This window comes from Lepidochelys kempii, chromosome 3, assembly GCF_965140265.1.
Source record: "Lepidochelys kempii isolate rLepKem1 chromosome 3, rLepKem1.hap2, whole genome shotgun sequence".
NCBI classification, from domain to species: domain Eukaryota; kingdom Metazoa; phylum Chordata; order Testudines; family Cheloniidae; genus Lepidochelys; species Lepidochelys kempii.
In genome coordinates this window covers 100,429,642-100,573,820 of record NC_133258.1, presented here as the reverse complement: position 1 = coordinate 100,573,820, position 144,179 = coordinate 100,429,642, and the positions used below count along the sequence as shown (strand labels likewise).

General features: G+C 42.1%; 2 protein-coding genes and 1 long non-coding RNA gene across 7 annotated transcripts; 2 read left to right on the top strand and 1 right to left on the bottom strand.

Annotated features, from left to right (window-relative positions):
* Positions 1–44,471: 44,471 nt before the first annotated feature.
* Positions 44,472–47,873, top strand: CCN2 (cellular communication network factor 2). Its single transcript, XM_073337341.1, has 5 exons — positions 44,472–44,742; positions 44,867–45,089; positions 45,478–45,729; positions 45,971–46,185; positions 46,548–47,873. The coding sequence occupies exons 1-5, from the start codon at positions 44,692–44,694 to the stop codon at positions 46,842–46,844; spliced, it is 1,038 nt and encodes a 345-aa protein (XP_073193442.1). The 5' UTR covers positions 44,472–44,691; the 3' UTR covers positions 46,845–47,873.
* Positions 47,874–66,467: 18,594 nt separating this feature from the next.
* Positions 66,468–137,722, bottom strand: ENPP1 (ectonucleotide pyrophosphatase/phosphodiesterase 1). 5 transcript variants are annotated; one of them, XM_073337335.1, is made up of 25 exons: positions 137,235–137,719; positions 110,282–110,354; positions 108,934–109,050; positions 107,999–108,124; positions 107,517–107,577; positions 104,897–104,994; positions 100,038–100,117; positions 98,214–98,333; positions 96,310–96,437; positions 93,390–93,455; positions 91,970–92,042; positions 89,800–89,908; positions 87,908–88,039; positions 86,974–87,005; positions 84,543–84,670; positions 82,644–82,713; positions 79,929–80,016; positions 77,888–78,060; positions 77,300–77,351; positions 74,363–74,517; positions 72,522–72,657; positions 70,927–71,004; positions 69,950–70,082; positions 68,960–69,116; positions 66,468–67,989 (listed from the first exon to the last, which is right to left on the bottom strand). In XM_073337335.1, the coding sequence occupies exons 1-25, from the start codon at positions 137,406–137,408 to the stop codon at positions 67,822–67,824; spliced, it is 2,727 nt and encodes a 908-aa protein (XP_073193436.1). In that variant the 5' UTR covers positions 137,409–137,719; the 3' UTR covers positions 66,468–67,821. The 5 variants fall into 5 exon arrangements, with proteins under 5 accessions (XP_073193436.1, XP_073193437.1, XP_073193438.1 ...); XM_073337336.1 differs by having other exon boundaries at positions 96,328–96,437; positions 137,235–137,718; XM_073337337.1 differs by lacking the exon at positions 98,214–98,333.
* Positions 109,634–120,664, top strand: LOC140909019 (uncharacterized). The gene is made up of 2 exons (XR_012158050.1): positions 109,634–110,166; positions 120,530–120,664. It is a non-coding gene; the product is annotated as an uncharacterized lncRNA (long non-coding RNA).
* Positions 137,723–144,179: the final 6,457 nt, after the last annotated feature.

Genomic DNA, 144,179 nt, shown 5'->3' with positions numbered 1-144,179 from the left:
CACAACGTTGTGGACTCATGAAAGAACTAGGCAGAAACATGGCCCCCTTACTAATTATTATATAATATTATTTTACATGGGGCACCTTTTTTACCCCAACCTATTCACACATTGTGCCAGTAAAATGCAGCCCCCTCTGGTGTGGAGTGTGGCAACCAACCAGAGCACGGCACTCTGCACAGTAGTAGAGGGAAGGGAAGTTTTGGCTATGGCCCCTATTCTTACAAAAACAGGGTTAAATGTTTAATGTCCATATAGAGACAGGACTTAGGTTTTTAATGAATCACCTGAGAGAGCCTGACACATAAAATTGCCTGGAACTCCACATAGTAACCTCAGAGGGATGAAGAGCTGAATCCACCTGACTAAACATTAAATTTGGGATTCAGAGGAGTCTAGCTATTTAAACCCTGCACATTAGATTATGTAGTAGGTATAAAATATGTATTAAATTACTCACAAGAGCTAGATTAATTGCTCATCTCTAACAGTTTGATAGGCAACTCTCTGCTCCATTGTGAATGGGGCCCAGAATCTCAGGTGGTGTAAATGGGCACAACTCCAGTGAAGTTGGAGCTATAGCAGTTTACATGTGATCTGAGGATCTGGCCCAGAGTTTTGTTTCCCAAACTAGTTCTTTTGTCCAGTCCTGAAGAATGAGCCATCTGATTACAATCCATGCGGTTGTGGTCTGTGTAGAGCAAGGTGAATGGTGGGAGAGGGGGGCAAGGGAAATTTGTGAGGTGGCAAAGCAAGTAGCTTTTTTAATGTAAAATGAGTCTTTCATTGCCAGGGTGGTGAGCTTCTAGCTGGACTGATAAATGCCAAAGGAGGGAAAGAAAAGTAGTAACATGATAAAACTCTGAAGGATCCTTTCATTACCAAACATAGGGTGCTTTCACTTCTGCTGCTTTTTATTTAGTGCTTTTGAAGGGCCACTTTCACTCTTCCTTCTTGCACCTCATTCTATTGAAAAAGAGAGCACTTAAATTAAAGGGCTAGATCTCGCCCTATTATGGAAAAAATCCACAGGAGTGGGCCAGGTGAGAAAAGTAAATGCCACAAGATTTCCATCATGGAGTTGGGAAGTACCCTCCTTCCCAAGCCAAGTACTTCCTGTAAGAACATTAGTTACTCTGCTGTCCGTCCTCTCATGACCAGCTACCATTGGCTGGATCCCTGTACAACAGTAGTGGGCAGCCTGCAGCCCACAGGCCACATGTGGCCCATCAGGGTAATCCACTGGTGGACTGCCAGACAGTTTGTTTAAATTTCCACGGCCGCCCACAGCTTCCAGTGACCGTAGTTCGCCATTCCTGGCCAAGGGGAGCTGTGGGAAGCGGTGCAGGCTGCAGGGATGTGCTGGCCGCTGCTTCCCGCAGCTCCCATTGGCTGGGAACAGCGAATCGTGGCCACTGGAAGCTGCGTCGGACGTAAAAATGTAAACAAACTGTCTGGTGGCCTGCCAGCGGATTACCCTGATGGGCCACAGGTTGCCCACCACTGTACTAGAGACAGACAACATTTTAAAAAAAATCCACCAAAAAATGGCCTTTTATTTAAAAATAATCACAAAAAAACTTGTGGGTTTTTTTTAAAAATATTCACATTATTAACATTTTGTACCAGAATGATTGGAAACATTATTGAAACCATGGTTTTGATAACATTATAGACTAAAATGTCAATTAAAAACACATTAAAGAAAGTGAGGCCATTTCTAACATTATACAATGGAAAGAATTTTGAAATCATTTGCAACTTTTTTTCCAACCAGCCCTAGATATTCGCTGTTCATAGTCCTCATTATGAGGATTATATTTATCAAGTATATTTATTCAAAATGGCCTCAGTAATTAAGGCTTTTTCCCTCAGTGGTCAGCCCCTTTAAATTTAACCATTTGTAGAAGTATTTTTAAAGCCTTCTTATGACTTGCCCAACTGAAGAATGCCGTGGAGCTGTGCCAGGCATGGTTCTGATGCTGAGCCCAAGAGACTGAGTAAAGGAGTATTTTTAATTACAGAACTACCCCATCCACTTGTGACTATTAAAGTGCAGTTGACCCCACCAGCTGCCTAATCCTTCCTTTTAATTTCTCCATGGTCTGTTAAACATCCCCACTTCCAAGTCTCTCTGCTAGAGAAAGGTTCTTGCATTGTCTATCTTTCTAGCTGCCTGAAAAACCCTTTTGCTGGCAATAAGATTGTACAGAAATCCTTTCATATATTACAGTATGTAGGCTTACTCATGACCTTGCAACAGTATGCTCCTACACTGGGTCAATTTCACTGACAAAGTTTAAACTGCTACCTATGGTGTCCCGTGGCTGGATTTTCCGGCAGCCTTGTAGCTTCAAACAGAAGCTGGTATAAGTATTTGGTGTTCTGTAGCACTGTTCTTATGCAAGGACTCTCTTTTTCACAGACTCTGGACCATGGCAAGGAAAACATCTGCTTTTTATTTGAGCTGCTGTGAGAGTACTGTGTGCAGAGAAAACAGTGAGGCCCAAATGAGCTGAAAACCACTGCAATTCAAGCATGCTGTCTTCTGATCTGGTTACTATGACACAACAGGTCCCTCATTGATAGCCTCTGGATATAAAGGGGGTTTTGAAGCTATTTCCCTTTCTGCTGGATTAATTTGTACTAACACCTTAAAACTCACCCCAAATAACAATAGGGAAATTACAGTCTTTATGAACAACCTAGTACAACATGCAGTATATGTCCTCTGCATGGGAAGATAGCCCTATCTTGAATGGCGTAAAACTTATTTCTTTCTACACATCTGTGACTTAAAAAAAACCCCAACAGATAGTTATATTTATAGATTCCTTGGCCAATTCAATATGCCAGGGTTGAATTCCTTTGTGAAGTTCTTTGTCTGTGGCTCTTTCCTCTGCCAGTCATCTCATTCTGTTTCCAAAGCTTGGTCTGTCTGGTTAGTCTAGTCTGTTCTTACTAAGAACTCAACCATATCACAACCAGAGACTCACACAGTAGGCCACACAAAGAGACAGACACAAAGAGACTCCATCCCCCCTTGGTTCTTTCAAGCTTCTTTTGCTACACCCCTCCTGCCTTCAAGACCACTCTAACTGCTCCAGTGCTACAGAACCTTTCTTGTTTCTAGGCTGGGACCTTTAGAAGGCAACTTCTTCTTCTATAGTCCTCTCTTTCTGTCTTAGCCAAGCCCCATTCCTCTTTCAGGCTCCTTTCTTGCTACCTGACAATGAGCTTGTCACATAAAAGTTCCCAGTGTAATTTCTGTTCAGCTTTGCTTCTTCCCCTCCTCCTTTTCCACACACAACTGCTCGGACTGATTGGTTGGCAGAGGAAGGAAACCATCACATAAATTCTCTTCCCTCAGATAGGTTTAAAGGGATAGTCCTTAAACATAATGTGAACAGGAAAATAAGCAGTTCTGTCAGAAATGTTGAACCCACAATGTCCAAATTCTCAAAATGAACTCCTAGGCACTAAAGCAATGCTCTGTGAAGTTTGAAAGCTTGTCTCCTTGGTACTTAGCAAATGGTTTTTATGTGTGCATTCTGCTTTTTTTTCTGTCCAGGTTTTCATCTTGGAATTTAGATTAAATAAATTAGATTAATTCAATTACAGGTATTAGTTTAGTACTGTGTTGCTCATTCTATCATTCTCCAAACAAAAATGGTCATCGTATTTTCTGTAGATGTAAGCAAATAATCTGCAAAGACTAATTAAATAATATAGTCATGAAGAAGAATGAACTCTCAAGACTATTACCTCTTATTCTGTACCATGTTTTGGAAGTTATACTATTTGTGCAAAACATTTTCTGAATACAGAACAAAAGGGATGTCATTTAATAGGTAGCGGATGCAGGCTATTGTGGATGTAGTGGATGCATAACTGATCAGACTTGAGGACATGGCTATTCTGAGACATGGTAATGAAGATGAGAATCTAGATATGATGGAAATTGTCTCTATATATTATAAATATTTCTAAGGTACTAATCACTGTCGTACCTAAGCACCAAGGGTATCCACAAGGGGCAGAATTTTGGGCTCAAAGATTGTGCTTACACTAGCAGTTTTTGAGAAACATCTCATTGTTGCACTAGTACCAGTAAGTGTAACACAGTATTGTATAGATTGACTTTGAGCAGACTTAGACAACATGGCGGCAAAAGTACCAGGGGCTGGTTTACACTCGTGCTCCCATCATGGCTAGAACAGGTGGAGCTATGCTAATGCAATTGTGGGACAATTCCCCAAAGTTGACCATGGAGAGGAGACTAGCCCCACTGACTTCACTGGGCTACACTGAGTAACTGAGAGGAAAATCTGGTCCTAGATGAGTTAATCTGATACATCCGCAGAAGTGATCTGGAACTCCAACAACCTGACCTTTGAGAAGGAAGGAAAAAGCAAGAGAATTAAGGGCCATGTTTCTACTTATAAATGGTCAATAAAGGATTAATAGAGGCAATAAGTATGTTACAGACATGAGTAATATGTGCTATAGATGCTTATGAGCACATCAGTACCAGTGGTTATATATGGATATAAGCCATTGTTATAAGCAACCTGTTGATCTACTGGACTCTATAACAACCCATAATAATCAAGGCCTTACTTGAATGGCAGGATGATTCTAAAACAAATTGCAGCTGAGTTGTGTACAATCCATGGAAAATTGTGGAAAAGTAATAATGGACCTTATTATGTGCGGTAATAAAGTCCATTACTTTTCAGCAATTTTCCACTGTCGTCCACCCAGGGCGGAGAGTGGGGGAAGCCTGGATCAGACCATGGGCCTGGGGCTGATAGTGGGGGCTCCCTCTGTCAGCTGCCTGGAGCTGAAAGCAGCTCAGGACTGACAGTAGGCACTTCTGCTCTTAGCCCTGGGGCAGCCGCAGTTCCCACTTTCAGCCCCACGCACAGCGGGCTCCTTCTGTCAAAATTGCGGTGGAAGCCTAATATTGCAGAATCTTCAATTTCCACAATAACACAAGTTAAGCAGAGCCTCAATAATAACTGATTAGCTCTTTATTAAAAACATCTAGTGAGAATATGAACCTTTATAAAAAGGACCTTAATATAAGGATGAACTAATTCAATTTAAGACCAGACACCACTGACCTTTCCATCTCTAGTTTATGAGACTCCACAAAGTCCTACTGCTCAGTGGTGGCACTCAGCAAGAGGGTCCCTGGTATCACTTTTGTTAATACTATACACATCTGTACATGTAATTCCCTTTCAGAACAAATTGGGACTGGATCTTACGTACATATGTGATGGGGAAAGTGGGGACGGGCAAAAGGAGCATGTATCCTAAAGGTGACACACTGTGTCTAAGTGGGCTGTTTAAGGAGGGATTTCACCTCTCAGATCTCCTCTTCAGGTAGAGTTCAGGGTTGTATGTATAGCAAATAATCTGGCCCTTAATGATTGGATAAAATCATTAAAGACATTACCAGCCTTTAGTATCTAAATTCAGAAGAGTAAATTACAACGTTTAGCCCGTCTTCAACTCTAATAGGTTGCATGCTGTGGTCGAACCCTCCAACATCTGGGTTGTGAATATGATACTGCCAAAGTTTTAGTCTGTGGTTGCCAAATTGCTGAGTCCATGTGTGGCTCCACAGTTTGATCTCCACGGATCTCGACAGTCATTCCAGTTCAGAGAAATCACCAGACATATTTCAGCAGCATGAATCAGCAATTTGGAAGGGATCCTTTATATAAAACAATGAAACCTGACCATATATGGAATACAATCTTTAATGAAGTCAGTGAACTCCACTGAACATGACATTATTCTGGTGGTTACTACACAATATAGCTAACTGGCAACATTTCTACTCTCAGTGACAACAGTGTAAATCCAAACTAAGTCCATTTTCTTCAATGAGCACAGAATTTGTTCCACTGTGACTTTAATGTACATATATATACCAGCTTTTCTGCCTGTTTTTTCTGGAATCATAAAGTGCTCCTTATGGTAGACTTTGGAATTCTCCATACAGCCAGGGAGAACACGTCATAATAAAAGAAAGACTTCACTGGGATTGCAGGAATGTAGCAGAATTTAGTCCCTTATGTTTGAAAAACAAAAATATGTAATTTGACAATGAATTTCTAGATCTCAATAGTAAAAAACCAAAATATTGTATTTTTACATATACCCACACACTGTGTAGTTAACGCCGTAATGGACTTTCCCACTCCCCTAAAAATTTATTCAGCAATGTAACCCTTTTTTCTATTTGTGGCTATTCAGTTACCATATCATGATTCCCTTCAATTTATTAATTGTTAAAATTTATTAGATTCTTTTCTCTATCACGCTGTGACACTCTTTACCCTAAAGCAACACCCCCATATTTACCATGATGATATAATTATGATATGTTTTGTACAAAGTATGCCTTGAAAGGTATCATTCTAAAAGTCTTGATCTATTGAACATTAATATCCTCTTGGATGATATGTGCTGTCATTGTATCTGAAGTTCTGAATATTGACTATGTACCAGTATTTCAAATGTGTCTGCTCCTGGGGTGACACCCAGAAGGCAGTTTACATCCAATCTACCTAGCACATTGTGAATGAACCATTCAAGGTGATGGCCAATTAAGAAACACTATAGGCCATAGAAGAAGCTTATACACACCTGATGGGTTTTCCTATGGACATTATTTCATGAATAATAACTGCTATGGCTCATCAAAGCATGCAAGGGCATGTGACTAGATCATGTGATACTGGACTCCATCTTGTGCCAGTACTTTTCCACAAACTGGGCTAGGGACTTTGTTTTGAACAAAAACGTTTCCTTGACATAAAAGAAGCTATAAAAGGGGGAAGTGACATCATCACTTGGCCTCACTTCCCTCACAGCTCAACACCTGGAAACACCTTAGGTACAAAGTCTGAACTGGGGAGGTGATCCCAGGTAGGAAAGGAGGAATCCCAGCTTGTGTATGGAACTGTGAACTGTTTGTGCCATCAGGGTGAGACACTGCTTGATTCAAATCCTGTCTAGTTTATAGAACTTAGATTGCAATTTTGTTTTATTTCTTAGGTAATCTACTTTGATTTATACACTTATTACTTATCATCATTTAAAATCTATCTTTCTGTAGTTAATAAATCTGGTTTCTATTTTTTTACCTCAAATGGTGTGTTGGTTGAAGTGCAAAGGGAAATCTGCTCAGGAACAAGGGCTGGTGCATTGTCCTCTTCACACTGAGGGAGGGGCAGACTGGGTAATAAACTTACACTGGTCAGGCTTCTGACCAAGGCAAGATGGTACAGCTCTGGGGTCCTAGGCTGGGGAGCTGTGGGGAATGGTTTGAACCCCTCTATTTTTGGTTCATGAATGGCTGGCGAAAGCATTCATTTAACTCAGCTGGGTGTGTCCCTGTCTGTAAATGGCTGTGTAAGCGCAGAACCTGGAGGGGTCTGCAGCTTGTCACAGCATCACAATATGAGAGGGAGCCAAGGCTGGTAAGACAGAGGGTTCAGCGGTACCCCAGTTCCAGGTTGCACCCTGGGGAAGTACATAACACACACTCTATAGAGTAAAACATTGGAACATTGGAACTTCCAGCTGTGTTTCTTAGTTCTGATTGGTGAGATAGAAACAACATCATCTGATCTATTCCCTGGTTGGCTGAGCAGAGGGTAGGAGTACCAGAGAAGATATAATATTCTGCTTACAGGAAGGATGAGTCTGATACAGATCGATGGATGATAAAGAACAAACCAAGGCAGAATAATTGCTGTTGCAGTTCAAGTTGAGCAGTTCACACAGCACCACAACATAATGTTTTAGGAAAAGCTTCCTTTTTAATATAGGATGAGAGATAAACAGTCCTGTTCCCCATTCCCTCCTCCACACTGGTGATTGAATGAAGTGGAGATAGTGAGCTAAAAATCAAGCACATCTAGGTCAATTAGCATGGAAAGTCAATTCACTGAAGCCTGATGGATGTCTCTGGGAATCACACACTTCACAGCAAGCATCTGGCTGCAGTGCCACACTCTCAGCAACTCAAAGCAATTAAGCCATTATGTGGATCTTTAAGCTAATGATCATGGGGATTTGGTTAATTGTCTGCTTGTCATGGGTCCTCCTTAGGGAGCATGTCAACTTTTTTATTTCTCCTATGGATTTTCTGTGCACTTAAGAACAATCCATTTTAGCTGTCATATTCAAAGCCTGAGAGTCTCATGGGAAAATTAATTTTCCTCTTTAAATATTTTAATATTAAATATTCTGCAGAAAAACTAAAATCTCCAGTGAGAAGAGTTAATTATGTTTATGCGGACCTAATTTTCAAAATCAAACTGAACCAATGTTCCCCCCAGACCAAAGCAGTTTAATATAATTAAGACTTAAATGTAGTTTCCATTTCAACATCCTACTATCTCCACCTTTTTCAAATAAATTCCTTTTGGTTGTGATGTGGTTTCAGTGCTATCTATAGCTATAGCTAGCTAGCTCCGTGACATATGCTGATTAATCGAACAGGCCATCAAATCACACACTTGGGCCCTGATCTTGCACTGTACGGGGTTTGGGGATGGACCGCTATACCTGCATGCTGCCCGGCAGAGTGAGCACCATTCAGTGGGACTCCGTGCATGTGCAGAAGTTTGCTTTGCACTTCTAGGGCCTCATTTTCCAAAGTGTTGAACACCCAGTGGCTCTCACTGACCTCATTAGGAGCTAGCAGTTGAGGGTTCGGTGCTTTGGAAAAGTCAGGCCACCTATTTAGGTGACTACATGTGGATTTAGGAGCCTCACTTCAGAATTCTATTTTTAAAACCATGCCCCTGTACCATAATTCATCTGTGAGGAAGGTGAATATTTTACAGCTAGCCAGACAAAAGCCTCATTGACACTTGCAGTGGCATTTAGGATACATGTAGCTACACACCGCAGTGAAAGGCAGGCTGCGACCACACTTGTCACTGTGGTGTGTAGCTACATGTGGCTTTGGAAGGAGGAGGCAGCAGGGAAAGGCTCCGGCAGCATGACACTACACTGCTAAAAGCAGCAATGCCAACATGAGGGGCACTCCTTGGGTGTGTAAAGAGCCGTGTAGGCCACATATTCTAGGGGTTCAGGTGTGCAGGGCACTCTACACTCCTAAGCCATGCCTCACCATCTACACTGCTATTTATGCCTGTGCTAGCTGGGCTGAGGGAGTCAGGTGTGTTAAAGAACATGCTGAATTGCTGTTTGAAGTCAGTAAGGGAGCTACCATTAAGGGCAGGCACCTTCACCTGCCCACCTGGGTACAGCCACAGCAAAAGAGCTCATAGAAAGAGGGTAGGGGGCAGAGCCGAGGAAGAATTTTTAAGAAGGAAACTAAGATCAGGGAGCAGCGGTAACATTTTCTAAAGCACCTAAGTGTTTAAGGAGCCGAAGTCCCAGTAGGCCCCTAAGTCACTTTTGAAAATGGGACTTTGGCACCTTTGGGTGCATGGGCATAACATCATTGATTTCCACTGTCACACAGTTTATACTAGCTGAAGGATCTGACCCCAGAAGTTAAATTGTTTTGCAATCTGAATTAGTAACTTTAAAAGTGTGGTTTGCTTAAAAGAAAAACACTTACCTGATGAATGTCTCATGACCCTGGCAATCCCAGAGTACAGGCAGCAGCTTCCAGATAACAAGATTTCAGAGACATGATCCCAAGCATCTTTCCCACTGTAGTGAAATGGCCTGAAATTATTATTTTATACCTCAGCTAAGGAAGAGGTTACAAAGGCACAGTGCAACATGCTGGTTAGGAGGACGGAGAAAGAAAGGAACTATTTTATTAACTTTCCTCCAGTGACCAGTGCAGGGGGAGGAGAGAGAGTGTTGTGTTATTGTTAGGATTCTAGTTTCACCACGTCTATGTGCATGTGGTGATAGGGGCTCAGGGCCAAATTGTTAAAGGCATTTAAGTGCCTAAAGATGCCGAGAGGTGCTTACGGTGATTTTGAAAATCCTGCTAGAATTAAGGCTAGAGGAGAAGCATCGATCCACCAGAACTTCCGTGTTCCTCCAAATACCTTCCTCCTTCCCCCCAGCTTTTCCTCCCAGCTCCTCATATTCTTTGCCTCAGAGTGGCAGGGAGAAGAATAGAATGATACTCTCCCTTAGCCCAAGGCCTGAGGTGGGCTTTCTTAACCCCAGCACAACCCCTTTCTGGAAGTGTGTGGGGAGGGCCCGGCAACTTATTCTCCCCTGCTTGTGCGCTATAGCACCTTCCTGCAATTTTACATGGGAAGGAGGAGCCAAAGCAGCTCATAATTCCACCAGGTCTATGTGTTGATCTCAGTAATTAGTGCCAGCTCCTTCCACCAGCTTTCATGCAGAGAGTGTTATATACTGGCGAATTCACTCAGGCCACATCTATACTATAAACTTTCATTAACACAAGTTATGCCATCATACAGATACTAAAGTGTGTACATCGTTTGTACACATGAATACTTGGCTGCTTGTATCTGCGCTGCCTGTACCCACCAGGAGTGCTCGTGTCAATGCAAAGTGTGGTGCACCACGGGTATGTATCCCCATGTGCCACATGCCACCATTTGCTGCAATGCCTTTTGGTAAAGTTTCACTATGTGCTGGTGGGGGTAGAACTGAGTTACACAGGGATCTCTGTGAGCTAGGGTGTCAAGTCCCCAACATGCAATTGTCTCCATCCCATAATGCCATCCATAGCCCATAATTTTCACACTTATGCTTTTAAATACCACAACCGACATGGCACTTTTCGGTGTGTGCCATCTCTGACAGAAGCATGGAGCCTGTAGAGTTCTGCACTATTCTCATGGACTTTACAAATAAAGGATGCAAAATATTTCTGTACTTGCAGGCCCACAGGAGGAACCGCAACAATGATGGAACTTGACAATTTCTTTGATGACAGATTGCTGAAGGATATAGCAAAAAACAATTCAAGGTTTAGGTGGTGGCATTCATGGAGCAGTTGCAGACTGGATGCAAAAGGCCACACTCATGGATCTGTGTGCCCAGCTCAGCCCAGCCCTCCTGCGTAGGGGCACCAGAATGAAAGCTTCACTGACAGTGGAGAAGTGTCTGTTGATTGCCCTCCAGAAGATTATAGAATCATAGAATCATAGAATATCAGGGTTGAAAGGGACCCAAGGAGGTCATCTAGTTCAACCCCCTGCTCAAAGCAGGACCAATCCCCAATTAAATCATCCCAGCCAGGGCTTTGTCAAGCCTGACCTTAAAAACTTCTAAGGAAGGAGATTCCAACACCAGATGGCTACCGGTCACTGGGAAATCACTTTGGAGCTGGACAAGTCACAGTGGGGGGCATTGTCACACAAATATGTAGGGCCATTAAGCATCTCCTGCTATGCAGGCCTGTGACTTTTGGTAATGCAAGACATAGTGGATAGATTTGCAACAACGGAGTTCCTGAACTGCAGTGGAGTGATAGATTGCGCACACATTCCTATTTGGGCACCAGCCCACCTTGCCATTGGTACATCAACAGAAAGCGTACTTTTCTATGGTTATGCAAGCATTGGTTGGTCACCAGGGATGCTTCATTGACATGAGCGTAGGCTGGTGAGGGAAGGTGCATGACACTAACCTCTCTAAGAACACAGGACTATTCAGAAAGCTGCAAGCAGGGACATTTGTTCCTGATGGGCAGATTACCATTGGTGCTATTGAAATGCCAGGAGTGATTCTGGACCCAGCCTATCCCTTGCTTCTCTGCCAGTCATACACTGTCCTCTTGACAGCACCAAGGAAAGATTCAACTACCGACTCAGCAGGTGTGGAATGACAGTTAAATGTGCTTTTGGTAGAATGAAGGGGCACTGGTATTTAGTCACTACACTAGATCTCAGTGAGAAAACGGTCCCAGTGGTTATCGCTGCCTGCTGGGTCTTGACTTCTGCATCACGTCTGTGAGGCAGAGTGGGAAAAGTTGCCACCAGAGTGGAGGTGGAGTGGCTGTTTGCTGAGTTTGAACAGCCAGACACAAGGGCCATTACAAGAGCCCAGTGTCGAGCTATGTGGTTGAGGGAGGCTTGGGAAGAGCACTTTAACAGGCCATCACTGTAGTGTTCTTGGCCTGGAGCTTTGGGTGTTGGTGGGAATTGTGTAGTGCTTGCTCTACATGTATAACTGGGACCGTGTATTTTACTGAAGCTAGGAATCATGCAGTGTTTACTATACATTCATAAATATGACCAGGTGTTTTCTTGAACCTATGAGTTCTGTGATGCTCTACACTGGATGCTGAGGACCATTAGGCATTCTGCAATATGTGTTGTGAATTAATAAAGGTGATTTTATTTTCAAAAAATAGAAATGTATTGAGTGACAAAAACAGTGCAAAAAAACAACAGACAACGCGACGCAATCTATAAAGGTAAATTAACATGATGGAACTTTAAAACTGGAGAGGCAGCAAACATTTCTATCCATTTCAGTGCACAAAGAGTCTGTGGTGGTTGCACATACACCAATTGTGATTCTCACAGGTCTGTGTGTGTGAAGCTGTGGTTTTCCTGGCTGTCCCTGGGCATGGAGTGGTGAGGGTATGGATGTGGCCTGTGAAGCCACATGGAATGTTGAGGGGTGTAGGGAGCTGCTGGTATGGAATTCTCCAAGGACTGCAAAGGATGGGGATGCTAAGATTTTTGGACCTGTAGGTCAAGCAGCATTTTTTGCAGCATTGGTATTTGCTGCCTGAAAAGGCCCACTATGTCCTGGTGCATCTCCCTCTCCTGGAGATGGGAGGGGGGAGGGATAGCTCAGTGGTTTGAGCATTGGCCTGCTAAACCCAGGGTTGTGAGTTCAATCCTTGAGGGGGCCATTTAGGGATCTGGAACAAAAATGGGAGATTGGTCCTGCTTTGAGCAGGGGGGTTGGACTAGATGACCTTCTGAGGTCCCTTCCAAGCCTGATATTCTATGATTCTTTTTCCCTCTCTGTTCTCTCCTTCTCCATGCTGTCTGCGATGTTGGCCCTCCAGGCCCTTTGTTTGCAATCCAACACATCATTGGCTTGCAGGATTTTGCTGAACACGTTCTCCCTCATCCTCTTCTTTCTCCTCATCAGGGTCAGGCATTCTGTTGGTGTGGAGGGGTTACCTCTCAAGTCTACAATGGCAGATAAAACAGACAGATGTATCATTGGGTTTACAATCACAACAGAAAGGGAAAGATAAATTTCAAAACTCCCTTCTCTTATTGCCATAACTTTCAGTAAGACATGTTTATTGAGACTCCAGCTTTAAAGCACTTCTTCACAGCCCAACTCTCCAGCCCCAAGCATGATGAGTATGGCCCAGCAGGAATGTTAGATGGGGAGGAATGCTGGTTGCACAAGACAATAATATTTGGGTCCTTATTCCACGGATACAGCTTTAGGGCAATGGAACTGAATGTAGGCAGTATTTTCCACATGTGGTGGTGATTTTAGCCGATATCTCACTCCTGAGGGTTAACAAAGACACAGAAATCCCAGAGGCTACTGGCATCCTGAAACTGCTCAGGCCCTTATGCCACTAGCCTGTGTACTGCAATGGTGCCTGTGAGTTTGTTGTGGAGTAGCATGGGAAAGTGTCCTTCTGTGGAGGAAGAAATAAGGCAGCCATCCCTAGAAACCTTCAGGAATGGATTGGAGAATATCTCAATGAAAGTTTCATCGAGATCTCAGGAGGATACAAGGGATAGCCCTCGTACAGAAACAGCCTAACCCTAGAGGGGAATGAAAAGCAGATAACCCTACCTCTGTTTGTTGTATTGCTACCTCTTCTTGTACAAGTAAAACAATGAAATGTCAATACCTGTGTCCTGATACCTTGGGGATGGGCCAGGCACCTTCTTTAAATTTAAACATTGCAAGACAAAATACCTGCACACCATTACCTGAGATCCCTTCCCTTTCATTGGGCTTGCCCATGCTCAACTGCTGAGACTGGCTAGAGTGTGGTGGTGTCTTGAACAGGTCCTGGCTTGTGGCATGGCTGGACCCTGTCAGCCGCATCTCCCCCCTCCTCTTCCTCCTCCTCCTCTCTGTCCACAGCAGGGGTCCTCTGTCTCAGGCTCCTCCAAGGAATCCAGAGTGGTCTGCAGGATGCTGCAGGATTTCTGCCAGCTATGGCATGCAGCTCATTCTAAGAGTAGTCTGCAGCTCAGCACCAGATCAATTGTTGGCCTCCCTGATCCTGTGGTATGTCTGCCACAGTTCCTTCTCTTTCCCATGGCACTGCTGCTGATCCCTATAGTGCCCTTTGCCCGCAATCTTTTTGTAAATGTCCACATTTCTACAGCTGGTCTGTAGCTCTGCCTGCACACCCTTTTCTCCCCACAGGCTCAGGAGATCCAATACCTCCTGTTTATCAAGGCAGGAGTGTGTCTAGTGCGTGGAGCCAGCATGGCTGGTTGGGCAGTTGCACATAACAAGAGAATGCTGCTAGGTGTGTTTGTCAAGGTGGGCAATCAGGAAAAGGCATTGCAAAAATATGTGAGAGGTTGTAAGGGGGTAGGGAGATGCTTCCAGTCTCTGTGGTGTATGGGCAGTGAAGTTCACAACTGTGACCAGAGCAGTCACTGTCACAGGGAATGGGGCATTGTGGGACAGCTGCTAGAGCACTGTTAGGGTTAATACATGTGCAGTTATCGACATGTGGACTGTGTCGACTTCAGTAGGTCGACCATGATTCCACAGCTTTTTGGGAGATGGTTTTACAGCGTCACCATAACAGGGCACTTATGTCAGCAGAAGACAAATTTGAGTGTAGACACAGGCACAAATAGGTCGACACTAGGCAATGTATTTTGACCTAACATCATAGCGTAGATCAGGCTCAATGATGAAGGAAACAGACATATAGGAGAGAGTCACAGTTGAGCCCTGCTTCTTTTTGCCATTCTGCTGGTATAAAGGGGCCTTAAAGGGAATGCACTGGCTTGCACAGAGCTGTCAAAGTAGTTTTTTGCTCCTCCCAGTCCCCAGTGTAGCAGGTATGAGACGGTGGGCTGGGAGAGGAAATGTGCATAGCCAAAACTCAGTGCTCCAGCTCTTCTCTGCTTCCCATGTCCCAGGAGGCCTGGAAGCCCCCAGATGAGTCCAAAATATAGTGAGCACAAAGGTGACTTAAATGATAGATTTCATGATTGTAAGAAAAGGAAGGAATAAGAGTAGCAGAGTAAGAACAATGATTTTCAAAAAAGCAGATTTTAACAAACTCAGAGAACAGGTAAGTAAGGTCCCGTGGAAAAAAAACATCCTAAGGAGTTCAGGAAAGCTGGCAGTTTCTCAATGAGACAATATTAAAGGCACAACTACAAACTATCCCAATGCAAAAGAGAGATAGGAAGAATAGTAGGAAGCCAATATGCTCCTTCAGGAGTTCTTTAATGATCTCAAAAGTCAGAAAGGAACCCTACAAAAAGTGGAAACATGAACACATTGCTAAAGAAGAGTACAAAAGAATAGCACAAGCATGTAGGAACAAAATCAGAAAGGCTAAAGTACAAAATGAGTTACACCTAACAAGGGCAATAAAAGGCAATAAGAAGCAAGAGATAGATGAAAGAAAGTGCAGATCCTCTATTTAGGGGGAAGGAGAGCTAATAACTGATGACATAAGAAGACTGAGGTGTTTAATGCCTATTTTGCTTCACTCTTCACTAAAAAGATTAATGGTGACCAGATACTCAACACATTTAATATTAACAACAAGGGGGAAGGAACGGAAGCCAAAATAGGGAAAGAACAGGTTAAAGAATATTGAGATATGTTAGATATATTCAAGTTGGCAGGGCTTTATGAAATTCATCCTAGAGTACTTGAGGAACTAGCTGAAAGCAATCTCAGAACCATTAGCAATTATCTTCAAGGTGTCATGGAAGAAAGGTAAGGTCCCAGAGTACTGGAGAAGGGCAAACATAGTACCTGTCTTTAAAGGGAAGCACAAATAGGACCCAGAGAATTATAGACCCGTCAGCCTAACTTTGATATCTGGAAAGATACTAGAACAAATTGTTAAATGATCAAATTTTTAAGCACCTAGAGCAGTGGTCTCCAAACTTTTTGGCTCACGCACCCTGAGGGTGACCTGCCGCAGGCGCACCACCGACAGAAGAAGACTAGAAGACCTGCTGCAGGCGCGCCGCCGAAGGGGAAGACCAGCCATGGACGTGCAGAGCTGCCGCCGAAGAAAAAAAATGGTGGAGTGCTGTCCAGTGGCGCTACTGTGGCCGCGGACCCCCTGGGATCATCTCGGTGTGCGCACCCCAGTTTGTAGACCACTGACCTAGAGGATAATAGGGGTTATAAGAAATAGCCAGCACAGATTTGTCGAAAACAAATAATGCCTGACCAACCTCATTTCCTTCTGTTACAGTTTTACTGGCCTAGTGAATGAGGGGAAAGAAGTTGATGTGACATATCTTGATTTTAGTAAGGCTTTTGACCCAGTCTGACCTGACAGTCTTGTAGACAAACTAGGGAAATGTGGTCTAGATGAAATTACTATAAGTTGGGTGCACAACTGGTTGAAAGACGGTACTCAGAGAGGGGTTATCAATGGTTTGCTGTTAAAATGGAGGGAGTAGTTAGTGGGGTCCCACAGGAGTCAGTCCTGGGTTCAGTACTATTCAATATTTTCATTAATTACCTGGATAACAGAGAGTATGCTTATAAAATTAGAGGATGACACCCCGCAGGGAGGGGTTGCTACCACTTTGGTGTGTATTAGCATGAGTGTTGTACACAAGGAACGGGCGGTAATTGTCCTGCTCTATTCGGCACTGGTGAGGCCTCAGCTGAAGTATGGTGTCCAATACTGGGTGCCACACTTTAGGAAAGATGTGAACAAATTGGAGAGAGAGAGATTCCAGAAGTGAGCAACAAAAATGATAAATGGTTTAGAAAAGCTGACCTGGGAGGATGTTTAAAAAATATCAGGAATATTTAGTCTTGAGAAAAGAGGACTGAGAAGGCACCTGGTAACAGTCTTCAAATATGTTAAGGGCTGTTCTAAAGAGGATGGTGATCAATTGTTCTCCATGTCAGTTGAAGGTAGGGCAGGAAATAATGGGCTGAATCTGCAGCAAGGTTAGATGTTAGGAAAATCTTTCTAACTACAAGGGAATAGGTTTCCATAGGAGGCCATGGAATCCCCATTATTGGAAGTTTTTAAGAACAGATTAGAAAAACACCTGTCAGGAATGGTGTAGGTCTACCTGGTCCTGCCTCAGCATAGGGGGCTGGATTTGATAATTTCTCAAGGCCCTACATTTCTATGATACTATAATTCTCTCCTAATCCTCTTATCCTTATGCTGAGGAGGGGAAGAGTGTAACAAAGAATCAAGGCCATGGTGTGAGCAGCTGCTTCTACACTGCTGGTGGCAATTCCTTGGACCTCAATGGTCCCAAATATGACGTCTACCTTTATACTCAGAGCCCAGAGCCCCATGCTAAAAAGGAGTTTACCTTAATCTGCCACTGGTGGCCAGAGTAGAACTAGGTCTGTTCTCTCTGGAGATTGTGGTGATCTTTATTTACATGCATTTGGACCAACCATCAACCTGCTTGAGAGACTCAGGTATTTCCATCCTCTGTTTAAAAGAGCTAGCACTGTACAATTTATAAGTCATAGGATAGGTCTCCTTCAGCTCTTTCATTGCTTGGGAAATGGCAGGATGGCATCAAATTAACAATGGCCAATAAAAGAGAGACAGGGGCTGGGTCAGGAGTGATGGGGAACTGGGTGACAGAACTCATTGGAATAGGGAGCCTTTCATAAGACTTTCTAAGATTATGTCTACACTGCAATTGGACACCCGTGGCTGGCCCATGCCAGCTGACTCAGGCTCATGAGCCTGAGGCTAAGGGGCTACTTAATTGTGGTGCAAACATTCAGGCTCAGGCTGGAGCCATGGCTCTAGGACTCTGCAAGGCGGAAGGGTCCTAGAGTCTGGGCTCCAGCCTGAACCTGAATGCCTACACTGCAATTAAACAGCCCTTTAGCCTGAGCCCTGCGAGCCAAGTCAGCTGGCAGAGGCCAGCCACAGGTGTCTAACTGCAGTGTAGACATACCCTAAGTTTACTGCTTCAAATTCATCCCCAGTCAGTAGTGACTAAAGCTTTTCTATTTGATCACTCTTTTGGTGACCTTGGCATGGTAGCTTCAGTCCAGCTCCTAATCAAGAAGCGTCCACATCCCTGAACCATCACCACTGGGGTCTGTAACCTGGTTTGCAGGACTGGCAGAAACCAGTGATGGAAAGGGTCTGGAAACTGGATCACTGTCTAACTCCTAGAGGTGGCCTGTAAAGTCAAGAATATGATAGATTGCAGGGAGGGTTGATGGGGTAGGGCAGCCTGCACTGTACCTGTTCTGGGCCTAATTTGCCATTGCTCTGCATCTTATGGAATCACTTACTCTAATTCAAACAGTGAGTGTAAAAATGTTGCTACCGAGTTAGAAAGGTAATATTTTACACTCATTTTGCACTGGTGTGAGTGACTTGGCACGGTGCGGGAAACCATGAATAAAGAGAGGCCTTCAACCAGAGCTGTCAATCCAGCACCTTTCACAGGCTGTAAATTCACTTACAAGGTTTTTTTAGTTCCTTTTTTTTTTTTATTACCCCAGAAACAGCTCTAGTCGCCTCAGACTGAGTAGCAAACAAAACACTCTGTTTGTCTTGGCAGCAAACACACACATATAAAACCTCCTCCCCACACACAAAACAAGGAATTTGTCTGTCTCTTTTCAAGTGTATACCAGCAGGAATGTACATTGTAAAAAATGGAACAAGACAACATTAACAGTAACATTTTCCATACATTTGGTTTTATTCTGCTCACAACAATTCCTTCTACTGTTAGCAGGGATAAAAAAATTACAGTTGCAGGCAACACTGGAGTTAGCTGTGCAATCGCCAGTCGAGGCACCATGCAAATGAGACCACACCTTCCAAACATCCTCCTAACAGTAAGGAAAGAACTAGCTGTAAATAAAAATACCACCCCTTCCTTGAACCAGCCTCCTCTCATCGTGTAAAACAGGAGTTTCCATGTAAATAAGGCCGCTCCTTCTGAGGGCCTGCCTGCTCTCATTTGTGAAGACAGGCTCTTAAGTACATTGGTCTGTCCTTTTTCCAAACTATCAAGCAGAACTAAGAGGGGTGTAAATAGCATTTACATTCTTTTTACTCAGGGAAAATCTAGTTCCTTCTTTTGGAAAACTAAGTCCTTAGGTTCCATCTGTGTATTAGATTCCATGAGTCAATCCAAGTCTTTCCTCAGTGTTCCTCTAAGGGAGATTGCTTTATGCACAAATTACTTTCCAATAGAATATGGAAATATGTTTTAATATGGAAAAGTTACCTTACACAGTCAAGCCTTCTCAGGCTTTTACAATGATATTATATTGGTCCCTTAGCTCCAACTTATGTTTTATGGACTCTGCTAACAATAGAAACAATGATGTTTTAAATACATCCTCATTTTCCACACACACATATTCCAAATAAAGTGCAAAGTTTATTTGGGGTATTCCCACCTCCGTACAAATTCAGGATGCATTTCTAATAGGTAAAGAACTAAACTGCAGCCAGTAGTCAACATAAGCTTTTCCAGATGCCACAATGGTTTTCAAGGCCAACTGAACCGTCTCTAAATCAGCTCTGTTTGGGGACAATAAACAGCATAGATACCAGTAAAACATTATCATTGGACAGTAAATGAATTATATGGAAACACTTACGATTTCTAGGTTGAAAAGGGAATCAACTTGAAGGCATTATCAAAGCAAAAACACAGGTCTGAAATATGCTCCTCACTTACAGTAACATTTGAGAAATGAAATATGTGGACTCCTGGTTCCCTAAACTAGATATATGGGACATAATGAAAGTGCTTGTAATGGCCTGCACTGTAGCCAAGAAGGTGGTTTTTATAAAACTGGGAAAGGGTGGATTGCATTCCCACAGAAATTATGGAAACACAGATGTTGTCTAAGCTTAAAAAAGTAAAATTGCCCATGTTTTTGATGTTTGCACCAAAGGAGGAACTACTTCTTGGACCATTTGATGGAAAAATATTAAAGAAAACCATTAATGATAGTTATTGGGCTCCCACTAGCACTAGAAGAGTTCAGAGTTTGCCAGCATTTTCATTATAAATCCATTTTTCAGAAGAATATCTTTTGACTAGATGTATTAAGTTGGGGCTGAAATATGGAATGCATGCTTTCAATTTAGAACTGAAAGCCAACTTGGCCATTTACAAAATAATAGTCTGCAAAAAAACAATAGAATTTGTATTAGTTTTAGTCATTTTGTTATTGTTGTGTTACAGTGGTCATCAGTGATGAGCAACCTCAAGAAGTTTGAAATCAGTTCAGATAAGCATCCAAATTTTGTGTGCTCACTTAAACGATCCACAACAATCAAACCTGAAAAATTCAGCTGGAAATCATGGAACAGTTCAAAAATAATTCTCAAAGTCCCACAAATAAAACCCATTATCACAACACAAAGATTCACACTCAGTTCTGGCTCTTCTGCCAGACATGGAACTTTTCTTCTGTCCCAATCTGCTCTTCCTGGAGCCAACATTCCCAGCACTTTCTATCTGGAGCTCAACTTTCTGGCTCAGGCTTCCTTCTCTTTTTGGCATCTCTCCTGTTCTGAAGTAGAAGGCAGCGTATATACTGCCCTCCTTCAGAGAGCTCATGCTGATTGGCTGGGAGAGAGGGGACCCGTGTCCACTCTATACAAAAGGACCCTTAAAAGAACAGTGTCCTGGGTTTTTCCCATCCAACTACTAATTCTCTGGGATCCCTTTCTCTTTTCCAGATTCCACCATTTCCTGCACTTTTATTCATTCCAATATTTCTGGAACAAGGTCTTCTGGCTGTGTAAAGAGGTTAGCTGGGGCTCGTCTCTATCCAGGGCGGCGGGGAACCACACCGCCTCACTAGACACGGGAAGCTGTCTTGTGGGGAATTAGTTCGGTCGTGGAAGTCTTCCTCTGCGGCCTTCGTGAGGACAGAAATAAACACGGTAAGCCGAGGCCCTAGGTTAGGGTGGGGCAATGGTGAGTCGGGTGCTCAGGCCCTCAGGCAGGGGCTGAGCCTTAACAGTGTATAATCACAAGCCCAGGCCCTAGGTTTCAAAAGGCCTGGGAGAGGGGGAGATAGCCACCCACGAGTTGGGTGGCAGGGGGGATGCAGGCCCTCCCACTCCACTGCGTCCCAGCCCAGGGCCCTAGCAGAGGCAGAAGACACGCTGCTGTGTCAGTGGGGATCCTGGCCGCAACACACTGACTTGGGTTCTGGCAGTGCTGCAGCCAGACTAAGGTCGGCTGCCCCTAGGCTACTTCCAGACTCCCCCTCCTGAGGTACTGGGTCGGGGTGGTGTCCTCCGGGGGATCCAGTACCATGGGTTCCTCAGGATAGCTGGCGCAGGGCAGACTCATCAACTCCTCCGGGTAGCTGGCGAGGGGCAGGTTGGGCCAGTCCTCGGGTTTACCGCAGGCCGCTGGGGTTTCCCAATCACGAGCTAGGCTGGAGGCGTCAGGCCTCCCCGGTGGCTGCTCTCCCAGTAAGCTCTGGGGTCGGGCCTTTATACTTCCAGTGCAACGCCTGATCCTCTGGGGGATGGGCTCAGAGCTCCCTGGCTCTGCCCACTCTGGTGTCCAAAAGGACTCGTCTCCCTCCAGGGCAGCAGGGAACCACACCGCCTCACTGCATGTCCCCTGTAGGCTTAAAATGCCAGTATATCTTACTACAAATGCTTATTTTATTTTACTGCACCACAACAAGGTACCTCCTGGGATCACAATACTAGTTTCTATCTGCTACTGTTGCACTGCTCACTGTTCACACTGAGCCAAAAATCCCCTTCACGTACACACGTCCCCTTTCACCTCCTTTCTGTCTATTTCTACAGTCTTCGTCCACATTTCAACCACCAGACCTGTAGAAAGAAGAATTGAAGACCATGAAATCCATTGGGGAATCTCACTGTGCAAATATAACTAACCTGTGAGACATTCAGATAACTATGGTGATGGGCTCTAGTACAAAGGCGAGTTACCTAGATGCACAGAACCCCCATGGAACAGAAACAAACAAGCCCTGGCCCAGGAGATCTCCCATCACAGACAGCAGCAGCTCCACCAGGGCCATGCATGCTCTCTACCCCATAGCCTTCCTGACATTATTACAATCACTGACCTTTAAAACTTGGACGCTATTGACCAGACTTTACAAAAGCTTACATTTAGGCACCAAAATAAGTGTCCAGCTACTTACGCCACACATTAAGTCACAAGTGTCACAACAGGAGTTGCTGGGTATAGTGTTCATTTGAAAATCTGGCCTTATGTTCCACCATTGTGGATGTTCCTCTTCTCAGCATTCCCCTCTCTATTACCACCACTACTCCTTAGTTCCCCAACTGTATAAATATAGACCTACATTAGACCGGAGTGAACTATGATTTTAAATTAAGTTTGGATGTTAGTATGTGTGATAGGCCAAAAGTATGTGACTAAAAAGAATGGGTGCATGAGAAAGAAAAGATGTTTGTGTTAAATTTGTAGTGATCTTGGAAATACCAGTGTAAAATTGATTGATTGAAGGTCTGGGCTGCAGTAATGGAAATAAAGTAAACATGGTTAACTGGGGACCAGGTGCAGTGTTTAGCCCTAAGACTTTGTGTGTGTGTGTGTGTCTCTCTCTCTCTCTCTCTTTGGCTAAAGTCCAATAACACCACTTGTTTTTTATGGCATATAAAAAGCAAGGTCTTCTAGGGGTTCGTTGTCAGAGCTTTTCCTCACCCCTCTGGAGTCACACCATGGAGGGAAGATGTATCCCAGGCCTGAACCTCTTGTAAGTATGTTGGCCAATGCTTATAACTATATTGTTACTAGGATAGAAAATATGAGGATGTATGTGCATACCCTGATATTTTGGATGTAATCAGTACCAAGTGGCCTTTGAACTAACAAAGGAATGCTTGTGTGGAAATTAAGTCATGGTAAACCTTAATAAATTTATTAGGGACATTATTTACTACACCAACCGTCTTCACCCATGTTCTCCTTTTCTCCCTTGTAGCCACCCCTCCAATAATTCTCTCCTCTCCCTCCCTTTACTGTTAGCTTCCTCCTACAATCTTCAACCCTATCCACCCATTCTCCTGCTCCATTTCAACTTCAGTTTCTCCCCTAAACTCAAAATAACTGACCTGTGATGTTAAAATTGTTATTGTTGAATTACCATATCCCCTATGAGCCCTAGTCACAGACCAAGACCACACTGTGCTAGGTGCTGTACAAACATAGAACAAAAAGACTGTCCCTATCTCAAACAGTTTACAGTGTAAGAATATGACAAGAAACAACAGCTGGATACAGACAGACCTGGGAGTACGTGGAAACAATGAGACAACATTGACGATAGGCAGAAGTCACAGCACACCAGCAGCCCAACCATTGTCAGGTTTGTTGTAGGAATCGAGGCAAAGGAGAGTGTTGAAGAGGGATTTGAAGGTGGATAATGAGGAACCTCATGTTTCAGTATATGACTAATACCTAGTAACCATGGCACCTTCTTGTTCACCTCCTTCTCCTGCATGCTGTGTCTTACATCCCTTCATCTGTGCAGAACAACCTGCAGGATCAGAGCCTTTGACTGTAAGCTCTTCAGTTCAGGGACAGTATCTTACTATGTGCTTTTTGCAGCAACTTACACAACTGAGCCCCAATCCTGATCAGAGGTTCTAGGCACTAGCCTAATATAGATAAATCACACACACCCTGAAAGTATGGCCTAGGATCACAATCCTTCCCTAGCTCAATAAATGGTGTAAAATACCTTATTTTAATTGTTTGACTATTTAGATATATTGGAAAGATTTAACAATGTCACTAATTCCTCCACTAACCCTCCCTCCCTCTTCCCCCCCCCCCACATTTGTCTGTGAACAACATCTACATATTAGTGCCTGGAAAGTATCTCGGAAACAAAACAAAAAACAACCAGTTGGTGAAAGACCAATAAACGCACCCTAAATCACAAAGGTTTGAACAAGGAACACTGATCCCTGCATGGCTGTTCCAGAAATGGAAAATGAGAGAGATTCTTAACATCCAAATAGGGTGAGAAGACAGCGTTCCAACAACAGATTTAAAAAAATGTCTTTTCAGATCCAAATGGTTTTGAAAATGAAAACTGGGATAAAAAAAAAAAGAATTAAAAAATGGAAAGCTGAAACATATTCACATGATTATTTTTTTATTGTTTCACTTTAAAAAAAATACTAAATACAAAACAGGTCCTGCTGTCACGCAGCACCCTGTGTATTTTCTGTGGCTTGCAGATAAGGTCCTTTTGACAAAGATGGGATTTAAGACAAGTACAAATAGCCAAAGCTTCATTTAAAAACATAAATGGAAAAGGTTGGGGGGGGGGAATCAATAATTTATAAACCACTAGGAAGATTCTAGGCAGATCAGGTGCCATGGGTTGCTCCCACTTCAACTTTTCTTGGTGGGAATCTGTCATGGTGATTCTGAAACAGCAGCTGATCTGAACTCTTATCCTGTCCATGCTTCACAGGCCTTCCCTTGTGGGATTCTATTGCCCTTTGTTCTCAATAGGCGGGAAAGCATGGGTAGTGTGAAGTGTTTGATAGCAGCTCTCTTATCTCAAGATAATATTTTGCATTATACAGAGCACTTTTCCATCCAAAGGTTTCAAAGTGATTTCAAAGGCTGGGTAAGCATTAATATCCCCATTTCACAGATGGGATCACTGAGGCACAGAGGATCATATTCATCCGTACTCCCAAGCAGAGTCTGACACAGGGGCAGGGAGTGAACAAGAATGGTTCACTTGTGAGCTGCCCTATCTTGCACCTGGCTATCAACACCTTTTATGGGCTGTACTGGTAGCTGTGAGGAAATGACGTGTTAGAACCTTTAGCCACACTCCCACTTCCCTGGAAATGCCACTGCTATGTCCCCTGTGCTTGGGGCTCCTGAGGAGGCATGACATATAGCCAGCTCAGACTACTGGGAATGCTTCCTATGACGAGTAAGTTCCACAGGGCCAGTTAGGTCAGCTTTATATTGATATTTTGGAGATGGTGAATCAGGCCCAGGCAGGTTAATGCCAACTCTGCAAGATGTAAAGCCCCTCCTGAGAAATGCAGAGCACTCCCAGCCTCTCATTGTGAGATCCTGTAGGACTGGGTCCTAAGCTCTCTTTACCTCAGTAAACTCATCTGTAAACCTAAGGAAGAAAAAGTGCTACATATAATGCAAAGTATTATTTAGGGATGCGGAAGCTTCAGCAAAAAAATTTTAAAAAATACATTACACTTTCAAATGTCACTCTCCTCCAGTTGATATGAAGAGCAATGGAATCCTGTAGGTGGAGTCTGGGAAACTTGTACTAAGTTGAGGTAACAGTCAATGGGAGCTGAGGGTAGGTAGCACCTCACAGTATTGGCCACTCAGTCATTTGACTTGTGGAAGTCAACGAATGGCTATGCAGGTGGTGTCGGAGAGAAGGCTTTCGTTTCTTTGACCATGGGATGGTGTTCCATGAAGGAGGAGTGCTGGGCAGAGACGGGCTCCATCTTACGAAGAGAGGGAAGAGCATCTTTGCCAGCAGGCTGGCTAACCTAGTGAGGAGGGCTTTAAACTAGGTTCACCGGGGGGAAGGAGACCAAAGCCCTGAGGTAAGTGGGAAAGCGGGATACCGGGAGGAAGCACAGGCAGGAATGTCTGTGAGGGGAGGGCTCCTGCCTCATACTGGGAATGAGGGGCAATCAACAGGTTATCTCAAGTGCTTATATACAAATGCACAAAGCCTTGGAAACAAGCAGGGAGAACTGGAGGTCCTGGTGATGTCAAGGAACTATGACATGATCGGAATAACAGAGACTTGGTGGGATAACTCACATGACTGGAGTACTGTCATGGATGGTTATAAACTGTTCAGGAAGGACAGGCAGGGCAGAAAAGGTGGGGGAGTAGCACTGTATGTAAGGGAGCAGTATGATTGCTCAGAGCTCTGGTACGAAACTGCAGAAAAACCTGAGTGTCTCTGAATTAAGTTTAGAAGTGTGTGCAACAAGAGTGATGTAGTGGTAGGAGTCTGCTATAGACCACCGGACCAGGGGGATGAGGTAGATGAGGCTTTCTTCCAGCAGCTCGCGGAAGCTACTAGATCGCATGCCCTGATTCTCATGGGTGACTTTAATTTTCCTGATATCTGCTGGGAGAGCTATACAGCGGTGCATAGACAATCCAGGAAGTTTTTGGAAAGCGTAGGGGACAATTTCCTGGCGCAAGTGCTAGAGGAGCCAACTAGGGGGGGCGCTTTTCTTGACCTACTGCTCACAAACCGGGTAGAATTAGTGGGGGAAGCAAAAGTGGATGGGAATCTGGGAGGCAGTGACCATGAGTTGGTTGAGTTCAGGATCCTGACGCAGGGAAGAAAGGTAAGCAGCAGGATACGGACCCTGGACTTCAGGAAAGCAGACTTCGACTCCCTCAGGGAACGGATGGCCAGGATCCCCTGGGGGACTAACTTGAAGGGGAAAGGAGTCCAGGAGAGCTGGCTGTATTTCAAGGAATCCCTGTTGAGGTTACAGGGACAAACCATCCCGATGAGTCGAAAGAATAGTAAATATGGCAGGCGACCAGCTTGGCTTAATGGTGAAATCCTAGCGGATCTTAAACATAAAAAAGAAGCTTACAAGAAGTGGAAGGTTGGACATATGACCAGGGAAGAGTATAAAAATATTGCTCGGGCATGTAGGAATGATATCAGGAGGGCCAAATCGCACCTGGAGCTGCAGCTAGCCAGAGATGTCAAGAGTAACAAGAAGGGTTTCTTCAGGTATGTTGGCAACAAGAAGAAAGCCAAGGAATGTGTGGGCCCCTTACTGAATGAGGGAGGCAACCTAGTGACAGAGGATGTGGAAAAAGCTAATGTACTCAATGCTTTTTTTGCCTCTGTTTTCACTAACAAGGTCAGCTCCCAGACTGCTGTGCTGGGCATCACAAAATGGGGAAGAGATGGCCAGCCCTCTGTGGAGATAGAGGTGGTTAGGGACTATTTAGAAAAGCTGGACGTGCACAAGTCCATGGGGCCGGACGAGTTGCATCCGAGAGTGCTGAAGGAATTGGCGGCTGTGATTGCAGAGCCATTGGCCATTATCTTGCCTGCTTTGAGCAGGGGGTTGGACTTAGATGATCTCCTGAGGTCCCTTCCAACCCTGATATTCTATGATTCTATGTCTCTGTCCCTATACTGAGTAAAACTCGTGGCGAACCGGGGAAGTCCCGGATGACTGGAAAAAGGCTAATGTAGTGCCAATCTTTAAAAAAGGGAAGAAGGAGGATCCTGGGAACCACAGGCCAGTCAGCCTCACCTCAGTCCCTGGAAAAATCATGGAGCAGGTCCTCAAAGAATCAATCCTGAAGCACTTGCATGAGAGGAAAGTGATCAGGAACAGCCAGCATGGATTCACCAAGGGAAGGTCATGCCTGACTAATCTAATCGCCTTTTATGATGAGATTACTGGTTCTGTGGATGAAGGGAAAGCAGTGGATGTATTGTTTCTTGACTTTAGCAAAGCTTTTGACACGGTCTCCCACAGTATTCTTGTCAGCAAGTTAAGGAAGTATGGGCTGGATGAATGCACTATAAGGTGGGTAGAAAGCTGGCTAGATTGTCGGGCTCAACGGGTAGTGATCAATGGCTCCATGTCTAGTTGGCAGCCGGTATCAAGTGGAGTGCCCCAAGGGTCGGTCCTGGGGCCGGTTTTATTCAATATCTTCATAAATGATCTGGAGGATGGTGTGGATTGCACTCTCAGCAAATTTGCGGATGATACTAAACTGGGAGGAGTGGTAGATACGCTGGAGGGGAGGGATAGGATACAGAAGGACCTAGACAAATTGGAGGATTGGGCCAAAAGGAATCTGATGAGGTTCAATAAGGATAAGTGCAGGGTCCTGCACTTAGGACGGAAGAACCCAATGCACAGCTACAGACTAGGGACCGAATGGCTAGGCAGCAGTTCTGCGGAAAAGGACCTAGGGGTGACAGTGGATGAGAAGCTGGATATGAGTCAGCAGTGTGCCCTTGTTGCCAAGAAGGCCAATGGCATTTTGGGATGTATAAGTAGGGGCATAGCGAGCAGATCGAGGGACGTGATCGTTCCCCTCTATTCGACATTGGTGAGGCCTCATCTGGAGTACTGTGTCCAGTTTTGGGCCCCACATTTCAAGAAGGATGTGGATAAATTGGAGAGAGTCCAGCGAAGGGCAACAAAAATGATTAGGGGACTGGAACACATGAGTTATGAGGAGAGGCTGAGGGAGCTGGGATTGTTTAGCCTGCAGAAGAGAAGAATGAGGGGGGATTTGATAGCTGCTTTCAACTACCTGAAAGGGGGTTCCAAAGAGGATGGCTCTAGACTGTTCTCAATGGTAGCAGATGACAGAACGAGGAGTAATGGTCTCAAGTTGCAGTGGGGGAGGTTTAGATTGGATATTAGGAAAAACTTTTTCACTAAGAGGGTGGTGAAACACTGGAATGCGTTACCTAGGGAGGTGGTAGAATCTCCTTCCTTAGAGGTTTTTAAGGTCAGGCTTGACAAAGCCCTGGCTGGGATGATTTAACTGGGAATTGGTCCTGCTTTGAGCAGGGGGTTGGACTAGATGACCTTCTGGGGTCCCTTCCAACCCTGATATTCTATGATTCTATGATTCTATGATTCTATGATTTGCTCAAAGTCGCCAAACATGTTAGTGGCAGAGTCAGTAATAGATAATATTAGATAATCTAGATAGTCTAGATAATACTTAGTCCTGCCATGAGTGCAGGGGACTGGACTAGATGACCTCTCAAGGTCCCTTTTAGTCCTATGATTCTATTAATAGAAGCCCAGATTTCTGGACTCCCAGCCCTTGTATCCAGGAATTGGATTTTTACACTACTTAACCCACCCAGGCTTCACAGAGTAAATCATTCATAATAATAGGCTTAGGGTTGCAAACACCCACAGTAATGGAAAGCAATAAAAATGTTTTTCCAAGTATGTTTTTACATAACAGCCTTTACTGGCTCAGAACAAATTATTAATCTAGGGGTATAACCTGTAAAAGAAAAATTAACTTGACAGACCATAATGGCTTCTATAGGCCTGCTTCTGTCAGTGAGAAAAATCATGTTTATATGATCCCTAAATTCAATTTTTAAAAAGATTATTGTGAGCGGGAGATGTTCAGATACACAAAGGGCATTTAGGCATCCAACTCCTTATTGGCTATCAGTAAGAGTTGGGCAATTAATTGCCCTTTGTGCCTTTGAAAATCTCCCCTCATAATTTTCACTTCTGTTTTAAGATATCACTACTTTGTCCAACTGACAGACCACAAGAGTCTCCAAAGATTATTAAAAAAAAAAAAGAAGAAGAAGACGAAGAATTGCTATTCCCATCCTGGTTCTCCTGCTTGGCAAGCACAGTTTCCTCAGTTACTGTACCTTCCTGTGACAGGAGGAACAGGTCTGCAGTGCTTCAAGGAGGTGGACCCAGAGCCCTGCTGCACCCCGCCCCAGTGGCGTCCTTTGGAAGTAGCTGCACAGGGCCAAAAAATGACCTGGAATTTCAGGAATTAATTGTCAGCCAGGGATCAGATGCAGCCCGGGGGGGCATCTCCTTAGGTTTAATACCTTGAAAGAAAGGGATGCTGCTCTGGAGACAAAAAAGGAGACTCATCAGAAACCAGGGTGACCGAACCCTGGGGAACATCTGCTATTTTTACCTTTCTGCGTGGTGAGAAAGGTGCAACTCTTTCCTTCCTTCCTTTCCTTAAATGCAGATGTATCTGTTATAACCACAAGGAACCGCAGGAGCAGCTTAGAGGAACCTCAGGAAGGTACTGGGGTGGGGGAAGCACAGTGTGTGGAGAGATACTGGCCCAGAAGGCTGGTTGTGGTGGCAGGGGTAAAAAATTAATAGAGAAGAGTTTGTAAAATTAATGGGGGTGGGACAGAAATCATATGGAGTGAACTGAATGTTTTGGCAGGGGTGAGAGGAAGAATATTCTGTCCAAAAATGTTGCATGGATCATTGATTAATTGAAATTTTGGCAGCACACCACTGGCTCAGAGACTGCTTCTGAGTCTTTAACTATGCCATCGCAATAGTGACGGGAACAGGTGCTCAAGTTAACTACTCCCTGGTGGCAGGGTGTTTTTCTGTGAGGGATTTTCAGCCATGGAACAAATTCCTCCACTTGTTCTGGTAGAATCAGTGGACGTTCAGGGCACTTGTATTATTGCAGTGCCATATTTTAAGGTGCACCTATTTTCTCATACTTCTGGTAAGAAGTTGGGCTGAGGGTTATGAATTAGGCAAAGGGGAATTTATTGTCCTGTAATTTGCTTTTTGGGTTCAATCCGATTGATTAGTTATATCTAGATTTAGTTTATGTATTTCTGATTGTATAAACGCCTACACCCACTTTCTTCAGCTGCTCCTCACTTCCATAAAAACATTTCTTTAGGGCTGAAGTATCTTTGTGCTTAGTCTCAGCTCAAAATTGAATTTGTTTAGAATCTTTGAGCAAAATATATTCAGTTATTTCTGTAACTATACAAGGGTGATAAATAAAACTCTTTACCAAATGTTTTTCCTGCAAAGTTTATACTCACAACTCAAAAATAGCTAACTAGCTAAAATAGCTAAAAATAGACTGTTTAAAGTTGCCATTTTCATATATCAACAGTAAAAAATGTCTTTCCTTTTTTAGAGAAGTTTTGTTATCATCCCTGTTTAGGACCCTTTGTTACAGTCCAGAACCAAGAAATACTAAACCAATTATCTTGAAATTATGGCCGACAGTGAGACTTTAAAAAAACAACAACTTAAAGTCGCAACATCATAAGTTGAATAATCATAACACAAAATTGATTCCACTATGTACACCTTTCCTTTTCTCATTAACAATTTTTGTCACAAGGAAGAGAAATCGTTATTTGAGTGCCGCATTGTGCCTGGCCCTACTCTCATGTAAGTCAAATGGAAAAGGTCCCATTAGCTTCAGTGGTGTCAGTTCAGCACCATACTGTGCAAATATAGCAAGGAGTAATACTACTCTAACTTTTCAGAATTAATTTGCCTCTTCTTCTTCCTTGCTATTCCCATCCTGGTTCCCCCAACAGCTCCCAAGCATGAGTTCATTAATTCTGGGAGTGTTGGGTATGCTGTGAGTCTTGTTTAACTTGGCTATTTAAAGGGCTAACCTTGTTGTAACTTGGGCTCTTGGCAATACCATGCCTGTATATGACAGACCTTTTTGTTAACTTGGCTTTTTATTTGTGCATATTAAAATATTTTTAATAATTAAATAGTGAGAATTTAGGACTACATGTTATTCCTAGAGAAAAGCCGGGCTCCGAAATGAATTTTGAACAAAAAACACAGCTTTGACAGGATTTGCATCAACAGGCCTTCCAGGAAGAAAATCAGACACCTCATCCATTCATCAACGAGTTCAGACTCCAAACACAGTGCATATGTTTTTATTACTGGAATTTATCATAATAAAATGAATAACACATTTTAATATGTTACCAAAATTATGACTCGCCTCCATGAAAGAGGTATACGATAGACTCTCTGAAGAAATTGAGCCTGTGACTTTTAGAACCAGAAGCACATATCACCACCACTTGAGCTAAAAGAGTATCTATTACATTATAGAAATAGTAGACTCTTCTCTTCTGTGTGGACTAGCGGCAGTGGGGGCATAAACACATTTAGCCAGAATGCTACGTAGGCCTTATTTATCCCCATTTTACAGATGGAGAAAACTGAGATACAGAAGGCTAAATGATTTGCTCAAGGTTAAGCAATAAGTCAGTGATAGAACCAGAAATCCTGATTCCATTCTTGTGCTCTACTATACAATACTTTCTCAGAAGCAAAACCCAGAAATAGGATTACTGTGATTTTCTCCATCAAACAACCAACTAACTGCCCAACAATGAACACCTTTTTTTCTGAAAAAAATAAAGTGATGAAACCTGAAATACTCATGAAAAGTTTATGAAATGAAATCCAAAACAAAGAATTTGTTCACTTTGTAAGCATATTTATTCCTCAAACATTCAAAAGCCACACATTGTCCAGAATGGATAAAAACTTGCAATTTTGTAAGACACGACAACACAATAATCAGGTCTCGAGGCTCCTAACTAGTTAGAGCCATCGCTCTTTAATATCTGCCCTTACATACAGAGTTGTTGTAGCTATGTTAATCCCAGGATATGAGAGAGACAAGATGGGTGAGGTAACATCTTTTTTTGGGCCAACTTCTGTTGGTGAAAGAGACAAGCTTTAAGTTTCACAAACCTGAAGAAGAGTTCTGTGAAGCTCGAAAGATTGTCTCTTTCACCAACAGAACTTGGTTCAATAAAAGACGTTACCTCCTTGTTACCAACTTATTTGCCTTTTCAGCACCTGGCCAATTGTGAACTTCTGGATAAACTAAATTGAAATGTGCTTTAAAAAAGTACATGCATGATAATGAGCTAGCTGGACAGGAGCACAAGAATCTTGAAAACTCTGAATTAAACTATCTTGTCTTCCAAGTTTTTATTTCTGTTGTTTTCTACCACTTTGGTGCAACAGATTGTGACACAATCTCCTTTGCAAATAAAGATTTAAAGAAGAAATAGGATCTTCAATTTAAAATTCTATGAGAAAAGGGAAGAACAGAAGACAATATTCTAGTAGATGCATTTCATTCTCTTTCAGTTCTGAGTTCACTCAAAGATCTTTGTATTTGGTATCAATTGGGTTGGGTAGTGGAAAGATTACATAGCTGCTCTGAATTATTTTCTTATTTTGTCTTTGTGCTTCCAGTTTTAACTTGAATTAGCTCAAGCCAGACCTGCAGTGAGACTCTGAAATAGTGTCAAGTCCCTGTAAAAATGCCTTCATTTTTTTTGTAAATTTGCTGCCTCTCTAGATTTCCTTGTTGTGTAAAATGTTTGCTATGATTTGATCAAAGATATCCTTGCGCTCCATGAGAATTTCAATATACTGGCTAAATTCAAACATGGAAACACTATCTTCTGAAAAGTCTTTCAAGTGTCCTTTGGAAGCCAAACCCTCAATTCTCTTTTAAAGTCAACCATTAGGCTGATGGTGGTTGTGAAAGAGTTTTTAAATTTCTCAATGTGCTTTATGAATGTGTTGCTACTTTCTCAAAAACATTTGAATAGCGTGCTGCACACTCCTCCATCATAAGTGTAGACAGATTGTATGTGAAGAGTTCACTCATTTTTCCGAGTTTATTTTCGGTGTCCAAGTTAAGGGCAAGGACTTCCTTACCATAATTTTTTTGTATTCTTGACAGGCATCTTCAGCAACTTAGACACAATATTCTGTACTGGTGCTTGTAGCAGGCATTGTTGGTCATTTCTCATGTTAGACCAATCATCCTGCATTAATGTCAGAGTTATATCTAATTTCCTTCATATAACTCATTCTCTGGTGCATAATATTAAAGTGGAATGCATTACAGTTGGTGAAATACCAGATTGGAACACACTAGCATGGCCCTTTCCAAACTTATACTCCCCCCTGTGGCAGCTTGATGGCAAAAAAAGAAAAAAAAAAGAAGAAAAAGGAAAAGAAATCCAAGGCACACTTAGTGAGTCACGTACAGCACCATCACTATTTACAAGGAAAGAATTAGACAAATGCCTGTATAGAGTCTCAGGAAGTGTAGGCCAGAGAAATGAGAAAATAGCTGTTCCCAAGAATTCCACACCTACATGACACCTTTTCCTTAAGAATGATCTTAACACAGAGGCAGTTAGTTTACAGAGGATTTTACAACTCACTTGAAATTTGTAAAAGCAGTTTGTGTCATTGTGTCCCTAGCTCAGAGGAATATTGTGAGAATTAATTAGTGTCTGTCTTGATCTGAAAAATTCAAGAACTATGTAAGTGCAAGGTAATAAAACAATAGAAGGCAATAAATGAAAATCCCAGAGCAACCACAATTTAATCCAAAATAATCACAAATATTAACTGCACCATTGAATTAACATGTTTTTTTTCTGTACTGTATTCAACATGCTCTTTCATCAGAGGGCACCTCTTTGCTAAAAATTGAACTTCACAACTGAATCCACTTTCCATACAGGTTAAACCAAAATGCCAAATACAAACAACTCCAAATATTGTGAAAGTCTAGATTCTAACCTGTGAAGTTGGAATTTATATTTATATTTCTTATACAACTTTTTTTTAAAAAAGTAGCAATACTGGTCAAAAACACTTTGGTGTTATTGTTACATTATTTCTAAATATTCTATGTTTATTAATTAAAGGGCACCCATCACCATTGTGTCTGTAGTAACAGTAGTGTAAACTGTAGTCTTCTGCACCATTACTGTAAAATACAGTTGGAGGGGAAACCCAATGGGTATCGAAGACAACTCTTTTTTCTGGTTGAGTTCCAGTAGGAAATCAAGATCTCTTAGAAATGTACCTCATGTTTCCCCTCCTCCCCTTGCATATTTCTCCCACACTCTACTTTCCTCGTCTGTATGTGACAAACTGTCTGAGAATGAATTCCCCACAGACACTGGTGAGATTATGGTTATAAGATGGTTTTGAGACCTGATCCTTTAGTTGTTAAATTTCCCATACATCCGCAGGTCAACAAGGAAGCCCCATCAACATAACCTTGGATGTCCTAAGCTACATCCTAGGTTCCCCATCTGCGTCACTTGCAGAGATCTATTTACATAGTGTGCATATCACAGAACACTAGCTGCAAAACTAGCCAACCATGCTGGCAGCTAAATCATCTGGAATCATTCTCCCAAAAATTAAACAATTCTAATAAGAAGCTAGTGTGTTGCAGTCACTATGTTCTTTTGTCAATTTATATAGTTTTCCTATCAATGTCTCTACATGCAAATACAATTTAAAGGCACATACAATAATCCAACTCCACCACCACCTCAGTAAAGCCTGAGTAAACACAACAGCCCTGTCATGTTACAACAAGGTCAACTCGCTCAGGCTGTGTCAGACCAAGGAGGGAAGTGAATTCCTGAGACAAGGACCCATCACTGAAAACACCCAGACCCCAAATGTATAAATCAGGGAAATGCCAGCTCAAGCACCTCAGCTGTCAGGGAAGAGCACAAGGAGAGAAGGAATCTCAAAGAAAACCAGGACCCGGACCACAGAGGGCTTTCCCAACCAAGACATTCCTAGTTATAAAAGATTCATGAAAACAATTCATCTACACTACTGCTAAGGCCCACTACAAAGGCATTGAAAATAATGCAGTGTCAATGAGTTTCATAAGGTTCTATGTGATGGTGGACAACCAATTTGGATGCCACTAATATACTAATAGAGCTGTCATTCACAAGGATCACCATAAGCAGTTGTTTTTTTAAAACCAAATGAACAAGAAATTTTAAGAAAATATACTCATATACATGTAATATATATTACACACACTGATCATAGACACTGCCATTTTCCTTGGCATCTCCCCACTTCACAACAACATAAATTAATATCTTCTTAGACTGTTGCAGTTTTAATTCCATTTGTTAATTGCAAGATAATTTGGCCAGGCCCTAAGTATACCCTGAAGCTCTCAAATTTGGTCTCTGTGGATTACCAGAGGGAACAAACAGACTGCAAAACTGTGGGCTCTGCAGTGAAGAGACCAAGCCAGTTTCAGAGAGCTCAGTTTAAGTAATCAAACAGTACGGGGGATTCAGACTGAAGTTACCAGGAAGAGTCAGGAACAAAAAAAGGTAGAGCATCCGATTACTTGGTACCAGAACATTTTAGGACTGTCTGAATGCAATCCCAGCCAATCTGCATTTTCTTTAAAATCTTCAGAGCAGGAAGTGTTGTTTCTTATACAGCCCTGAGCACAACATCAGTTCTTAATAGGTATCAATACTTTAAACTACACTCAGAAGCAAACAATACACCAACACGCAACACCCGAGCAGAGTCGCTCCTTTCCAAAAGCAGCAAGCTGCTGTATTTTTCACTAGCTGAAGCCTTTGTTTCTGAGAGTGTCTCAGACATAGCCCCAAGTAGCGCACATTGCTGTAATCTAGCCTTGGCTGCAACATTACAAAGTTTGGTAATAGTGTGGATGCACTACTGCCCCTCTGCTAGACAAAATCAGAACTATTCAGCTGTGAGTCATAAACCCTAAACTACTAATCACAGGTGCTGACTTTCATTTTTCTGGATGGGTGCTCCATCCCCGATCTGCCCCAAGGCCCCGCCCCCACTCCACCCCTTCCCCCAAGGCCCCACCTTCACTCCGTCTCTTCCCACCCTGCTCTCCCCATTCTCCCCATGCCCCACCCTCGCTCCTCCACTTACCTCCCCTGCTCCGCCCCCCCAAGCATGCCCCGCCCTTGCTCTCTCTTCCCTCCCCTGCTCTGCTCCTCCCCTTCCTGAGTGTGCACCACCCTCACTCTGACTCTTCCCGCCCTTGCTTCACCCCCTCCCCCAGTGCCCCACCTCACTCCACCTTTTCCCCCCCACATTGCCCCCTCCCCCCAGCACCTCCTGCCTGCCACAGAAGAGCTGATCAGCAGGGGCCACTGAACAGCTGATCAGCAGGTGGCTGGTGGGTGCCTCAGCCCCAGAGCTCCCAGGGAGTCAGTGAGTATGCTAGTAATAGCTAGGGGAGACAGAGTAAACAAACCGAGGACTCCAGGACTTATTATTTGTTACTCTTCTGGCCACTCTGAACTGCATAGAGCAAGTAGGGCTAGAAGTTGAAGCTAGATAAATTCAGACTGGATATAAGGCATACTTTTGTAACAGTGCGGGTAATTAACTATTGGAACAATTTACGAAAGCTTGTGGAGGACTCTCCATCACTGACAATGTTTAAGTCAAGACTGGATATTTTTCCAAAAGATATGCTCTAGTTACAACAGGAATTATTCTGGAGGAATTCTATGGCCTGTGTTATAAATAGGCTTGGCAGAATTCTATTTTTATTTTTTTATAATTTTGATGGAAAATTTAGATGTTTATTTTTAAGTATTATCTGCAATTTTTACCAATTTAAATTTCACAGTTACAGGAAATTATGGGGGATGGGGAGGAGGATCAGACACCAGGGCAGGTCAACAAATTATTTAACAAGAGAGACAAGGTAGGTGAGGTAGTATCTTTTATTGGACCAACTTCTGTTGGTAAAAAGAGACCAGCTTTCAAGCTTACACGGAGTTGTTCTTCTGTTTATACTCCAAAGCTTGTCTCTATCACCATTTGGTCCAATAAAAGATATCACTTCATCCATGTTCTCTCTCTAATATCCTGGGACCACTATGGCTACAACAACACAGCAAAAAATATTTTTTTAACGACAGTAGACGTTTTCAAAAAGTTAAAAGCTTTATGACCAGGATTAAAACTGCAGCAGTCTACAAGGATCTACTAATATAAACTGTCAACATCACATGTCAAAATATACAAAGTAAATATCCTTAAATCAAATTCTAATAAGTTCTCAAGAAGCATTTTTCTTACTTTGCCTATCTGTAAATTTCTGCTATTAGTGATGGACATATGTTTCCCTGGGTTTGTGTGTGTATAGTGAAATTGATGTTTACTGATATTTACAAATAAAAATATCCTAATCCTTCCAAGTCTAGTTACACAAAATAGATCATCCCAATGGTCCCTTCTGAGCTGGCCTTGGAATCTATGACTCTATGGATGGAGTTCAAGTGTCCTTCCTCCAAAGGGATGGGCTTCTATCACTTGACCTAAAGGGACACCATATACTTTTATTTTGTCTCTATCATAAAGACAGAGAAAGAAAAAAAGGATCCAGAGTGATGAGGGTGTGGCACAATCGTTTTCAATCAACAAAATTGTTCAAACACTAGAAATAAGAATATTGTCCATATGAGACTTTCCCGCCTTTACATATGCTCATACATTCTATAGTTACAACAGAAGTTACTGCTGTATGTTAATTTGATACTCACAGATAGAGCTCCTGAAAACAGACATCCCTGTCTGACTGATGCAACAGAACTGTCGTTGTGCATCAAACTGTCAAACCATCAGTTCTTGCAACACTTTTTCTTCTTTTTCTTGTTCTTTTTCAATGACAGAGACCTGCTGGGTGACTCAATGACTTTCTGTCATTCTGTGGCTCAATACAAATGGGACACCCCAAAAAGTTTATTGATTGGGCAAAATTTTCTGGAAGTTTAGCCACTTTTCCCTAAGTGTCTAAGTAGGGACTGAGGTGTCCAGGTGTAGATACACATTCAAACATTTTGGCCTTTATTTTCAACATTCTGTCAGATGAGCATATTGCTCAAATATGAATGGGATGGCCCTAATTGCACCCCTGCAGCAAGGGTAAGAGAGAGAAATTCATAATGGCTTTGGCATGCAGAGCAGTAAAACGATCACAGTGGATTTCAGACCTCCCTTGGGATGTGACCAAGTCTCACTATTTTTATGAGAACATGCTAGGACTTCCAGTAATACCAGAATGGGTGATTCAGGACCAGGAAGAAGCATACAAGTACAGAGGCAGGAGAAATTCATGCATACCACGACATCCTTTATATTACAAATAGAAGACAACATTAAAGTTTAAAAATGAACTAAAAATAATATTGTACATGAAATAAGTATTCCTAAGATCTTACATCAACAAGGGGACCATCCTACTCTCCTAACTCAGCAAAGTATCCTTGATTTGGCCCCAATAGAATGTATTGCAAACTTTAGAAAATCTGAGCAAATGCATTTTAAAACAAAATGGGATTGATTTGCTGATGTAGGAGATCAGGAGGGAGGGGCACGCTCCTGCTGTGCCACCAAGGGACATTAGCCTTCAGGAGAGGGCAGGCAATGTTTCCATCACCACTCTCCCAAGGGGTTCCTCCAGGAGAGGGCCTCAAAGGTTGCCTAGGGGAATGAACTGAATCCAGAGGCTTAACCAAAGGAACTGTATCAACTGAAGCTGATGCAGGCACACACATACCGGGTATAGCATGTCCCAGCTCCAGCCACCTCCACTCACTTTTTTGGACTGTTCAAGCCGTTGTCAAAGCAGGGTGAGGAGTGATTGTTTTGAGTCATTCCAATCCCACACTAGTTGGACTTACCATGGCTGGAAATCCTATACCCTCTAGCAAAACCTGGGAATAAACAGAGCCTGATAATTGAGAGTCAATTCCCTCTTCACTCACATGCCATGACCTGTGTTACAGGCTCTGTTTTTCCTGGCAAATACTGATGACACTGCTGACAACTACATTAGTGCAATGAACGCAGCTCCCTGCACTGTTAATGGTGCCATCAGATGCTTCAGGGGAAATCCAGATGCCAAGACCCAGGTCCAGAGGTCCAAATGCCAGGTCCAAATGCCTTTCAGTTCACTTTAAAGGTAATCTTGACTTAATGTAGACAGTTTTATATATGTTTGGAATACTCTCATGATTAAGATTATTTTATTTCCAGTAATCACTTTACCACTTTAAGACCACACATGTCCATGAAAAACTATGGTGACTTTTCAGAGAATTAAGCCAGAAGTTTAAAGCAACCCTTCTAGTGACATTTTCAAGTAACAAAATATCACATATTTAAGTGACAATATCTATGATTAAGGAATAAGAATGAACTCAGGACTATGAATAGGGAGTTACATATTATGGCATAGCCTTACTCATGCTGCTGAACAGTACTTAATTCCACAAGTGGTCTCTGGGGTAACAATTTGAGGCCAAATTCTCTGCTGGTGATTTTGATTTCCAAAAGAAGCTCCACCAACATAGAATCTACCTCTGTGTCTTTAGTATTGGATTTGAACCAGCAATCTAGTAATAAACAGCTTTGTAGGTCAGAAGCCATCCCTCACACCACCCAGTCTCTCTTTGCCTGTATGCTTCTAAGAAGAGTTAATGACATTAACAAGTAAAATCTCATTGGCAGGATTAGCGAGTATAAATTGGTGAAGTTTCATTTAAGAAAATGTACACCAGCTGAGGATCTAGCCCACAGTTTTATAGTTATACAGATCGAATAAACTAGATGGAAAATATGGAAAAGCTGCTTGACAGTTCTTAGGAAAAAGAAGTGTTTTCTCTCCATTTTTCTCTGCCTTCGCAGATTCACTAGCTCATGAACCCCCCACCCCAAAAAGTTAGTAAATCTGTAGCAGTTATTGTACCTGAGCACTTTCTATACCTGTGGATATACAGAATGAGTCATCACATGAATTCTACGAAAGCCAAACAGAAAGGCAGCAAATTCAAGACAGAGTTCAGCTTTTTATTTTTACTTTATTTCCATTTCTGCGCTAGCACAGCAAATCTTGCTTGGAGTCTCTATTTTAAACAAATACATGTTGATGTACGTTTAACTGGATCCCTTAGGATTTTAGGATAATATTTATTACAATTTAAGAAATATTCTGGAGAGCTTTTGGGGAGGGAAATTCATGTACATCGTTAAACCTGAGGCAAACTAGAAATGTCTGTAGCCCACTACAAGACCATCATGATGAAAAATAGCTCAGGGTACACATGTCCATATACGGCCAGACTTCCTATAAGGAAGACGGGACTGTATGTGCATTGCGTATGGCTCCTGGATCAGATTCACATTCCTTGGGTATGTTTCTCTGGGAGCTTTTGATTTCCGCTTTGAGGGCTGGCTCAGACTTCCAATTGCTCTTATAAGAAAATATCTGAGACTGAAAGTTGAAAATGTGCAAGATTCCTTCTTTAAGTACACAAACACTCCAAGTCTAGCCACTTTCCTGTAGTTCTGCCAGGTTTTCAGTACGTCTGATACTTGATCAAGTGAACTTTTTGGGGAGAAGGAAAAAAAAAAAGAAGGAAAAACATAAGGGAAGGAATGTAGCATATCCACACCTGTACATTTTACAAGACTTAACCAAAGGAACTGTACCAACTGAAGCTGATGCAGGCACACACATACCGGGTAGAGCTGTGTCAATAGGGCTGTGCTGCCAACATAGTGAATTCTTAATTTCACCAGAAAAAATATACTGGCTAAAAAGCATTTGCTGTATAATCACCTTATATAACTCAATATTAGTGCATTTTAACCTTTTATGAATCAACCCTAAGATGTATTTCTTCAAACCATGACATGCTGCTCATCAATAAGAATAGGCTAGAGAAGACTTGATGAGTCATTTATAAACAGTGAAAGAAATAAAACAACATGAAGCCAAATTCTCCAGGGTTGGATTCTGGGTATATTTACACTGGTGAAACACCTTAGATTCCAGTGAGGTTACTCCCAATTTACAGCAGGGTAAGCGAGCACAGAATTAGTCCTGCAGACAAACTCTTACTGAAGACAATGATGGATGAGGACTGCTGTATTTGGCCCATTATGCAATTTGAGTTAAGAACAGACTTGGCCCTTCACTTTGGATTTCCTGGCTTTCTGGTGGTTTGTTACTTTTAAACATACTTTTTCTGTCAATGGACTTCTTAAGTTTTTGTTTAATAAAAAAATTATTTCTCTGAAAAAAATTCTTACACAGAAAGCTATGAAACATGTCTAGAGCCTCTCTCTGGCGATCTCCTACCATATTTAGGCATTTTAAAAGGCAGTCTGTTTACCTGGTTACATTTGCATTTTGGTATGCATGTTATACATAGTTTGGTATGCATATTATTTACCCAGTACTGGGGTCATCACAGTCTTTAGGTAAATATGGATTTTGGAAAGCTTCAGAAGTTTGGAAATGTATTATTTACCATAACTGTTCCTCCAGATTTTTTTAAACAGCAAAGATATAATTTTTTTATGAAAAATTGGGATTTTTAGCAGAAGTGAGTCAAGAACCTTAACTTGAAGGCAAAGAGGAATGCCAAGAAGAACCTTAACTTGAAGGCAAAGAGAAGTGCAAGAAGATAAATACACTTTTGCAGTACAATATAGAATATTGGGTTTTTAAATGAGAGAGATTTTGAGGTACATTCTCCACTCCACACATACTCAGTCTCCCCAATGACATTAATGGAAGTTACAAACACACACACACACACACAGGAGAGATTATGATTATCATCTTCACAGATCAGCTACCATATAACTGACCCAAATTTCATATGCAAATATCTGAACAGGCCAATCAAATCTTGCATTTGGACATTCAGATCAGCACCTCAGTACTACAGCCCAGTCTAACTTCCATTAAAGTTGAATGAAAGATTACCATTAGTTTCCATAAAAGCTGGATAGGGTCTATAGAATGGCCATTAACATGCCTAAAGGTCAAATGTTGCCCTCAGAAAAGCAACAAGCCAGTGATGTATTTATCTGAGGACAGAATTTAGCACAGGTACCAATCTGAGCATCCAAAAGTAGGATTTCGGTTTCTCATAAAGGCCACATATTTGAAAATTAGGCCCAGAGTGTGAATTGTTGATAACATAAATAACCATTTGCAAGTGATATTATTTATAATGGAATTGGACTGATTCAGTTTGTTAAAATTCAGTAGAAGAGATGAGATCACTTTCTGAATTTAGTTAATTTAGATAGGCTGTAAAACTGCGTAAATCCATGTTGTTGTATCACAAGTGTGAAAGTGTGGGAGGAGGGAGTGGTTATATGCAAACATCTTTTTAAAAATATCCATCATCTAGACTTCAATTTGACTAACAAAGTGCATTAACTCTGTCTGTCTCATTAAACACAAGCATACTTAAACAGGTCAAAAGTCAACATGCTGGCATTCATTGTGTTAAAGCTGGGGTCAATCAACATGACAGCACAGCGCAGACAAATGATGCAGAATTGGGAAGCCATCCTTCCTGCTGAAATAAATAAGAACAGACGTGGTCCAGGATTATTTAATAAGGACCAAGATACTTAGGAGCCACAGGTTTTGGTGACAAGCCAAACTGATTTTTAATCTTATGAGGCATAATCAGCAAGAGGGAAGCAGAGATGCCCTAGGAATGTGTTACTCACAAATGACAGCTGCAAGCAGGCAGTGGGAAATAAGAGACACTTCTTCCATGCTTCAGCCGCACTTCATTGTGCCAAGTATTTCAGGGTAAATAGGCACTCTCTCTATTCATAGAGAACATCTATTGGGGAAGGAACACATTTCAAATATTCAGTATGATTCAGTAGCACACAGACTCAATTTATAACCAGTCCTCATGATATAATTATGACTTTTTTTGGTAGTAACAAAATGCCCAGAGTGTTCAGTGCTCCAAAACTGGTTGCCAAAATTGAAAAAGTGTGTATCCAGGGAAGGCTAGTCACCCACTCTCCAAATAAGTCAGCAGAGAGCAATCCACTTTTTAAAATTAGTAGTGTCTTGTATTTTCTAGCCAAGAAAAAAAAAAGAAAGAAAGAAAAAGAATTCCCATGGTTGTTCCTAGCAACCATCCCCACAACCTTTCTCCCTGCTTTCCCCCCCCCCCCCCACTTGAACTAGCTGCCTGTCACAGCATTAATCGCTTGTGTTGAATGGAACAACAGGTTCTTATCTACTATTGATGAGTATTTTTCTCTGGAATAATTTAATATCAAAGAATGTGCTTCCTTGAAAGACAGAATAATGGAACCTCCCCTCCAAATAAAAGGTTAATTTTTAATTATAGCAAATTAGTCTCAGCTATTATAGGCCAATAAACTTGATTAACAGTATCCATTAATTCCTTTCCCTCTAAATTACACCCTCTCCGATAATATTATAAGCAGCAGCAGCAATAGTTAGTATGAAAAAGTTTCTCCTTCCCTAATGAAGAATGCTGAGTTCATAACAGATTTTACATGCAGTTTCTTTTGAACGCCTGTGGGTTTTAAAACAGCTCCTTTCTTGTTACCAGGGCTGCTGGTGGTGGTTCAAATGTATCCTAGATATAGATATTTAAGACGTCTCAGCTGGTTCAGAATTCCCAGGAGTTTGTATCTTGTAGTGAAGTGCCTGTTAATATGATGTATGTAATTTGGAGGTAGGGTGGGCAAAGCAAAAGCCGTTTGAAACAGAGGTTTGTCATCTAAAAAAATCATTTTAAACAGTATTTTACATCACCTCAAATCAGGAGTAGGAGGCTGGAAGGGGGGGAAATGCCATTTGGGGATGGAAATACAGCGCCTTTTTTGTGTGCTGAAGTGTGCCAGCTTTTGCAGACAGGCGGAATGCTGCGTGTCAAGGGGTCAGGATCAATCCGGTGCGAGCTGATGAGGCAGGAAGGTGGGGAGGAATGTCAGGAATGTCGCTGTTTGTGTAGGACTCCATTCAGCCGATTGGCGAGCCCGGGGCGCCTGGAGGGTATAAAAGCAGCCAGGCTCCCTGCTTCAGACCCATAGAACAACTCGCCTGCCAGAGAGACGGGCCTGTCGCGAGGCGCGGAGCCGAGGCGCTCGGACACAGCAGGCGGCCTTGGCCAGCGGGCAGGAAACCCAGCGCCACAGCGCGGCCCAGGGGCTCGGGCTCGGACTCGGACTCGGACTCCCTCCGCCCGCAGGACAGAGCAGCTGAGGAGCCTTTGCGCCGCCTATTGCCGAGCTTGGCCGCACGGATGGGACCCAGCAGCTTCGCCGTGGCGCTGCTCGCCGCGCTCCTCTGCTGGGTAAGTGGCCCCCCGCCCAGGGCAGGACTGGAGGGAGGTTCAGGCGGGGGACGCGGGGAGCCGAAGCGCTGCCAGCCGGGGGCTCCCCTGACCCCCCCTTCCCCCCGTCTCCTTCTCCCTGCAGGAGGTGTCCGGCCAGGACTGCAGCGGGCAGTGCCAATGCGGGGCGGGGCCGCCCCCCGCGTGCCCGGCCGGGGTGAGCCTGGTGCAGGACGGCTGCGGCTGCTGCAGGGTGTGCGCCAAGCAGCTGGGCGAGCTGTGCACCGAGCGGGACCCCTGCGACCACCACAAGGGGCTCTTCTGCGACTTCGGCTCGCCGGCCAACCGCAAGATCGGCGTGTGCACCGGTAAGTGGAGTCCGGGGGGCCCCGGCTTCTCCCCGCTGGGGGGGGGGGGCGGCACTGAGCGGGGAGGGGGCGCAGCACGGGCAAGCCGAGATCTGGGGTGCGAGAGTCCCCTCATGTTGCCCCGTTTAAGAGCCCAGTTCATGCCCACCCCCCCTCTGGCTGCCTTCCACAGGAGAGTGGGCCCTCTCTACAGGGCCCAGCTCCATTGCACTCGGGTGATCTTGTCGTCCAGCCTCTCCCCCCCCCCCCCCCCCCAGCAGGAGCCATGGAGACTACTGGCTCCACCAGGTCCTGCTGCCTGCCCTCCCCACAGTGGCAGCGTGAGTCGCTGGGCTGCTGCCTATTCTGGAGTGCTTATGCCGGGCTGTCCCTCTCTCCCTGCCTGCAGCTCGGGACGGCGCCCCTTGTGTGTTCGGAGGGATGGTGTACAGGAGCGGGGAGTCCTTCCAGAGCAGCTGCAAGTACCAGTGCACTTGCCTGGACGGGGCAGTGGGGTGCGTGCCCCTGTGCAGCATGGATGTCCGGCTGCCCAGCCCAGACTGCCCTTCCCCCCGAAGAGTCAAGCTCCCCGGGAAGTGCTGCGAGGAATGGGTGTGCAATGAGCTCCGAGAACAGACGGCAGTTGGACCTGCTCTAGCTGGTGAGTTGAGATCTTAATGAATTTTGTTGGCCTCCCAGTGCAATAGATTGAAATACACAGTGCAGTGATGATGATCCTCATGGACCAGATTCAGCCCTGATGTGACTCCAGTGCCTTCAGTGGAATCACACCAAAGACAAATATGATGCCCTACCTCTATGCAGCATTAATACACTAAAAGGATAGCAGCTGCACTATTGCTGTCTGCCACAATCTCATCCTGTTGATCTGTGCTCCACAGCTTACAGACCAGAAGACACTTATGGACCAGATCAAGCAATGATGATGCGTGCCAACTGCCTGGTCCAGACCACGGAATGGAGTGCTTGCTCAAAGACCTGTGGAATGGGCATCTCCACCAGAGTCACCAATGACAATGCCTTCTGCAGACTGGAGAAGCAAAGCAGACTCTGCATGGTCAGACCTTGTGAGGCAGACCTGGAGGAAAACATCAAGGTAAATATCCCATCTAATATACACTTCTAAGGATGTTTCAGCATAGATCCAGTTTTACAGAAGATGTATAGCTCTAACTTAGCCACTTTCAGAACCAAGTAAATATTATACAAGGTCTCATCCCAGTAGTGAATATTTAAGAATTAAGTTATAAATAAATGCACCTATTTTAGCTATTCGATAAATATAATGCCATTTGAACACTATTTAAACTATCTTGTTTGCATGTGAAACCTTCATGAGGATCAGAGTATTAACCTCTTTGCATACGACAGGATGAAATTAATGGATAGAAATATGAATGGGAATTGTACAATCTTTAAAAAAAGGCTTCTAAACTTCTTTCATTTGTTGCCCCACAGAAAGGCAAAAAGTGTATTCGCACCCCCAGAATCTCCAAGCCCATCAAGTTTGAGCTCTCTGGCTGTACCAGTGTGAAGACCTATCGAGCTAAATTCTGTGGGGTCTGCACTGATGGACGTTGCTGCACCCCCCACAGAACAGCCACTCTTCCTGTGGAGTTCAAATGCCCCGATGGTGAGGTCATGAAGAGGAGAATGATGTTCATCAAGACCTGTGCATGCCACTACAACTGCCCTGGAGACAATGACATCTTTGAGTCTCTGTACTACAGAAAGATGTATGGAGACATGGCATAAAGCAGGAGACACTAGGCTCTCAACTTGACCTGATTGGCATCTCATTTTGTAACCATGATTCGATAGCACAAAGTATTTAAATCTGTTTCCAAAAAGTTCAGACTGCTCCATGTGACTAAGACAAACTGTCTTCCAACCCCAAACATTGGTTTGAAGAAGAAAGTAAAATGGCTCATGGGACCACAGCAAAGCACAGCTTCAGAGGACACTGTTCATGGAGTGGTGTTTAGGGAGTACTAGGGGGCATATGCAGGAAGATCAATGTTCCCTTTAGTATGGTAACGTGTGTTCCACCTAGTAGTGCAATTGAAGAAGAGACCCTTAGCATGTTTGCTGACACTGGTTGAGTGACAGCAATGGCTGGAATGTAAATTACCCAGCAAGGTGCTAAGTAAAATGTGTTCTGGTGGTCAGGACTGTAATGTTTCAGCTTTGACACTGATTCAAATGACTTGTTCAAGAAGAATCAGAATCATGTCTATTTGACTGGACAGCTTGTGGCAGTTAATTTGCCTGTAACAAGCTAGATTTTATTAATATTGTAAATACTGTGTGTGTATATATATGTACAGTTATCTAAATTAATTTAAAGTTTTGTGCCTTTGTTAATGCTTTGATACTTTAATGTTAGCTTTTTTTGTCTGTTTTGAAAGAAATAGGTAGGACGTAAAGCTTGTCTGACAATGCATTCAAAGCATGAAATAGATCCTCTAATGGAAATTGTTCAGTTAGGGTGACCAGTGAATCAAACTCAAGACAGAGATTGTTTGCGAAAGATGAGGTGCCTGCATCCTTGGGAAGCATCCATTTGTGTAGTTAAAATATGGTTGCCTCGGCTTTAGTGAACAAATGGCTTTAAGTAAAATGAATGGCTTTTCTGTAGCTGATCAGTTTTTCCACCTGGGAGCATTTGTTTCTTTCTTTGACCGTGGCTGTTTGAACAGTTTGTTATTTGTTGAGAAGTGTGACCAAAAGTTACATGTTTGCACCTTTCTAGTTGAAAATAAAGTATTATATTTTTTATATAAATGACTTGGAATTTCATTTGCCCAACACTACCCCTACTCTCTTCCTACATATTCATCAAAACAAGGGTTTATTTTGTGATATATAAAAAAATCAATGTTTTTGTTAGTGGGGGTTTTTGTGTGGTTTTTTTGTTCCCCAGAAATCAATACACTGAGACTTAAAACTTCATATCTATTCCAACACAAACTTGCCAGCTCATAATCATTGGTAGGTCAGTGAAAGATGGGAGGCCATTTAGTCTTTCAAACTTTAAATAGGGGTCCTGGAATGTTGAACCCAACACTGTTAAGGCACAGCTGGTTCATCAGTAACTAGGGCATGTATATAGCACTAAGTAGCTTTAGACTTCAGCTCTCTAGGTTTTTATGCCATGCTTGTCATAACGTTGCATAGCAGGTGCTGAGATACCATCTATGTAAGCTGTTCAGTGTTACTGGACTTTTTTAATAGTTAAGCACCTAGATTCCTTCTGAGCTAAATTATAGCAAATATTTTTAAAAGCATCATTAAATTGAAACTGTCTAATTTTTGGGGTCAAATCTAGAAGTCTTTACTCTGGTAAAACTTCTATTGAAGAACCAGGGGGATTTCTGTTTGTGAGGACTATAATGTGGCTTATGTGGATAGAGCCCTGCACTGAGATTCAGGAGACCTTGATTCTATTCCTGGTCCTACCTCTGGTCTGCTGGGTGGCCTTGGGCAGGTTACTTCATTGTTGTGCCTCCATTTTCCCCATTGGTAAAATGGGGATACTGATCTCCTTGGTAAAGCACTGTGAGATCAACTGATGAAGGGAGCCAGGTATTAAAAGGTGCATGATAATATCTTAAAACCCATCTTAGGTAAGCAAAACCGAGTAAGTCAAGAGTTGGGCCATCTGTACCCCAAATACTAGCTAGGAACTTCAACCCTGTATTAATTCCTTCATCAAAGTAACATACATTTATACTCTTGTCTAAGAGTAGGAACTTTAAAACCAACTTCAGCATTTGAAGTATTTTCTTGTGTTTCAGATATCTAGGTATTCTCCAATAAGAATCACTTTCAGGAAGCCAAGTTTAGTCCAGCATTTCCCTGGGAAAGATAGACAAGACTGTCAGCTGAAAAAAAGTTTGAGCCTGCATCATGCTGAGCACCTTCAAATGCCCACTGATTTCAGTTGGAACTTGGGTCAACGGACACTGCACCAAGTCTGCATTAATGACAGTCTAACTGGGGTTATCCAAAGCCTGTTGAAGTCAATGAGCCTCTTTCCAGTGAGTCAGTAGACACTGGATAGGGCCCCTGAAGCATTTCTGCTTCCTCCCCAAAATGTGAGGAATTCAGCTGGCTTGAGGAAGTTGTTTTCTGTGCCCATCTGAAATATTTTAGGTATCCTCTGCCTCTAATAGTTCCTCTTGTTCTCCAGTATTTTCCTTGCAGGTTATGAATATGGTGTAGCAGCTCTCTGTTCACTCTGGAAACACTCTATATTCACATAACCAGAAGGACTGTTTCGGCAACCACTGCCTTAGCTCCACCCCACCTCCCCCAATAATAGCAGAGCTGTCATTTCTACCTGAAAAAACAAAAACATACCTGGACTTCAGCCACAGTTATCACTGTAAATGCTCTGTGAATTAGACACTTGAAAAGATAATCACTGTCTAACAGGCAGGGTGATGGAAGTAGTGACCACAGAGGTTTGGTGTTTGACATTGTTAGTGTTCCTAATAAAGTTCAAATTAGGTAAAAATTGATATAAAATACTGTACATGGATGAAAATTCCCTATGTTGTTTCATTTCTAATGAACACTTAATATTGTCACTCGAGGTCATAACTGCCAAAAGTGATGCTGCTTATAAGTTGCTTGACAAGTTGTGGCTCTTCTTTGAAGTATTATGTAAAAAGTCAACAACTTCATGTGTAACTGTAATACACTAAGATCTTCATTTCTCTCACCCCAAGACCAGTCATGACTGCCATTTTGTAACATAGATGGGTGCAGCCACATTAGTAGAGAAACCCAGTATCCTGAATACGTTGTTGCAGGGCCTTATGGGAATGTAATTATGTATTGTATGGTTGTAGCACTTCCTTCCAAAGACACACACATTTTCTGGTATCAAGAAGTCCATGTTTAAAAGATATGGAATCATAAGAGTACACATAGGTAAAAATGTAGGCCTCTCAACCTTAATATTGTTCCCTGCTTTCTGCCCTCGTGCTTATGATTTAGAGATCAGTAAAATCAGAAAGTGACCATAACAGGAATCATGTTCTAGGAATGGGGCAGTAAAAAGGAAATAATTTAAAAAAAATCAGTTTCCATCTAGTTTGCTTCTTCAGAAAGCTCTACCACACGGATTTGCTGTGACAGCATTTTTAAAAAACTTGTTTACTGTATTTAAGTATATTCATTCAAATGAATGTTCTGCTACATTAATACTATAGTAATTAGAATGCCACCACATATCTGACACTGATTTAATGAACACTACTCAGTTAGCCATTAGAAGAAGCAATCTACCTGGCTGCAGACCAGAGTGTCAACTGACTTGTCAAAAAGCATGAGCTCCTTTCCCCATTTCAGTATTTTGTACCATGGGCAACCACGATGCATTTGCATGGTTTGCAGCTCAGCATTCTAACACAATACAGATGCGAACTACAGACATGGATTACATCCCCATCATATGAGGCAAGCATTGTTCTCCAGATGGAATTTTGTCAGATTCCTCATAACTAACAAACATAAAAAAGACGTCCATTAAGAAACTCTTTAAGAATGAGCCACTTTTAATGATCTGTAACCACATAGGAACAAATAAGCTTTTTGAACAGAATCCAGTTGTTTGAATCACAAAGAAAGGGAGTCAATTCAGAAAACTGGTTTTTGGACACGCAGCTAGAAATAGCAAACAGCAGTTAGATCATTTGCATTCCTTCTTGTAGTGTAACATCTTTACCAAACACTGTGCTGAAAGAAAGCACCCTAGCTGTTATGCTAAATATTAAGGTCACAAAACAAGTAAAAGAACAGGAATATTCCATCCCACCATGTAACTTGATCCCACCTTCCTGACTTTGTACCCTATCCCTGAATCCCCAGCTTCTTTAGAAACAAAGCTAAAATGTGGTTTTAACTCATTCATAAGGTACTATACTTTACTTCCATATGGAGGCATATAATTACCCCCCAAAAAATGTCCAGCCAGTTAGGATGAAATACCAATGCAAGGCTTTGCCCCAAAACCAAGGAGAATCTGAGAAAAATAGCTCAGTTAACTTTTTCTGATCCCATTTTCCACTTTTTCCCCTCCTTCTAATTCACATATGCCCATAGATGGAAGTACCAAAACCTACCGCATTCTTACAGTATTTTCAGTCTGACCGGAACCAGGAAATACCAGAAATTTCTTGAGAGAACCTGGTCCCAAAGTGTGCTAAAGCTCTTGACACATTCAACGCTTTAACAGAATTCAGGAACATGATTAATGTTACATCTGCACTAAAAGAATGAAACTGTATTTTTCCTGTATCAGAAGATAACTCTTGGCAATTGGATTTCGATACAGCTGTAATTGTATTGTGGATTGCCCATTAGGTGAGCAGAAGCAGATTGTAGGAATTTAGGAGCAAAATTATAGGATCTGGCCTTTCAGATGCTAATTACACTTTGGCCATGTCTACAATACGAAGTCAAACCATTCCCAAATTGAAACATAGTTGGAGTATGCTCACACTCATCATGCTGACTTGTGTTCTGCATTGTTGCAGTTTTGTCCCTCATCAACACTGGTGTGTTCTAAGCCATTTCAGTCACAGTGCCCTCTGGGTACTTCCTCCATAGTTCCCAGAATATATGCCAGAGGCAGTGAATTCTGGAAGATTTTGAATAGCTTCAGGTGCACTGCAAGACAGAAGGAAGAGGAATATTTAACTGTTTGTGCTATCTCCATTAGCACTGAAATGGTATTTAGATTTGCCAAAAGCAAGTTTAATCTGGTATGGTATATATGCTACTAGAAACACTTGTGTGTAGGGATGCAAGGCATTTTATAATCATTCTAGAAGAACCAAAAGATTCATAGCACTGTGCATTTCTCTGGTGTAGACAAGATTTTAGATTTAGATGTGCCCGCATTTATCACTCAGGCAAAACTGGCTGGGTCAGAGAGAGAAAGGCACTCCAGACATTTGCTTGTCTTTTAAAGTTAATCCTATGAAAGGTAAAGAAAGATTTTTACTAGTTTTCAGCACCTAACGCGAACTTTTTCCTTTTCAGAAAAAAAGTGTAACTGATTTATACAACAGGGGCCAGATCCTTAGATGGATTAGACTACCATAGTTCCAATGAAGTCAGTTGAGCTTCATCAGTTCACACCAGCTGGCCCAAGGTCCTGTTTTTATTTGACTATAACAGAGATATTCTTCTCTGCATCATCTAATACTGTACTTCCACAGCAGGAAAAGACAGAGACTGGCATCTAGTGGACAAGCAGGGTAATACGTTATTGAGATGAACACAAGAATTTGGAGATTTAGCTGAATTACATAGGAAAACACATTGTGAATGGCTAAAATTATAACCTACTAGGCAACTGAGAAGTTGTTGTGGCTGATAAGCAAAAGGTAGTTGTATAGAATTCAGAAAATAAGCCTCTGAAATATTAATATGCTACTCAAGCTTTAACCCTAGAGATATGTGATATCCAGAAAGATGTTAGACATATTATTAAAGAATGATACTGTAATATGCTACAGTGCTAGATATCCCTTTATTTCTCAAGTTACAGTGTGAAAAATCCTGAAGTCTTTACTCAATCCTTCATTAGACAAGGCACCTAATGGCTTCACGTTTAACCGAGTAAGGACTTCAGGATTTGTCCCAATATAATGTACTAGAAGATGTACTAGGATAAAGTCATTTGTTCTCCCCAAACCAAACCCTGTGTTTATTTTTCATTTAGGAACATAGGAATTGCCAGCCTAGACCAGCCCGGTGGTCCATCTAGTCCAAAATCCTGTCTGACAGTGGCCAGTACCAGCTGTTTCAGACAGAGACAGGGTTTTAGTTATGGAATAAGTTATAACTTTGATTCATGCCTTGAAGCACAAGTAGTTCAGATGCCTTTCAGAACTCTTACAGTTTGTTTTGGGTTTTTCTGTTTAAATCCCTTATATTACAACTACGGCTGTTTCTGATATCTATATAAATGGCCAGTCTTTTTTTGAACCCTGATAGACTCTATGCTCAATGATTTATTAGTTAGTTTAGTGTTGGTGACGGGTTCCAGACTGACCACCACAGAGATGGAAGTCCTTTGCTTATTAACAGAGAACAGGTAGGTCACAGCCATGCATGGAGCAAGCTTCCTCACTCTGCTCACCAGAGTGCCTTGCTGAGCAAGAGAGGCTAGGAGTGAGAGGGTGTTCAATCTACATGACAGTTCATTTCTTGGCCTTTCTTCCAAATGTGTTACCAGGTACTGCTGAGTGGAGTGGTGTAGTTTTGTTTTTTTTTTTACTGAAGAGCCATAGCATTTTAAGCCAGCATTAAACACCCTGAGAACTTTGGGACAGATTGTGCATGGCCTTACCTGCAGGGCAGAGGAGGACAGAAAGGAGGGCAAATAAGATCATGAACAGCCTCCCCCAACCCACCACATTAAAGTCAGATAGAATTGCAGCCCCTTTTTTTGAGAGAACACATGGACTGTTCTGTCTCTGCTCTCCTAGGTCTCCATCCACAGCATCCCAATGAGGGTAAAGATAGGACAGTGGAAGAGGCAGCCTCATAGGTCTACCCCTCTGACAGTCATCCTCATAGTGTGGAGGTAGGAGCTGCACCCCAGAATAGGGTACAGCTAAGGCTTCTCTGGCACAATGCAGTTCCATGCCTCCCTTTATGATGCTCTGCACATACGCAGCACAACCAAAGCCTTTCTTGCTTTATTTTCATCTCACTAAACATTCTACTCTTGAATTTTCCCCAAAAGCTATTTCAGCCGTGCAGTTCCTTGTTTTCAGTGGCAAAGTACCATTGTTTTGACTTCTCTCCCAAATGTATATTCTCCTGGGTACCATATATGTGAGAAGACACAGTGCAATGGAAATGTGAGCCATTTACAGGGGGGAAAGTAGCACCTGCCCTTTGTTCATTTGCACACATTCTTCTAAGGCTAGATTTGTGCCAAGGTGAAATAGCTATCTGCACCTATATTTGTGACATCTGATATGCCAAGAGCTAATGGAGGCAGTGTTGCAGCTGTGCTGGTCACTGAATATTACAGAGACAAGGTTGGTGAGGTAATATCTTTTGTTGGACCAACTTCAGTTGGTGAGAGACAAGCTTTCAGGCTTAAACAGACCTGAAGAGCTCTGTGTAGCTCAAAAGCTTGTCTCTCTCACTAACTGAATTTGGTCCAATAAAAGATATTACCTCACTCACTGTTTGTTCTCCACAAAGTTTTTTAAAATATACCTTAGATTCGTCAGAACCCATTATACAGATTCTGGAATTTGTGTTTTGTTCACCGGAGGCAGCCAAAGTCTGACCTGTGGGACTAGCACAACTGCATATTACTACAAGAAGATCCAGCTCCGCCCAAGAGAATGAAGAATTACATGCTGGAACCTGAAGTGTCACTTGGCTGCCCTTCCCTGTTAAAGATGAGGGCAAGTGCAATCTGCTCTGTTTTATTTGATGTGAGTATTTAGGTAGCTTACTGCAGCCCTTGGTGGGTCAATATTTGAGCACTTCTGATATACAATGTTGTTCTATATCCTGGGTAATAGAAGTACACTATACTCTAACCTAGTTTTTACTTATTTTCATATTAGCACCTTGATTCAAGGTTAAAGCAATAACTCCCCAAATCCTTAAACTAACACATACTACGTACCTATCACATGTTATATATCTCTTTTCAGTGACCTCTCATTCAAATCTTTTCCTATGATTCGAGAGGTTACAGTTCAGCAGTTTTTCAAATACTACAACAGCGGCTTGTCTTCTTAGATTACACACAAAGAAAAGGAGGACTTGTGGCACCTTAGAGACTACAAGCCTATGCTCAAATAAATTGGTTAGTCTCTAAGGTGCCACAAGTCCTCCTGTTCTTTTTGCGGATACAGTTTAACACGGCTGCTACACTGAAACCTTAGATTACACTGACACCTTGTGGTCACTATGGCATATTTGCAAAAGGGCTGAACCATGTTTAGTGCAATGGTTGCACGAAGGTAGCTGAAAACAGCTCAAGACTATTTCTGTTGTCTTCAGTTACACTTGCGCTATTGTGTTCCAAAACACATTTCTAAGTTGCTGTTTCTTGGGTTTTTTAAAAGACATCTAAGTGTAATACGTTGCTTATTCTTCAAGGTGAAACCACGGGTGGAAAATTGTGGACTGAAATATATGAGAATTACACGAATGGCATAAATTAAATGTATAGTTATTAGAAAACACTTTCTAATGGAGTTATCACATACTATTTATTATGAGTGCTAGCTGCATTGGTTATGATAAACCAGAATGCATTGTTTTGTGACATGTACTTTATATTTCACTGCTGTATCTATTTTAGAGCTGCAGAAAATACAGAACCTGCAAATTTCAAAAAATTGTCCACTTAAGGAATCTTCAGAAACCAATTGTTGGTCATTAATAGAGGTTGTTACATCAGATCCCCTATTTTCTAGACTTCTCTGGTGTTCCAAGCTCCCTACAGCGTAAATAGCAGCAGTTGCACCTCTTAGGCCCTCCCCTATGTCCTATATCTTTGAATGCACACACACACCTTTTCTTCTTTGGCAATAGCTCGCAGCAATTTTCCCCCCGTGAATATGCATAAAACTCATCTTAAATAAAGTAGTGTTTATTTACCAAAGAAAATAAAGAGACAACCAGAGTAAAGAGAATTTAAAGAGAGGCAGCCTGGCTGTGTCTGCAAATTTTGCGAGAGTTTAGCTCACCAGACGTTAGGGTTGCCAAGCCTCCAGGATTGTCCTGGAGTCTCCAGGAATTAAAGATTAATCTTTAATTAGATTATGTAATGTGAGGAAATCTCCAGGAATTTTTCCAACCAAAGTTGGTAACACTAAGGCTAAGAAAGGTCTGAAATAAAAGCTTTAAACAGTACCTTCAACATCTCTGCAAACAGTTCTTCCCCCAACTTTCTGCAAGAGAGAAGATACACGTTTGGACACTGTCCCCTCCATGGGTGTGATACCTCAGCATCTGGCATTGCAACAGTGTCCTCGATTAATGTAAGTCACACCTCTTTCTTATTGGCTAGTTTACAACTTCAAATGAACTTCTGAGTAAACCACTTACTGGGAAATTTATTTCTCTCTGGGTTTCCTCTAGATACATAGATCACAATTCATGTCTCCTTTGTATAGCCCTTACTTTTTTTATGTATGTATGTATTTATTGCCTTCTAAAACCAGAGCTACTCCTGACCCTGGGCACCAGTTCCAAAATCCTCTCTAACTTTGGGAAAATTAAGATACCAACTTCTTGCTTGGGTCCATCTCTCTGAAATGAGTATGAACTTATGCATCTGTAATGGGCAAAGACTGATGCTGAGAAAATACATAACCATTATGTTCCTGCACCTCAGTTTACTTCTGAGGCAGCACAGGCCAGAGTTCTATCTTTGCAGGGTTTGGGGTTGTTTTTTTTAAGGATTCCTCAAGGATACAGTATGCAAAACCCTGAATACAGGTGTTAGTAAGCTGCTAGTCATATTCATACAATTTCTTATTGAACAAACATTTAATTCTTACACAAACAGTATTTGGCATATTTTTGAATAACTTTAAAAAACTACAAGATGGCAGACCTGTGTGTTCTCTATAGTCTCCCCCACTTTGTTGCTGTTGCAATTTTTAGTACACACAGACCTCCACAGATGATTTCTCAGTCTCTGTGGTGAGATCCTGAGGAGAACATCAGCCTCAGCTCCCCTCCAAACACATTAGAATTGCCTGAGCAAAACAGTCTGAACATCCTGACAGCCAGCAGCAATTCCAGGACCTGAGCGAATAGTTGACTGTCTCACTAGCGAGACTGGTGACAGGCTACAGATTCCCTAAATCAGGGGTGGCCAACCTGTGGCTCCAGAGCCACATGCGGCTCTTCAGAAATTAATATGCGGCTCCTTGTCTAGGCACCGACTCCAGGGCTGGAGCTACAGGTGCCAACTGTCCAATGTGCCGGGGGGTGCTCACTGCTCAACCCCTGGCTCTGCCACAGGCCCTGCCCCTGCCACAGGCCCTGCCCCCACTCCACACTCTCCCCTGACCTGCAGTGGCCTTGGTCCTCTCCCTCCCCACCACCAGAGTCTCCTGCATGCCACAAAACAGGTGATTGGGAGGTGTGAGAAGCGCTGATTGGCGGGGCTGCCAGTGGGCAGGAGGTCCTGGGAGCTGGGGGGGAGCTAATGAGGGGCTGCTGACGTATTACTGTGGCTCTTTGGCTATGTACATTGGTAAATTCTGGCTCCTTCTCAGGCTCAGGTAGTCCAAGCGCTGTGGCATAATCTTCACAGAACACATCTCTTGATCTTGCCATCAATCAGCTGCTGAGTCCACAGGTCTGTCTCCCACTTCCATATTTGTAACCATTTCCCCCTGAGCTCGGATTGTCTCAGCTGTCAGAGAGTGAAGGTATTGAGTCTGCAAGTCTGCTTGCTTTTAATAGAACCTTTCAGTGAAGAAGACTCCAACAGCCAGTGAGAATGTATACGCAAAAAGAAAAGGAGTACTTGTGGCACCTTAGAGACTAGCATAAGCTTTCGTGAGCTACAGCACACAAGTACTCCTTTTCTTTTTGCGAATACAGACTAACACGGCTGTTACTCTGAAACCTGAGCATGTACAGTAATAATTACTACACCCCTCCCCTAGGTGTCTCTCAATCCTTCTAACTAAGGATATGTCTACACTTATCATGGATCCACATTGTGGCGATCGATCTACCAGGGTCGTTTTAATGGGTCTAGCGAAGACCCGCTAAATCGACCGCAGATCACTCTCCCATCAACTCCGGTACTCTACTGGAATGAGAAGCATAAGGTAAGTCAACAGGAGAGTTTCTCCTGTTGATCCAGCATGGTGTAGACACCACAATATGTGGACCTAAGCTACATCAACTCTAGTTACGTTATTTACGTAGCTGGATTTGCATAACTTAGGTCAACTTACCCCATAGTGTAGACCTGCCCTCAATTACCTACCCTGGTCTTTGCAGGTGTGCACTGTACAGCGATGCAAGAGTTAACTAACATTCCTATCTCCGCCCCACTGCTTCTCTCCCTTTCTTGCATATGGGTTACACCCCAATCCAACACCCCTCTACCACCTTGAACTTTTATTTAGATCCCCATCCAGACTTCTTGACAGAGGCTCATCCTATTCAAAACATGCCTGTCTGCCTGCAATATTATCTCAGCTTCCTTAGTAGCCAGAAGTGTTAATAGTCAAAATTATTAATTCTTTAAATTTAAAGCCAACGATTCTGGCTAGAATTTGTCTCCTGTTATGATATGTGAGGAGTTCACACCTCTTACAGTCATTGTGGCTGAAAACTAAGGACATCTGTGCTCCAGTTTACATTGCCTAAACTTTGACACTAAGGACACATCTGCACTAGCATAGCATCAGGGCTGGGAGACTAGGTTACAGAACAGTTATGATCCAATGATTAAAAATATTCCTTTGTCGAGTGTTCTTAAATCATATATCCCTGATCTGTTCAAGCCTATAACATAAATTAGGGACACACATAGATCCTCTATACTACAACACAGAATTGCTAATAAATGGATTGTAATGCTGTTCCTTGGATATGACTAGTACCATGGAGTATGTAATGTTATATACAGTGTTACTTTAAAAAAAAAAAATGAGGCTCCTCTGTCTCTCAAAGCACATCTCTCATCTGAAAAAGGCTTAGAACATTAGTACATAAGAACGGCCATAATGGGTCAGACCAAAGGTCCATCCAGCCCAGTATCCTGTCTTCCAACAGTGGCCAATGCCAGGTGCCCCAGAAGGAATGAACAGAACAGGTAACCATCAAGTGATCCATCCCCTGTCGCCCATTCCCAGCTTCTGGCAAATAGAGGCTAGAGACACCATCCCTGCCCACCCTGGCTAATAGCTATCGATGGACCTACCCTCTGTGAATTTATCTAGTTCTTTTTTGAACCCTATTATAGTCTGGGCCTTCACAACATCCTCTGACAAAGAGTTCCACAGACTTTGTGACTTTGTGTTGTGTGAAGAAATACTTCCTTTTATTTGTTTTAAACCTGCTGCCTATACATTTCATTTGGTGACCTCTAGTTCTTGTGTTATGAGAAGGAGTAAATAACACCATACCAACATAACCTCTTCCAGTCTTTTCCTTTTCTGCTTCCAGTTGCTATATGCTTCTAGAGAGGTTGCTGGCCCTTCTGGTCAAAAGCAATGATGGTACCTTTCAATTAAATCCTGGCCAGACTGAAGTCAGTGGCAAAAAATACTGTTTGTTTGGGGAGGAGAGGGCAGGATTTTACCTATTAAATGACACATCAGTGCTCAAAGATGACTACTACCATGCACTTGCACAGTGCCTTAATCAGCATCATTCTCTCTGTTGCCTGGGGTACAGTATCTCTGGCAGTGAGAAAAATTTGAGAGATGGCACTAGAATGGCACAAGAATTTACATGGAGCACAAAAGAAATGGTGAAACCAGAGGTGAGAAATTTCTGGGGTATTTTCACAAGAACCAAGCCAGAGATTTTTCAATTATGGGAGCAGAGGAAAAAACCCTACACTTTTCTTATTTCAAGTCATACGTGTCAGAGTTCAAATTGGGCAAGTGGATTGTAGTTAAAATGAGAAGGATGTCAAAGTCGAACAAAGTTTATTTAATTGTAAGTAGTATAATTTTAGAGTTACGTATCTCTTTCAGAGGGAATACTACAGGAGAGCTCTTGAGTTATGAGGTGCCAGCACAGATATACAAAACTCACATTTACAAAGGTCAGAGTAATTCACTAGTAGCCTCTAAATATGGAAAGAAAAAACAGGAGAGTGAAAAAGGAGGAGAAACTGAAGGGAAAGAAAGGAGGAAAGAACAAAAGGAGGCTCACTATATTTAAAACCTTGTTTTGAATTACCAAGCTATAAATGGAGCTATAAATATGATTCAGACAAAGTTGGCCTTCAGGAAGAGCTCCCGAAGCTTGGTGTCCTGTTTCCTACTCTGGGAAGTTGCAGAAGGAGCAGATTGGATGTGGGGCTGGAGGAAAGAATTTTTGTGGGGTTTAGGAGATCCATAATTAATTGATGGGTTGGGGGGTGAGTAGCTGTTTGGCCAATAGTTTTGCTCAAAAGAAGGGGGGATGGAAAAAGTCAAAACATTTTGTTTTGATATTTTCAAAACAATGTGTTTCAGTTTTTTGTTTCAAAAATGACATTTGGAAATTTAGCTAGATTTAGCTAAAAATGAAAAGGGTAAAATAACCACTCACAGTGAAACAAAGTTGTTTTGTTTCTAGTCAAATTAAATGTTTCATTTGACCCGATCTTGTTTGTTTTTTGGCTTAGCCACTGAACCAAAAAAAATCCATTATTCGCCCAGTTCTAGTTACATGATAAGCGAAGCTCCACTACAAATGCTTAGTGGAGTGGACCACATTTGTCTGCATGCATTTAAGGTAGAGCTTAAGCCCTGAAATGATAACATGCTCTTTGATGGTAGTGGATGAGTACATAGATACGTAGATTCAAAAAGGAGATTTAAAAAAATCTTGGGGTTACCAGTACTGTGTAAGCACACCATGAATGCCCTCTGTTTCAAGAAGGCACTTTTCTTATTCTGTTAATTTTAAACTGTTTATATTTTACATCACAAGCTAAAACTAGGAACCATTTTACTCACCTGGGTATCTTTGCCCTTAGAGCATCCTACATAGAAGGGAAAACAGCAGCAAACTGAGCTTTATATATCTGGAGAAGGATGCTGTGATCCTTGAACTTTGACCCAGGCATTAAAGCATGATGGGAAACATAGTGCATTATTTTAGCAGTCTGGTGAGGTCCCTAGGGATTCCCCCTTAGGTCCGAGGAATCCTCAGGAAGCCAGTTATGCTAGGTTCTGCTAAAATGATCACCAGTGAAAAAGTCAATCATTTTAAACTGTCATCTTTAGGTTTCAGGGTTAATGGCCCACTAAGATAAAAGGGCTAATGTTTCTGGCTATTTGCAGTCTACGGACAATATTGCTGTGTTGTTTACATTCAGATCACATTGGGAAGGTTCTCTTCACAATTAGAAGGACTTGAAACTCTTTTTTAAAAGAAAGCTACGATTCTGGAGCACAGTTCTGTAGCTCTTGTGGGCCGACTTCACAGTCACAAAAGGGGGTTACATTTATTGTAATTTGTGCCCTGTTGAGGGAGAAATTTACAGACAAACAGTAGGGAATTTTCTTTTCTTTTAAAACTTTGTCATCCAAATTTTGTTGTAATGAAATGTTAGATCCATGTTGATCTTGACAATCCATTACTGTGTGGGCCCCTTACTGAATGAGGGAGGCAACCTAGTGACAGAGGATGTGGAAAAAGCTAATGTACTCAATGCTTTTTTTGCCTCTGTTTTCACTAACAAGGTCAGCTCCCAGACTGCTGCGCTGGGCATCACAAAATGGGGAAGAGATGGCCAGCCCTCTGTGGAGATAGAGGTGGTTAGGGACTATTTAGAAAAGCTGGACGTGCACAAGTCCATGGGGCCGGACGAGTTGCCTCCGAGAGTGCTGAAGGAATTGGCGGCTGTGATTGCAGAGCCATTGGCCATTATCTTTGAAAACTCGTGGCGAACCGGGGAAGTCCCGGATGACTGGAAAAAGGCTAATGTAGTGCCAATCTTTAAAAAAGGGAAGAAGGAGGATCCTGGGAACTACAGGCCAGTCAGCCTCACTTCAGTCCCTGGAAAAATCATGGAGCAGGTCCTCAAAGAATCAATCCTGAAGCACTTGCATGAGAGGAAAGTGATCAGGAACAGCCAGCATGGATTCACCAAGGGAAGGTCATGCCTGACTAATCTAATCGCCTTTTATGATGAGATTACTGGTTCTGTGGATGAAGGGAAAGCAGTGGATGTATTGTTTCTTGACTTTAGCAAAGCTTTTGACACGGTCTCCCACAGTATTCTTGTCAGCAAGTTAAGGAAGTATGGGCTGGATGAATGCACTACAAGGTGGGTAGAAAGCTGGCTAGATTGTCGGGCTCAACGGGTAGTGATCAATGGCTCCATATCTAGTTGGCAGCCGGTATCAAGTGGAGTACCCCAAGGGTCGGTCCTGGGGCCGGTTTTGTTCAATATCTTCATAAATGATCTGGAGGATGGTGTGGATTGCACTCTCAGCAAATTTGCGGATGATACTAAACTGGGAGGAGTGGTAGATACGCTGGAGGGCAGGGATAGGATACAGAAAGACCTAGACAAATTGGAGGATTGGGCCAAAAGAAATCTGATGAGGTTCAATAAGGATAAGTGCAGGGTCCTGCACTTAGGACAGAAGAACCCAATGCACAGCTACAGACTAGGGACCGAATGGCTAGGCAGCAGTTCTGCGGAAAAGGACCTAGGGGTGACAGTGGACGAGAAGCTGGATATGAGTCAGCAGTGTGCCCTTGTTGCCAAGAAGGCCAATGGCATTTTGGGATGTATAAGTAGGGGCATAGCGAGCAGATCGAGGGACGTGATCGTTCCCCTCTATTCAACATTGGTGAGGCCTCATCTGGAGTACTGTGTCCAGTTTTGGGCCCCACACTTCAAGAAGGATGTGGATAAATTGGAGAGAGTCCAGCGAAGGGCAACAAAAATGATTAGGGGACTGGAACACATGAGTTATGAGGAGAGGCTGAGGGAGCTGGGATTGTTTAGCCTGCAGAAGAGAAGAATGAGGGGGGATTTGATAGCTGCTTTTAACTACCTGAAAGGGGGTTCCAAAGAGGATGGCTCTAGACTGTTCTCAATGGTAGCAGATGACAGAATGAGGAGTAATGGTCTCAAGTTGCAGTGGGGGAGGTTTAGATTGGATATTAGGAAAAACTTTTTCACTAAGAGGGTGGTGAAACACTGGAATGCGTTACCTAGGGAGGTGGTAGAATCTCCTTCCTTAGAGGTTTTTAAGGTCAGGCTTGACAAAGCCCTGGCTGGGATGATTTAACTGGGAATTGGTCCTGCTTCGAGCAGGGGGTTGGACTAGATGACCTTCTGGGGTCCCTTCCAACCCTGATATTCTATGATTCTATGATTACATTTATTCATTTGAATTTTAAAGAATTTTAATACAATTTGTATTTTTCCATACTACTGACAGTGACATTCCCAGATGAAAAGTATATCTCTGTTACTCAGGATTATCAAGTCTGTTAGCCAACATATTTCAGTCTGGTTGCTAAAGCACTTGCCATTGACATTCAAAAGTAGGATGCTCACATTCTGTTGGGAGCTGTTTAGTTTTAAAGTTTTATCATATATTTTTTCCTCAGGGTCCAATGTGATACATATTATTAAAACAACCACATTAGAAAAGTTAGCCACTAAAGTTGCCATATTAAATTGTCAAATAAAACAATTCCCTGTACTGATCATTTGTATTCCCTCATTAGCTCATAGCTCCTGTATGAAGTTGAGGGGTCTGAGGCTAAACAGCCCTTGGGTAATATGACCATTTTAGGAAGCAACCTCTTGCTAATGTCTGCTTTGTATTACAGGTGAGACTTTTAAAGCCACCTGGAGGGGCTGGGTTGACAAATCCATTGAAGCTTGGTGTCCAAATCCACTAGGCATCTTTGAAAATCTCACCCAATGTGTTTATTTAGATGATTTTTTCCTTTATAATTCAATTTTTTTTTACTACCTGTGAAAAATTCTATTTAGAAAGGGACTTTCCCAGTCCTTGATCCATATCCCCTCATCTGCCCCTGAAGGGGAATTCTGGGATGTCATGGAGAGAGTTAAGGGGTCTGATAGGTAGTTCACATTTTCACACTGCTCCTCCACAGAAATTTGGTGCATGACTTGAAAGAGTGGGTAGGGGACAGTGATCCACTCCCAGGAGAAGACCCTTGATTTACCCCATGCCCCAAAGCTAAATCTCTTGTACAGGAAAGAGAAGGAAGATGGTGTGTCTAAAGAATTGCATCTGACAGCAACCAGACTTAATTTGCTAATACTAAGCGACTTAAAAACAAGCTGACTTTCAGGTCTTCTCATACTTTGTAAAGAAGCAATTTTTCCCCTTACAGGCCATCTTTAAAAAATTCAGTTTGTGGTAGTATGGTATTAAGGCAATAGTCATGTTTTATTTAACACTTTGAGTAGCAAGAGAAGAACTGAAACTGGTTTTATTTTGAGTTTATTGGCAAAGTCTTCATGGAGGCTTTTTCGTACCCCAGCATCCTTTGCAGCAACAAAACTAATTTTATTAGTCTCGTGTAGACAAATGGAAGTTTTGATGATGCTCACTATAGTTATTCTTGTCCTGTCATAATTCCAAGAACCCATAAAATGTTCTGCTATTTAAGTGCAAAACCTAAGATGATAAAACTAGAAAGTTGCTGAGGAAAATTTAGGCTAGGGAGTACTAGAGGAGCACTGACTGTTGCATCAAATTCCTATTTCAGAATTCAGCAGCTGTAGGAAACTTCTCAGTGCAAAAAACCCTGTATTTATGCAGTTACGTTTGCATAGTTCAAGTAAATACTAATTTGGCAAGTTGCACACATTGTCTCATTTCCATTTTCCTGGTTACAGGAATGGAGGCCCACCCCTGCTGTAAAATATTTCACACAAAAACCTAAATTAAAAGAATATTGTTAAAAGTTGCCAAGTCAAGCAATCAAATTCTCAAGGTTAATTCAGCCCCCTTGGGCGTCTGCAGTACGATGCACTCCTTTTCTTCTTTCATTACATGATCACATACAACTATTTTCCACAGAACCATTCAGAGCACAGAATGGACAGTGCTCATTTAATGAAGACAGCTGTTCAAGATTTTGTTTTCTCCTGGTTCAATGCATGGTCCTATGTTTTATCCAGTGTACTTCTAAACCCTGCTCTGAAGACAGAATTATTCATTTCCCCATGTGTTTTTCTACAGCACTCATTACTACAGTATTCAAGTGCTTCATGGTCATTAAGGAATTTATTTTCACACCTCCCTTGGAAGCTTAGGGGTGTTATTATCCCCATTTTATAGCTGGAGCACTGAGGTAGAGCAGGGGCCAGGTCCATGCCACTTCCCCCAACTCCCATTGGCCAGGAATGGTGAACCGCGGCCACTGGGAGCTGCAGGCAGCCGTGCAAATGTAAACAAATGGTCTGGTGGCCCGCCGATGGCCTGCCCTATCGGGCCACAGGTTGCCCACCACTGCTCTGTGTGGACCTGCTCTGGAAAGGGATGACACACGTTTCACCTGATGTCACACATTTGCTGATGTCAGAGGCATGGTGAGATTCAGAATTCCTAGGTTCCATTCCAGGCTCTAAAGGAGTGTGTCCTCTAGTGCAGTGGTTCTCAACCAGGAGTCCAGGGTCTCTTGCAAGGCCACGAACAGGTTTCAGGGGGGCCACTGAGAATGGCTAGCATTCTACTCTCCAGGGCCCAGGGCAGAAAGCCAAACCCCACTGCATGGGACTGCAGCCCAGAGCCCTGAGCCCCACCACCCAGGATCGAAGCCAAAGCCTGAGTAACTTAGCAGGTTGGGGTGGGAGAGGGCCTCAGAAAGAAAAAGGTTGAGAACCCCTGTCTAGTGGACGGATTCTCCTATCCATTTCCCCCTCCCCCCAAACTTGACCCCCATTTGCCACTCCAACCTGTCCCAGTCCTGTCTCTTCCCCAGCCTACCTACTTGCCCTAATACCAGTTTCCATTCCCCAGACTTCTCATCCTAGTCCTTGTCTCTTTCCCCAGCCAGTTCTAGACTCTCCCAAGAGGCTTGCTGAGTCCCAGTCCCCTACCCACTCCCAGTTTCTTTCCCCTCCTACACCTAGTCCCAATCTCTCCCACTCCACACAGCTCCTTGTCTGATCTCAGTATTCCTCCCACACATTTCTCCCACCCTCCACTCTGGTTCAGGTTCCTTGCCCAACCAGTTCCAATCTCCTCTCCTTCCTCAGCTTCCCAGCCCAGCCTCCTCTCCCATCTCCTCTCCCAGAGCTGCAGGAAAGCTGACAGGTGTGGAGTTGCCCACGGTTCAGAGACAGCCCTTAGGAGAAGATCTATTAATAGGGATTTTCTATGTTCTAGTAAAGAGGAGAGGATAGAAGTTGATAAACTACAGATAGAAGCTGAAGAGAAACAGGCTTGTTTATACTCTAGTTATATGTTTATGGAGAAATTCTTGGTCATAAAATTGTCTATACTAGGATATAAGGTATATTTTATCCTAGTGTGGCTATGCCCCATAAAGACTAGATACCACTTTTTTAAATGGACTCAGACTCTGCTGTAATCTGACCCTGTCAAGGAGTAGATCCATATATTGGAGTTTCTATTTGAGTGCCCAAGGTATCTGGCATAAAAAAAGGAAACAAACTGCAACAGCCTATGCTTTTTATTTGTCGAAGTTGATGTTACGCTAAATAATACTATCATGGTCATGATGCAATGTTGCTGCAACACACTTGCACTTCACACAGTGAAACTACTTTAAGAGAATGTTATGCTTGTGACAGAAGAGATCAAGAAAATACACACAGTGAAAGGAGAAACAGTTTAGGGGCCTGATCCAGTTCTACTGAAGTCACTGGAAAAGCTTTCATTGACTTCAATGGGCTTTGGCTCAAGCCCCCCTACATTTCTAAGCTAAACATAGCTATGCCATGCTGAAAAGGGGTTCAGGAAAAAAAAAATCAGCCTTGCATGTTAGTGTGGGGGAAGATCATCTTTCATTATTAATGAAAATGAAAGCAATGGTCTTCTGAGCAATGGTATTTCCCCCCAAAAAAATGTCAGTTCTTCAAAAGGACAAATTCATTCCACCAAATCGAAAAACCACCTTGAACCTTTAAGAAAGCAAAATGTATTAATCAAATCTAAGCTCATCTGGAGTGAGATAATTCTCCAAAATTGTCCTAAGATATTATTTAATTTCTTATTATACATATACTCTGAAGCACCACATCCCTGCATAGTCACAGAACACGTGTGTAACATGCACATTTCTCTTTAGTTCCTGGTCCACTACAGGATAATAACCGACTACTGCAACCAGTTATAAAAGATATTGTTTTAGCTAGAGGCCTGTGCCATGGTGCTGAAAGTCTTACGCTCTTCCCCTACTGATGACCCATTTGGGGGTGGATGCCATTACCCATGCAATATAGCTTTATGCGGCATATTGCATGATATTTTAATAGCACAATGCTCAAAATCTAATTCACTAGATGTGAATGTCTAATTCACTCACTATTTCACTGCCCCCACCCCCCAAGAAGCCAGAATTAAAAGGAACCATTGTGTACGTTACATTAATCAGGATTTTAATGGCTTTCCAGGACGTTTACATACTTGCCAATTATCTCTATTTTTGATCAAAATATTGATAGTTATCCCTCCCTTATAAACTTCTTCCACTCCAATGTAATTAAAAAGATTTAGAAGGTTCCATTCATTTTCTCCTCAGTGTTTCTGTATATAAAGTTCAAATGCCAGCAGATCAGCTTTAATAACAGACAATTCTACCGCATTCAAGTGGGAGTAAGACCAACAGAAGCTGTCTTCCTGTGTTATACTTAGTCCATCAAATATCCCTGAGATACGAATGTGGCACAGATTCTTTCCAATTCTCAGTATGGTCAAATGCTCTCAGTAAGTGTTCCAGCTCATTTAAAGACTTTTTTCCTGTAGATAAAATAGTGTATTTACAAAATTATTTGTGAAATAGACAAATTTCACTCCATGGGAAAAGTTGGTAAATATGTTTTTAACTGTAAAATATCAGACACTGGCTGTTTTCTGTCTTGGTAGAAGCTGAGTCCAGTGAGAAGTTCTACATCTCTGACCCGGGCTGTATGAAACCTCATTCGCTCTTCAACCCACAAAAAGTCATGTTTGTGTCTCTGTTGGGGTAGAGAAACGAGAGAAAAATTAGGGATATTCTGAAGAATTCTGTTTCAAGGTTTACACATACAATATGCTAGTGGAAAGCTGTTTTGTAGAAGTTAAGGCAACAAATTTTCACAAAACATAACCAAGAAGTTGAAGAGATCAGTGGATATTAAGCATTTACAAATATAACTAAACATAGCACCTGATCTTGTTTTCACAATTTCATAGATTCCAAGGCCAGAAGGGACCATTGTGATCTGGTCTGACCTCCTGAATAACTAAGGCCATAGGACTTCCCCAAAATAATTCCTAGAGCAGCTCTTTTAGAAGAACATCCAATCTTGATTTAAAAGTTGTCAATCATAGAGAATCCACCAGTTAAAAATGTATGCCTTATTTCCAGTCTGTATTTGTCTAGCTTCAACTTTCAGCCATTGGATCATGTTATACCTTTCTCAGCCAGACTGAAGAGCCCGTTATCAAATATTAAAAATAAAAGTTAAAATTGGCTGTCTTATATAAAAGGCAATATTAATTTAGCAAAGTGATCCTGTAAACTCAAAATGCAACTGATTTTAACCTATTGAGTTATAAAAATGTGGAATCCAGTGGCAGGGGAGGTAATCAGGTCAACAGCAATGGATTTGTGTGTCAACTATTGTGATTTGGTGTTGATACTATAGCGGTCTCTGTTTAAGTGTCATGATGATTCTCTCACTTTATTGTGTTTCAAACCCACAGCTCTAACCCAACCACTCTTTACAGTTCAAAAGAGCAAAGCACACAACATAGCTACTTCCACACATAAATGGATATACCACACTTCTATGTAAATTAAATTGTTTAATCTCACTCTAGGACACCATGATAAAATACTTCAAAAGACTTTATAGCCATTAACTAATTTCCCACTGCTCTGTCTGCAGTGCGAGCCAAGCCTGGCTTCAGATATATACATGGAGCTGAACAAAGGTTACTTACTGCACAGCTTTCACTGTTGTCTGGCCTGTGAGGTACAATGAAAGATAAGGCATCTAAAGCCCCTTCACACTGCAAGGGGGTCTGGGAAATATTTTTACAACTTGTCAGCACAATGAAGTAGTGAGTTGGAACCAGAACTTCTGGGTCACGGGTTAATCTGAAATGCAAAGAGGTGGCATTTTAGATCTACTTCCTCTAAAATTATCAAATTAAAGTAGCGCAAAGGACACATGGCACAATGACACCTGGTGTACTTTAGCAAACGGTTTTATTAACCTCCTTGGCCCAAGAGAAACCTTCAGAAGCTTAGCACTAGAATATGCCATTAGAATACTTTGAGCTTTGAGGAGCATTCTAGATTGCTGTCACACAAGCAGAGTTTGGCTGGCTTGATGGTCTGAAGAGTAGGTCTAGTGATGGTCTCAAAAAGGGAAAACCATGATTCATCATAAAAATAGGTGAGAATCTAAAGTAGATTACTGGCAGAGTTCAGAGCTCTGGCTCATTTAAAGGAATGCCCAGCTCATCTGTTGTTTTGAACCAATCTTGCCAACTATAAGAAAATAGCAAATCTTTACAGAGAAGTCTATCAATAGAACTTAGCCCGTTACTCTGAATCAGGAAGGAATCAGACTACCAAGGACAATGGGCTCCTTCCATTGCTCCTGTTTCCTCCAGTACTGGAAGCAGCCTCGTGGAGTTTTAGGTATAACCCCATTCTTACAGCTGCCACAGTTCCCAGGTGGACCTAATGTACAGGGTTTGTGATTCCATACTTCTGGGGTGTTTTTTTCTTTTTACCTTCTCTTTTGTTGGGCTCCAAACACATCACTTTAAAGCTACGTGACTGGCTACACATTAGCTGATGTATCCTGCCAGGAGCCCCTCTTGGGAGATAATTTTTTTTGGCAACTAGTGTCATAGTTATTATGAAATGATTAAAAAAAAAGGAAAGAAAAAAATCAGCATTAGAAAGGAGAAAATTCCCACCTCTTCACTTTTTCTGGAGTATCGTACAGCCCATTGGAGTCATAATCGAACACAGGGCCACTGACTACATTGACACCATTTCTTGCCAGAGTGTATTTTGGCAGCAGGACATCATAGAAATAGTTCCATAACACTGGAATACAATATGTTAGTGGAAAATGTTATGTCGGGGGAGAATTTTTGAAAATAATTGCACCGTGTATTTATCAGTATACAGACAGCTATGATGAAGATAGAAGAAAGATGTTTATTGTTAGTCTCCAAGGTTCTCCTCATGCCTCTGAGAGACTGATGTCCCAGTTAAGAGTGAGCCACCTTATGTTCCCCATGTGAAATATAACTGTATTAGGCTGATGCAGACCGGCTTAGCAGGGGGAGTAGTTCTGTATCTAGTTTCTCAGATACCAACTCAATCCCTGTGTCCTACGTGCACTCATGCATGTCTAGCTTGCACATCCCTTCTCTGCTAGATGTGAGATTGTTGCCCTTATTACTACAGCAGACCAGATATCAGATAAGAAACTCAGGTACAAGACCATCTTTGAGCCTAGAAAGCACTCCTAAACTGGGAACTGGTGTTGATTATTTAACTGCACCTGCGTCCATTAAAGAAACTCGGCCCAAAATATACGCAGGTGAAATTCAGACAGGAGGAAAAATAAGCAATAAAACATTGTAAAATGTCAAATTAAGAAATGAGTTCTGGGTCTTTGTTTACATAGGACCAGAGACTGGGAACCCCAAAATCGTTGTGGTGAGCAGTTATTCACATGAGCAATTCCACTGACTTTCGTGAAACTATTCCAATGAGTAACTCCTTGTCTATGTAAGCAAGGAGTTCAGTCTGGCCCAATTGTTACCAATTATCTTGGCTGGGACTTAATTTACAGAGGCAGCTGAGCCAGGGAACTTTTGCAATGATTTGGAAACAAGCAAATCAGCAATGTTTTTGCATGTAAACAGATGCACATAATTACCTTTAAACTCATGATACATTGGCACAATGTTGCTGTTAAATAGTGCTTCATAGGAACTCTTTGTGTCTTTTCTTAGATCTAAAAGAAATGAATGATGATTCATTACATTGTAGGGTCACTTGGAAAGCCATGAGATGCCAGCTACATGGAGGTTAAATAGATCAACTTAAAAACGTTACAGTGTGTCTGACCTGTTTCAAAAGAGTAAATGCACTTGGGGCCTGATTCTGCTCTCACTGAAGTCAATGGGGAGGTCTGTTCATTCTTTTAAATGGGTGTTAGATCAGGTGCATAGAGAATGAAGCAATCTAGGCAGCAGCTCCAGTAAGTGCAGTTGTCAAATATAAAGTGGACACATTCCTGAAAATATTAAAATCTGTGCACACTTTTAGATTTCACTGGTCACCTCTGGATCACTGCATGAGTTTTAGGGACTGCTACCAACTCATTCTGCCTGCAGAATAGATGAAAAAAAGCAGAAGGGCCCAGCGCTATCTAACCCTAGAAGATTCTGCCCTAGCACCCAAAACTTAGTGTGAATGCTCAAATAATCAAAAAGAAATAATACCAAATAATACCAATAATAACTGATTCTCCACTGCCCAGCACCTTGTGTAGCCATTTACATCTGTGCAAAGTAGGGGTAAAATGCTACTGGAGCAAAATAGCAGTGTTTCACATTCACTTTGCACAGGTATAAATAGCTACACAAAGTGTTAGAGAATCAGGCCCAAGATATTTAAGTGCAAACAATTAATTATTTTACTGAAGACCTGATGTGGGATAATACTGTATTTCAGCTATAAAATGAGTTCCATCCTAGTTGATTGAAGGAAGTTTCCCACTGAACGTTATACCCCAGTATTTGACATGAACATTCTTGTCCACAAAACATATGGGTTTTTTGAAATAGTAACAACCACTTAGGAAGAAAGGTTGAAATTTGAGCTACTTGTATTTTCCCAGTTCACAAGACTTGATTCAGAGTTCATAAACTCTTTCCCCCCTTCCTGTGTGAGGTGCCATGTTAGAAACCTCCAGAGGGATGGTGGAAATAATAACCTCGCAAACCTCCAGAGGGATGGTGGAAATAATTCCATGCTGTTGTTTAAAGGGATGAAGAATGTTCTGACGCAAGGTTTTTCCATCTAGTGAACCAATACACTGTAACTAAGAGGGCAGGCCTAGCCAGTTACACTTTTCACAGCTGGTGAAATCCAGGCCTCACTAAAGTCAATGGCAAAATTTCCATTCACCCAGTATTGGTCTAGCTGTAAAATTTTTGCAAGTGATTTTCCTCCTTTGCTTTATTCAAGACACCCTGAATTGTCTTTGGTGACAGAGGGAGTAAGAACATCTTGGGCATCCTGCCAACCACCAAAGTAAAGTTTGGAGATTCCTACGTCTTGCATGTTAGCATAAATTGCAGATTGAAATGGACTACACTGCAAATGGTTTAGGAGTAGCAACCTGATGCCTTCAGTTAATTCCCTGGATCGTTTTATTACAAAGGGTGCCCCCTTCCACTATTGCATGAACAAAAGAAAGGGATGACAGAACTCAGACAAGTTGTGTGAAGAAGACAGTGAATTTACTTGGAGGGAAAAGGAATCCGTAGTTCAGTTGATGGTGACTTTTGTAAAATGAACAAGTCTTGCTAGAACTAGAAGGGATACGAATGTCCACATGTAAACAGCTGGACACGTTTTCCACAGAGGCAGTCCAGTTATCCTATTGAACACAAACAGAATAATAATTTGCTGTACAAACAGCTGAGTCACCATTATGGTTCACTTCAATACTTGGGTTTACAAAACCCTAAAAAATTATCTGCAATTGCTCTTAGTTGTGTGAGGAGACTAAGTTTCAGAAGGATTAAATGTTCTTGCATGCTTATTTTGATGAGGCAAAAATTGCTTCATGAGTATCTTATAAATAAAACAACCGAACTTAGGCATTCCATGTGCTATGGGAAGAAATTCCTTTATCAAAAAGAAAACCTAGATGTGCACGTTAGAGGTGCCTGAGAGCCTTCTGGAGGTGTTGTGGTGGTGAAGTGATTTAGCAGTCCTGGATTTTATTTTTTGTGAAGTATTTGTTTGCTTGTAGCTTATTCTTAAGTATATAGTTTTGTATGATGCGTTATTTAAAAAACAACCAAACAAAAAACACATTTATTGAAAATCCTGCAATTTCGCCAAGTAATCAGACTGAATAACATTCTCTGCTGATTCTAAAGTGTTTTTAATCTAAGGCCACTCTAAGAATACTTTATGTCATAGGAATATTTATTTTCTATACCATCATGTGTGTTTCACTCTATTTTACTTTAAAGATACTTGCCCTGGAATCATGTGAATATTTATTATAATTTCAGTGATGAGTATTTAGAAGGTGACATCGGGGATCAGTGTATTTGGCAACACGTTATTGTTAGCCTCTTCCAATATTTAAGAATTGGATTTGGTTCTTGTCATCAGTTACTGTCAGTATCTCAAGTCAAACATAGGTTATTGGGCTCAATACAGAGGTAACGGGGTGAAATTTAATGGCCTGTTTTATAGTGGAGGTCAGACTAGGTGATCTAATGGCCCCTTCTAGCCTTTTAGTCTATGAATATGCATCTATCCATTTACCAGGTGGCATACAGGAAAGAAGGTGGGTATTTTTGATTTTTAAATATTCTCAGAAACAAAAATGGACAATTCTGAAAAGCCTGGGCTAGTTGCAACCACAAGATTCCCAAGTAGACCTCCCCTGTTCTGCATGGAAAGCATGTTCATGTATGAATAGTGAACACTGGTTGTCAGCCTTCACTTCACCTCCATTTCTCCCTTCCTCAGACTACATAGATGGGCTTCCTGCCTTGAGAAAGGGAAGGCACAGGTCAAAGACCTGCCTGGTTTCTCATCATACACTAGCCACACAAGAAACTACATAGGATGCCCTTTAGAAAAGGGCCCCCTCGTACTATGAAACCATTCTTAACGTGGGGGTTCCAGATGCAGCCACTACCATGGAGGCTATGGACCCAGACTGCAAAGGAGTGTGCCTATCCAGAGACTCAAAGCCAGAGTGGATTCACAGGGCCTCTCCACCAATGGCTTTTGCCTACTGGAGATTGCCACAGCTCCTGGGGATCTGCTGGTTTCTGGAGGCAGAACTGGAGCTCACTTCAGGGAAGGAAGAGGAGCCACAATCCATCCATTGTATGTTTTCCTCCCTACATTCCCTCTCCTGTGGGTGTTTTCATGGGACAGATGCTATGGGCAGCTATTATGTGAATTTTGGGGCAACAAATATTCAAAAGCAGAGCTGCTTCCAGCCCTGAAATTCCAGTTTACAAAAAACAAAAAACAAACAAAAAAAACAACCTCTGACCAAAAAGGGTAACAGTAGGAAGAACAAAGCATTACAGAAGCCAGCAAATACTTACGTATTTGCTAACAGTGTAGGCACTCCACAAAGTCATATTGAGATCCTGGCTGTATCCATTCACATACTGGTGATGGTAAAGGAGGTAATATGTGCTTCTCTTCTGTAGAACCCTGGGCCTCCCATAAGGCAAACTGTATTTCTCAATCTTCTTTACTAAAGCAGAAACAGGGTTTATTACAAGTTCTACACACTTTGCATATTTGTTGAGATTTTCTGCAGTGCACCCTCATATTTCTTGTGATGGCAAGAATTTGCCACAATTTCCAACTACGACACAGAAAATTATGATTAAGACAAGAGTAAGAGAAAGGTACTAGCCTGCAGAGCACCTCCATGATCATGCAACAGATTGGTAAATAACTAGTATCAGATATTTAAATATATAGTAGAATTAAACTCAAAGAGGAAGTAATGCATTTTGCCAGTACAGAGTAATCATTTAAAATTAGAGATGGTTCTAAATTTCCCAAAAATCTGGGTGGGTGTTTCAGTTCAAGTGTTTCTTCTGGAACCCACCACTCTTAGTGCTTAGGGAGAGACCATGACTAGTTGATAGGTTTGGGGCAGACTTCAGTTTTACTGAAGCAATGCAACTAAATAGTAAGTCATATAATTGACTTTGATTTCAATGTATTTCTTTGAAGTCCTTTAATTAATCAATGACTTAGTGAAATGTTGGTTAGTCCTTCATGAGGGTGTGCACTTAGTTCCACAATGAATTACTGTCATAGCCAGAGACTGTGCCTTACACCCTTTTTCTACCAACTGACCTGAGAAAGCAGGAGAAAAAAAATGCCATTACAATATAATTACACTATTGGAATGAAACTACACGACAGTGTAATTACAGTCACTCTAATAAAAAGTGTGCCTAATTTCTCCATACAATGCAGAATAATTCAGGACGGAACATTTAAATGTTTTTGCACCTCTGTAATTGTGTGTGGCTCCTTTCCCTGTGTGGCTATGAACTATTCTTTTCTTTAGAATCCAGAAGGGATTTATCTATTTACTTTCCCCCCCAAAAGTATTACAGGATAGTCACTGGTTTTTCTTTTTAAATCTGTAGTGACTCCTTTCACTTGTGCCGTAGAATCCCAGAGTTATGAACACCTCGGGATTGGAGGTTATTTGCAACTCTGAAATGTTCGTAACTCAGAACAAAACATTATGGTTGTTCTTTTAAAAGTTTACAACTGAACATTGACTTAATACAGCCTTGAACCTTTAGTATGCAGAAGAAAAATGCTGCTTTTAACAATCTTAATTTAAATGAAACAAGCACAGAAAAGGTTTCCTTACCTTGTTAATTATTTTTTTAAACTTTCCTTTTTGTTTTTAGTAGTTTACATTTAACATAGTACTATACTGTATTTGCCTTCTTTTTGGTCTCTGCTCTGTGTACTTCTGATTCCAAATGAGAGGTTGACCTGTCAGTTTGTAATTCTGGTGTTCGTAACTCTGAGGTTCTACTGTATTTGGTAAGTGTAGTCACTATAAATTTTAATATCAAGATCTGAATTACTGGAGTATTGTTATCTAAACTGTTAAATGTGCAGAACGGTCCTGCTTCCACTGAAGACAATGACATTAACATCAGTGGGTGCAGGACCAGGCCCTTAGACTTACATCTTTACAAAAGTGAGTTAATTGGAATTCTGGGCCTGATCCTACAGTCTTTACTTAGGCCCTGATTCAGCAAGGTACTTAAGTATGTGCTTAACTTTAAGCAAGTCAGTAGTCCAACTAACTTCAATGGGACTACCCACTCAGTATCTTGCTGAATTGGGAACTCAAGCAAAATTCCCAGGATCAGGCCTAAAAAATTACTAAGTGGATCCCATTTTATTGATCATCTGCACTGAGTGCTACAAAGTACAGAAAGCAAGAATTTTAAGAGGTTCTGGGGTATGTTTTTAAAGTATCTGCTGTTATTGTTGAGTAGACTAATGAAAAACTCTTATCCCACTGCCTACACCACATCAGTCTACACATACCTGCCAAAAGCATCAGGTTATTCATGAGTGGACAAAAAATGTCTAATCCTGCCTTCAATGGGGACATAACCTTATAGATATTAATGGGAGTTCCTCATGGGTACAGAATTTATTTTCATGAGAGGTGGTGATGTCACCTCTGTCTTGTATACAAACACAGAAGAAGGTCCATACCAACTTATTGATCTTTCTGACATTCTAATCAACCTGAATCCATTTTTTATATTATTAATGCCAGCAGATACAGTTCACATGACCATTAGTTAGATTTTAGTTATGATGACTTAGTCACTGGCTATTGGTCAAAGGCTCATTTAAGAGGAAAAAAATAGCTTCAGTGTGGTCATAACAGAATACATTCTATTACAAATCACAGTGATGCAGATATACTGTTAACCATGTAAATAACCTATTTTATTCTTATGACTAATACTCTAGACTGTCTAAAGTAAAGATCTTCTGTGTTTCATCATATATGCAGGCTTCAAGGCATTAACATTTGCGGGGTTTTCCTAGCTAATTTTTCCTCGTTAAATTCTTATGTATCCGATGTTGTAAAATTCAAAAGCTACTATAGGAGAATTCAAGAATATCTAGATAATCAAGAAATAGATGGCATATATGCCATATCAGTTCTGTATTTAACAGAGCAACCATGAGGTAATGGGCCCAAACACAGACTACATTTCTATAAAAATATACTGCATAGTAATAGTATTTTAAAGAATGGCAGTTTACAAGACAGAGGGATCTATTTGTAAAGATGAATAGTTCAGGTGAATACCAGTAAAAGATGAGATTCTTTGTTCAGCCCATGTACTTGAGTAGGACTCAGGATACATCTAGGTATTGGTCAAACTGTTTTTAAAGTAAAACCTTTTTATTTTATTTGAAACAAAACAAAAACACCATTTGCTCCTATAAAATAAAATGCTTACCTTCTGATGTAGTGTGATTTAACTGTTGCTGAAAATCTCTTATGGGCAAGCCCTATAAAACAAAACACAGGGATGCTACTATTTGTTATATAGAGCACATTTCCCTGCCAACAGTTCTCAACAATAAAATACAAAACGCTTTGTTAACAAATTCAAGCCCTCTGTTCCACAAGCCTTCCACACAGGAACTCCCAGTGAAGTCAACTGGAGGGCTGCCCATCAACAGCGTGCATGATCAAGGTTTAAAATTAAGAAAATAAAGTCTTCAATTTTATGTACAACTATAGTCCACGGGAGGAAAATTCCCATATGATAAAGTCAAGGCGGCAAGAGTTCAATGCTTCTCTGTCAAACCTTGCCTTCCAATGGCAGCATTTGGTCCTACGCGAAAAGATAGATCAGGCCCTCTATACCTATTGCTCATTAAAATCAACAGAAATCTTTCCTTTGATGTCAATGGGCACTCTATCAGGCCTATAGATGGCAAAATTATGAATGTCGTGATCACACTCAGGAGTATGCAGTTTCAGACACAATTACAAAACAAATTATTTTGGCTCAGCAGTTTTATCCATCTGAATTACTTACTGCCAAATCACATGAGCAACCAATGTCCAATGAAGAGGTGGTTTTCAGGAGTGGATAAACAGAAGGATGACTTTCTTCCTCTGGATGTCTTGGAACATAAACAGGATTCTTTAAAAGGTGGTTTAGGCTTCCATGAGTTCCATTGTTGTAGGCTGGTGTTATACCAAGCAAATCTACAAACAGTTCAAACTGAACATTAAGGGGGATTGAAAAAAATACATGGCAGTTTGGCTGTGACTATACTCATGTGGGTGCCATGACTGCAGCATTGCCTGTTTCTGTTTTAGTATTCCTTACAGTCAAACTAAGTCAGGTGGCAGATTAATGTAGCTGCTTTCACAGCCAGCTACCACTTGTGACTGTCACTTGTAGTGAAGGAGGGAGACACCATTTCTCATCCACCTGCCTCCTGATAGTGGAGAGGGAAGGGACAACACCCCCCTATGCTAAAAAACAAACACACACTTGTACCTTGTGGGAGTTGAACTTGTAGCTTCCAAATCTGAAATAGTGGCTAGAACTCTAATAATTGGTGCACAAAGTTGAGCACACAGTTTTGGGGGAACTCCTGATCAATTGTTATCTTCTGAAAGTTGAGATGCTGGCATGGGTACCTGTTGAAGGCACTAGGGCCTACAGCTGAACTGGCTCCTCTGAGCTGCCAATACAGACCTCCACTCTTGCCTCTCCCCATAAGAAGTGATAGCTCAAGGGAGAAGCTTGCCTGTGGAGATTAACTGGTGACTAATCTACTATATTCTTCATCAATGATAGTAGCAACAGTCCCAGAAGGAAGCAACAATGTATGTACAAATAAGAGAAAAAGGGACACTGCTTCCTGCTGATGGCCCTGATCCACTAAAACATTTAGGCACTAGAGCTTTCCCACTGACTTCAGTATGCCTATTCACAGGCTTATGTGTTTTTGTGGATCAAGGCCTTTGGTAATAGAATCTCCCTTGAGGAGGACCTAGTGCAAGGGTGAATTCCAGTGAAAAAAGGGGAAGGAGGAGTTTCCAGGGGAGGCTTTAGAGCAGACAACCAAATCCGTGTGTGGGGGGGGGGGGGTGGGGGGGTGGGAGAGAGAAATGAAGAAATTGGGCTTGTTTTTGGCTTAATTGGCTTGTGAGTTGCTTGTTGGCTAGTTTTTGGCTTGTAGCTTGTTGCTTTTGGGGGGGGGGGGGAATCAACTCCTGGCAAGGAGGGGCAAAGGGGGCAGAGAGTCGGGGGTGCACAGCAGGCCCACCCCAGTCCCAGACTGCACGCCAAGGGGATCTAGTCACAGAGTGATGCGGTTCTTAGGGATTGGCCTGTTTTGGCCTTATTTTGAAATGGGATTAGCTTGATTTTTGGCTTATTGTGAAAGTTGGGGTGCTTATTTACTGCATGACAGTTGGCAACTGTGCTTCAGAGGGTGGAAAAACAGGTGGAGACCCCCGGGCACACAGAGGGAACTAGCAGGTGGAGAGAGAGATGTGGAGGATTATAGACAAACAATGGAAGACAGTGGTGAGCTAAGAAAACCAAGAACAGAGAAAAGTAAAAGGGAAGAAGAGACAACATAATATGAGGGGAGAGCAAAGGAGCCAACGAGGCATTCAGTTTTCAGAAAGAGATCTTAGGTTGATGTTGCTGTTGCAATAAATGGTAACGTTACAGGAAATAAAGTAACAAGGGTCCTGAATAAATTGTATGAGGATGTGCTGTCAGTGAGCACACAGGCACGCAAGGAAAGCAGGAAACACATAAATCAAGTAATCTAGACAGGCTACTTTTTGGCAGGGGCAGGACAGATTAGTTTAATTCTTTTATGTCAAAAGTCAAATTGTTCCAATCAGAGAGTTCATATTAATCTTTTACTCTAGGGGTGTGATTTTTCTCAGGAATAAACATGGCTTCAAATTTATGAAATGCATTAGGCTCTAAGAGAGAAGCTTCATCAGAGATTTAAACACGTGTTTATTAAGATTTTTATTTTTATGCCCAAAAGGTTTTCACAGGCTTATGAGGTTAAAAAAAAAAAAAGATTGCTTATTCTTACCACATATCAAATTATAGATTTCAATATTTTCAAATGGGTCAACTTGAGTCTTGAACTTGAATCCGGGTCCAAAGCCAATAAAGAGAGCCTACAGTTTAAACAAAACTCCAATTTACTTTTGTCTTTAAGGAATATTACAGTAAAAAAGTACACATATTATTACATTAAAATGTAAATGGATAAAAGTGGTTTCAGTTTATCACCACATCTTTGACGATAAACATATACATATACACTGAACTAGCTGCAGATTTCTTTTTTTTTTTTTTTTTTTTAAAAGATAGATATATATTTTCACATGACAACACAGGGCTAATCATGGAAGAAATCTGAAGAGGTAGAAGAAGCATTTCCAGAAGATGGGAGAGGTGGACAAGTCTGAGCAAATCTGAGTTTGATTCACAGCTGGCTTTAAAAGTTATCTTCAGCAAATGTAAACCTTGTGATATATGAAAGTCCCTGCTCTCTTCCCTCCTTTTGAGCAAATTATTTCAGCTTCCATATGCTTACTTAAATAAAATCACTTAAAATGAACTTAGTATAACGGTTGTCCCAACATGACTGGCATACGTCACCTGAACAGCTTATTTGCAAGCCTTTAGTCTGAGGCACTCATTGGTTTTCCCTTTCTGGATGAAAACTGCACACCCAGTAGATCACACCCATCTTTCCAGAAGCGATATAATACTGTTTCCCTTCTATATCACCTTCCTTGGCAAGATCTAAAAGCTCTTTGCAAACAATGATCACAATCTCAGATTCAGTCACTTTCTCAAGGTCACACAAGCTTGGGGGCAGAGCTGAGAAAAGACCCCAGGTGTAGCTTTCAGTCCCTTTGAATTAACCATAAAACAATCCTTCCTCTTGGGGGAAGGGAGGGTTGGAAAGGCTAACTGGCTAGATTAGGTGAATAATACAAATATGGGGTAAAGTCAATTACATGTGTTTAACTATGACTTTTAAGACTGTTTGATCTCAACAATACATAATTGTTGAAGGCATGTACAGGTTTCTGTAGTAAGAGTCAAATTTCCATTGTATTTACTAACTCCAGCTCTATAGAAGGAGCACAGAAATGAACAGAAATATTCATACATTCCAAGGCAGAAGGGACAATTGTGATCATCTAGTCTGACCTCCTGTATAACACTGGCTATAGAACTTCCTCAAGTAATTCCTAGAGCATAGCTTTTAGAAAAATAGCCCATCTTAATTTAAAAATTGTCTGTGATGGAGAATTCACCACAAACCCTGACAATGTTCCAGTGGTTAATTACTTTCACCATTACATATTTATACCTTGTTTTCCATCTGAATTTGTCTAGCTTCAAGTTACAAATAAATATTTTAATTATTAAATATTTCTTTCCCATACTTATAAACTAATGAAGTCACCCATTAACCTTCTCTTCTTTTCACTATAGGACATGTTTTCTAATCCTCTAATCATTCTCTGAACCCTCTCCAATTTATCATCAACATCCTTCTTGAACTGTAGGCACCAGAACTGGACACAGTACTCCAGCAGTGGTCACATCAGTGCCAAACACTGATGTAAAATAACCTCTCTATTTCTATTCAAGAGACCTGGTTATACATTCAAGAATTGCATTAGCTCTTTTGGCCACAACATCAGGAGCTCATGTTCAACTGATTATCTGCTACGATCCCCAAATCTTTTTCAGAGTCACTGCTCCCAGAATTGAGCCCCTATCATCTGAGAATGGTCTACATTCTTTGTACCTAGCTGTATTAAAATGTATATTGTTTGCTTGTGCCAAGTTTACACCAAGTAAACCAGATTACTCTATATTAGTGACCTGTCCTCTTCATTATTTACCGTTCCCCTAATATGTGTGTCATCTGCAAACTTTATCCTTGATTAATTTTATTCTCAGCATCTTGATTTTGTGCTGAGTGCTCATATCTTTCATCGTTTTACCCTCCCCTTTTGTTATAAGTTTAATGCCTTCCTGACTACTCTAAGCTACCAGCTGACCTTGATGAGTCTTCAGCAACTTGGCCTTCCAGCCAAGACACAAAGTCCAAATAATACCCCAGATGGGGTTCAAAGAGTCCAATAACTATATAGCATATTTGCCCTTGCTAGAGTCATCAGTCCTAGCTCTGGGCCCTTTATTTGGGCTCCCAAATAAGACCTGTCCCCTTCTTGGGGTTTATAACACTTCACCTATGGCTAGTAGGGGAATTCTGGGTTCCAACCCAGGGACCCTATAAACTGCAACCACATACTGTACTATTTACTCTAATCCATAGTTGCTACTTCCCCGGGCCTCTTCCTACCATGCCCTTTATCTCCATCCTTATCTCAGGGCCAACATCCACAGGTTCTCTAGCTCCATCCCCCTTCTTCACTCCTCTCATCCCAGCCAGGAACTGACCCGCTAAGGCCCTATAGATCCTTTTCTCTCAGTCTGTTGGGCTGAGATTGGCTATGGCTTCCAAGATGGCTGCTCCATTGAGGCCTCTCTAAGCAGGCAAAAACCATCCATCTTTGCTTCTCTTTTTCTCCCACCTCACTGCTTCCTGGGGCAGGGTATAGCAGAACAGCATGGCCTGCAGCAGGGGGCCCTGGTATACCCCATCACAGGGTGTGTCCTGGATTAAACAAACATATGCATGAAAATCATCCTTTGCAACCTGTGAATAAGGTGAATTAAGCTATCATAAGCATTACCATCTTCTGAATCTTACCTGCATGCTCATGAAGCGATTGTCTGAGCCATGGAATCCACCACTGCAATATTTGACTTCAGATGGTTTCCTATTTAAAAGAAGTCACAGGGTATGTAACCAATAATACTTACTTTACAAAATGTATTTATGTTAAAATATATTCAGTAGCTTTGTTTGTCTGCATATAAAAGGGGACATTAACTAAAGTGAAATCTATACCCCAGGGGCCTACAGAGTCTGTAAGCTCTGGAGGAGTTAAAACCTTTAAATTTTGAAGAATAGAGGCTGCCATCTCCAGTTATAATCTCTGCAAGTCATGGGCAGCACCAGCCTCTTCCCAGTGGGTGGGCTGAGGTGGGCTACACAGAAGATGGGGGGTGGCTGTGCCCTCCCTTGCCATGAGGCCCCACCCCTCTCCTTAGTCTTGCCCCCTGTTCCTCCTCAGTTAAGTTCCAGCCCTGCCTCTTCCCCCGAGGCCCTGACCCAGTCGGAGGCTGGAAGCCAGAGCTGGGCAGCGTGGGGTGGCTGCTGCACTGGCTGGTGCCATGGTGTGGGCAGCCACGGAGCTCCCCCCTCTACTCCTGCTGCTACTCAGGACCCTGGGGCTGCGGCTGCTCCTCAGCTCCCCACCACGCTTCGATGCTCGCAGCCTATGTGGGGGGACCTGCCTCTGGGGCCGGCAGAGTCTTCTGGGAGTAGTGACTGCAAGGGGTTGTGCCCAAGAGTGTGGCTGTAGCAGGTCAGTCCAGGCCACTGTGGGGAGCCCCAGATCCTCCACCTGTCCTGGGAAGCATTCCCTGGTGGGCGGGGACACATGCCAGCGGCTGTTCTCAGGCATCCTAGCACTCTGCCCAGGCTTACTTCTGTGCGGCTGCTGGCGGCTGCGCTGCCTTCAGAAGTGGGTGGCCAGAAAGTGGCAACTGCTGCTGGCCAGGTGCCCAGCTCTGAAGGCAGTTGTTGCTGCCAGCAGCAACAGAGAAGTAAGTGTCATGGGTAAGTGTTGGTTTCATGATTTGATTCTGATTGTGTTCATGCAATAATTTGATCAGTTGTTTATCTCAGTTCTATCTTCTTGTTGATTTATTGATTCCAATGTATACTATTGTTAATTTCTTGATTAATTCCTGTGATCTCCATTGTAACCTCAGTTCAATTATTTTACTGTTTAGTGTTTTAGGGAATTTACTAAAATTAGTTAGCTTTACATTTGCTTGTTTATTTTAAAAGTCGTAAAACATACACCAGACAGGTTCTCTCATCAAATGTCAACTTGCTATATATGGACCACTGTCCCACTCCTAAATTAAACCCTTATTACCACTACACAATATACACTACTATTCTGGCAATGATAAATGTATAGGTCAGAAGAAACAATGCAATTTCTGACAGTGAAATAAGAAAAACAAGACATAATGGGGGATGACTCAGGAAATTTCACCTCTCGGTCCCCAGCAAAGTTTCTGCCTGGGCTGCTAGAAGTACAACAGGGTCATTCAATAGCTTGTGAGAAGTGAGTTGATTCACTGCAGTTCACAGGTGGACACTGATTCAGCAAAGCACTTATACGCTTAACTTTAAGCACATGCTTTGGGAATTAAGCAGGTACTTAAGTGCTTTCCAGAAATAGGGTCTTAATTGACCAGTGCCACATCACAAAACCCACCAACACCTCAGGCATATTTAGCAAGGAGAAATTCATATAGACTAAGGTGATCCCACAAAGTCAGGGACAAGGGCAGTGTACGAAAAAGCTTACTTTGTGCTACAACTATTCTGTGGATAAACGGAGACCTCAGTCTCCAATGGCTGTCAATCTAGAACCATTCACTTGTTCTTTTGCTTTGGAGGAGAAAAATTAAAACAAGTCAAGAAACTCTTTACTGTACAATCAAGTACTGATGAATGGTAACTTACCGAGCGAGTTGCCACTGGGGGTCTAAATAAAAATGTACTTGTTCAATTCGGTCGTTGCTGACGTAGTGAAAACGCTTGGGTAAGAACTCTTTCATAAATGCTTTGAAATGCTGATCTGGGTCTATGCACTGAAATTTTTAAATTAAGATATACATTTAATAATGTGTGAAAAAACTAGTCATGACCATCATGCATAAATTCTTATGAACATCAGAAACTAAGTGCTTAATAGTGCTTTAACGACAAAGGGTCTTGTTCAACTCCTGTTAAAGTCAATGGGAGTCTTTCCATCACCCTCAAAGACCTATTGGATGGTGCATAAATATCAGTTACTTACATTTGAGAATCGGTCAATCTGTATTTTAACGCTTATATTTAAGGGATGCAGTCAACTAATTTTTTTTAATTATCTAATTTTTTGCTCCTTTTTCTGATGAGCTTCTGACCACATTGGACTTGAGAACACTGGCTGGTATTAAGACCTTTATTAATTGAGGTCTCTCTTAGGTAAGAGACATCACATGAACAGGATGTCAAAGTCTAGTGGTGTTGCATTGTCCAGTTTGAGAATGCTGCAACACTCTATTATGGAAAATCATACACATACAAAGGTTTTAATATATTGGTCACCCATGGATATTTAATATTCTCACCCACCAACATTCCCTTTTCCTTTATGTAATCCCCACTTGGAGTTTGCCAGCTCCTGGAACACCAGACTGAGCCACTTAGGGGGTCCTATCCTACAAACTACAACAATAATAGCTACCAGAGCCCGCTGACACCATTTCCGACCATGCTTGGAGTCAGAGGTGGGAACAGAAGGGGCTAGAAAATCCTGATGAGGCCAATAAGGAGGTTTCTGCATGGGCTGATCTGGACAGTGAGTATCATGCAATGTCAGCTGAGAGAGGAGTTAAAAACAGAAAAGTCTAATGACCGACAAACAAAACTTAAGTCATGTATCAGCCAAAAGTGAGTCACAGAGGTCACAATCATAGAAATGTAGAGCTGGAAGGGAATTCAAAGGGTCATAAACTTCGGCCCCCTCCACTGAGGCAGACCCAAGTAAACCTAGATCATCCCTGACAGATGTTTCTCCAACCTGTTCTTAAAAGCCTCCAGGGTTTCACAACCTCCCTTGGAAGCTTATTCCAGTCCCTAACTATCCTTATATTTAGAAACCTTTCCCTAATATCTACCCAAAAATCACCTTTTGCTGCAGATTAAGCCCATTACTTCTTGTCCTACCTTCAGTGGACATGGAGAACAATGGATCAGCATCCTCTTTAGAAGGGCCCTTAACATATTTGAAGACTGTTACCAGGTTCCCCTTCAGTTTTCTTTTCTCAAGACTAGACATGCCCAGTTTTTTTAACCTTCCTCATAGGTCAGGTTTTTGAAACCTTTTTATCATGTTTGTTGCTCTCCTCTGGAATATCTTCAATTTGTCCACATCTTTCCTGAAGTGTGGCACCAAGAATTAGACACAGTACCCCAGCTGAGGCCTCACCATTGCTGAGTAGAGCAGGATCATTACATCCCATGTCTTACATACACCATTACTGTTAATGCATCTCAGAATCATATTTTCCTTTTTCCTCAACTGCATAACATTGTTGACTATTATAACCCCCAAATCCTTTTCAGCAGTACTACCACCTAGCCAGTTATTCCCTATTTTGTAGTTGTGCATTTGATTTTTTCTTCAAGTGTAATACTTCGCACTTGTCTTTAACGAATTTAATCTTGTTGATTTCAATTCTCTAATTTGTCAAGGTCATTCTGAAGTCTAATCCTACCCTCCAATTTGCTTGTGACCCTTCCCAGCTTGGTGTCATCCACTAATTTTATAAGAATACTCTCCACTCCATTTTCCAAGTCATTAGTGAAAATATTGATTATTGAGTAGTACTGGACTTAGGACTGACCTCTGTGGCATCCCACTAGATATGCCCTTCCACTTTCATAGCAAACCACTGCTTCTCTTTGAGTACAGTTTTTCAACCAGTTGTGCACACACCTTATTGTAATTTAATCTAGACCACATTTCCCTAGTTTGCTTATGAGAATGTCAGGTGGGACTGTATCAAAAGCCTTACTGAAATCAAGGCACATCATGGCTACTCTTTTCTCCCTATCCACTAGACCCCCATCAAAGAAGGAAATTAGGTAGGTTTGGCATGAGTTGTTCTTGACAAATCCCGCTGGCTATTTCTTATAACCCTTATTACTATAACCCTTGTCCACTTTTCTCCCTGTTGTTTCTCTACCTGTCATTGTGTCATATCTAGACTTGGGTAGTAACCTGTTTGGGGCAGCGTCCTTCTCTTTTTATATGTTATGTAAGGAACCTAGCACACTGCTGCTGTAAAATAATAAATGTCAAAATGAATCAAGAAGCATGAGCGACATTAAAGACTACACTTACTGTAAGTTGTCTGGTAATGTGCTGGTAATCAACTGGAAGAGTCAGATGTAAAAATTAGTCACCTAAAGTTTAAACAAAAAGATGCAAAATAAAAGGCGTCCAACTATGGAATGCTGATTCAATACCATATAAAGCAGTCATCTAGGTTAAAAATAAATTTCTAAATGTAATCAACTTGTTTTTCCTGCATGAAAACCAAGCAGCCAATAGTAAAAACAAAATCAGTAAGAAAATCTTCAAGCTATACTTTTAACTAGCCTTTTTAGGAGAGGTTTCCCTTCACATTTTCTTCTCTCCAGTCACTTTGGTTATTTACTTGTAACGTTCAGATATTTATAGTTTGTTGGCAGAAATGGTGTTGACAGAAATGGATGTTGCCAACTAGAATCTGACATTCCAGATTTTATTGCAATGTGCACATAAGAAGCAGTAACTGTTGTGCTAGTCTAATAACTTGGAGCTTTCTTGATATAAAACTTGATCTTCGTACAGTGTTTATAAACATGTTTCTAATAAACTTCCAAGGAAAAATCCCACCAAAAGAAACAAAATAAATTTAATCCAGCAACCTTCCTTCATAGAACTTAAGGCCAGAAGGGACTAAGTTATCTAGTTTGACCTCCTGTATATCACAGGTCATTAAATTTCTCCTAGTTACCCCTGTATTGAATCCAATAACCTGTGTTTGGCTAAACCATATAGAGATTAAGGGCCCCAGCTACACATGTAAGTGAACCATGTTTTTAAATGCCTTTAAGAGCAGAAGATTTATGCTTCTAGGTCATAACAGTTTCCCTAACCCTTATGGTTCATTTCTCTGTAAATTTGTACCGAATCTGAGGAATATCAGTATATTCTGTACATATTAATCCTCACTTAATTTTAAAAAGTTTAGAAATAGATAATCAAGTAACACAAATTAGCAACTACATACAAGAGAAATACTCATCTGGAATGTTTTGGGGTCTTAAGCGAGCTGCAGGGCCAGGAATTATTGTGATATCTTGAACATTCTCCATATATGTGCTCAGATATGCTGTTTTACTACAGCTAGCTGTTTCCATGCCTGCAAAAGGGAAAAAAATGTTATTTTTAAAAGAGGTAGTACAAATCTGCAGTACTCCTGATAACAGAGTGTATAGCTGTTTTGTACAAAGGGGAAATGTAGCTTCCCTGGTTAAATTATCACCAAGCACAATATAATCTGAACAGCAGAAAGGAACTGTAAACTCATACTGTACATAAACATCTACCCTTTCAGCAGCCCAGTAACACTCCCTCATGACAGTTCTCACAAGAAAACGGAAATAGATTTTCACTACTGAAGGAGAAAAATAAAGGATGCTGTGGGAGCTGGACTGGTAGAGTGGATAATGTTTCACTTCTGGGCTGTGGTCAGAAATCTTTAGTTTTATACACACAGCCCTGCAGTAAATGACAGGTCAAAGGACGCTAGTAGAAATAACAGGTCATGGCTGTGGCTTTCAGCTTCATTTGTGCAGTGTGTATACGCACACCACAGTGACTACTAAAGAAAAACAAACACAGGATGTTAATAATAAATAAAAACTAATTACAGTCTTAAAATTGAATCTATTGCTTTGAAGTCACTTAAGGTGGAATGGGGGGGGAAGAGAGAGCTGGGTGCAGCATGTGAAAAGAAATGAACTATCATTCCCCCCACCAACACTACAAATTAACAATAAAAGGACTGATTCTCAGGTACAATGCGGACCCTTTACACCGATCTGGCACTGTAAAATGTAATTTACATCAAGGCCCACTTACACCACCAGAGAGCTGTAGAGGGGCTGCGGTGTAAATAAGAATCAGCTCCAGAATATTCTTCTGGACAAAAGACGACATCTGACTTTAAGCATGTCTACTATGGAAACAAAATGCCACCACCTGCTTCAATGGGTGAGGGAACTTGAGGAGGCCAGTGGTGAAAATGGACAGTTCCAGCAGGGAGAGAGGGAAACACTTGCTGAAGGACACCAAGTAGCTTCTCCTCATATTTGTCTCTTGCAGCCATTGGCCAGCTGGGAAGGTAGAGGTGCTGATTGGCCAGCATTCCCTAGCTTGCAGGATTTAACCTGGAGTGGGGACCATGTGGACCCTCTTTTGGCTCCATTCCATCAGCCCCAGCCTACTCTCCTTAAACTAGGAATGGGAACCCAGACTTACAGAGTCTGTGGGTCCAACTTATTGACCATTTAGGGGTCAGGAAGGAATTTTCTCTCCCATGGGCCAGTTGGCAGAGGACCAGGGAATTTTTCACCTTCCTAGAGGCACCTTCAAACCACAGCGGGTTAGGTAGCAATGTGATTAATACATAACTGAGGTACTTTGGTTGAGTTGTTAATTCATCACAATTTGTGGCAGGTTTCCAGTGCAGTTAAGAGGATAAAATGAATGGTTCCCAGAGGTAAAAATAAATAAATTTAAAAAATGGCATTTTGGTGATGGGCCTTGGGCTCATGGGAATCAAGTGAGACCTTGCGGCCTCTGTGGGCCAAGGTCAGACTTAGTGGCCTTCACACCTTTGGTCCGTGCCCTTCTGCATCCTCTGTTCCTCTTGCAGCGGGGGTGGGGGGGGGGTGGTGGTGCTAAGACTGATTCCTGGCTCTCCTCAGCCTACCCCACACTGAGTTTCTATTGGTAATGAGCCCTGTAACCCCAAACTGGAACCAATTAAATACCTGGTATAGAAGAGTGTGGGCAGGTACTGTCCCTTCCCTGTGCTAAAGGTTAATAAAAGTTGCAGCCTGCCACTTAATTCCATGCATGTGTCCTCATTTTGCCACTGTTTACATATCAATTTACCATGATCAGATAGAAGAATAATGTTTAGGCATTTGTGCAAGTTCATTTGTTTGAGACCATCCATCAGCATCCCAACTATGTTGTCCACTCTCTGTAGTGCGAGAATGACCTGCAGAATAGAAATGTGGTGATGTAAAATAGATGTTAAGCATTTAGAAACTAATTCATATATCTGTATTTGGTGAGTATAAAATGTAAGACACAGTATGGACCATATTCAAATAAAAGACCTCTTCCGGCAGACTCTATTCACATAAGTATTCCCAGAGGTTTCAGTTGAACTATTCATGTGAATAAGAATTGCATGGTCAGACCCAAGTTTTCACTTCAGGTTAAGTATGAGCTATTTGTTTAAAAGGAGAAATTCTTACAAAAAGATAGTCCAATCAGTTTCATTTTCACATAAATTATATACTTCTGTCATTTGGGTCATTTTAACTGGGAACATAGGGATGGACTAGTGACTTGGGGTCTTAATCATTGGTTGAAAATTTAATTTTAAACCAAAAGAAATGCCATCCTATAGCTCAATTCTTCACCCTTTTTCATGTTTAGTACTTATTGACAGTGGACTCTGTGGGACTACTTGCAAGAATAATTTAGATGCATAAGTAATCAATACAAGCAATTAATATTTATAATAAGCTAGTTACATTTGATGGGACTACTTGCATAAGTAATTCTACTCAGTGTGAGTAAGGGTTGCAGAATCATGCTCTTACAGAGCTAGTCAGATGTCTTTACAGTGGTTTTTATTCTTCAAAGTGTTTCTGACATACGTAACCTACATTTTATTTACTAACCAAAGATAAGAATAACTGAGTTTTATATTACCTGGGAAGGGGAGGGGGGAGACAGAAACACCACTATCAAGCTCTCATTGGCAGTTAATCAACTAAAGAACTACATTGATCTTTCAGTATTATCACAGAAACAGTGTTCAGTTTGTGAAAGCGCTCCACAAGAGAAATTGAAAGCTTCTTGCTGTTGATGGCTCCAGTGAAATTTGGAAAAGTCAGTTATAGATGCCAAAACTTTTCCTGAGTTCAAGATAGTAGCATTCTCTAATATTCCCAAATCACTGAATAGTTTTTCCCCCTTCCACCTCTTCTTGTTTTTGTAAGTGCATTTACTGAAGGATGTAACACTGACCCGTGGTGGAAAATGAAGGCTTCTCTTTATTTACAGCATAGACAGTGGTAGTATCTTTCTCCCCTATGCCAGTGGTTCTCAACCAGAGGTCCAGGGCCCATTGCAGGCTGTGAGCATGCTTCAGAGGGTCCGCCAAGCAGGGCCAGCATTAAACTTGCTGGGGCCCAGGGCAGAAAGTCGAAGCCCCACTGCATGGAGCTGAAGCCCAAGGCCCTGAGCTCCACCACCCAGGGCGGAAGCCAAAGCTTGAGCAATGTAGCTTTGTGGGGGACCCTGTGGCATGGTCCCACAGGCAGTTGTCCTGCTTGGTACCCCCAGTGCCAACTTTGGCTTTTATGTGCAGAAAAACAGTTGTGGCACAGGTGGAGCCATGGACTTTTTACAGCATGTTGGGGGCGGGGCCTCAGAAAGAAATAGGTTGAGAACCCCTGCCCTATGCCGAAGTCTGACATGGAAGGAGATATGATTCATATCCACCTAACTGTGGTCTGAGACAGCCAGCAACCATGCCAGTTACAACGTGAATAGCCATCCACAGAAGTGGACTGGGATTAGAGCTGGTTAAAAGGTTTCATTCACCCCACCTCTTCCGACCCACCCTTAAGTGAAAAGTTTTTTTCCCCCCTCAACTGATAATGTTCATGAAAACAATTTTTTCTTTCCAAAAATTTCTAGTATTTTGTGTCAAAAGGGAGAACTAGTGTATGATGAGTGGGGGGGAAGGGGAGAGGGAGACTAAATATACACCATTTACAACCTCATCTGCATTTGCTATTTTACATTATAATTAAAGTTAGTACCTAATTTGTTAGCATTGAAAACAGCACATTTATTAAATGCCCTTTTACTAGGTATGTTAGGTCATGTTCACCCTCCCACAAAGTTGTTGTTCTAATAAATACACTGCAGATGAGTGGTCCAGTTTATGGCTGTTAAATTAACATGCTTTACAAAGCTTCATCACTAACGCAGTACATAGTTTGAAAAGAAAAGAAAACAAAACAAAACACCTACTTACTCCACTGCTGACTGGTCCAAAGTTATGGCCTGAGGAATCTGGTTCTTCTAAATACAGAGTGTAAAAGTGTGGTCTATATCAAACAGCACCAAAAATGTAATATTTTATATACACATTGAAAAATAGTCTGGAAAAAATTATAATTCAACAATGGATATCAAGTAATAGAAACAACCGTGCATCACTTAGTGAGGAAACATTTTAAAAGAAGAGAAAGGTATAGACAATTTGCTTAGAAACAGGCTTGAAACAACTAATTTGTTGATCATAAATGATCTGAGAAAAGGTGGTAAAATTGGCCAACAATACAAAATTACTCAAGATAATTAAGTCCAAAGTAGACTGCCGAGAGTTACAGAGGGATCTCAAAACTGGGTGACTGGGCAACAAAATGGCAGATGAAATTCAATGTTGATAAATGCAAATTAATGCACATGGGAAAACATAATCCCAATTATTTATACAAAAATGATGGGATCTAAATTTGCTGTTACCACACAAGAAAGATCTTGGAGTCATTGTAGACAGATCTCTGAAAACATCCGCACTATGCAGCGGCAGGCCAAACAGTTAACAGAATGTTCGGAACCATTACGCAAGGGATAGATAGTAAGACAGAAAATATCACAATGCCACTACATAAATTCATGGTATGCCTACACTTCGAACACTGTGTGCGGTTCTGGTCACCCCCTTTCAAAAAGGATATGTTAGAAATGGGAAAAGTTCCAAGAAGGGCACCAAAAATGATTAAGGGTATGGATCAGCTTCCATAGGAGGAGAAATTAAAAACACTGGGACTCTTCAGCTTGGAAAAGAGATGACTAAGGGGGGATATGACAGAGGTCTATAAAATCATGACTGATGTGGAGAAAGTGAATAAGGAAGTGTTATTTACCCCCTCACACAACACAATGAAATTAATAAGCAACAGGTTTAAAGCAAACAAAAAGGAGCTATTTCTTCACACAATGCGCAGTCAACCTATGGAAATCATAGCCAGGGATGTTGTGAAGACAAAAAGTATAACTGGATTCAGAAAAGAATTAGATCATTAGAATTAAATAGATCCATCAATGGCTATTAGCCAAAATAGTCCAGGATGCAATCCCATAAACCAGGGACTTTCAGATTCTGGGACTGGACGAGAGGGGATGGATCACTTAATAATTGCCCTGTTCTGTTCATTCCCTCAGAAGCATCTGGCATTGGCCACTGTCAGAAAACAAGATACTGGGCTAGATGAACCATTGGTCTGACCTAGTATGGCCACTCTTATGTTCTTATGAAGTTATTGAAATAATGCACACAGGGTATTAAATATAAACAACATTTACATTGCAATGTGTTTATTAATCATTATTATTTCATTATTCTAACACTGTAAACAGAAGCTTTACATTTGAAATTTAATACCTACCTTTCATCTTTAGGTAACTGCAGCCAATGAAGAATAGCTATCACCCTTTCTTCAAATGGGATTGAACTGTATCAGAACAATACAATAGCAACTGTATTTCAAAGAACTGAAAATTATGTTCACATGAGTTACGAAACCTGTCTTCATTTCAAGATCATTGAAATCACTTGGCAACAATAAGGTTGGATATCCATTAAATATATGACAGGTTTCAGAGTAGCAGCCATGTTAGTCTGTATCTGCAAAAAGAACAGGAGTACTTGTGGCACCTTAGAGACTAATAAATTAGTCTCTAAGGTGCCACAAGTACTCCTGTTCATTAAATATATCTAGATCAATATTTTGGAGTACTACAATGATGGGAAATTTTACAAATAAAAGGCTAAGAGCCTGATCTAAAGCCCACTGAAGTCAACAGGAGTCTCTAGCTTCCATGGGTTTTGGATAAGGCCCTAAATCTTGCTTGCCTTCCTCATACAAGCAGTCCAACTGATTTCACCAGGCATGCTCACATAAGGTGAGAAGGATTTGTTCCATATACTGTATTTTTAACACCATTCTGGTGTTTATAATGTGAGCCCAGTTGCCAAGTTTCTAATGACCACACATGGATAAAATCTGGGATCAAAACTCTGAAGTAGACTGGCAATCATAGATTAGTATACACCCACTAAAAACAGCCTATATGTTACTGAGACAGCACCACTTGTTGCTGATGACTGCGGTAGCTTGAACGACACAATGCAAGTGACCCTGTTCAACTAACTGGAGAAAAGTGTAGAATGTCCCACAAGCAACCAACAGTCAGAATCTACGTGACAAGAAAAATAGGACCTGAGAAGAAGATTGAGGAACTCAGGGAAGATTTTTATATTATTAATGATGATCCTCAAATGCACATATTTTTTCCACTGCAGAGAAATGTTTATTCATAGGTAGGAACAACAGTTGACCATAAAGGCTACTGCCTTACTGTGAAATACCTTGAAAACTTGCAATAAGATCAATTTGACAGTGAAATGTTTCCCATAACTACCTCATTACATAGAGTTTTTCAACTACATAGACAATATCATGTAAAGATTTTCCCACTTCATGTAAGGGAAGAGCTCAGATTGAGTGATCAGTGTTAGAATGTAGATATTTGTGAAATATTTGCACCAAGTGTAAATATAAGACAGCAACGCATCACCAGATTCAGATGGCAAATCTTTTGCATACCTCTCCTAAGCATGTTATAACATAATAGGTTCTTCAGTCAGTTATACATCATGCATAATGGAAAATGCAGGCTCTGGCTAGTGGGATTCTGCTTTTTCACAATGTGCAGGTGTGATGTTATGAGTGTATAGAATATCTCATTGAAAGGTGACAGGGCCAGAAAGAGTTAATTAACTCACAGACTGACCTGACCCATGGCCGAACTTTAGAGACTGGTTAGGAAGATATGTAAATGAATAGAGTTTTGAAATGCAAGCCTGTATTGTTAGGGATAGAAGAGTAGATGTTTGCTCAGGTCTTGTGATGTAAGCAAACCAGTCTTGTCTATGGCTATAGCTTTGATTCGAAGATCAAAAAAGGAATATTAACATATACTTGAGTGAAAGTATTATTGTCTATGTCTCTTTGAAGGTTGATATAACCTGTATCTGAACTGTTTAATGGATACATTATCCTGTGTAATTGCCATGATGTTTGGAAGAAGGAAAGTTAAGCCTATTGTTTTCTCACGCCAAAAGGCTGCAGGAAATGTATGAAAACCTTGGGACACGATCTTTCTTCATCTCAGATCTGCTTTGGGTTTCAAGAGGGGGAAACCTTAAGCCATAAGGATTGAGATCCCCAGTCACTGACTGGAGTCACCTTGAATATGGACATTGGACTATAACCTATGGACGATTTCTAAAGACTTTTGGCAACTACAAGCTCATCTCTGCTATGTATCTGAACCTCAAGAATTGAATTCAAGTCTGTATGTATGTTGACCTTTTAACCAACTCTTTTCTTTTTTCATAAATTTTAGTTTAGTTAATTGACTGTAAGCGTGTATTTTGGGTAAGATCCGAGTTATAGAATATCAGGGTTGGAAGGGACCTCAGGAGGTCATCTAGTCCCACCCCCTGCTCAAAGCAGGACCAATCCCCATTTTTTTCCCCAGATCCCTAAATGGCCCCCTCAAGGATTGAGCTCACAACCCTGGGTTTAGCAGGCCAATGCTCAACCCACTGAGCTATCCCTCCCCTCCTCCCCCCAATATTTGACCTGGGTCTGGGGCTTGGGATCAGGAGAACCTTTTCTTTTATATGATGAAATAAGATTTTCAGAATTTATCATCATGTGTTTGACATGTGTGACTGGATGGAGGCCTGAGGCTGGGTACTTTAAGGGAACTGCATTATTTGGACTTCTGAGTAACCAGTGAGGTACTATAGAAGTTGTTTTGTGCTGGCTTGGTAAATCTAAGTATTGGAATATCCACCAGCATTTGGGGTTTGTTTGCTCCGTTCTGTTTGCAGTTCACCCTGATTGAGTGACCTCAGCTGGCTCGCACAGGCAGCACCGTCACAGCAGGACTATATTAGTAAGCAAGAAGATATTTATCTTCTGTCATCTATCATTTTGTGAAAGCTGATCCAAACCAGGAAAGGAAGCAGAACAAAGCCTACATATCATTTTCTCTCTCACACACACCCTATTCAAGGGTAGTCAATGGGCAGACCACGAGCCAAATCCGGACCATCAGATGCTTTTGAACAGACTGCAAAATCTTTTTATTTACTTATTATCATTATTTTTGTATTATTTTCTCTGGAGTCTAGACCATGATTAGACCGTGATCAAGACATTTGGACCTTGACAAAAAATAACTGACTACCTCTCCCCTAATTTATTGCTCTACCAAAGGAAAACACACACATACCACATGATGTTTACATACCGATTGTATGTTTTATATAAGTCTGGAAAAGTTCCATTAATTCTCACATCTGATCCAGGCCAGAAGAATGTACCCGCTTTTAGACCTTGATGCATAGCTGTCAGCCAGATCTGTGGGATGAGGACAAGTATAATTACTTAAGGCATGGCTACACTTGCAGATATAGAGCGCAGTCAGTTAAACCACCCTCGGAAAGCGCAGTAGGGAAAGCGCTACAGTGTGTCCACACTGTCAGATTCAAGTGCACTGGCGTGGCCACATTAGCAACTCTTCCAACGGCCACAGAGAGCAATGCATTGTGGTAACTATCCCAGCATGCAAGTGGCTGCAACATGCTTTTCAGATGGGGTGGGGTGGGGGTGGAGTGGAGTGTGACAGGGAATGTGTTGTGTGTATGTAGGGGGGGAGAGAGTGGGTTTGTGGGGGCTGAGAGCATGTCAGCATGCTGTCTTTTAAGTTCAGACAGCAGCAGACCTCCATCCCCCTGCCCCTCTCTCTCTCCCTCACACACACACAGCAAGCAACATTCTACACTAATGGTTGCTTTGTCCCAGAGCAGATAAGCAGCTGGCTGTCAGAAACGGAGCTTTGAAAGTGCATGTCTGCATTCCTGCAGCCAATTCCAAAACAATGACAAGAGTGGCCACTTGACTTAAGGGGATTATGGGATGTTTCCAGAGGCCGATCAGAGTGCAGCAATGCAACACCTCGTTCACACTGACGCTCGGGTGTTCGTTTCAGCCGAGGCGCAGCAAGCATTATGCTTCTTGTGGAGGTGGATTACCAGGAGCACTCCAGCTGCAGAGTCCAGGTGCTCTAAGTGCCTTGCCAGTGTGGTTGGGTCGTGAGTTAGGGCGCCCGGGGCTGCTTTAATGCGCTCGAACTCACAAGTGTAGCCATGCCCTTAGTGTTTGTCATAAAGGCCCAGCTCCTGGAGTCCTGTTATTTCATGAGAATTTCCACTTTCATTTTAAAAAACAAGTTCTAGCATTCATGTTTGGGAGAAAAACTTAAAAAGGTGAGTTGAGAATAGCCTAAAGATTCAAAACCCAAAAGGCAAATAAGAACCAAAAACGTATTTTTTGAAAAACCTCATAATTTTTAGCCAAGATCATGATTTTTTGAGGCCTAACATGATTTTTGAATGGTCAGGTTGGCAATATTATGGCAAGTTGGGGGAAAAGAGGAAGCTGAAACTAAGTTGGGAGAGGATAAGTGGGAGACCTAGTGAAGGGAAGATGAGTAGCATAGGCTGGAGGAGAGGAAGAAATGGCAAGAGACAGAAGATGGAGAGTGAGAGACCTAAAAGCCAGAGAAATGGAAAAAAGAAAGGCAAAAAACACACACAAACTTTTAGTTTTAGTTCTTTCTAAGGCATTATTTCCCAGGCAGAAAAGAGAGGAGGCGGAAGGGTGGGAATCTTTGGGTCACTGCAGCTGGAGTATGGAGAGAGAGTTAGACGACTTTGAGCTCTGGGTATCCAAGGAGTTGGGACTGTACCAAGATGCCTTTCCCAATTAGCATCTGCAGGGACCTTGGACTAGAACCATTCTACAGAATTATACTTTTTGGAGTGGGGCTGGAGAGGAGGCTGAAAATGAATAACAAAAATGTTCCAAACGGGGGTAATATAAATAAGATCATTAACAAATCCTGCCACCTAATTTTTTCATTATTGCAGTTTACATGTAAGCTATTTCAAAATCCATTTTACAGCTGCAACAATGTAATCATGTAGTTATGCTGAGTGACAGCTTCTTGGCTGCCTTGGAAATGCTCTCTGTAACATTGTTTCTCAGTATCACCATTTTCCTGAGAAATAACTAAACAACATAACCACTCTCTCTTGTGTGACTCATAGCAGTATATTAGTTATTAATACTTACAGGCTGTCCTTGGTACCACTGTGGATTAAACTTCTCTGCATTTTTAAGTGAGAAGGAAGCATTTCTATGGGGGTCGTATATCTTGTTATCAATTATACCATGGGATTCTGGATACAGCCCCTACAATGAAGATTGTGCCATTGTATAAAAAAGAAAATCCTTTTTATATAAATCCTTATGTACATGTCACAACCGTGTCACATTTCACTGCTACAAAGATCAAATACAGATTTATGCTTCTCAAAAGTAATGCAGCATTTTTCAGACTTTGTGTAAGTGGATGCAAGTCTATTGACTTACAAAGTCTGAATTTGGCTTGACCTCTTCAGGCTGAGTTTACAGCCTACTTGCTATAGTTTTCGCTTATGCTCTTTTAGAGACATTTAGGCAAAACAGAGCCTAAATGGATGGAATAACTTTAGCCTGACATCTTAAGGATAGCACAGCTGGTTTGTCACAGAACGGGACGGCCTTCATGAAGCAGTTGGGCGGATCCCCACCTGTGACTAGATGCCTCCGTAAGATAACGAACCAACAAGTAGCTCACTGGTGGGGAGCGGCAAGAGTAGGGAGGCTCCTGAGGAGACCATGTGACAGGGAAAGGAGCCAGAAGGGTGCTTACTACTCCAGCTAGGTGAAAGGCCAGGCTGGGGATACCTGCTGTGTGCCTGGTTTACCTATTTTGATTGATGTTGAACTGTGTTTGTGATTGAATAAACATATGCCTCAGAGAAAGGAATGGAATAGGTGATAGTGGGGAGCTTTATTTACACTATCTGGAGAGTTAGTCCCCCAACTTTCATAAGAGTGGGAGAACTGAGGCAGAGGAGGGTCTGATGCCAGGTTAGGGGAAACCCCATTACATGGTGGCAGAGCAAAACTCTCTCTACCAGGCCAACTCTTCAAATTTGGGAGTGTGTGTCTTGAGGGGAGGGGGGCATTAAACAACTTTTTTAAAAAAATAAGTAGAGATCCAGAGACTGTGCACATAACAGCATCCACTGCCACGCCACCCAAAGAGACAACAGCACTGATGAGTCAGGAGCAGAAGGCAGTGAGGCTGTGATTCCATCAGTCTTAATTTGAGTTCTAAACTCTTTGACCGTCAAGCTCAAGCTGATATACCCTAGAAGACAGTAAGACACAATCCAGTTTTGGAAGCTTTTTTTTTTAAAATTAGTTTATTTTCTCCTGTATATATTCAAGATGGGAGAAACCTTAGAGATCAGTTGTTTGTGACACCTTCCACCCTTGGGCTGCCTCTAAGCCAGATTTGAATCTCAGCCAGCCTTAGATCTCCTCACACCTTCAAAACTCATGAGATATTCAGATTGCTGGTTCCATTTCAGACCTCATCTATATCTACATAATGCCACACTTTCTGTTCCATGGGCAGGGCATAAAGCACATATCTTCCCAAAGAAAAGGAATGAGAAGAACCTAGCTTGCTTCTACTCCACTGGCCAAAACTGTGATTCAGCAAATTATGCCAGATTCATACCAATCCACAAAGTGAGGAAGGATACCAATTTATAATGCCACAGGAATTCCTACACCTGGTATTGGATAGTTTTTATGAATTATCTGGATCAAGTTCATCTAACCAGGCATAAGTAGTCTTTATATAGTGATTGTCACACATTAAGCCAGATCTTAGCATGAAAAGAAAAGAAGAATAGTGTGGAATCTACATTTTCATGGCCCTGTGGGAAATCTTAAGTATTGTTCTTGCTGGATTTAATAATCCACAAATTCCGTTTCCCCTGGAATTGATTAAATTCAGAACAATGTATCTTCTAGAGAGAAAAACACAGAAGTTCTTACTGTGACAATGGTGTAGTGATTGGGGAACGTTTTTGTTGGATACACTGGTCTCATGTTGGGAGTGTATGTTCCACATTTTTCTAGGGAGGAAAAATGTAAAGTTACAAAAATGAAAAAAATTTCACAAGACTCAACTGTGTATACATTCAGTTTCAAAAATCACACCCCTGTAGAGTTGCACTCTACAACATTCTAGAATTCATACTTATGTCGGAAATGACTATGTCACAATTGACTTAATAGCTAGTGGTAAAAACACATTCTAGATACCCCTTATGGGGCCAATCTTTGACTACTGAAGTCAGCAGTCACAGAATCAGGCCTTTTAAACAATACCTGGTGCAGATGTATATAGGAATGATCAAAGAAGTCACGCTGTTCCAGTTAGAACACAGACCTGGCAGCTAGTGAGAGTGCTGTGCAGGGTGAGCTCTAGTAATGATTTCAGTCTGGGAGTTCCCAGAAGCAAAGTAGCTTTTGACTGAGGGCTATAAATGCTGTCTTGCCCCAGTTCTCTGAACCATCATTGTTATACCAATAAAATAAAAACCAGCCGGATCTTATTAAAGGGAAAAAGGCAAAATACCACATTTATTGTGAATACAGAAAGAATCATAGTAAGCAGTTAGTTACAGCTGTAACATTCCATTCAATCTCATATTTATTCACACATTCATTCATACACACACACAGAGGTTCTGCAAGATTGTTATCATAGTTACCAGCCTTAGAGTTGCTCATGCCAAGCCACTGGCCAGGTGGCCTGGACATGAGGAGGGACCAGGTCCTTGTCAGATACTCATCTGACGCTCCTGGAAGTTAGTTTGCAGAATCAGACCCCAAAGTTCTCACTTTTTAGAGTCTATTTTTGTAGGAATTTCTTCCTAGGCTAGTCTATGGGAATTGCTTCATCATGCTGTTGCTGAATCAATCAGCAGATAGCACATTCCTGAGGGCTCCGTGCTGCTAGATGTTATCTTGTTCTTTGGTTCTCCCATTCTTGAGGCTGTTGGGTGGATTCCAGTCTGCCCTCCGGGGGTCCTCTGGTTATTTCCACTTGACGCCTTCTTCAGTTGATCAACACTGGATTCTTAGGCTGGCACCTCCCTGATCATTCAGTTATTCTCCACACCAAGCATCCATCCACATACATCCTCTATCTCTATTTTAATCACAATTGTTAATACAACAAAAGGGCAGGGAGTCTCTGGGTGCTGTTTCTGTTGTTAGAGAGAGACTCAAAGCAATACTCTGTGTGAATTGCTTTGAGAACAGACTCTGTCTTAGAATGTACTAACACAATTAGCAGCTTGCAAGTTTCACACATAGAGGGAGAGAAACACTACCAAAAACCAAAAGACCTCTTAATTAGTAATACCCTGGAATTTAAACTCTGGGGAATCAAACTCATTTGTGATTTTAATACAGAACTTCTTTAATATGATCCAACATCATCTGACAAATTGCTATTTACTTTGCTTTCGGTTTATATACACATCCCATAAAAAGGAGTGTTCATCATCATGTTCTCTAGGCATAAGCTCAAACTTATGTTCTTGCCATAGAATTGCAGGTCTCTTAAAAACAAAATCATCGTCATTGCCAATACATATTAGAATGAAAAATCATTCATGTTAGGCCAAAATTGTCAAATTTGGCTTCCTAAAGCAAGGTGCCTAAATCTATACACAAGCACCTAAATAGGTGTTTTCTTCTTCTGAAAATTAGGACAATAATCCTCACTAAAGTACAAAAAAAAAAAATCACACACAGACCAAAAGTTTTGTGTAAAAGGATATAGATAAGCGTAAAGTTAATGAGTCATCAGATTGATGTTCTGCTCCGTAATCTATGCATGCACTTTGGATCATTCTCTCCCATATATTCAGTATAGTATAGATCAGGAGTGAAAGTAAGTCTAGGGACTTACCGGTACGGGCGGGGCTGGGGCCGGGGCCAGCTCTGGCCCCCGGAAGTGGTGGGGCCTTGGGTGGAAGGGGTGGGGCTGGGGGAGGTCAAAGCCAGCCCCGGCCCACCCTGTACTGGCAAGTGCCTCCTTCCCCCTCCCCGAGGTAACAGCGGCAGCTGGGGGCTCTGGCAGCGGTTTAAAGGGCCCTGTGTGGGTAGCAGCGGCCGGAGCCCTGGGCCCTTTATATCATCCCCGGAGCCCCGCCGCCGCTTCCCCAGGGCTCCAGCAGCAGGACTCTGGGGACGGGGCTCCGGCCGCCACTACTGCTCCGGGCCCTTTAAATTGTCCCTGGAGCTTGCCTCAGTTTGGCTTCTTAAATCCTAACTGTTAAGTGGAATGAACGGGAAGTTTATATCCATGGGCCCTGGTCCTGCAAATACATATGCATGAGTAGTTCCAATAGTACTACTGACCTGCATAGTTACTCCTGTGTGTAACTATTTGCCAGGTCAGAGGCTATGTGGTACTATTAATTTACTCAGTGTGCTATGAAAATAAGTTAGCAACACATTGATTTACAATATTAAATGACAATAACTTACATACAGCACCTACCATTCCAGAATGTTTCATTACAAACTACAGGCCAAAATCAAAGACCACTTAAATCAGTAGGATTCTTTCCATTGACATCAATGGCTTTCATCAGGTTTCAAACCTTTGACAAAATCATGGGGAGGAGGCGGCGGCGTCATTGTGCTGTAACAGCAGTAGCTGAAGACTCTCTGCCAGAATTCCTCCAAGGGCCCACGGTTGTGTACACTACATCAGGAGCTCCAAACTTTGAAAGGGTCCATCATGTATTTCCTCTCTCATGCTGGCCCAGCTCTGCTGGTCAGTGCAGAGGTGAGGTCTGTGTACCCCAACTTCACTTTGGGTAAGATAGGGCTATTGCTGGCTCCAGGCTAGCACAGGGCTTGCACCCCCTATCCATACTGTGGCGGTCCCCTGCACAAGGCACGTAGGAGAGGCTAAGGCTCCTTGCGTCATATCCTATCCTCCTTGTACTTCCATGCATTGACAGCCAAAACTGAGCTATATTCCACATACTCGCATGTGCATATCATAAATCATTTAACCTGCAAATGAAATGCAGGCACCAATAAGGTAAAAGGTGTCAAACGCTGAACAATATCCCCACCATTTTACATAATAGGATGTGACTTCAGCTGGTCACAACATTTCTAACACAAGGAAATTTCATCAAAGCCAAATCGTTATCAGTTTTAAGTTTTCATTGGTAAGGCTTTTTAGGCCCAGGGCTCTCTGGTTCAAAGTGACCAGAGAGAGACTAACTCTTGCACTCTCTAGCTTGATGGCACGGCACTGGCCTGGGATGTGGGAGATCCAACTTCAAGCCTGCTCTATCTGGGATGAAAAGCACTGCTCCACACATAGTAGTTTCCACTGTTTGTAGGACTCTTTTTTGATTTTTAGATCACTGAAGATCTAACTCCTGCTTAAGACAGGGTGTCTCTTGCCATACTTCCTATCTTTCCTACGCAGTGGGATAGTTTGCTCTTGGGCCCTTAATAATGTCTCTTTGAAAAACTGTCAACTGTCTTCTTGTTTTTCCCCTTAGACTTGCTTCCCATGGGACCTTATCTACAACTCCCTGAGTTTGCTAAAGTCTGCCTTCTTGAAATCCATTGTCTTTATTTTGATGCTCTCCCTCCTACCATTCCTTAGAATCACGAACTCGATCATTTCATGATCACTTTCACCCAAGCTGCTTTCCGCTTGCAAATTCTCTCCCAGTTCCTCCTTATTTGTCAAAATCAAATCTAGAACAGCCTCTCCCCCTGGTAGCTGTCTCCACCTTCTGAAATAAAAAACTGTCTCCCAAACATTCCAAGAATTTATTGGATAATCTGTGCCCTGCTGTGTTATTTTCCCAAAAAGAAGTCTGGGTAGCTGAAGTCCCCCATCACCACCAACTCCTCTGCTTTGGATGGTTTTGTTAGCTGGTTAAAAAAGCCTCATCCACCTCTTCTTCCTGGTTAGGTGGCCTGTAATAGACTCCTAGCATGACATCACCCTTGCTTTTTACCCCTTTTATCATTACCCAGAGACTTTCAACAAGTCTGTCTCCTATTTCCATCTCAATCCAAGTGTACACATTTTTAACATATAAGCAGAGAATGTTTTCATTGTTATTTTTAGATAAACAGAATGTAGTCCCTCCAGATTGTAATTTGGACAGCACAGCAAGCCTGACATTGCTACTCAGGCAAGAAGTACCATGGGATTTTTACAAGTGGCCAAGAGTTTGGTTGTATGCCTTATGTTTAAACTATCTTTATAGTTATAAGGGATAAAAACTTTGGGCTTTTTTTAAAAAAGAAAACAACAAAGTTCATATTCTGTAAAACACCCCAAAACCTGTGGGAAAATGCACTAAGACTACAGCCGGTTCTGGTCACTCATTCATTTAACAAAATGAAACTCCTCCCTCAAATGTTATCACTTTCCTACTCCATGCATCAGGTCTTACATTTTAGTACTCATTTCTCATATTTTCTCCACCTCAATTTCCTTTTCAAAATACTGAAATGCTTTCTACTCCTCTTTCCATTATTTTGTCACCTCCCCACCTAAATACAAGTCACTCTGCAGGCTGAATCATACTTTAGAATTGGTATGGAGTCAAAACATCACATTAAACTAGTTTATTTTTCACAACAATGTAAATTCATTGCAAAATTAGCACTGCTTAACCACAGAAAGGGCTGCTCAACCATTTTCAATCTCTCACTGAGAGCCCAAAGAATACTTGGCCAGCTCCTGGTGAAGTGTTTAAAAGAGTTCTCCTTGTACTCTTAAAACAATGGACAGCTTAGATTTTTCTAATTAAGCGTCACGTTATTGTCTAGACAGAGAATCTACTCACGTAATTTGCTAACAACAGGAAGAAGTTCACCCCATGTGTGCAAATACTCTGCTCTGAAGCCATCCAAAGAAAACAACAAAACTGGGGGTTTCGTAAACCTGAGCAATTAGAAATAAGAGAGTTAAAAAAAAAAACATGGAATTTAATATCTGTACAGTGTTTTTTCAGTGTAAAGAGCTAAACAGATGCTCATTAATGTTCACAATTAGAGCTGGACAGAAATTTTTCAAAGTTTGTTTGCTGAAAAATGCAGTTTCAGTCAACCAGAAACTATTCATAAATTTGACCTGATAGTTTTTCAAGGTCAGCAAAGTTTGCCTTTCAGCCCTTTTATAAGGTTTAGCCCAATGCGTAACATACTTGCCTGGGCCATGAGAGATGGGGGTTTGAAGCCCCACTCTGGGACAGAGACTTGAACTCAGAACTTCCCTCTTCCAGACCAGCACTCTAACAGCCAGGCTACAGGTCGTTCTGCAGTTAATTGATCATTCTCACTCCTGTTGGAGCTGGTCAACTTTGTATAAATGCTTAGAAGTCAATTGAGCCAAATAGCAAGAATAACTCCACAGCCTGGTGATTAAGGCACTCACCTTGGAGGTAAGAGATGTGGATTCAAAGTCCTCCACTGAATCAGCCAGAGAAATGATTGGAATCTACATATCTTGCCCCCTTGAGCTAGCCTAACCTGAAACTTAAGGATGTCTGACACATTCTTTCTCCACCATCACAGGAAAAGACAAGGATTTTTCTTTTCAAAAGAAAATAAATTTATCCCTTTGCATAAATTGTGTAGATCCTGATCCTGCAGAGACTTCAGTGCAAGCTTGTGACATTCCCATTGAAGTCTGTGGGATTACTCAGGTGAATAAAGTTAAGCACAATTAAGCTTAAGTACTTATAGGATCACAGCCTTATTCTACTTTGGATCATCAGAACCCACCCAATGCAACCCAAAATAAAGAATTAAGAGTGATTTAAAAGCACAATATATGCAAGTATGACAAGGAAACACCAATTGTTGTTTCTTAAGTAAGGCTACATTAGGAAACACTTTGACATACACTCAAAATACAAAAAAGTCCAGTTGTTGTAGAGACCCGAGAGCAATTCTATTAGCTCATTTAAGTATTTCATACGTAATAACCCAACTGATCCACATAATGGAAACAAATTAGGAAGAGATGGGCAAAAAATATTTTTAAAATTATTTCATTGAGTTAAGTAGGGACTGTGAAGACATCTGCACAGTGGTCCCAAACACCCATGCATGTGGCATATCCATAGTAAATATAACACAGCGGTTTTGGTTTCAGAAGCCAGTGCTCACAGCCCAGACTGAATCCCAAACAAGACTTGAATGGCAAAATTCCCCAAACCTCAAGTAAATAATATGCTGTTGGCTAGTGTAACTATCCTTATGTTTCAAAGCCAGTTTTACTAAATTGCTAGATGAGGCTTGGTCCTCCAAGGTAAAAACCAAACCAAAAAAAAAAACAAACAAAAATTCTGAGAGCTGGAACTGATTTAATCTACAAAGTAGAATAACTATAGGAGCTACACAAATCTTGGCAGTTCCATAGGTGACATTTTATACACATTTTTAAGGAACTAATTTGCATACTGTAGATAATTTGCATATGATCACAAAATTCCATGTATGGTCAATACACCTTCCACCTAGCAGTGGTGGTATGTAGGCCATGGAGCTGCCCAAAACCCAATGCTTATCAGGACGTCATCTGGGGTTGCTGGATTAGGTGGGTGGATTCTAGGGTGCTGGGGTTGGTGGGTACTGGAGCATGTATAGGGTAGTTGGGAAGTTGCCTGAGTACTGCTCAGGGGGCACTGGGGTAGGTGTGTAGTAGGAGTTGAATGTTGTGCTGACTGGGAGGGCAGCTGTGTCTGGCTGGGGTCAGTACTGAGCCCCCTTACCTTCTGGCCCTGCCAGTGGGATACTAGCTGCTGCTGCAACCCCTTAATTTCCTCTCATTGCTGCTGGACTCTTCCATGCTCAACTCCCACTGGGGAAGCAGCCACAGGAGAGTCCTATGGGTCACGTGGCTTCCTGTCCCCATGCTTCACAGTAGCCTCTAGCAACCAAAAAGGCCCACTGCTGCTTCAGTTTACAGGTCAGCTAGAGGTAAGATTTGGGCTGAGCTGCAGGTAGGGATGACAAGGCATGCAAGAGGCATGACACTTCATAGCCCTGAATAATACTTCAATTGACTTCCACGCCTCTCTAGCTGGTTGCACAGAGCACAATTATTTTTAGTTCATAAGTCTGGAATATCTACCATTTATACCACAGCAAAAATTTGTTACCTTAAAAGACCCAATGCTGCATGACTCTGAGATGGAAGAAGTGAGCACCCAGCACCTTGCAGGATTGGACATTTATGTGAGATTGTTGTAAAATGGTGCTTGTACATTGAACCTTTTACCAGGATAAGAACACCTATATTTGTAATATTACTGATACACTATAAAGAATAATGGAATATAATTACTATTCAGAGACTGCTGAGGTGAGGAGTGGTTTATTTGATTGTAAACAGAGAACATTACCCTTAAAAATATTGTTCTAAATGCAAACTTCCAAATAAAGAGAGACTATCCTTACCCTGCTGGGCACTGGGGTTCATTTATGTCCTCACATTTTTCTTCAACCCAACTTTTCGCTCCTAAAATAGGTATAGTCACATTAAGAAATATTGTACAGTTCTCATATTAAATTAAATAAAACTGATCTGCTAAATGTCCAGCACAATTTCTCAAAACAAAAAACAAAACAAAAAACAAAACAAAAAAGGGCATAAAACTTTTCTTTCTGTTTTCACACCGTTAGGAACAAGGCCAGGAGTTCTCAGGTAGCATCATTACTTGTAGTAATCTTCGTAGTGAGAACTTGGCAGCCATTAGCAAAAAGTTGGCCAGAAATCAAGCAACAATGGTAACAAGATCTAAAGATTTGAAAAAGTGAGAAAACTAGGGCATGCTCTAGACACAAGTTTTGTACTGTTATCATTATTCCTGCTTCGTAACTTTTCTATTGTTCCTTTCAAACAAGCAGGGTGAGGTTGGAAAGGTAAAATGGGAATTTACCTTGGCAAACTATATAATAATTGACACAACAATCTTTGTTTTCCACACAATCGTCTGAACAGGAGCAACGATTCTCTGGCCGCCTCTTCTCTCCGCACCGGAACTTATTGCAGGTCCATATATGAGCTACAATCAAAAATCAAATGCAAAAAGTACAATTTTTAGTTCTTGTCTACATGCAGATTTATATGAGTAGTTTCTGTAGCTAGAAATTTTTATTTTTTTTTATGTTGACAGGAAGCCGCCCCATCGACCAACCCTCCTCCTTTTTGATCCGGGCTTGGGACCGGAACCATCCAACATGAACAATCTGGATTTAGACAAGGGAGATTGTGCATAGATGCTAATTTCACCCTGAGACGGATTATTGAGAACACAATTGAATTCCCAAGGCAGTCTTGCCATCAATTTTGTGGACTCTCAAAAGGCATTTGATAGTGTAAACAGAAACTGTGGAAATTGTAGAACAATGTGGAATTCCAAAAAAATTAATTAACATTATGAAGGCATTCTATGCCAACTCAAAATGCTGCATTAAAATGGATTGAGTAAGCCATTCAGGATCAAGACAGGTGTAAGGCAGGGGTGCATCCTGTCTCCTTTTTTGTTTATGCTAAATCATCGACTATGGATTAAAACAATGCAACAGTGACACATATTGCCTAAAATGGAACAAATCAAGACTATTTGATCTAGACTTAATAATAGTAATCACTGTAGCTTCATCAATGAAAGCAATAATGGAATCACTAGCATAGACAGATCAATGGCATTTTAAATCACAATGTTCTTAAAGCAGGTCTAAGCAACACGGTGTTTAAACCGGCAGTAGCTGCTGATGACCTGTCTTCACTAGCACTCCCGCCGGTGGCGCTAACTTATAAGGTAGATGATGTAACTGTTTCCCTTTGTCTCCCCAATGTTTTCACTCTTACCTGGCTGTATACATGCTTCCTGGAAATCTAAGCAGCAATTTCCAAGTTTGACGCAATCTCTATCACAACGGCAGTTTCCAAATGTCCTTTCAAAGCAACGGCCTTTGCAAGTTTTGACTGAAATATTGGACAGTGTCATTACTTTCAGTAATCTCAGTATTAGGAATTTAGCAGTTGTTAGCAAAAAGTAGGGCAGAACTCAAACAACAGTGGTAATAAGATCTAAATATCTGCAAAGGACAGAAAACTAGCACCCGCTCTAGACACAGACTTTGTATCATTATAATTATTCCAGCTAGAGGTATGATTAAAGACTAAAAGTATTATGATTAACATTCCTTCATGTCTTTTCCATTGTTTCTTTCAAACGAGCAGTGTGTAGCTATTAGGATGCTGTTGGGGAATACGAGGTGGGAATTTAGAGGTCAATGGCTAAACATTGATACTGAATTGGTCAATATGCCTAGAACATCAATAAGATCATTGTAGGGAATGATACAGCTATGTTGTACCACTGTTTAGACAGATGTGTTTATTCTAGTTTTCTAATATTCTGTGGTTGCCTAAAGTTAGATATCATGGTGACTGGCATATTAAATATATACTAGGCAGCTGGTTTATTTCCTGATAAATAAAATCACATGTACTAGCCCCCATCTACAAGGTCTGACGTAAGTATTTCACAGTTACTAAAAGAGAAAAACAAATAGAGGATGGAAGTCAACTACTGAATCAAGAGTCCACCTCATCTCCTGCTGCTGATCAGTTCATCGGTCACGAAAAAATCCTGGTTCTCTCTGCAAAGCCTGAGTAAAATGGTAGAATACCAAATGGATTCCAGTGGGGATTTAACAGTAATTGGAGTATCAGGGTAAATACCATCACGGGATTATTGGCTGAGCTTGAAAAGGCCTTACACTCAACTCAACAGCATTTCTGTGTTCTGAGTCTGGTCAGAATCTGTCACAATCCACTCCTGCTTGGATTTCTTTGATGGAGGATTTACTCATTTCACTAGTCAAATTGTTTCCTCATTTGTTCCAGTTCTTAGAATACAACCTCCCAGTCTCCTGTCTGGGCAAACCTTATAATGGTGCGGGGCGGGGCAGGGGGGGGGGAGGGAGAGGGAGGGAGAAGAGAGAGAGAGAGAAGAGGCGGAAGACACCAATGAATTAGAAGAGTTCCCACAGGCAAGTCCTCGGATGAATGTGCTGGCAATTGAAACTACTTCAGGTAAGGCAAACAACTGTCTTTCCCTGCAACATAAGGATGATACTCTGATAACTTCATGATCAATTTTAAAAAAGAATTGCTCAGACTATTTATATTGGAGAATTGCATTAATTACCATCTCTTGAACAGCTAGGCTTCAGTCCAAATATACATCCTAGGATTATGGTTAGCACACAGGCAGACAGTACCTGTAATATGGGAAAGAAAATAAAAACTGAGTTAAATGTCACTGTAGGATCATTTTGAAACCCCTCTTTTAGGTAATGAAAATCTAGTTATCCAGTCTATATGAAGCCATGCAAGCTTGCAGAAGCTGATAAATTTACAGATTAGGAGACCAATCCCATAGCCAATCACACAAGTAGTCTTTACTTGTGCAAGTAATCCTGTTGATTTCAATGAGGCCATTCACATAAATCAAGATTGTAGGACTGGGCCTTTACTTCTTTCACATTCCTTACAAAAATATTAGCACCAGATACTGTCCTATGTCAATTGCTTACAACGCTTTTCCTTCCCCAAAATGAAAAAGCTGATTTTCAATGCTTCTGTGACTGGTGCCTAGACCGGCCTACACTGAGAATGCCACGCTCAGGGCAGACTGCAAGAAACAGGGCAGAAACACACCAAAAACTGGTGATTTATTCTATAATTAGATTCACCAAGCCAGTAACAAAAGAGGTTCTGTAGAACCACACACCAGTAAAAAGTGGCCGCCAGTACCAGCCCGTACAGCTGACTTTAAAGCACTGCTGCAGCAGCACTGCGACCTCGCTGCCCCTTTCACACACACACACCCCGGGCCACTGCCCCAGGGCCAGCGATTTAAAAGGGCCTGGAGCTGCAGCATCGGCGGGAGCCCTGAGCCCTTTAAATTGCCACTGGAGCCCCGGGCAGCATGAGCCAGGCAGCACGGATGGGCTGGCTGGGGCAGGCTGACCCCCTACCCTACCCCTTCCACCTGAGGCCCCCCCCTGTTCTGGTGGGGCCAGAGCTGGCCCCCGTACCGGTAAGAGTTCAAATTTTCTTTCACCCCTGTTGTCAGCCAATCCTTAGTAACTAACTGAAGATGTATTAATAAAAGAAAAAAGTTACTGAATGGTTAAAGAATCATATACGTTACAAGAGATTGCTAAATCCTCAGATCAGAATTGTAGCATTGATGGTGAATATTCTGGTTTGCACAAGTGTCTCTCTGGAATCATTTCAACAGGTCAGAATCCAAAGGCAGCTTATATGTAGAGTCTGTTAGAGTCATTCCATGGATTTTGCAGGGTATTCCAAGTAACTTCTTGGCAAACCTTAGTCCCACATCTTAAGCTTTACCTCTTTAAAGATCAGCATACTAGAGATGCAGAATCAGGCCAGAGGTTTCTCTTTTGTAGCTGAAACAGGCGATCAAGTGTTTTGAGCACAGCATGTGACCACAGCTCCTTTTTTGTCAGCACACACTGACCCATCCTTTGAAGTTAACATTCCAGTTCCTATGCATACACAGGTAATCTAGTTACACTGATTTATTGATGGGAACTGCCTGCCATTCATTATAACAGGGATAGATAAGCTGAAGACACTATAGGTAATATTATGAGTTTCCTGCAGTGCCTCACATCTTTGATCTTCAGATTAACTGGACATAGTCACATGCATAAAATAAAGGCAATTAAGATAGGAAAGGGATTTAGAAGAAATTAAATTAGCTTGGATGCTAAAAGGAAGTAGGTAACCTCAGAAAAATACACTTAGTATCTACTCTGATTCTTATCCATACAAGTAAACAAGTTAGAGCAGGGGTCACAACCTTTGCCACCCAGCCACTCAGGGTAAAGCCACTGGTGGGCCGGGCCAGTTTATCTGGAGCCTCTGCAGGCATGGAGCCCTGCAGCTCCCACTGGCCATGGTTCACTTTTCCCGGCCAACGGGAGCTGTGGGAAGCAGTGGCTAGCATGTCCCTCATCCCGCACCGCTTTGAGGTGGCAAGAGCAGGTGGAAAACAGAAGGGGAAAAAAAGTTTTAGGAAACAAAGTTTCAGATTTCAGGTAAATATTTCCTGGAAAGACTAGCCTTTATCTACTTGATGAAACTTTGCTCTGGGGGAGGGGAGGAGTCGTCAAGGAAACAAGTTGCAGAATTAGTCCTTTGACTGTAATGTTATGGATTAATTATGTATTATGCTGTGGTGAAAATATTTTCAATACTTTACGAGCTCATGGCTCAGTTAACTATGAGCTCTTTAAAGAAAAAAGATATTTATAGTTCGCTACAGATATTCGAGTTCACAAAACAGGTAGCAGACAGTATGAAGGCAACCCCTTGAATTTGTAGCATAAGAACGGCCATACTGTGTCAGACCAAAGGTCCATCTAGCCCAGTATCCTGTCTTCCAACAGTGGTCAATGCCGGGTGCTTCAGAGGTAATGAACAGAACAAGTAATCAAGTGGTCCATCCTGTTGCCCATTCCCAGCTTCTGGTAAACAGACGCAAGGGACACCATTGCTGCCCGTCCTGGCTAATAGTCATTGATGGACCTATCCTTCATGAACTTATCTAGTTCTTTTTTGAACCCTGTTATAGTCTGCACCTTCACAACATCCTCTGACAAAGTTCCACAGGCTGACTGTGCATTTTGTGAAGAAACACTTCCTTTTGTTTGTTTTAAACATGCTACCTATTAACTTCAGTTGGTGATCCTTAGTGTTTGTGTTCTAGTAAATAACACTTCTTTATTTTCTCCACAGCAGTCATGATTTTATAGACCTCTATCATATCCCCCCTTAGTCGTCTCTTTTCCAAGCTAAAAAGTCCCAGTCTTATTAATCTCTCCTCATATAGAAGCTGTACCATACCCCTAATAATTTTTGTTGCCGTTTTCTGTACCTTTTCCAATTCCAATATATCTTTTTTGAGATGGGGCGACGAGATCTGCATGCACTATTCAAGATGTGGGTGTACCATGGATTTAAATAGAGGCAATATGATATTTTCTGTCTTATCATTCCCTTTCCTAATGATTCCCAACATTCTGTTAACTTTTTTGACTGCCACTGCACACTGAGTAGATGTTTTAAGAGAACTATCCACAATGACTCCAAGATCTCTTTCTTGAGTGGTAACAGCTAATTTAGACCCCATCATTTTATATGTATAGTTGGGATTGTGTTTTCCAATGTGCATTACTTTGCATTTAGCAGCCCTGAATTTCATCTGCCATTTTGTTGCCCAGTCCCCCAGTTTTTTGAGATGCCTTTGTAGCTCTTCACAGTCTGCTTTGGACTTAACTATCTTAAGTAGTTTTGTATCATCTGCAAATTTTGCCACCTCACTGTTTACCCCTTTTTCCAAATCATTTATGGATATATTGAACAGTACTGGTCCCAGTATAGACCCTTGGGGGGACACCCTATTTACCTCTCTCCATTCTGAAAACTGATCATATATTCCTACCCTTTGTTTCCTATCTTTTAACGAGTTACTGATCCATGAGAGGACTTTCCCTTTTATCTCCTGACAGCTTACTTTGCTTAAAGAGCCTTTAGTGAGGGACCTTGCAAAGGATTTCTGAAAATCTAAGTACACTATATCCACTGGATCCCCTTGGCCCACATACTTGTTGACCCCCCTCAAAGAATTCTAGGTTAATGGGGAGGCATGATTTCCCTTTACAAAAATTCAGAGATCACTCTGGATTTATGATCTCCAATCTATTAAGAAACATTAAAAAAGTAATACGTGGATGTGGTACAGTACACGTCAGAATTACACAGCCCCTGACTAACGACACTTAACAGACAATAACAGTTCATATTCAATTAAAAGAAACATTTAGAAACAATCCATTTAACTGTGGCATCAAAGCCATACAACAAAACAAATGTAAATGCAGTACCACCAGCTCTAAAGTGGTAATATTACAATGCGTAAAAAAACAACCTGAAGATGTTTAGATAAAACCTGGATGAGACATAAATACCACAACACCATCCATAAATCATTGGTGTTATTTTGGCAGCTAACCACCCCATCTTGTACCTCCAAATAATAGGACTATAACTCATCTTAACAAGCAGTACCCACAATATGATCCTGGTCACCAGAGTAAATGAATCCTTCACTGTGGTCAGGAAGTCTGGTTTGAGCATTGGCCTGCTAAACCCAGGGTTGTAAGTTCAATCCTTGAGGGGGTCATTTAGGGATCTGGGGCAAAAATTGGGGATTGGCCCTGCTTTGAGCAGGGGGTTGGACTAGATGACCTCCTGAGGTCCCTTCCAACCCTGATATTCTATATACAAAAGGTCAGACTAGATGATTTAATGGTTCAAATAGTAATGTTACTGTTGAGTTGCACTGATTCATGTTCTGGGGTCCTCATGAATGCCAGCTTCACAGCACCACAAACCACAAACAAATTACAAAAATAGTCTTCTGTTTAAGACAAGCCAGAAACTCACAGTAAATACACAGCATGGAAAAAAAACTTGGGACAGATCCTCAGCTGGTGAACTATGCTGATTTATACTAACTGAGGATCTGCATACTTGCATTCACCCATTATCTTGGATATTCATTTACTGGGCTTTTTTTAATTAGTCTCATTATCTTTTTAAGTTACACCATTACAAAAAAAGCACTTTTTCATTCCTGCGATGTTGTATAGCAATCGTTTCTATTGCAGAATCTGAAGGCTATCGTATTTTATTTCTGTAACTTAAAAGTAAGGTTTGCTGAAGAGGGATGGATGTCTCAGTAGCTTGGTAAAGGGACATTTCACCCACAAACTGCCAACCAACTCCAACACAGCAAAAGAAAATTGTTACTGCCTAACATTTAGTAATTTATGTGGATCTGAATTAAGGGTCTGACCCAGCACCTACTGAAGTCAACAGGTGCCTTTCCCTTCAGTGGGGTTTGGATCAGGCCCTCATTTCCACAACATTTACAATTGCTACTCAGTATACTACTTATGGCCAAGTTTTAGTCCCCACTGCATGGCCTAAGGAAAAGGTTTCATAACACCCACAAAACTGCCATCATTAGGGCAATCTCAGCAGAGAGGCCAAGGACCCGATAGGCAAGGCCCCTGAACAGCCATCTTACTCATCAAGATGCTGCCTCCAGACAAGAGTTGAGGCTCACTGCCAGGACACTATGGCTCCCTGTGCCTGGTCTCTGGATAAACAGCGTATAGAAGTTGTCAAATTAGCACCTTTCATGAGAAGTAAACATGCCAAAAATATAAAGAAAATGTAAAAAAAAAAAAAAAAAAAAAAAAAGCTGGGGGTGCTTGGTTGTTGGGGAGAAGCATCATATGAATCTAGTCCAAAAGCAGAAGGTAAATAAAGTTAAAAAAAATCAGAGCTTGGCATCAGTAGAAGTGCCCCTTGACCTTGTCATGTCCTGTAATTTCCAGATATAATTTAGCTGAAATGCCAGAGGGAGTTGCTATGATAAACAGTATTTGAGAATGTTTTCAAAACAAAACGACAGAAAAATATGCTGTTTTTCTTAAAAAGACATTTGTGTGTGTTTTTTTCGGAACAAAACAAGACAATATTTCCTCTAAAGATGAATCTCTGTCATCTCACTGCTTCCTCTATGTGGGAGGACACAGGAAAAGCCTGAGCCTATAAACATGATGGGTGTTGTCAACAGATGATTGAAGAGATGCAAAAGCTGTAATCCAGAAGACATTTGGAAAGATCCTTATTTTGAGTTTGACTGATGGCATAGTGACACCACGGTTAGGCAGCAGGTTTGCATAGGTCACTCACTAAGGACCTGATCCTGTGGAATTGAAGTCAATGGGCGTTTCACCATTGACTCCAAAGAAGTAGGAACAGAGACTAAGATAGGGATAATGTAAATATTGCAGCTATGACACCCTGGAATTCCAAGGAGCTAAGCCATACTGAACCAGAGAACCACTATCATGGGCTAAGCTGTGGGTGCTCATGCCTAATGATGAAAGCCAGAGTCAGGAACCAGGAGTCAGAGCTGAGGGTCAGAGCCAAAGTCAGGAAACAAGCAGGGCTAGAGTGGACTGGGGCAGGGCAGGAGTATGGCTAGGAACAAGGCAGGCACAGAGGTGATTGCAGCTACAGGCATAAATGTTGAGCAGCCACCAGCCTGGGCTGCTGGGCTTAAGAGCAGACCTGGTGATGCCTCTCAGGGAGTCTGGTTGATCAGGATGTTTGGCTGCAGGTCAGCTAGCTGGTCTCAGGTTCAGCTGCAAGTCCCAATTCCAGACAGTGTCCTACTGGGTGATTTACAGAGAAGTTTCTCACCACTGCTTGCCCCCTGCCATGCTTCCTTTGCTTCCCTGTTCATTCAGAATCTCACTCTCTTGCCCTGTCCTAGCGCTACCCCTCCATCCTTCCTCCTCTCTCTCCACTTTTCTTGTCTACCCCTTCTTTTGCACTGACAGCTCTCTAGTATGCCCCATTCCGATTTCAATCCCAAGAAATCTGATAAAATCATAGTTAATTAGAATTAGAATCATTTTGAAATAAATGTCTCCTTCCCTCCCCTTCCAATTCCCCACTCTCCCTCTATTGTCTTTCCTTACTTCCTGTACCTAACATGCACCTAGTGGTCCTTCTCTCACTCTCTACCCTAGTCTTTCCTCTTTCACGGTGTTTTTGTCCCCAGCAAAACTCAACCTCTCCCCAGTTCAACCCCAAGCCTTCTTAAATAAATTTTGGAAAAAATGCCAACCAAGGCACCTGTGTAGTTAACAAAGCCCTAAAGCCTCATGGTTTTATTTATTTAATCCTTGTTTTCCATGGTTTACTGTCTCCAGATGTCATGCCATCTCTATGTATGGGCTAGTCCTGAGGGTCTCACTCTTTCTCCTATGCCAGCTCTACACCACCTAGAGAATTCCCCAACACCTGTGAAATCTTGAGAAAGGAAGATCTACTAGTAGCACAATCAGGTGGAACTTAATATTGTAAGATCTTTGGGGGAACGTAGCATGTCTTATTTGTCAGTAAAATGTAAATACAAACATAGCACAATAGAAATCGTGAAGAAGAAACAAATAAGAATAAGAAATAAGTCATGTCAAAGAGGAAAACCTGTTCTGCAACCTGCCATAGAAGAGAGGTAGTCTTTAATGATCATGTTGTATAGAGGAAGCTGGGGAGTTACCTGTTTAACACAGAGCAAAGTCTGTCTGTCTTCCATTCAATCTCTTTTTGGAAGTTACAGTGATGTATGGCTCAATAGTTTTATATCGCAAACAGGAAGATACTTGATAGTTCTGTATTCTCCTTTGGCAACATCTGTATCATACCAATCAAATTTCTTGAACTGAAGTTAAGTGAAAAGGCACATGGCCACAGAGATGTGTAGGGAGGGGCAGTCCCATATTGTGTCAGAGCTGGGTAGTTCACTGAACACCCAGTCTTTAGATAAACTGTGGATTGGAACCCCAAAGTGGGTCATGACCCCGTTTGAATGGGGTTGCCAGGGCTGTTAAACTTGCTGGGGCCCAGGGCTGAAGCCAAAGCCCAAGCCCCACCACCCAGGGCTGAAGCCCTCAAGCTTCAGCGCTTCCCAAGGCGCAGGGGAGGAGGGGCTCAGGCTTTGGTCCCCTTTCCTGGGGTCTTGTAATAATTTCTGTTGTCAGAAGGGGGTCGCGGTACAATGAAGTTTGAGAAACCCTGGATTAATGTATCAAACAGATGTAAATGTAATATTTTATACTTATTTCAGGTTTCTAAGTATTTTTCTTATGCATCTTCAGACATATGCCCTGACTTCACACTCTTGGCCCATATTAAATGTCTACTTGTAATCTATCATCTCGGGAACGGAGAGAGTGTGAAGTTGGAGGTCAAGTGTTAAAGTCAACACATTGATTCTGTCTGACCACAAGACAGCGCTTGCAAATCTGAGGTGTGGGAGCTGCACATCTGGCGATCTTAGTTACCCTAAAGCAATGCATTTGAGGTATCTGGATTATCCTTACAGCTATATGCAAAAATATCAGGCGCAAGCTGAAGTTTGCATGTCTGCAACCTCCTTTGAACTGAAAAGGGAGGGTTATTTTTAACAGATGTACATAGTTGTTAGTTCTGCTTCAAAAAGAAACATGGAGAAGGACTAGTTGTGGCATCTAAACTAAACACTCTCCAAACTATTATTAGCATCTGTCACGGTTCCTTCCCCACTCTGAACTCTAGCGTACAGATGTGGGGACCTGCATGAAAACCTCCTAAGCTTACTTTTACCAGCTTAGGTTAAAACTTCCCCAAGGTACAAACTATTTTACCCTTTGCCCTTGGCCACCACCAAACGTTTATCTGGGTTTATTGGGAAAACGTTGTTTGGAAACATCTTTCCCCCCAAAATGCTCCCAACCCTTGCACCCCACTTCCTGGGGAAGGTTTGGTAAAAATCCTCACCAATTTGCATAGGTGGTGACCACAGACCCAAACCCTTGGATCTTAGAACAATGAAAAAAGCATTCAGTTCTTGAAAAGAAACATTTTAATAGAAGAAATAGTAAAAAGAATCACCTCTGTAAAATCAGGATGGTAAATACCTTACAGAGTAATTAGATTCAAAACATAGAGAATCCCTCTAGGCAAAACCTTAAGTTACAAAAAGACACACAGACAGGAATATTCATTCTATTCAGCGCAACTTAATTTCTCAGCCATTTAAAGAAATCATAATCTAACGCATCTCTAGCTAGATTACTTACTAAGTTCTAAGACTCCATTCCTGTTCTGTCCCCAGCAAAAGCATCACACAGACAGACCCTTTGTTTTTTTCCTCCCCCCAGCTTTTGAAAGTATCTTGTCTCCCCATTGGTCATTTTGGTCAGGTGCCAGCAAGGTTATCCTAGCTTCTTAACCCTTTACAAGTGAGAGGATTTTTCCTCTGACCAGGAGGGATTTTAAAGGGGTTTACCCTTTCCTTATATTTATGACAGCATCTAAACTGAACATTCCAAGACTATTATTGCACACTATTTCCACCTAAGATTATTCAAGGGGAAAGAACCCTTAAAAGTAGCCAAAGTCATTGTCAGCCATTATGAACAGCCTGTAGGGAGTTTACCAAGGAGTGATAACTTTTCATATGATAGTTTTCAGAGTAACAGCTGTGTTAGTCAGTATTCACAAAAAGAAAAGGAGGACTTGTGGCACCTTAGAGACTAACCAATTTATTTGAGCATAAGCTTTCGTGAGCTACAGCTCACTTCATCGGATGCATACTGTGGAAAATTTCGTGAGCTGTAGCTGCAGCACAAGTCCTCCTTTTCTTTTTTCATATGATACAAAAGCTTATGCTCAAATAAATTGGTTAGTCTCTAAGGTGCCACAAGTCCTCCTTTTCTTTTTTCATATGATGGGGCATTTCTTTACATTTACCTGTGGGAGACACTGACATACAAAGCTTTCTAAATACTTAAACACAAATACATCACAGACTGCTTTGGCAGCCAGAGAGATGACAAACTGATTTCAGCAGAAAAAGAAACAAAAAAGGTAAAATGAAGGATTAAATACTTAGGATTTAAAATGTTTGCCACCTAGATCATAATATCCTGCAGTACCATTACAGCTGCTGGGTTTTTTTCCACATTGTCCATTCACTTCTTGCCAATATAAAATATAGACTGTTAGCAAATGGAGAGGAAATTCAGAAAAGTAAAGGATTTACTTCCTGTCTAATTTTTAAAAGGAAAGGAAGCAAATGGTGCTGATGTTTAATCATGAGGGAAGTTCTGTTGAAACGTCAACGAAAACAGAGTTGAAAAGTGATCTTTGTGTGTTAGAAAAGGTCAATAGACCTTTTCAAAGACTATTCTTAATCCCAGCAGGGCTGCCAACTTTCTAACCACACAAAACCGAGCACCCTAACCCTGCCCCTTTCTCCAAGGCCCTGCCCTGCTCCTTCCCCCTGGCTCTGCCCCCAACTCACTCCATTCCCCCTCCCTCAGTGGCTCGCTCTCCCCCACCCTCTCACTTTCACTGGGCTAGGGCACGGGGTTCGGGTGTGGGAGGGGGTGAGGTCTCTAACTGGGGGTGTGGGCTCTGGAATGGGGCCAGAAATGAGGAGTTTATGGTACATTATAAAAACTTTTTTATTTCATGCTCTTTAAGGACTGCCTGTCTTCCTTCTGGACTATTCTTGAATCCTCGTGTTGGAGCAAAAAAAATATAGCTGTTACTCTGTGGTACTATCATTTTAGATGCAGTTGTGATAAAAAAATGCTAAAATAGGCAGATCTTCCTTTTACAATTTCACCTTTAAAGTAGTACTGAGTGTCAGAGAATGCAATGAGTAATACTAAATGAGCAGTATGGTAATAATAATTATTAAATAACTGAATTGACTTATTTCGTTTAGGAGACTCCATACAGGAGTCAACATACAGGATTCTGAAGACTATCCACCTTCAAGATCACCATCATTTTCTATAGTTTCAGAATTATCTGCCAATGACAGTGTTTCAGTCACATCATATGTCACCTAGCCAAAGTATATGTAGCAAAAAGAAAAAGAAAAAAAAAATCATCCAGAAACAACCATAGATAAGTTTGTGATAAGAACCAGCAGATTACTAAAAGACGCCCGCACCGCTTCCCGCAGCTCCCATTGGCCAGCAACGGCAAACCATGGCCACTGGGAGCTGCGAGTGGCAGTACCGGCAGATGCTTAGGTAAACAAAGCATCTCACGGCCTGCCAGGGATTTACCCTGAACAAGCCGCTAACCAAGTTTGGGAAACCCTGGTCTAGAGGGTAAAATTGTTAACCTGAGTCTCAATGGGTGGAGCAATGTCCACAATGATCCTGTTGTATGCACTTGTGTGACAACAGAAGATGGGAATGTCTTCCTTACAGAAACAATTTATACATCAAGAAATGCACACACAGCAGAATACTTACAAGAAGTAGCAGTAAAAGCTATAATAAACTGTGAAAAAAAAATTCAAATGTCTAGTATGCAGCTTGGTCACAGACAATGCTGCAAATGTATCCAAGATGAGAAGAAATTAATTTAGAAGAGAGTGAAGAGAGTCCCAAGCTAATAACATACGGTTGCAATGCTCAAACAATGCAGCCAAAGACTTCAGTGTTCCAGAAATAAAGGCTAATGTTGTTGAAATTGCAAAATACTTCCATAACAACCACTTTGCAGAAGCTGCTCTGAAAAAAGTGGGAGGAACCAAGCTAACTCTCCCACAAGACATGCAATGGAACTCAATAGTGGACTGTTTTGAGCACTATATCAAGAACTGGCCTAATCTGATGAGAGTTTGTGAACAAAATTGTGAAAAAATAGATTGCACTGTCACAGCCAAAGTTCTCAACACGGGGCTTAAGAGAAATGTTGAATACATGAGGAGTACCCTGAAGCCTATTTCTGTAGCCGTGAACAAAATGCAGGGAAATAACTGTTTTATTGCTGACACTGTTGAAATCTGGAAGGAACTGAGTGAGATCTTAAAAAGAGAAATATGCAGTGACAGAGTTAAATTTCAAGCATTAAAAAAAAAACAAATGGGACGAGCACTATCTCCAGCTTATTTTCTCGCAAATATTCTCAATACTCGGTACCAGAGTCAAACCTTAACTGCTGAAGAAGAGGAGTTGGCTATGACATGGACATCAAGCAGTCATCCCTCCATAATGCCAATTACAATAAACTTCAGAGCTAAGGGTAAACCATTCAAGAAATTTATGTTTGCGGATGATGTTTTAAAGAAAGTCCCACCAGTGAACTGATGGAAGTCACTTAATTACTTGGACTCAGAGACTGTTGAAGTGATAATCTCATTTTTAACAGCAGGAGCTTCTTCTGCCAGTGTAGAAAGAATATTTTCTTCCTTTTGGACTAATTCATTCCAAATTAAGAAATTGTTTGGGACCTGAAAAAGCAGGAAAGCTTGTTTGTTCATAATCTGGAAAAGAAAAACAGGAAAATGAAGGTGAAGATGACAGTTAGCTGCAGAAGCCAATATTTTAAGTTTCTCATGTTGACCTGGCTGACAGTAGATTTAATTTTTTTAGTATTTCATTTAACTATTTAGCAGTTTTAACAAAAACAAACCTGATTTTAAAAAACTTGAATGTTTACATTCAAAAATTCATATGCTTGTTTTGTTAAAATATTATATGTTTGCTGTTGAAGAAAGAAATCCAGAATACATAACGTTGTTGTTTTAGTTAAATAAAACAATTTAAATGTCTGTCTGGTGATGTTCTCCTCCTAATGCAGCATGGCAAGAAAATCCTCCAAATATTAATGATTAACTTGTTGAATTGGAGCTATTTATGAAGTCACTGGGAGGCAAACTGTCTGCTTCATTTACCTTTGGTAAATGAAATAACCAAACAATCATTCATTTTCTGATATAGCTGTAAAACTAATCTGAAAAGTTTTCAAAATAAATCACTTTAAAAAATGTATAGTGTGTACCTTCTAAAAACAAAACCTACATCTATCTCTGAGTTGTGATGTATTAAGGTTATAACAACCAACAAGAATGCACTTTTATGTAGAAATCCATGATTAAAACGAGTTTTCCTGACTTGTGATTTAAATCAAATCCACCCTGAATCTGTCCCAACTTGTTTTTAGCTCAGATACTCAGCTTCTTTCCCCAGACCTGAATAAGAGCTCTGTGTATCTCAAAAGCTTGAACTTTCCACCAACAGAAGCTGGTCCAAGAAAAATTTTACCTCACCTATTTTGCCTCTCTCAAAGAGTTTATAGTCAGGCCAATGACCCAGATGGTAAAACAGTGTTCTATGGCAAAACAGTCTTCTCTACATTAGCCATTTTTTCCTAAAATTTCCCACCATTTCTAACACCAGTGCAGCTCCACTGTCAGTAAGAATTAAAAGAGTTTTAATACGGACAACACACAGGAGATTTTATCACTGTCACCTAGACAAATGGTGCATGAGAACACACTTCCACTTCTGGATTGTTCAACAACAACTAACTGTGACTATTATTTCAAGTATTTGCTACACATAGTTAGCTTTTCATGCTGTGTGACTGGTCATCTAAAAATATTGCTTATGCTTCTTAAATGGATGACTCAAATCCACCAGCAGTTTCTAAGATTGCTACATGAATTTCCAGCATAAAATTATCTACAGTAACTCCTCACTTAACATCACCCAGGTTAACGTTGTTACATTGCTGATCAATTAGGGAACATGCTCATTTAAAAGTTGCGTAATGCTCCCTTATAATGTCATTTGGCAGCCGCCTGCTTTGTCCACTGCTTGCAGAAAGAGCAGCCCGTTGGAGCTAGCTGGTGTGGGTTTGGAACCAGGGTGGGCCGGCAGCCCCCCTATCAGCGCCTCACTCCCTTAAGTTCCCTGTGAGGCAGCCACCCAGCAGGCTATCAATTGCCAGGCAGTTCAGGTGTCCTTCCCGTCACTGCCATGTGCTACTCCTATCCTCTGCCTTGGAGCTGCTCCTGGGAGCCTCCTGCTTGCTGGGAGAGTACGGGGGGTGGGGAGGGAAGAATGGTACTAATGTCAGGGTGTCCCCCTCCCCTCCTGCCCTTCCCCCCCCCACACTCCTTTAACCGATCTCCACAGAGTGGGGGGCCGGGGAGGAGGAAGACAGGAAAGGGCTCAGGACGGAGGGAGTTTGCTGGCAGCAGCTGCTATCTCAACTTGCTGATCTACTTAAAAAGGCAATGTACTTAGAGTGGGGTCAGCGTACTTAAAGGGGCAATGCACATCTCTCACACACATAGGTTGTGTGTGTGTCTCTCTCTGCCATGCTGTCTCCCCTCCCCCCATTTGTGCTGCCTTGTAGAGTGTGAGGCTACATTAACAACGTGTTAACCCTTGAGGGCTCAGCTGAATGCTAGTTCATCATCTAGCAGCAAGGCATTCCCTGGGAAATATCCCACCCCCTTCATTCACCACCTCAACCAAGCTTCACAATCATCATTGCTATGTAAAGTATTGTTTGTTCAAAACGTATACTGTGTACATATAAAATATAGTCTTTTGTCTGGTGAAAAAAAAAAGTTTCCCTGGAACCTAACCCCTGCCTATTTATGTTAATTCTTGTGGGGAAATTGGATTTGCTGAACATTGTTTCACTTAAAGTAGCATTTTTCAGGAAGGTAACTACAATATTAAGCGAGGAGTTATTGTAAATATGTATTTGCATTAATATTTGTGACATTTTGTCTGGCAGCTCATCTGAATGTTCACAGAGAGACTGGAAATGCCATTGAATTTTGCATTCTTTATTTGAACTAATGTTCACAAAAGTTACTTTGTAAGATTCACCTAGCCTATTTGGAACCATAATAATAATGCGTATGTAGTGCTTTATATGTTCAAAATGTTAAACACACTAACTTAGAACTAGCCTCATGTCCTAATTCATTATATCTAGCTAGGAAAGCCTCTGTACAAATATGGAGAGAAGTCCTAGCCCCACTGAAGTTAATGCTAATACTCCCATTTAATTCACCCATATTATTTATTTGGAGCACATACTGATGGCTAGTAGCCAGTCAACAGTAAAGTTTTGAAAAACCTGGAAGAATTTTGAGTCTGCTCCCACAACTATATTGTCATTCTCTGTAATTTTTACCTAATTCAGCAGATATCCAGCTTCCATGGTAAAAGAAACTGGAACAATTCACCCCTTGTGTGTTTCCACGGATGTCAGTAGAGTTACTCCAAGGAAGAATTGGACTCAGCAATAAATCAGAAGTAAGCCTTGCATGAACTAGATATTTATCTCTTTCAGACCTCATCTATATTAGAGAAGTTGCAGCAGTGTATCTAATTATAACCCCTAATGCAGGTATAGCAAAAACAAAATAGTTATATGGACCCATTTACTCTGGTTATCTGAGAGCCTCACAACACCCCTTTGAGGTAGAAAATGTCTATTGCCCCCATTTTACAGATAAGGAACTGAGACACAGTGGATAGGTCTATACCGAGTAAAAAAAAAAACAGTGGCACCAAGTCTCAGAGTCCAGGTCAGCTGTCAGTGTAAACGTTCAGGCTTGGGCTGGAGCCTGGTGTCTGATACCCTCCTTCCTCACAGGGTGTCAGAGTCCGGGCACCAGCCCAAGCCTGAATGTCTACACTGGAATTTTAAAGCCCTATGAGCCTGGGTCAGCTGACCTGGGCCAGCCATCGCTGTGCCATGAATCTTTTATTGCAGTGAAGACATAATTTTCCCAGAGTCATACATGATGGCTGTGGCAGAGCAAGAAACTGAACCCAGAGTAATATCCTATCCAATGAACCAGTGAACTTTCTGAATATAAACAAAGCCTCAGCTCCAAGCAGTATTCCTTCAAATAAAGTTTCAACTTTGCATCAGCACTTGCCCTCTATCATCAGATATGCGGGATAGCTATTTCATTTGAGCAAGTAAAAACTGAAAAACAGAGCGCTACAAAAGGGTCATAACTTAGAGGAACAATTAGCTTTCCTAGATTTTCCCTGCTCTGGAGGAGAAAGATTATTCCTTTTTAACTTCTTGTGTCTCCAACACCCAACTCCAATATCCACCACACAAACACACACACCTTCTTATCCAAAGGTATAGAAATTGTACAACACACACATGATTTCTATAAGCTTAATGAGGAGCTAAAACAAATTCTATAGGCTGTGTTACATTCAAAGCCATCTTTGGAAAATGAGATTACCAGAAAAACAAAATCAAAAGTGACTGTGTTCTTAAAACTCCTAAAAGTTAAGATTTTCTCATTTTTATGAAATAGAGTGGGTAACACTGTATGTAGACATGTTGGGGGAATATAATAATAAAAAAAGGAATCGGAGGACCCATTCAATTTGAAACTAGTACTTTTTATTTAACAATTAAAATGAACACCTTTAAAACTCAAACATGAAATTGATGAAGCAGGAAAGTTGTAATGTTGCAAAAACAAAGACAAAAAAATATTATATAATGTCCTTGTTCCCCCATATTGCTATTCACCTTAATTGCAAAATAAAAGAATACTTCAGGAAGACCAGCAATATTTTTTAAACCGAGATCCCCCAATAAGAGCACATAGAATTTCAAAATTCAGCATATCATGGAGTTTAAAATTGCTATTTCAGACTACCCATTAAACCTCCATTTGGTATCCCAGCATAGTTACTCTGATCTTTTGTTTTGCCTACTTATTACTTTTCAGGGGCATCCTTTAGAAATTTTATGGCGATCAACCACATTACTATTATTAATTATTATTATTATGTATTGTATTGAGGTAGCAGCTGAAAGCCCCACCGGAAAGCAAGGGTCCATTGTGCTAAGCACTGTACAAACCCATAGTATGAGCGTCCTTGTCCCAAAGAACTTATAGTCAAAAAAAAAAAAAAAAGACAAGACAGACAAAGGACAGGAGTGGAAACAGATTCTCAGAGGGGAAGTAACTTGCCTAAGATTCATAGACTTTAAAGTCAGAAGGGATCATTGTGACCTCCTGTACACTGCAGGCCACAGAACTTCATCCACTCCTGTAATAGACACCTAATCTCTGGCTGAGTTACTGAAGTCTTCAAATCATGGTTTAAAGACTTCAAGTTAGAATTCACTATTTACATTAGTTTAAATTTGCAAGTGACCCGTGACGCTTGCTGTAGAAGAAGGCGAAAAATCCCCAGGGTTTCAGCCAATCTGACCTGGGGGAAAATTCCTTCTCGACACCAAATATGGCAATCAGTTAGACTCTAAGCATGTGGGCAAGACCCATCAGGTATATACCTGGGAAAGAATTCTCTGTAGTAACTCAGAGCTCTCCCCATCTAGTATCCAGTCTCCAGCAACTGGGAATTTTTGCTCTTGGCAGTCGCTGATGGGCCACATGCCATCATAGGCAGTCCTATCGTACCATCACCTCCATCAACTTATTACGCTCAGTCTTAAAGCCCTTTAGGTTTTTTGCCCACACTGCTCCCCTTGGAAGTCTGTTCCAGAACTTCACTCCTCTGATGGTTAGAAACCTTCATCTAATTTCGTGCCTCCAGCTTTTCACCCTGACCACACCACACGATCCATTGTCTACAGCCAAGCTCTGCGATACAACCGCATTTGCTCCAACCCCTCAGACAGAGACAAACACCTAAAAGATCTCTATCAAGCATTCTTACAACTACAATACCCACCTGCAGAAGTGAAGAAACAGATTAATAGAGCCAGAAGAGTTCCCAGAAGTCACCTACTACAGGACAGGCCTAACAAAGAAAATAACAGAACGCCACTAGCTGTCACCTTCAGCCCCCAACTAAAACCCCTCCAACGCGCATTATCAAGGATCTACAACCTATCCTGAAGGATGACCCAACACTCTCACAAATCTTGGGAGACAGGCCAGTCCTTGCCTACAGACAGCCCCCCAACCTGAAGCGAATACTCACCAGCAACCACATACCACACAACAGAACCACTAACCCAGGAACCTATCCTTGCAACAAAGCCCGTTGCCAACTGTGCCCACATATCTATTCAGGGGACACCATCACAGGGCCTAATCAAATCAGCCACACTATCAGAGGCTCGTTCACCTGCACATCTACCAATGTGTTATATGCCATCATGTGCCAGCAATGCCCCTCTGCCATGTACATGGTCAAACTGTCAAAAGAATAAATGGACACAAGTCAAATGTCAAGAATTATAACATTCATAAACGAGTCGGAGAACACTTCAATCTCTCTGGTCACGCGATTACAGACATGAAAGTTGCGATATTATCAGAAAAACTTCCAATCCAGACTCCAGCGGGAGACTGCTGAATTGGAATTCATTTGCAAATTGGATACAATTAACTTAGGCTTGAATAGAGACTGGGAGTGGCTAAATCATTATGCAAGGTAACCTCTCCCCCCCCCCCCCCCGATGTTCTTGTTAAACCCTGGATTTGTGCTGGAAATGGCCCACCTTGATTATCATACACATTGTAAGGAGAGCGATCACTTTACATAAGCTATTACCAGCAGGAGAGTGGGGTGAGGGGAGAGGGGAGAGAAAACCTTTTGTAGTGATAATCACCCATTTTTTCATGATTTGTGTATATAAAAATGTCTTCTGTACTTTCCACAGTATGCATCCGATGAAGTGAGCTGTAGCTCACGAAAGCTTATGCTCAAATAAATTGGTTAGTCTCTAAGGTGCCACAAGTACTCCTTTTCTTTTTGCAAATATAGACTAACACTGCTGTTACTCTGGAGCCTAAATTTGTTGATGGCCAGTTTATATCCATTTATTCTTGTGTCCATATTGGCGTTTAACTTAAATAACTCCTCTCCCTCCCTGGTATTTATCCCTCTGATATATTTATAGAGCAATCGTATCTCCCCTCAGTCTTCTTTTTGTTAGGCTAAACAAGCCAAGTAATGCGAGTCTCCTCTCATAAGGTAGGTTTTCCATTCCTCGGATCACAGGTCATCAGTGGCAGAGCCAAGAATAGAATCCAGGTCTCCTGAGTCCCAGCCCTGTCCTCTAAACATTGTATCACACTGCCTCTGGATTGCTTTTGTTGAATCTTCTAATCAGAGCTACTGGAGCAGAATTGATAATTATACCACATGGACATAATTCAAAGCCCACTGAAATCAATGGCAGTATTCCCAATGATTTCAGTAGACTTTTGGCTCAAACCCAATGTGACTCCTCTGTGACATTCTATACCTTCGGGGAGCATGCTGTAACCCCCATATTCCTCATTGTCATATCATCGTGCTCTTACGTATAAAGCATGCTTTGTAAGGTATCAGGGGAAAGGTTATGATCTGCTGAAAGTCATTTCTCTATCCATATATGTATATATCATTAATACATTATGAGCATTGTGTAGTATTGTTGTCACTAAAACGTTCTGTAAATTGGGGGAATCAGCCAGAAATTAGCTCCCCAGAGGCAACAGCAAAGAAAGTAACCAATGCCGGGGAGGGGTCTCAAACAACCATCAACAGCCATTGTCCAGCAAAGGAGCTACAATGCAATGACTCACCTGTATGAGGCCACACTAGGGGAATTGCTCAACCTTGCTTGGAGAGACTCAGTAATGCTCACCTGACTCTGAAAGGGGGAGGGGGGGGGGGAAAAGGGGGAACAAAGCCAAGAGGGAAGAAAGGACATGATAAAAGGGAGAGACATTTGCCATGCTCTCTCTCTCTTCCACCTACATCTACAGACACCACCACCACATGACTGAAGCACTGATCAAAGGGGAGACCTGGCTGAGGAGCAGCCAGCCTGTGGTGAGAGGTTTCAGAGTAGCAGCCGCGTTCGTGAAAAGAAAAGGAGGACTTGTGGCACCTTAGAGACTAACCAATTTATTTGAGCATAAGCTTTCATAAGCATCCGATGAAGTGAGCTGTAGCTCACGAAAGCTTATGCTCAAATAAATTGGTTAGTCTCTAAGGTGCCACAAGTACTCCTTTTCTTCCTGTGGTGAGAAGCATCTAAGTTTGTAAGGACATTGAAAGTGTTAAGATCAGCTTAGAATGCATTTTGCTTTTATTTCATTTGACCAAATCTGACTTGTTATGCTTTGTCTTAGAATCCAAGTGATTATATCTTTATAGTTAATACATTTGTTTATTCTACCTGAAGCAATGCGTTTGGTTTGAAGCATGTCAGAGGATCCCCTTGGGAGAACAAGCCTGGTACATATCAATTTCTTTGTTAAATTGATGAACTCATATATGCTTGCAGCATCCACTGGGCATAACTGGACACTGCAAGACGGAGGTTCCTAGAGTTGTGTCTGGGACCGGAGATACCAGCTAGTATCATGCGGTTGCAAGTAGCTGGGAGCTTACACGCCAGAGGCTGTGTGTGAACAGCCCAGGAGTGGGGGGTTCTCACAGCAGAGCAGGGTACAGCTGGCTCCCAGAGTCAAGGATTGGAGTGACCTAGCAGATCACTGGTCCAGATAACACCAGAGGGGAACATCACATCCTTGCAATCGTGTTTTTTCTTACTTCTAAATTTTTAAGTACCAAGACACATTCTGTGGGTTGGTTTTAGGTGCAGGACTGGAAAATCCATAGTTTGGACTTCGGTTTCCATGTGATCATCCTCCTTAGAGAGGCAAGGTCAGCGTTGCTTCCCCACAGAACTAGAACTCAGTCCAAAAATCTACCTAATCTCAGGTGCTCTGTGGGAGGCCAGGGACATTTCTTTGGAGCCCCTGCACTGCTTCCTGGCCCAAACAGTCCCAGTAACTTCCCATGTACACCTCCATTGGTTGTGACTCCCAGAGCATCCCCAATTGCAGTGGGGGAAAAGAAAATAATCAACCTGACAGCATAATCTTAATACTGGGTTATATATGTTTTTTCATGGGTTTCTAAAGGAAGACCTAGCAATCCCCAACTCCTTCCCTTCCCCATAGGGCTCTCATGGAGGGTCTTCTGTGTGATATTTAATTTGATTTAAATAATAATAAAAAGATGCCTATACAAGATTCTAAGCAACCTCACACATTTGGTATTCCAACAAAACTCCAACAGCAATACACACACTCCCTACCCCTCCTTTCCACCCTTCATCGTCCTGGGAAGCACACCCTTGGCCCTCTCCAAATTCCCCAGCAAACAGCTGTGTTTTGCAGCATGCCCGGAAGGTCACCAGATTTGAGCTACTTTGGACCACAGGGGGAGGGAGCAAGTTCCTGAGTACCAGGTCCTTCACAGAGAGCATGCTGCCACCTACTCTGTTTTAATGAGAGAGATCCAACTTTATCATCTATGCTGACTGGAGCTGTGGCAGTATGGTATTGGAAGAGAGGCAACCCTTTAGGCTGGCAGGTTTTAGGACACGGAGATCAACAGGCAGCTAGTAAAGATCTTGGAGAGTTGACGCCATGTACTCCCAGCAAGACGCCCTTAGTAAGCAAGCCACCAGAGTCTGTACTAGCTTCAATTGCCAAATGGTTTTAAGATGCAGCCCCACATAAAGCAATATTTTATTGCAAGAGTTTAATTCTGAGGTAACAATGGCAAGGTCGGCACCCTGAAAGAAAGCCTGCAGCTGCCTACCCAGACAAAGGCAGCAAAAAGCTGGCTGGGTTACTGCTGCAGTATGATCATCCAATAGTTGCGAGTGGTCTAGAGTACACTAAGTTTCCAACCCTGCACACTAGTGGTAGATAAACTCCCTCAAAGAGGCTGTTATTATTTCTGCCATCTCTTCAATCGGTTTCCCTCAAAGCACCATTATCACTTAATTCTTGTCAGGATTGAGCCTCAGCCAGCTCACGCTCATCCATGCACCGATCTCTGGTGGACACTGATTGAGGCACATCATCTGAGTTGGTGGAGACTGAGACATACAGTTGGGTGTCATCAGCAAACTGAAGACACAAACCTCATGTCTTCTTATTAACCTTTATGACAAAGTTCCTCCTCTGCGTTGGTGGGTCCTGCACTTATTGGTGGATTTGCTCGCCTCGGAGCTTCATAGCAGCCCTCAGTTTGGCCACTTTTGCTAGTGGCTCAAGCCTGCCGTTCACTCAGCTAACCTCATCACTGGCCAGCATGGGAAAAAGGAAGAAGAACAATCCCCGCAGTCTCTGCTGATCCACCGTGAGGGTTGGGGAACAGCCCGGAGACCTTCCCCTCTGGTGGAACCCACAGTCCAGGTCAGCTCCTCCTGTGTCTGACCAGGAGTTGGGAGGATTTGGGAGGAACCCGGGCCCGCCCTCTACTCCAGGTTCCAGCCCAGGGCCCTGTGAAATGCAGCTGTCAAGAGTGCCTCCTGGAACAGCTGTGCGACAGCTACAACTCCCTGGGCTACTTCCCCATGGCCTCCTCCCAACACCTTCTTTATCCTCACTACAGGACCTTCCTCCTGGTGTCTGGTAATGCTTGTACACCTCAGTCCTCCAACAGTCCGTGTTCTCACTCTCAGCTCCTAGTGCCTCTTGCTCCCAGCTCCTCACACACACACCACAAACTGAAGTGAGGTCCTTTTTAAACTCAGGTGCCCTGATTAGCCAGCCTGCCCTAATTGATTCTAGCAGCTTCTTAATTAGCTCCAGGTGTCCTAATTAGCCTGCCTGTCTGAATTTGTTCCAGCAAGTTCCTTCTTGTTCTGGAACTGCCCGTTACCTTATCCAGGGAAAATGGACCTGCTTAATCTGGGACTAATATATCTGCCTTCTAACTCTCTCCTGTAGCCATCTGGCCTGACCCTGTCACACCTTATTAATGGCCCCATATACATGTTGTACAGGATTCAGGAGGAAGGGCAGCAGAATGGTACCCTGTAGCACACCACACTTGAGAGTTTTTTGGGAAGAGGAGCAATTGCCCACAATTACCTATGGAGATCTCTCTGAAAGAAAACAATGAAGCCACTGAAGAGAAGCCCCTATCAGGGTGTGCAGGCAAGTCAACAACAACTCATGATCAATGGTATCAAATGCAGGTGACAGATCAATAACCAGCGTGGAGACTTGATTCCTACCAATGGGTGGGAAGGGGAACAATGCCACAGAAGTGTGTCTCTCCCCATTTTTTCCCCCTCCACCCTGATCCGAGTCCTCTGAGTCCATTAGTGGAGAGAATGATCTGGCTACCAGTCAACAACTTTTTCATTCTTTGGGCCAGATCTTCAACTAGAGAAAACTGACATACATCCATGGAAGTCAATATAATATATCAATTCACACCAGCCAAGGATTTGGCCCTCTGTTTATGCTAAAGACCATTTCTGACTCAGGTTCATATGGATGGTCCATGTGAGATAGTTTTCATCCAAAGCACAGAACTCCCCACATTTATACTCAATGAACCAAATACAGTCCCAGTGCAAGGAGGTGTAACTCCACACCACTTTTTGTTCTGCCCACAAACCTCCATCAGCCACTATACGTTCCTGTGCGGAGTGCCTTTGCTAAGTACTGTTCTGCAGCTTATAAGGGCTTGTGAAACCACCACCCTAACCCCACCCCCACAGGTAGAGCCCCCATACTCTGTTCCCCTTCACACAGAAGCGATGAAGTTCTTCTGTAATTTGGGTCTTGCACCCTTGTGACTGAGGGCAAGCCACATGATGCCCTATATATGCACAACTTCCATTGACATCTGTGGGACTAACCTGTAGCTAGAGAGAGGAGAATGTAAATGAGCCCTGTTGCTTTCTGAAGAAGCGAAAACCTTAATGCAAGTGCTCTCTGATCATCAGCCCTGAATCAAATGCATTGTTCAGTATTTATAAAAATCCTAGCACAGCTGGGTATGAAACCATTGCACATATTGTTACATCTACAACTAGAAATATTCTCTCTAGAAGCACTGGAGAGATACAATCTCTCCATTATAGCCATGTTTAAGGGAGAGACTTTCATTTCTAACCCCACTTTTAAGGGCCCTTTGGCTACAAATACTCATACTTTTTCTCAGTCTACCATCACCCCAATTTTCTGGAAAGTTTTGTAAATTCCGTGTGACCATTCTGCATTATCGGAGTGTCAGCAACAACAGCAAAAGTGAAGGGCAAGTCATATTTTTAAAGAGATTTAAAAAAACCCACCTTTATTTGTGCTTGGATTACTCAAAAATTGCTTCATTTAAAATTTCAGACTCTCTGTGTATGTAATCCTCAGTGAGGGATGAATACTGTGACAAGTCTGAGGGAGAACACTGGTTGAGCAAATAGGGCTCTGATTTAGCAGAGCACTTAAGCACACCCGTTACCTTCAAGCATGTTTAGGTCCATCCTTGTTCAGCAAAGCTCTTAAGCATAGAACTGGGAGGGAAAGTTTTCCCATTCCATGAAAAATTTTGAGAGATCAAAAATGTTCCCTTCAGCATTAGGACAGAACAGAAACATTATGAAATGTTTCTATGAAAAAAACAAAAATAGATAATACAATAGCCAGTATCACACAAGTTAGACACCTGATTGACAACAGGGTCTTTGTCTTGGTCTCCCAAGGTGAATGTCATAACCACTGGAGTACACAGTCAGTGTCTCGTTCTCTGGGACTATTTAATTATTAATGCAAAGTGGAATAGATTGAACAGGAGTCAGGACAGAGTGAGAGGACACCCACACCCCTCAACATATGTGACAGGCTGGTGGTTAGGATGTGCACGTTGGATGTGGGAGAGCTAGGTTCAAGTCCCTGCTTCAAATCAGGTGCCTTGAAAAAGTGAGCCAAGTTTTCACCATCAGCCCTTTCCAGCAAGCACCAAGCAATTTTGGGGCTGTGCTGACCCTATATAGCAGGGGTGGGCAAACTACGGCCCGGGGGCCAAAGCCGGCTCTCCAGATGTTTTAATCGGGTCCTCGAGCTCCCACCAGGGAGTGGAGTCGGGGGCTTGCCCCACGCTGCGTGGCTCCTGGAAGCAGCAGCATGTCCCCCCTCCAGCTCCTACGCATAGGGGTAGTCAGTGGGCTCTGCATGCTACCCCTGCACCAAGCGCCGCCCCCACAGTTCCCATTGCTGGGACATGCTGCTGCTGTTTCTGGGAGCTACTTGAGGTAAGCGCCCCCCCGAAAGCCTGCACCCTGACCCCTTGCCCCACCCCTAATCCCCCTCCCACCCGCCAAACCCCTCAGTCCCAGCCCAGAGCACCCTCCTGCACCTCCAACCCCTCATCCTCAGCTCCACCCCAGAGCCCGCACCCCCAGCAGGAGCCCTCACTCTGCACCCCAACCCCATGCCCCAGCCCGGAGCCCCCTCCCGCACCCAGAACTCCTCATTTATGGCCCCACCCCACAGCCCACACCCCCAGGCAGAGCCTTCACCCCCTCCCATACCCCAAACCCCAATTTCATGAGCATTCATGGCCCGCCATATAATTTCCATACTCAGATGTGGCCCTTGGGCCAAAAAGTTTGCCCACCCCTGTTCTGTAGCTAAGTATAACATATAGAGTATGGCTGTAACCACCTTCCAACACCACACCTCCTTCCCCCCTCCATCACACACACACACACACACACACACAGAAGGCTTTTCACCAGTGGGGCTGCCGGTCAGTTCTACAGCAGAAAAATCTGCCAAAAACTCTGGGGTGAATTTAGCATGTAATATAATTACACTACCTACAACAAGACTAAAAGAGACTCACAAGTGATTATGTACAGTTCACACTTACAGCTAATAGTTAAAGATTTTTAAAGGCAATTGTGAGGTGGTGCACAGTTCATTTGAAAGTGTAAGCAGAGTTTGTGTGTTAGCCCTAATTATCAAGCAGGTTGCAAGTTCACATATATATTTGAAAAGGTACCTCAAAGCTGTAGGCTTTACTATACTGTACTTAAAAATTACTGCTTATGCACACACAAGCAAAAGCAATATTTTGTATTTCTATAGTGTCTTCTTCCCAAGAATGCCAAAGCTCTTTATATACATTAATCATTTTAGGCTCATAAATCCCTGTGAGACATGAACATTATTATCTTCAATGTACAAATGGCAACAATGAGAACAGAGGAGATGCAGCTGTACTAGGAAACTGACCCATTACTAACAACCACTGTCAGCAATGGGTCTCCCTGAAACAGGACTGAAAATGGTTTCAAGGGACACCATAAACTTCTAATTGACATAACTTTAAAAATTAATGTAAAGTAGTTTCTGGTCCTGCACCTGTCCTTCTGGTCCACTACAAATTTTTCAGTCACATTTTTGTCTATTTTCTTCTCCGAGGTTGCAGTGCCAAATACCCACAACAGGGAATAAACCACCATTGATTTCAAAGAGAGGAAGCAGTGAAAATGAGTGCTATTAAATGCAGAAAGTAAACTAGATGGTGAAAAAGAGAATCCCCGCTCCTCTAGTCTCTTTCAGATAGGATATTACTTATAAACGTAGAAGATAAAATACTTTCTGACAGAACTGTGGAACACTCTCTCTGAGCTGCTAATGGAGGCAGGATGAAAGTGTGTTCAGCCCTACCACTCAGAGAACCCTTCAAGAGTTGGTAGTGCTAAAAACTGTTCTGTGCCTCCCTAACAATTAAACCATTTACAGAACAGGATGACCCACCGCAGACAACCATGGTAAAAAATGGAGTACTAGTGGCACCTTAGAGACTAACCAATTTATTTGAGCATAAGCTTTCCTGAGCTACAGCTCACTTCATCTGATGAAAGCTTATGCGCAAATAAATTGGTCAGTCTCTAAGGTGCCACAAGTCCTCCTTTTCTTTTTGCGAATACAGACTAACACGGCTGCTACTCTGAAACCTGTCATGGTAAAAAAATGGGTCAATTTCCTGGTTGGACCCGAGAGCTGTGACTGGCTCGCCTACAGCCAGGCAATGAGCAGAGTAATGAGTGGAACGCCCGTGCACGGCTCACTCTCCTGTTCTCCGACTACAAGGATCTCAACGCGTCGCAGAAGGTATTTTTTTAATGCCCTGTTGAAGCACATGGCAAAGCCCTTCGCACAAGATGTTTTTAAATCCAGAGTCAAATTCATGCAAGATAAAGTGAGGCACTTGGCATTTCTGCCTGGGTATATCTCACATACCCACACTGGCTACATCAGCCATGCACATTAAAGCGCCACCCCGTTAGGCTTTATTTAATGTTATGGTACAATTGCTAGTTCCTCACACTCCCTCTTGAGGGGAAAAAAAAGTGCAGAGCCAAAGACAGAGGAGCGGAGGTTGCTCCGCAGCAGGCTTTTTCATTCCTCTGCAGCATTTCAGCACTCACCCGGGTGCCTTTGGAACCAATCAAGGGGGCTGCCCGGCTCCTTACGGCCAGCGGAGCAGGGCAGCCCCAGGGAGCTGGGGACCACTGTTCCCGCTAAGCTGCGCGCCTGTGTGCGGGCACACAGATCCCAAACCCCGCGCACAGGGCGGAACACCGCGCGCACAAAAACCTGCGCACAAGCACAACAATTTGCACAGAAGAATTTTTTTTTTTTGCCCACGCGGCCTGTCAAAATTTTGCACAGAAGACATTTTTTGCGCACACAGGGCCTGTCACAAATTAGAGGGAACACTGCTGGGGACTAAGGTCCTACCGGTGGCTATTCATGGCCCCCTCTGCAGAGCAGCTGGACCCGGCCCTAGAGGCACCTGCCCTGAGCCCCTAGCACCTCGCTCGCCTCTTACCAGGGAGAGCACTGTATAGGTGTTGGGGTTCTTGCTTTTGCCTCTAGGCGCTGCCTTCTCCGGCTCCTGGGCGAGCTCCATGGCTGGGATCATGGGCGCCGCCGCCTGCTCCGCTCCGTGGCTGAGGCTGCGCTGCCCGGGCAGGCTCCCCGTGACGTTCCCGTCTCCCTCCATCGTCCCCGCGCCTCTAGCCTGCGGCGCCGTCTCCGGCCGCCGCTATTAATAGGGTGACAGAGCAGCCCCGGGCCGGGCCGGGCCGGCCCCGCCTCCCTCCTGGCCAGGCGCACGCCTGGCGCCTTCCCCCGCGGCTCAGGGCTGGAGCGGGAACGCGGGGCGAAGCCAGTGCCGCTTCCTGGCCCGCGGCTGTCCTGCACTGTGGGGGGTGGTATGAGGCGGCGTTTCCCTCCGCGCCTCTTCACGCGGCCCCGCTTTCTGCTCGCCTCTCTCCGCGCCCTTCTGGCCCCCAGCCCCCGTCCCAAATGGCTAAACGCCTCGCGCCTGCTGGCTGGGGGTGAGATAACGTGGCTCCCAATAGACGCGGGAGGAAGAGGAAGGGGGGCTGGGGGTGGCTGGCAGGGAGATCCACGCTGCTTTCCTGTGCGCCTAGAAAAGCGTTTCCCCCTGGCGTGCCCAGGCTTCCCCCGCAGCCCCTGCCCCCCAGCTCTGGGCACAGTGAAGCAGAGACATGGGGGGGGGGGGGTTCAGTCAAGCTGAAGAGGATGGGAACTGCTCCTCCTGCCTTACTGGTAAAGGGACCCCTGCCACAGTGTTAACTCTTTACTCCCTGGGTTCAGTCCCCGCAGGAGGCCAGGAAGGTTTTCAGTGCCAGTCTTGTCTCGTGGTCTGGCTTTGGAAGCTGGCCTTGCTTTGCTCTCAGCTGCAGCACCACCCTCCACAGGAGCTCCTCTACTGGGATATTTTCTAACAACAGTTCCCTACAGTGCCAACAAAGGGAGCGTACTAGCTCGAGATACTGCTTTAGTGCGGAGGTTTTCAAGCTGCAGGGTGTACACTCCAAGGGGAGCCTGGAATAACATGGGGGGGGGGGGGCGAGCAGCAACACTGGCGGCTTATGCCAGCCCCGCATGGCAGGGCCTGTGCTAGCCCCCGGGGGGGTAGGGAAGGAGTGCCACTACCACCCCCAACTCACCTCAGTGGGCAACCTAGAGCTGGAACTAGGGGTGCAGAAGCACCCCCTGGCTTGAAGTGGTTTCCATCATGTATAGGGTTTACAGTTTTGTTCAATGGCTTTCAGCACCCCCACCGTACAAATTGTTCCAACACCACTGAGTCAGTGTCAACATCTGCCATGGCCATGCTAATTTCCGCTCCCGGACATCTGCATGCCCAGTACTGGCTCTACCCCCAGAGACCTTTGCATGCACCTTCCCCCACCCTGAAAACCCAGAGATCCTTGACAGGTAGTCAACGTAGAAGCAGCGTGCTGCAAACTTTGGGTGTGCCATTTGTGAGTATCTGTGTATATGAAACTTACAGGTATCGGTAAGATATGGGCTATCACGCATACTTTGTATGTGTCTGTTTATATTTTTATCTGCGGGGGCACACACAACCAAAAATTGTAACTCAAAGAGGGGGACTCAGCTCAAGAAGTTTGCAAACTGCTTCTTTAGTGCATGCGTTTTCCACTGTCTGTTGTTTAGTTTCTTTTCCATTTCTTGGCAATGCTGGGTGAAGTTTTCTAATTAAGTGTTTAAAACCAGGAAGATATTCAACAATAGCATAGGACAGCTTTACCGTAAGTCAGGCCGCTCTTGACTTTAGTATTTAGTTGTATCATATTTTGTTATTTGGCTAGACAGACACATTCACACTACATAAAATGGTGAATGCATACTAGGGTAACGCATTTCATAAATGTGATTGCTAAAAGCATGGCAATCACCAGATAGGATTTAGGACCGAAGCCAATCACAGTCCACACACCCTATCAGGTACACACCATTACATCTAGATGCGCTCACATATGTTCATCATTTGCTCAACAAACTCCCTTTAAAACCCAGTAATGTTACACACATCCAACTCTCCACCGTCACACTGTATTGAACAATCTTAATTCTGACCTCAGCAAGATTAATATAATTTAAATGACACTTTCACTGTATTATTACCTAAAAATTCCCATTTCTTTTCCCTTCTCTCTCCATTCCTAGCACCATCTCTGCCTGTATTCCTTCCCCCTCCATTTTTCCACATTGTACACAGTTCCCACTTATAGAAAGATTCAAGGCCAAAGGGGGCATTAGATCCCCTAGTGTTTGACTTGCATAATACAGGCCAGTGACTCTCATCCTTATATCCCTGCCAGAACACTTTCTAATTCCGTGTACCCCTCACCAGCCTCCTGGCAAAATACTAAGGGTGACTAGTGGCAGCCCTAGTGTTATACCAATAAAATAAAAACCAACAGGATCTTATTAAAGGGGAAAAGGCAAAATGCCACATTTATTGTGAATAGAGAAAGAATCATAGTAAGCAGTTAGTTATAGCTATAACATTCCATTCAATCTCATATTTATTCACACATTCATTCATTCATTCATACATACACACACACACAGGTTCTGCAAGGTTGTTATCATAGTTACCAGCTTAGAGTTGCTTGTTCCAAGCCACTGGCCAGGTGGACTGGACAGAAGGAGGGAGCAGGGCCTTGTCAGATGCTCATCTGATGCTCCTGGAAGTTGGTTTGCAGAATCAGACCCCAAAGTTCTCAGTTTCTAGAGTCCATTTTTATTGGAATTTATTCCTATACCAGTCTATGGGAATAGCTTCATCATGCTGTTGCTAAATCAACAGACACATTCCTGACAGCTCCCTGCTGCCAAATGTTATCTTGTTCTTCGGTTTTCCCATCCTTGAGGCTGTTGGGTGGATTCCAGTCTGCCCTCCGGGAGTGGGGGGGGTTTGGGGGGAGGTCCTCTGGTTGTTTCCACTTGACACCTTTTTCTGCTGATCAACACTGGATTCTTAGGCTGGCACCTCCCTGATCATTCATTTATTGTCCACACCAAGCATCTATCCACATACATCCTCTATCTCTATTTTAATCACAGTTGTTAACAAAGTGAGATAAATACAACAAAAGGGCGGGGAGTCTCTGTGTGCTGTTTCTGTTGTTACAAAGTATTGCTTTGAGAACAGACTCTGTCTTATGATGTACTAACACAATTAGCAGCCAAAAACCAAGAGACTTCCCTCTTAATTAGTAATACCCTGGAATTTAAACTATGGAAAAATCAAACTCATTTGTGATTTTAATACAGAACTTCAATATGATCCAACACTAGTCTAATGATTCTACTATGAATCAATAGAAAGGAGGTCTCTCACTTGTGATCCATGGAAGGTTCTATAGAGAGAAGTTGTTTGCCTGTTCCATGTCCTTGCTGTGTTCCACTGTCCACTATGCAGCTTTGTTGAACAGCAAAGCTTTTTGGGAAGATGTACTGACTTAATTTAGCAAGGTCTTACCCCTTCCCAGGCCCGTCTTATTCACTGTAGGCTCAATTCTGTGCCTATTTCAGTGAAGAATTGCGAAAGGGGGAATATTGGTAAAAAAACTCAGTTATTGTAAATATTGGTGTGCACACCGCCAGCTCTGTTGAGGTAGGCATTTTTATTAGGTTAACCAGACCTGCTGGCCTCCGGGAAGGTAGCAGGGGACCTGCTGGCCTCCGGGAAGGTAGCAGGGGGAAAACGCATAGATTAAGCTATGATTTCAGAATCTAGGCTGTGTCACTTGCTAAGTAATACCAGGAGTGACAAAGAGATTGAAATATCCATGTTAAAATGTTTAAAAGAAAACAGGGTAAGCCAGTACCAGAGGGAGGAATGGAGTCAGAAGGAACTCCAACCTCACCTTTTGTTTAAAAAAAAAAAAAATTACACCTTTTAAACAAATCCTTCAAAAATTTGGGCACAGTCCTTGGACTAAACAAGCCCTAGCTGATGTCTGCACTGTTTTGGACCTGGAGGATAGATTGGCTCAGTGTATCCTCATATACAAACCTTCTAGTGCTGCCAAAAGAGATGCAGCAGCAATTTGGTTGTTGTGGGAGGCATGTAAGGATTCTTACCTCCGCTTGTCCTCATCTAAAGAGGAAAAGGCACAAACGGAAAAGGGAGCAGACAATTGAAAGGTGCTGGCTACAAATACCCAAAGCCAGCTGAATTAAGGGAATTAAGCAGCTAAACTTTGTGAAAATGTTTAAAAGGAAATGTATTAGAGAAAGAGCATTCTTGGTTTCTTTGCAACTATTCTGAAGGAAAAATGGGCCCTTTTCCAAAGGAATGTCTGTAAATTAGCCAGGCAAAAATAAACTATCTGATTAAAATCATTTGACTGGACAATTTAGTCAAATTTGCTAAAAGTCAAATTTTGCTAACATAAGGGGGTTCTATTGGAACTTAGCTGCCTCAAATGTATAAAGGGAATGTAAGATGTAAAAAAAAAAAAAAAAAAAACACACAGTGTGGAAGGGATGTTAAGGAAAAGAAAATGTGTATGTATCTATCTGTGTGTGTGTAAATATGTAAAGTTCTAAGGACCAATTGGTTTTGGTTTTGTTTTAAATAATGCCACTAAAAATTCATTTGACTTTTTAATTCAAAGTTGCAAAACTGACAGACCTTTTTGCTAGACACAGGTAATTAGTGTTGTTTGGCTTTGGGATTTGGCATTTAACCCTTAAAAGGTAACTCAATGCTTTACAAAATTTAAAATGTTTTTAAGTTGTGGCCGCAGCAGGGCAGTCAAAATCAGGAGAATAGAAAAAAAAAATTTGGATTCTTTTTGTTTGGTTGGTTGGTTTTTGTTTGTTTGTTTGTTTTTGTAACAAAATAGCAGATGAGAGCTGTAGTAAAAAAATTAATAAATAAGAAATTAAAAAAAGACAGTGCCCCTCTGAAGCAACAGCAGGGATGAGGTGCACAAAATAAAAAGAAGCAATGTTAGAAACACTGAGCCTTAAAATGGCTACTTAATGCTATTAGGGTTTCAAAGGGAGCCACAATAGGTTGGTCAAATAAATGCTCAAATAAATTGGTTAGTCTCTAAGGTGCCACAAGTCCTCCTTTTCTTTTTACAATAGGTTGGGTTTTCTTTTTCAGATTGCTGTGTGTTTCGGAAGCAGAAGTTAAAAGTAATCAAAACTCTGGTGAAAGTTGATTGTGTCCCTTTTAAGATAGTCTCTGAGCTGCTGATGGCTTTAAATCCAAAAGCAGGAAGCGTCTGTGAAAATGCAAATTACCTAAATGATAAAGGAAGGAAAGAACTAGCAGCACAAAGGAGCTGCAGATAAAGGACATACCTGGTCAGCAAACAAATTGTCTAAATAAAAGGCATGGGATAACAAGATAATTTTAATAAATTTAATGATAAGTACCCCTGTAACAACGTACAGTGTGTATGATTTTTGGAAAAACCCTTTAAGGTTGTATAGTAATGATGCTTCTCAGCTATTACCTGTAAATAAACTTAAAGCTTAACACAGCAGGAAAAACATTATAAACTTGGTCCACTGTATAAGAAGGGAAACTGAGGTACTCCACCTCAGGGATTTAATGACTAAACAGTGGGATAATTTCCTCATAACCCTTAAAAGATAGAAGCCATTGAAACCTGGCCTGCCTATAGAACAAAAACAGGAAAATGTGGGGGCAATTCCTCCGTTTTGCCTACAATCAGAAAGGGTATTTGTAAAAGAAATATTTTAAGCAATAATCTGCCACCCCAAAAGGGGTAGAAACATGTTCTTTTTGTCTTTCAGAAAATCAGGAAAAGCTGATGCCAGCTGAAGAGCAACCCAATACCATGAACCTACGGTCACAATAGAAATTGTGTTTTGTGTTCTGTGTTTTGTCTTGTGTTTTGTCTTGTTGCTAGCACTGTTGTGTGTTTAAAAAAAAAATACTGAAGACCTGCAGGTACTTAAAAATAAATTAAGCTCTCTGTCCCAGCTACAGGACAGCCTGATGCAAAAACAAGTACATGCCAATGTAGACTTCGTCCAAATTGGTCTGGGTAACCTAAAAGGCCAATGGAATCTTTGGTAATGGCTTAATACTACCACATGGCTTATCCATAAGAAAAAAAAAAATTTAGAAATAGGAAACTACACAGCCGTAGCTATGGGATGCACTGAAATGCAGATACTTGCACTAGCTACTTTGGAAGACAAAATGTTCTGGATCATATTGGGAAATATTAAGGGTTTGATGCATTTGTTAAAACAAAGAAAGAGATCATTGTTTGATACTTATCAATATGAATGGATGCAATACATTTCCAGTATTGTATAACCAGACTTGTTAATGGGAGAAATTGTTGTCAAAATTGCACACCAATGTCCCTGGAGGCAAAGGTATTGAAGGTTAACCCACTCCCCATATTACACATGGGATCCTTCTGGCTACCCTGGACCTCAAGCCAGTGGGTTGGGGAGGGAGGGAAGCTATTGGACACTAGAGGTTATACCGAATGGACTCCTCAAAAGTGGGTGTGCCTCACCTTGCCTGTTGCCCCAGAACCTTGTAGTAAAGATACATCGCTAGGATCATGTATATGGCATGAACTGGAATCACAAACTCAAATTGCCTCACAGTACCTTCTCTTGAATAGGCTACACAGAAAGTGACATTGACGATTATAAATCTTAGTGTCAAAAGGGGGATTATGCTGGATCATATTAAAGAAGTTCTGTATTAAAATCACAAATGAGTTTGATTCCCCAGAGTTTAAATTGCAGGGTATTACTAATTAAGAGGTCTCTTGGTTTTTGGTACTGTTTCTCTCCCTCTATGTGTGAAACTTGCAAGCTGCTAATTGTGTTAGTACATTCTAAGACAGAGTCTGTTCTCAAAGCAATTCACAAGAGAGAGAGACTCAAAGCAATACTCTAACAACAGAAACAGCACCCA

What these genes read in the sequence shown, in the direction of transcription:
- CCN2 (XM_073337341.1), top strand. Translation starts at nt 44,692, where the DNA reads ATGGGACCCAGCAGCTTCGCCGTGGCGCTGCTCGCCGCGCTCCTCTGC. An exon ending in TCGCCGCGCTCCTCTGCTGG is followed by an intron (nt 44,743 to 44,866) that starts GTAAGTGGCCCC and finishes TTCTCCCTGCAG; the next exon opens with GAGGTGTCCGGCCAGGACTG. An exon ending in ACCTGGAGGAAAACATCAAG is followed by an intron (nt 46,186 to 46,547) that starts GTAAATATCCCA and finishes GTTGCCCCACAG; the next exon opens with AAAGGCAAAAAGTGTATTCG.
- ENPP1 (XM_073337335.1), bottom strand. Translation starts at nt 137,408, where the DNA reads ATGGAGGGAGACGGGAACGTCACGGGGAGCCTGCCCGGGCAGCGCAGC. An exon ending in CAGTTACCTAAAGATGAAAG is followed by an intron (nt 92,043 to 93,389) that starts GTAGGTATTAAA and finishes TGTTTGATATAG; the next exon opens with ACCACACTTTTACACTCTGT. An exon ending in TATTCTTCTATCTGATCATG is followed by an intron (nt 88,040 to 89,799) that starts GTAAATTGATAT and finishes TCCCTTTTGCAG; the next exon opens with GCATGGAAACAGCTAGCTGT.